At 41.8% G+C, this 127,538-nt stretch overlaps 2 long non-coding RNA genes and 82 other non-coding genes across 84 annotated transcripts; all 84 read left to right on the top strand.

Annotated features, from left to right (window-relative positions):
• Positions 1-53,345: 53,345 nt before the first annotated feature.
• On the top strand, positions 53,346-56,132 carry LOC121901366. Its single transcript, XR_006097260.1, has 2 exons — positions 53,346-53,565; positions 54,702-56,132. It is a non-coding gene; the product is annotated as an uncharacterized LOC121901366 (long non-coding RNA).
• Positions 53,387-53,468, top strand: trnal-uag. Its single transcript has one exon. It is a non-coding gene; the product is annotated as a tRNA-Leu (tRNA).
• On the top strand, positions 53,565-53,646 carry trnal-aag. The gene has a single exon. It is a non-coding gene; the product is annotated as a tRNA-Leu (tRNA).
• On the top strand, positions 54,701-54,782 carry trnal-aag. The gene has a single exon. It is a non-coding gene; the product is annotated as a tRNA-Leu (tRNA).
• On the top strand, positions 55,832-55,913 carry trnal-uag. The gene has a single exon. It is a non-coding gene; the product is annotated as a tRNA-Leu (tRNA).
• Positions 56,010-56,091, top strand: trnal-aag. Its single transcript has one exon. It is a non-coding gene; the product is annotated as a tRNA-Leu (tRNA).
• A 1,012-nt stretch (positions 56,133-57,144) lies between the features above and the next one.
• trnal-aag lies at positions 57,145-57,226 on the top strand. Its single transcript has one exon. It is a non-coding gene; the product is annotated as a tRNA-Leu (tRNA).
• A 17-nt stretch (positions 57,227-57,243) lies between these two features.
• LOC121901367 lies at positions 57,244-61,043 on the top strand. The gene is made up of 2 exons (XR_006097261.1): positions 57,244-58,454; positions 60,922-61,043. It is a non-coding gene; the product is annotated as an uncharacterized LOC121901367 (long non-coding RNA).
• On the top strand, positions 58,276-58,357 carry trnal-uag. The gene has a single exon. It is a non-coding gene; the product is annotated as a tRNA-Leu (tRNA).
• On the top strand, positions 58,454-58,535 carry trnal-aag. Its single transcript has one exon. It is a non-coding gene; the product is annotated as a tRNA-Leu (tRNA).
• On the top strand, positions 59,603-59,684 carry trnal-uag. The gene has a single exon. It is a non-coding gene; the product is annotated as a tRNA-Leu (tRNA).
• Positions 59,781-59,862, top strand: trnal-aag. The gene has a single exon. It is a non-coding gene; the product is annotated as a tRNA-Leu (tRNA).
• Positions 60,921-61,002, top strand: trnal-aag. The gene has a single exon. It is a non-coding gene; the product is annotated as a tRNA-Leu (tRNA).
• A 1,010-nt stretch (positions 61,044-62,053) lies between the features above and the next one.
• On the top strand, positions 62,054-62,135 carry trnal-uag. Its single transcript has one exon. It is a non-coding gene; the product is annotated as a tRNA-Leu (tRNA).
• A 96-nt stretch (positions 62,136-62,231) lies between these two features.
• Positions 62,232-62,313, top strand: trnal-aag. Its single transcript has one exon. It is a non-coding gene; the product is annotated as a tRNA-Leu (tRNA).
• Positions 62,314-63,366: 1,053 nt separating this feature from the next.
• Positions 63,367-63,448, top strand: trnal-uag. The gene has a single exon. It is a non-coding gene; the product is annotated as a tRNA-Leu (tRNA).
• A 96-nt stretch (positions 63,449-63,544) lies between these two features.
• Positions 63,545-63,626, top strand: trnal-aag. The gene has a single exon. It is a non-coding gene; the product is annotated as a tRNA-Leu (tRNA).
• A 1,058-nt stretch (positions 63,627-64,684) lies between these two features.
• Positions 64,685-64,766, top strand: trnal-uag. The gene has a single exon. It is a non-coding gene; the product is annotated as a tRNA-Leu (tRNA).
• Positions 64,767-64,862: 96 nt separating this feature from the next.
• On the top strand, positions 64,863-64,944 carry trnal-aag. Its single transcript has one exon. It is a non-coding gene; the product is annotated as a tRNA-Leu (tRNA).
• A 1,058-nt stretch (positions 64,945-66,002) lies between these two features.
• On the top strand, positions 66,003-66,084 carry trnal-uag. The gene has a single exon. It is a non-coding gene; the product is annotated as a tRNA-Leu (tRNA).
• Positions 66,085-66,180: 96 nt separating this feature from the next.
• trnal-aag lies at positions 66,181-66,262 on the top strand. The gene has a single exon. It is a non-coding gene; the product is annotated as a tRNA-Leu (tRNA).
• Positions 66,263-67,320: 1,058 nt separating this feature from the next.
• Positions 67,321-67,402, top strand: trnal-uag. Its single transcript has one exon. It is a non-coding gene; the product is annotated as a tRNA-Leu (tRNA).
• A 96-nt stretch (positions 67,403-67,498) lies between these two features.
• On the top strand, positions 67,499-67,580 carry trnal-aag. The gene has a single exon. It is a non-coding gene; the product is annotated as a tRNA-Leu (tRNA).
• A 1,058-nt stretch (positions 67,581-68,638) lies between these two features.
• Positions 68,639-68,720, top strand: trnal-uag. The gene has a single exon. It is a non-coding gene; the product is annotated as a tRNA-Leu (tRNA).
• Positions 68,721-68,816: 96 nt separating this feature from the next.
• trnal-aag lies at positions 68,817-68,898 on the top strand. The gene has a single exon. It is a non-coding gene; the product is annotated as a tRNA-Leu (tRNA).
• A 1,058-nt stretch (positions 68,899-69,956) lies between these two features.
• trnal-uag lies at positions 69,957-70,038 on the top strand. Its single transcript has one exon. It is a non-coding gene; the product is annotated as a tRNA-Leu (tRNA).
• A 96-nt stretch (positions 70,039-70,134) lies between these two features.
• trnal-aag lies at positions 70,135-70,216 on the top strand. The gene has a single exon. It is a non-coding gene; the product is annotated as a tRNA-Leu (tRNA).
• Positions 70,217-71,274: 1,058 nt separating this feature from the next.
• On the top strand, positions 71,275-71,356 carry trnal-uag. Its single transcript has one exon. It is a non-coding gene; the product is annotated as a tRNA-Leu (tRNA).
• Positions 71,357-71,452: 96 nt separating this feature from the next.
• On the top strand, positions 71,453-71,534 carry trnal-aag. Its single transcript has one exon. It is a non-coding gene; the product is annotated as a tRNA-Leu (tRNA).
• A 1,058-nt stretch (positions 71,535-72,592) lies between these two features.
• On the top strand, positions 72,593-72,674 carry trnal-uag. Its single transcript has one exon. It is a non-coding gene; the product is annotated as a tRNA-Leu (tRNA).
• Positions 72,675-73,409: 735 nt separating this feature from the next.
• Positions 73,410-73,481, top strand: trnam-cau. The gene has a single exon. It is a non-coding gene; the product is annotated as a tRNA-Met (tRNA).
• A 453-nt stretch (positions 73,482-73,934) lies between these two features.
• Positions 73,935-74,016, top strand: trnal-uag. The gene has a single exon. It is a non-coding gene; the product is annotated as a tRNA-Leu (tRNA).
• A 96-nt stretch (positions 74,017-74,112) lies between these two features.
• On the top strand, positions 74,113-74,194 carry trnal-aag. Its single transcript has one exon. It is a non-coding gene; the product is annotated as a tRNA-Leu (tRNA).
• Positions 74,195-74,727: 533 nt separating this feature from the next.
• Positions 74,728-74,799, top strand: trnam-cau. Its single transcript has one exon. It is a non-coding gene; the product is annotated as a tRNA-Met (tRNA).
• A 453-nt stretch (positions 74,800-75,252) lies between these two features.
• trnal-uag lies at positions 75,253-75,334 on the top strand. The gene has a single exon. It is a non-coding gene; the product is annotated as a tRNA-Leu (tRNA).
• A 96-nt stretch (positions 75,335-75,430) lies between these two features.
• Positions 75,431-75,512, top strand: trnal-aag. The gene has a single exon. It is a non-coding gene; the product is annotated as a tRNA-Leu (tRNA).
• Positions 75,513-76,045: 533 nt separating this feature from the next.
• On the top strand, positions 76,046-76,117 carry trnam-cau. Its single transcript has one exon. It is a non-coding gene; the product is annotated as a tRNA-Met (tRNA).
• A 444-nt stretch (positions 76,118-76,561) lies between these two features.
• trnal-uag lies at positions 76,562-76,643 on the top strand. Its single transcript has one exon. It is a non-coding gene; the product is annotated as a tRNA-Leu (tRNA).
• A 96-nt stretch (positions 76,644-76,739) lies between these two features.
• trnal-aag lies at positions 76,740-76,821 on the top strand. The gene has a single exon. It is a non-coding gene; the product is annotated as a tRNA-Leu (tRNA).
• Positions 76,822-77,354: 533 nt separating this feature from the next.
• trnam-cau lies at positions 77,355-77,426 on the top strand. Its single transcript has one exon. It is a non-coding gene; the product is annotated as a tRNA-Met (tRNA).
• A 453-nt stretch (positions 77,427-77,879) lies between these two features.
• On the top strand, positions 77,880-77,961 carry trnal-uag. The gene has a single exon. It is a non-coding gene; the product is annotated as a tRNA-Leu (tRNA).
• Positions 77,962-78,057: 96 nt separating this feature from the next.
• Positions 78,058-78,139, top strand: trnal-aag. The gene has a single exon. It is a non-coding gene; the product is annotated as a tRNA-Leu (tRNA).
• A 533-nt stretch (positions 78,140-78,672) lies between these two features.
• On the top strand, positions 78,673-78,744 carry trnam-cau. Its single transcript has one exon. It is a non-coding gene; the product is annotated as a tRNA-Met (tRNA).
• Positions 78,745-79,188: 444 nt separating this feature from the next.
• trnal-uag lies at positions 79,189-79,270 on the top strand. Its single transcript has one exon. It is a non-coding gene; the product is annotated as a tRNA-Leu (tRNA).
• A 96-nt stretch (positions 79,271-79,366) lies between these two features.
• On the top strand, positions 79,367-79,448 carry trnal-aag. The gene has a single exon. It is a non-coding gene; the product is annotated as a tRNA-Leu (tRNA).
• Positions 79,449-79,981: 533 nt separating this feature from the next.
• On the top strand, positions 79,982-80,053 carry trnam-cau. The gene has a single exon. It is a non-coding gene; the product is annotated as a tRNA-Met (tRNA).
• Positions 80,054-80,506: 453 nt separating this feature from the next.
• Positions 80,507-80,588, top strand: trnal-uag. Its single transcript has one exon. It is a non-coding gene; the product is annotated as a tRNA-Leu (tRNA).
• A 96-nt stretch (positions 80,589-80,684) lies between these two features.
• On the top strand, positions 80,685-80,766 carry trnal-aag. The gene has a single exon. It is a non-coding gene; the product is annotated as a tRNA-Leu (tRNA).
• A 533-nt stretch (positions 80,767-81,299) lies between these two features.
• On the top strand, positions 81,300-81,371 carry trnam-cau. Its single transcript has one exon. It is a non-coding gene; the product is annotated as a tRNA-Met (tRNA).
• A 453-nt stretch (positions 81,372-81,824) lies between these two features.
• On the top strand, positions 81,825-81,906 carry trnal-uag. The gene has a single exon. It is a non-coding gene; the product is annotated as a tRNA-Leu (tRNA).
• Positions 81,907-82,002: 96 nt separating this feature from the next.
• On the top strand, positions 82,003-82,084 carry trnal-aag. Its single transcript has one exon. It is a non-coding gene; the product is annotated as a tRNA-Leu (tRNA).
• Positions 82,085-82,617: 533 nt separating this feature from the next.
• Positions 82,618-82,689, top strand: trnam-cau. The gene has a single exon. It is a non-coding gene; the product is annotated as a tRNA-Met (tRNA).
• A 453-nt stretch (positions 82,690-83,142) lies between these two features.
• Positions 83,143-83,224, top strand: trnal-uag. The gene has a single exon. It is a non-coding gene; the product is annotated as a tRNA-Leu (tRNA).
• Positions 83,225-83,320: 96 nt separating this feature from the next.
• Positions 83,321-83,402, top strand: trnal-aag. Its single transcript has one exon. It is a non-coding gene; the product is annotated as a tRNA-Leu (tRNA).
• Positions 83,403-83,935: 533 nt separating this feature from the next.
• Positions 83,936-84,007, top strand: trnam-cau. The gene has a single exon. It is a non-coding gene; the product is annotated as a tRNA-Met (tRNA).
• A 444-nt stretch (positions 84,008-84,451) lies between these two features.
• On the top strand, positions 84,452-84,533 carry trnal-uag. The gene has a single exon. It is a non-coding gene; the product is annotated as a tRNA-Leu (tRNA).
• Positions 84,534-84,629: 96 nt separating this feature from the next.
• trnal-aag lies at positions 84,630-84,711 on the top strand. The gene has a single exon. It is a non-coding gene; the product is annotated as a tRNA-Leu (tRNA).
• Positions 84,712-85,244: 533 nt separating this feature from the next.
• Positions 85,245-85,316, top strand: trnam-cau. The gene has a single exon. It is a non-coding gene; the product is annotated as a tRNA-Met (tRNA).
• A 453-nt stretch (positions 85,317-85,769) lies between these two features.
• trnal-uag lies at positions 85,770-85,851 on the top strand. Its single transcript has one exon. It is a non-coding gene; the product is annotated as a tRNA-Leu (tRNA).
• A 96-nt stretch (positions 85,852-85,947) lies between these two features.
• trnal-aag lies at positions 85,948-86,029 on the top strand. Its single transcript has one exon. It is a non-coding gene; the product is annotated as a tRNA-Leu (tRNA).
• A 533-nt stretch (positions 86,030-86,562) lies between these two features.
• On the top strand, positions 86,563-86,634 carry trnam-cau. Its single transcript has one exon. It is a non-coding gene; the product is annotated as a tRNA-Met (tRNA).
• Positions 86,635-87,087: 453 nt separating this feature from the next.
• On the top strand, positions 87,088-87,169 carry trnal-uag. The gene has a single exon. It is a non-coding gene; the product is annotated as a tRNA-Leu (tRNA).
• Positions 87,170-87,265: 96 nt separating this feature from the next.
• On the top strand, positions 87,266-87,347 carry trnal-aag. The gene has a single exon. It is a non-coding gene; the product is annotated as a tRNA-Leu (tRNA).
• Positions 87,348-87,880: 533 nt separating this feature from the next.
• trnam-cau lies at positions 87,881-87,952 on the top strand. Its single transcript has one exon. It is a non-coding gene; the product is annotated as a tRNA-Met (tRNA).
• A 453-nt stretch (positions 87,953-88,405) lies between these two features.
• Positions 88,406-88,487, top strand: trnal-uag. Its single transcript has one exon. It is a non-coding gene; the product is annotated as a tRNA-Leu (tRNA).
• A 96-nt stretch (positions 88,488-88,583) lies between these two features.
• Positions 88,584-88,665, top strand: trnal-aag. The gene has a single exon. It is a non-coding gene; the product is annotated as a tRNA-Leu (tRNA).
• A 533-nt stretch (positions 88,666-89,198) lies between these two features.
• trnam-cau lies at positions 89,199-89,270 on the top strand. The gene has a single exon. It is a non-coding gene; the product is annotated as a tRNA-Met (tRNA).
• Positions 89,271-89,723: 453 nt separating this feature from the next.
• trnal-uag lies at positions 89,724-89,805 on the top strand. The gene has a single exon. It is a non-coding gene; the product is annotated as a tRNA-Leu (tRNA).
• Positions 89,806-89,901: 96 nt separating this feature from the next.
• Positions 89,902-89,983, top strand: trnal-aag. Its single transcript has one exon. It is a non-coding gene; the product is annotated as a tRNA-Leu (tRNA).
• A 533-nt stretch (positions 89,984-90,516) lies between these two features.
• On the top strand, positions 90,517-90,588 carry trnam-cau. The gene has a single exon. It is a non-coding gene; the product is annotated as a tRNA-Met (tRNA).
• A 452-nt stretch (positions 90,589-91,040) lies between these two features.
• trnal-uag lies at positions 91,041-91,122 on the top strand. Its single transcript has one exon. It is a non-coding gene; the product is annotated as a tRNA-Leu (tRNA).
• Positions 91,123-91,218: 96 nt separating this feature from the next.
• trnal-aag lies at positions 91,219-91,300 on the top strand. Its single transcript has one exon. It is a non-coding gene; the product is annotated as a tRNA-Leu (tRNA).
• Positions 91,301-91,833: 533 nt separating this feature from the next.
• Positions 91,834-91,905, top strand: trnam-cau. Its single transcript has one exon. It is a non-coding gene; the product is annotated as a tRNA-Met (tRNA).
• Positions 91,906-92,358: 453 nt separating this feature from the next.
• trnal-uag lies at positions 92,359-92,440 on the top strand. Its single transcript has one exon. It is a non-coding gene; the product is annotated as a tRNA-Leu (tRNA).
• Positions 92,441-92,536: 96 nt separating this feature from the next.
• trnal-aag lies at positions 92,537-92,618 on the top strand. Its single transcript has one exon. It is a non-coding gene; the product is annotated as a tRNA-Leu (tRNA).
• A 533-nt stretch (positions 92,619-93,151) lies between these two features.
• trnam-cau lies at positions 93,152-93,223 on the top strand. The gene has a single exon. It is a non-coding gene; the product is annotated as a tRNA-Met (tRNA).
• Positions 93,224-93,676: 453 nt separating this feature from the next.
• Positions 93,677-93,758, top strand: trnal-uag. The gene has a single exon. It is a non-coding gene; the product is annotated as a tRNA-Leu (tRNA).
• Positions 93,759-93,854: 96 nt separating this feature from the next.
• On the top strand, positions 93,855-93,936 carry trnal-aag. The gene has a single exon. It is a non-coding gene; the product is annotated as a tRNA-Leu (tRNA).
• Positions 93,937-94,469: 533 nt separating this feature from the next.
• Positions 94,470-94,541, top strand: trnam-cau. Its single transcript has one exon. It is a non-coding gene; the product is annotated as a tRNA-Met (tRNA).
• A 452-nt stretch (positions 94,542-94,993) lies between these two features.
• trnal-uag lies at positions 94,994-95,075 on the top strand. The gene has a single exon. It is a non-coding gene; the product is annotated as a tRNA-Leu (tRNA).
• Positions 95,076-95,171: 96 nt separating this feature from the next.
• Positions 95,172-95,253, top strand: trnal-aag. The gene has a single exon. It is a non-coding gene; the product is annotated as a tRNA-Leu (tRNA).
• A 533-nt stretch (positions 95,254-95,786) lies between these two features.
• On the top strand, positions 95,787-95,858 carry trnam-cau. Its single transcript has one exon. It is a non-coding gene; the product is annotated as a tRNA-Met (tRNA).
• A 453-nt stretch (positions 95,859-96,311) lies between these two features.
• On the top strand, positions 96,312-96,393 carry trnal-uag. The gene has a single exon. It is a non-coding gene; the product is annotated as a tRNA-Leu (tRNA).
• Positions 96,394-96,489: 96 nt separating this feature from the next.
• trnal-aag lies at positions 96,490-96,571 on the top strand. Its single transcript has one exon. It is a non-coding gene; the product is annotated as a tRNA-Leu (tRNA).
• Positions 96,572-127,538: the final 30,967 nt, after the last annotated feature.

Here is a 127,538-nt window from a genome sequence, read left to right as displayed (position 1 = left end):
GATCCTGGTCCCATTTTATATAATTCTCCACAACGGAAGTTATTTTACTTTTTCAAGAGAAAAGCCAGTAATTCTGTGAAAAATCTTTGACGTACCATTGAACACTCCACACCCAAACTATGAGGTGAAGTCATGTCCCCCCCCCCCCACCCTTAATATATAAATACAGCAGTCAGCTGACAGCAGTGGGGTATCAGGGTTCAGAATGTTTTTTTTTTTGTTTTTTTTAAGTTGAGAAAGGGTGTTCAAGCTAAAATGAGCTGTAAAGTTGCTCTTTAAAATTTGAAAACTGAAATTGAAGTAGTATATTTGGAAAATTTTGGTGAACTAGTGGATGCTTGAAACATACTGAGTGTGCATGATGGATTATATAATTAATGTTTCTACAAAAAAAAAAAAAGGTTTTCACAGTGAAAACTGGTCACTGATGGAATACACTGTTAAGACAATCCAAGCAGACCACAGCCTGTATGCTCCATGAAGGGCAAAACTGCAACATTTCACAGCCATCATTTTAGCCTACAGAGTTTATAATACTAAAATAACATGATTTTGGGTGGAGTCTTGATTTGAGAACACAGGCACATTCTGATTGACACTAAGAAGAAACACATTTCCTGCACTTAATTGGATACACTCACTCACAGTCTCTAAAACATGCAGAACTCCAGTCAGATATTCCGGGGACCAGGTGGTTGGTAGATAACCCTGTTATCATTGTAAACTGTAGGAAATGGTAGACAAACTTTATTAATATCCAATCAAAAGACAGATTTTTGAATACAATTCCTCAAAGGTGTTAGATTTAAAAGATGTAAGGGTAAGATGTACAATTAGTTTTAAGGTTCAAGTTTAGTTGAAATGGTGCAACACTTATATATTTGCCTCCTAAAGAGTCCTTGTGCAGGTTCAAATAAATTTAAAAAAATATTAAAATGATTGCATAGTCTCAAAAATTAAGGGAGCACATGGCACAAAAAATAAAAACTTCCCTTTCATATAGACACAGAAAGAAAAAGTGGAAAAGGGGCACTTGCTCTGGTTATGTGAATGGATCATTTGAAACTTAAGAACCATACAAAAAAAAAAGATTATAATAAAATAGAATATCTTTGGTTCTGAATAATTGCTGGAGGTTAAATAGGCCTAAAATTGAACTTCTGTAGCCATTCCTATACTCATCAACATTTCCCTCAAACTAATGAACAAGTTGTGATTCCAGCACTAATAGGTTCAAAATATTTGAATAAATGATCTGAATTTTCCAGACAGTTACTTGATTCTTGCATATTGCTATTACGTTCAGAGAAATTACCATCACTGTGATAATAATAATGGAGTAATGTAGGTGGAGAAACAAAGACATGGCAACAGCTGATTAATGGTAAAATCAGATTTATTGTATGGCATCCTTTGCTTTTCACAATGATATTAGAAAATGTCCTTGTAGTTATATAATGCTCAGACAATAGCGAATATACTGTAGAGAGTTTGAGAGAGAAAACTTTATGAAGGATGGTTTTATTTAACCCAAGCCGCCTGTATCTTGCATTAATATTCTCCTTTAAATGTATCCAACTTTAAATTAGAAAACCAAGCATATCCATCGTATCAGTGGCAGATGACACTGTTTTCAAATATCTGATAATCCTGAATAAAAGGAAATTGTCTGGGTGTATTAGTGAACAGTATAAGTAGTCTAAAGCTGCACACAAACACACACCAGAAAATGTAATATGCCACATTATGAAAACACCTGTCAACACTTCAGACATGCCTGGTGCTTTTCTGGCAAACTTTAGGAAAATATCAACACTTTATTACTTCTAATCTTTTGGTTGCACAAGACAGATGGAAGATAGAAAATGCAATTTAGTGCTGGTATTACTGCATTCATGGTGCAAACAAAGTTTTTCTGTTCCTCAAAGTGACAATTATGGAATCATTAACTGAGCAAAGATGCTGCTAGCTGTTGTGGTAGTTTCAAGTTTTGTTTGGATTTCACAGATATTCCCTTTCCACCAGGTCCAACCTAGTTCTGGTTCTGGTTCTGGGCTGGTGCTGGTACCAGTTCACAGTTGGTTCAACTAGTGAACCGTTTAAGAACCAACTTTCTCCTTCACAGGCTAGAGAGCCAAGTCATTACATAGCTGTACACACTTCCGGTTTTCTTGCAACACTAACGCCAACTTCAAGCACTGCTAAAAAGTGGGCAAGGTTTAGAGTTTAGTGCAATACAGAGCTGCAGAGAGAAAGTGAGCTACAGTTTTAAATAAGTTTTGCATGGGTAACCCCTGTAAATACATGTGTTGCACCAGTTTGCACCCAGAGCTTCATTCTGAACGTGTAACTCACTCAAGCTAACTGGCTAATATTTAGCACTAGCTAAATATGTGTACATATCAGTTTGAGCTCAATGTAAGTCTATGTGAGCACTGAAATACAAAAGATAACTAACGTTCCGTATGATTATTATTGTCAATTCATTATAAACTAAAGTTCATTAAATGATTGTTCTTCACGCTTAACAGACGCTTCATCGCTGTCTGTCCTTTGACTAGTTTATATGTTATTTACAAAGCTTTTCAAGAACTATGGCTGGCTGATCATTTTAACATTTACATTAAAAAATGATTTTGCTGGGTTTAATAGTTATTGAGTATGGTCTTGCCAATTCAAAATCTAATTTATAAATAAGTTAATAATATGTTGCTCTACCAGGCTGTAAGTTTCATAGTAGGCTAAGGTTAGCTAGCTAGCTAACACAGGTTAGCTGATGACCCCTCAGTATCTGTAGTCAGTCAACAGTGAACAGCAGCTCCACAACGGTTCAACAATACTGCTGGTGAATCACAAATGAAGACATATATTAGCGTCGTCCTTCAGAAGATGCTGCGGTTACTCAGCTCGTCTGCCGCTTCAGACGGAGCTTTGAGGGCCGACATCAAGACAAGGCAGCAGTAGTAGAACCAAACGATCACTGCTCTGTAACCAATCCGGCTTTACACTGAAGTTAAGACCGCCTACCTCATTAACATACGGACACAGACATACAGAAATAAATAAAAGAAATGTAGAAATAAATAAATGTAGAAATACAGAAATAAATAAAAGAAATGAAGAAATAAATACATGTAGAAATACAGAAATAAATAAAAGAAATGTAGAGATAAATAAATAAATGTAGAAATAAATAAATGTAGAACTGCATGGATAAATAAATGAATAAATGTAGAAATACAGAAATACATAAATAAATGAATACTTGTAGAACTGCATAAATAAATAAATGTATAAATAAATCAATAATGTAGAAATTCAGAAATACCCTAAATAAAAGATTTATGGAAATGTAGAAAAGAAATCCAAGTCATTAATTTCATCATGTCCTTTTTCATTGCCAAAATCTTTATTTATTTTATTTATTTATATATGTATGTCAGTTTTTGTGCTCCATAATAACCTGAATAAGGGTCAATCTATGCACTCTATGCATTGCCTCTCTGCACAACCTATTGGCATCTCCGTCCTATTGAACTCAAACTTAGCTTTATAGCACTTACTCGTGTTGTTCTCTCCTGACTAGATCCCTGCTTGTGTTGTATCAGCTCTCAGATGTACGTTGCTTTGGATAAAAGTGTGCCAAATGACACTGTAAAATCGTAAAATTGTAAGGCCTTCCAGAAAATGGAAGCAGACACAAATGGTCAACTTGGACTCATGTGGTGCATGGTGGTGGTTATGGAGGCTCAATCAAACAAATAATGCACATTTACTTGTTTTGTTCTTTAAATTACACATTTGTTTACTTGTTTTGTTCAGTCCTTGTATTTGATTGCACTGCACTAATTTGTTTACTTTAACATTGTTATAGTGATGTTTGTATTTTATTATGAATGTATTTAATTAATGAATTTATTTTTCCAAAATAAACTTATTTACTGAAAAGAAATGTCAGTTTATTATTTCCAACCAATTAATTAGAACTGCTCATCCACCCTCTCGAAATATTGCAGCAGCTCTGAGTTGTCGTCTCACTTCCTCTTTCCTGTGCACAAGAACAATAACATAATTAACACTGATCTTCACTGTGTGGTTTTCTACAGGGAATGAAGTATGCTCCTGTTGAATTGTTGTGGATTAAGGCTCTGTTCTATATCCCACATTTCCACTTGTGCTGTTACATACTGGATAGCTAGTTTTTTGCACTTTGAGTTGGCGTCAGAGCCTGATGGTTATGTAAATATATCCCAATGCTTGCATAGCGTCTGGTGTGACAGACTACTAGCACAACAAATCTTACCCTGTCTGGCCTGTTGAGTTCCTGAGCTATCGGACTTCCCAGGCGAGCTGCTGTCCAGTGGTGGGGATAGTTCCACCTCAGCATCAGCATTGACTTGTCGATAGCAGACAACTCTATACACAACAAGAATAACATGAGAACTTTTTTTTTTTAAAAGAAACTATCATATCTGTAATTGTATACCATATCAGATTTGGCCAGTAGAGGTCAGTAAAGATTTGTTGATGTGGTGTGTAACCAGGAAGTAGGGAACTGTGGGAGTGAAAATGTAGCATGTTGAAAACTATATTGGGATTAAAGCACTAGCGCAATCTAGCTGTTGCAAGCAACTTGTTTATTCTTTGAAAGACGAACAAAACACAAACTTGTCCACAACTCTTTATACAATGTTAGCACTTGTCTTCACAAATTGGCCAAGTGACGGTATTAGTTGACCCTATGTCAGAAAGAGTAGCTGTCGTTACCAAGATTATGCTAGCTGGCTGGCGAGCTGGCTGGCGAGCTGGTGGTCAGCCAACTAGCTAACATGAAGCGAGCTGCTGGTAATTATTGAGAAGCTACATGGATTAATGTAAAATGTGAGAAATAAGTAGCTTGCCATAAACTGGCTAGCAACAAGGCAAAACATTTGAACATTAAAATTTACCAGCAACATTTACCATCACCATATCCATCCACCATAACCACTAGAGCCTCTAGCTTTGCCGTTGCAGAGTTCAAGGTTCTGACACACCAGTCCTTGGCTTACATTTAATCATTTTATCTATCTTTTATCCATCTTTTCCCCACCATATTTCTCAGTTTTTTAATGCTCATGACACAGATGGACGTGTCCATATCTATCCAGATAAGTGATTGGTCTGAAGTTTGTGTGTGTTTCTACCAGGTGAGGACTGCCTCCCTATGGGGGACAAAAATCAAGTCCACTAGCTATCTAGATGAAACTAACTGTCTTTATAAAACCACAGCTGCTACTGCCTGTGCTGTTAATCACACAATCAATTTGTTTGATATTATGAGAAAAGAAACATTAAATCACACAGAAATCTACAAAATAAGCCCAAGACTTTTTGGCTTGTCTAATAACATTTTACCAACACTATCACTGTCAATTTATAAATCATTTTGTACTATTCTGTTTAAACTTAATAAACCAGTATAATAAGTGAAAAAGAAATCATGTCTTCTCCTACAGCCTCTGTCCTTCACAATCAATAAAGCATGGCAAATGAGAGCTTAATGATTTTCATGTTTTAATGATTTAATGGTGCAGGGAGGCAGCAATTAGCCATTTCCTTACAATTAGCAATGTGTTCTGTCTCTCCATACATATTACATGTATTCATATATATCAATCTTCTGAAATTCACATAAATCAAAGGCATCACTACATAAATAATTCAATACATATCTGTGCATCATAGCATGTCCCTGAATAATAAAAAACTGCACACTAAGGCATGGAAAATATAAAAGTTGACCTCTCTTCCTGTTATTTTATCCACCTGTACTATACGCAGTATAAATGTATCCATTACTCAATGTATCCATTACCTACATGTGTTTCAAAGAAAAAAAAAGCAGTTGAAAGCTAAACATGAACTAATTAAAGGGTACTGTACATAGACTCATCTCTCCAATAATGATGAGACAAAGAACACAGGAGTATTTTTGTAACCATGGAAACACGCAGACATTGTGTATGTGTCTGACTGTATGTGTTGTGACTGGGCCCACTGTTACTGTGCATTTGATGTGATTTTAATACAAACACCTGCATGCTCTTTGACTTTATCTTATCTTGATTTGAGCTCAGTGGCACCAATATGCGTATAAGTTCTAATTTCATAGTAGCCTGTGGTCTCAGTATTTTCTATGTATAAATGCATGTGCAGATTGGAAAAGGTAGATAACGAAATAATGAATCCACTGGTAAATCATACCTAAGGCTGCACACGTTATACATCTGAGATGTGAGTGTTGGTGAATATTACGGCTTGTTTTATGGTTTTAATTTTGACTATTTCTATGGACCATGGTCTAGAATAATGTAATAAAGTGGTGAATATTTAATTAAGTGGTGAACAATAACCGGGCTGGAAACATCTTTTTTAATTTTCTAACAGAGAGGCTAAAACACCAGGGCTAATATTAAGCTAGCTCTACCTCCAAACTGTAGGCTGGCTGCTTGTTGAAACACAATGTCTTGTTTTCTATTTCTACATGTGTTTAAATACAGAAGATGGGACATGTGGGCAGTGCTGCCAACTATTTTCAGTGGAAAGTAGCTAAAACCTGCTCATAAAATAGCTAGATGATAAATGATATAATTTGCATATCTGTGTCATCATGAACTGGCTAACAACATATATACAAGATTTTTGAAACTGAAAGTAAAGAAAATGAAGTCAAACTGGAAAAAACACACTGGAATAAACTCAACTATTGTAAACTGTAAAAATTCTAAATAGTCAAGAGGAGTTAATTGTTTAGAATAACAAAGGAGAAGGAGTCCACAGGTCAAACAATGGGGATCAGTGACTGGTCATTAGGTACGCACATTCACATCTTTGTCTGGCTGATGATTGGTCAACTGAATGGTGTTGTTGTTTATGGTATGCACATGTCTTCTTCCAGTTGTTTCTTACTTTAATAATTCTAAAAAATAAAAATTAAAACCTTCTGTCTAGCCCTCTCTCATTGCATATGTACCTGGTCAGCTACTTGAGAATTTGTATCACGGCTCTTTTGGAGTCACTGTCCTCTAACGCTTGATTGTCTTGCCTCACTTGCAAGTCCCTTTGGATAAAAGCGTCTGCCTAATGATAAAATGTAAATGTAAAAATGAATGTGCTGCTGCTCTGTCCCGCCCACTGAACACAGTCAGTCCAGACAGCCACATTAGCATTCATTCACTGAGAAACACTGGCGACTCCTTTCAAGGAGGGGAATTAAGGTCGGCCCAAAAAGTCACTAGATTAGACGCTAGCCGCTTTTTTGGTCGCTTAAGGGGTCTTAAAAGTCGCTAATGTGGCAACACTGCATGTGTGTAGAGGATCTGGGGTTGTTAAAAGGCACCTTTGACAGAGCTATGCCCTAACAAAAGTAAACAAGTAGCAATGTAGCAATTACTTTTGCTGTTAAGCAATTAGTAAAATAATGTGATCACTTTTTTAATCAATATTATGTCATGAGTAATTGGTACAACATTTTCAAGTAACTTGCCAAAACACTGATTGAGATTATAAGAATATATGGTATATAAATGTATGTTGTTTTTTTTGTTTGTTTTTTTTTTAAAGCAGAATATTGCAGCATAAAAAAGTTACTTGACTGCTGTTCTGTACTTGGTTTGTTTAGCCTCACTTCTCCCAGTTGCAAGTAAAAGTTTGGATAAATTGGATAGAGCTTTGCTACACTGTCACCTTGCCAGGTAAAAGCTAAAACATCACAAATCTTGTTGTAACTCCAAGCTTTAGGTCTCTCAGGACTACTGTTACCAGACATGAACAGCCATCCCCCTAAAATCACATTGTATTTCAAGGTGATTTTATGTCATAGCCTTTTGTGTCAAGGTAAATGTATACATACATGATGTTGAGGCCTTGTAGACTGCTAGTCAATCCAACATTTGGCCTTTAGCTCAGCTTTGACACCAGACACCTGGGCCATGTTGTGAACACAATCCTCAAATTTATATTTTACATACTAAAAAAGGTCTAACAGTGGTCAACAACCAATCTGTCATTTTTACATACTACCAAAGTTAAAATAGGAAAACATCAAAGCAGGAGTGGAAAACATTTTAATTTTAGGTGAATATAACTTTGAAGGTTGAAATGACTGATTTAATGTGTTTGTGTCAGAGCCCACTCTCATTGTCACAGCCTGAGAGTGCGTGCATGTTAAAAAGCTCAAATGATCATCGGGTTGAAAAACTGCATATCGTAAGTCTGTGCAATCTGTGTGGGAGGGGAAATAAACAAAAGGCATTAAATGTATGTGTGTGGGAGTGTGCACATGTTCGTGTGTGTCTGTCGGAAGTGAACAGCAGATTTAAGTACGGGCTTAGTCATCTTAGGAGAGATCTCCTGATTAAAAAGGAAAAAGCTTCTTTGGCAAGGCAAAGCTGAGGGTGTTGTCTCTGTGTGTGTGTGTGTGTGTGTGTGTGTGTGGCATTTGAAGCTGTGACTGATGATTGATGATTTTTACACCATTGAGAATGTGCTTTTCACCTTTGTAAATGGTCAGACATACACGCAGACAGTATGTCAACATGCTATCTTCATCTTCTTTGTAATATATTTCACTTATTCTCTTTCTCAACTGGTTTTATTCATTTCAAAATAACAAAGTCACTTAACAGCAGATGCAAAACCCTGCAGGATTATATTCCATCAAAAGGTTAATCTCATTTTTTCCACAGCTATTTTTTTACATAACTTATTTCTGTCAAGTGCTTGATACTAAGACTTGCTTCAGCCTATGTGTTAGCAGACAAGACTATAGAGGTGTTGAAGTACATGTACAAACAAATCTAACTGAACTGACTATAGGCCTACTGAATCACCATTGTCACTGATTGAATCAGTAGCTTCTAGCGGTGTTAGCTCACCTCATTGGTGACTGACAACACTGTTGTCACCTCAGCTGTGATACACAGTAAATGACTTCCATGTTAAAACCTAATTAAAAGACAACGAAAGCTACATAAACAATTAAAGCTGCAAGCAGCAGTGAATGGGGCCCCTCGCATTCACGCGTGTCAGAGGGAGCGGCAGCCGTGGTACAGCTACTGGAGGTTTGTCGACACGGCTCTGAATTGTCAGGATTACTGGACACTGTGTGAACAGGTAAAACATTTCCTGTGTGCAGTTCATGGTGCTGGAGATGACATATTGGAAATTGTTTATATATTTGATTAATTATGTGTCATTTAGGCTTCACTTCCTGTTGCCCGTTGCAATTCTACATAGAGTTATATGCAAAAGTTTGGGCACCCCATGACAAATAACATATTTTGTGTGATTTTTTTTATTGAAAAGATGTAAACACAGTCTCTCTAGGATATGGGAAAAACACAATATTTTTCAGCAAACATTAATGCATAGATACTTTATGAGTCATAAATTGAACAAAAAAAATAAAATAAAGTAAAAGCATCATTGTGGCATGTGAAAAAGTTTGGGCACCCTACATAGTCAGTGCTTAGTAACACCCCCTCCGGCAGATATCACAGCTTGCAAATGCTTTTTGTTGCTCCTTCAAGATCTACCCACAGATTTTCAATTATGTTATAAGTCAGGGGACTGTGAGGGCCATTCCAAAGTCCCTTGAGGTAGTCCATGGATTTGGAAGTATGTTTAGGATCATTATCCTGTTGTAGAAGCCATCCTCTTTTCAGACTCAGCTTTTTTACAGATGGTGTGATGTTTGCTTCCATTCTTCCCTCCACCCATGCAATGTCTCCTGTGCCACTGGCTGCAACACAACCCCAAAGCATGATAGATCCACCCCCATGCTTAACAGATGGCAAGGTGTTCTTTTCATGAAATGCTGCTCCTTGTTTTCTCCAAACATACCTTTGCTGATTATGGCCAAAGAGTTCTATTTTAACTTCATCAGTTCACAACACTTGTTTCCAAAATGTATCAGACCTCTGCAGATTTTTGATGAGGATGCAGGTAAGGGTTTCTTCTACTGACTCTTCCATGAAGGTCTTGTTTGTGCAAGCAACAGTACACCACCACTCCTAAGTCTGCTAAATCTTCCTGCAGGTTTTTTGCCACCAAATGGAGGTTTTGATTTGCCTTTCTGACCAGCATACAAACAGTTCTCTCCGAGAGTTTTCTTGGTTTTTTCTCAGTTTTTCCAGATCTTGTCTTGCTCTCCACAGTTGCCCTAAACTTCCATCTCTTAATTACATTTCACTCTGTGGAAACTGCAAGCTGACAATGATTTGCTATCTTCTTTTAGCCTTCCCCTGCATTGTGGGCATCAATAACTTTCATTTTCAGAGTCTTACACAGCTGCTTAGAGGAACCTGTGGTTGCTGAGTGTTTGCACAAGGTTTGAAGAGTCATAAGAGTATTTATAAAGCTTTGACGTTCTTAATAACATTTCTTAACGACAATTGATGACGTACCTCAGGCCTAACGAGCTGATTAAGGTCTGAGACCTTGTAAAAATAATCTGAGACTTCACAACTCTTAGGGTGCCCAAACTTTTGCACCTACCACAGTGATGTTTTGTTTTTTTTTTTAAATATATTTTCAATTTATGAAAAGTAACTATGCATTAATGTTCGCAGAAAATACTGTTTTTTCCCATATCCTAGAGAGACTGTTTACATCTTTTCAATTTAAAAAAAAAAAAAAAAGAATCAGCAATGTTATTTTTCAAGGGGTGCCCAAACTTTTACTTACAACTGTAAGTGAAATATTAATGCAGTAATATAATATCATTTACCAGAGGGCAACTCACATGGATACATTTTCATGAATATTGGACTTTGCACAAAGATTTTAAATATCACTTATTGTGTCCACTATGTGGCACTAGAGAACACTCACTATTTATACATCATGTTGCTGTATATCATGTGTAGACCACACCATGTAAATTTCATGTAAATGGGATGATATCACATAAGTCTGGCTTCCTGTTGTCAGTAGGTGGCGCTATGACTATGACTCAGCACTGACATGTGTATCAAGCATGAGAAATCTGGGGCAGAATGGACGATGTAGTGTGGATAGTTTTTATTTCTGTAGGTCAGTGAACATCTTGCACAAGTACAGCTATCTCAACCACGCTTGTCATTGTTTTCTTTTGCTATTTTTCATGAATGTAGCAAGGTAGCATCACATTTGTATGACAGCATCTGAGATCTTTAAAAAAATAGCAGGTGTGTGACACCCATTGTCAACATTCTGGAGATCAGCTCAATGTAAAACCTACTGTCTTTGTTTCATTTATGTCACACAACATGTTGAATGAAATTGCATAATTGCTTTTTTGCCACTTGGGGGCAGTTATTAAGGCAAACAATTGCCCGATTACACATCCAGCAGACATGGAGCAATAGTAGAATTCATTTGGAGTTGTGTGTCTGGTCGCCTTGTGAATGTAAATCCAGTGTTCACTGCTTTTAGCTCTGTTTGGTCTCTACCAACTCCTGAGAAAAAAACATCTGTCTCTTTAGCTGCCAAATGCTCCACTTTGCTCACCAGCTAGTTACTAACCTTGTCTGTCTGTTTGATGCTGGGCAGGTCACGTATAGTGAGCTTATCAGAGCTTTTTCATTGGAAGCAGTCTGCAGCAGGAGGATTAGTCCGAGACTAAACCAAGACTTAAAGTTACAGGATGTAAAACCTAAACAATTAGTTGAATGTTGTTAAAACGCTGCATAGAGCTGAGGGGATCTGCATTTTGGTAAAAATTCTGGTTGGTGACTACAAGTGGTACTTTACTTGTTAAACGTAGTCATCTGATCCATTGTTAATATGAAAATATGGATTAGTGCAGCTTTAAGTTCAATTTGGCATATGATGTCTGCATCTTTTTTCTTTGTATTATCATTGAATGTTAAAAGGTAGTATAGATGAGGGATATGAGGTCTCTTCATTTTGAGTCAAAAATCACAGTTTTTCAATGAGGCAAATGATAAATTGACCAATGTCCAGTCACTTCAATATGGTGAGATGAAATTACAGATGACCTCTGGGACGGGAGAGGATATTTAAAATTTCACATTTAAAATAATTCAAATGCAGATTTACTTTAAATTACTTTTAAGGTTTCTTCCCAGTTTTTTTTTATTTTATTTTCTTGTCACGAAATGGCTGGAAGAAGTTCACTCCACAATATTTCTGCCGGTGCTGTGGGCAGAGGTGATGAGAAGGATCACCATCATTTCTGTTGACACATTGTTTTCTTTCTGGGTGTGGATGTCAATATAATCAGTTATGTAACATGCATGGGTGGTAGATGTGTGTGTGGGTGTTATACGGTGCATAAAAGCAAAGTATAACAAAACTAAGGCAACACAACTAAACCAAACCAAAACGTGTAACTGGAGGGTTGAGAGCAGAGAGCTGCAATCAGGAGCAGCAGCAACGAGCAGTCAGAGGAGAGTGAGAACAAGCTGCTAGCTGCAGCCAGGCTTTATTACCTGGGAACACTAGCACAAGGTGTTCCCAGTTTGGCTAACGAGCCACCTGTGGCGCAAAGTGGAAAGACAAGTGAATAAACAGCAATCTCAAGATGACAGGGATCATCACAGTGTAAAAGGCACCGTTAGGCCCCTGGCACTTTCAAGCTCGGGCCCTAATAATGTGACAGATGCAAGCAGGCTTAATTCTTTAGGCTGAAAATACAGCCCTGCCGTACTGCTGCCATACTATACAGCAATACTGAGGTTTGTTTATTTGGACTCTCCACTTGCGCTTTGTGCTTCTTGGACAAACCTTTCTCTCAGATCGTCCCTGTAGAATTAACACCACCACAGAGAACAAGTGCCCCGGGGAACGAGACAGCAGTATAACACTTTGTGGATTTTACACCATGTAGTGTGGAGGGTGCTACTTTGTCCCCTCACTGCTGCCATGGTGTGAGCTTGTCAAAGGGGCCCTGACAGTGCTGTCTTGTGCAGCCTGCTTCGTTACGACTGATTTCACACACACAGACTCTATGTTTTTTTTTTTTTCTTTCTCTTCCTCTCGCTTTCTGATGGTGTAAAGTGTGATGGTGTCAGGATCTAGGGTTATGCCGGTCAGAAATGCATGCTGCTCACACTTTCCTTCATTTACAAACATAAGCACAGACTTTGATTTAGGAAGAGAGCGGTAGAGCAGGAGTAAAAATCCAACTTGTCTTTATCTCGGAGTGTCTTATATACTAAAATGAATGAAGGTAGGACAGTAGAAAAGAAAATCTGAAAGGTAAAATACATTTGGCATCTATTCACTGATGCAGAGCAAGTTGTTTTATCATCTTCTTATCATACTGTGGGATTGCAGGACATCCACCTTTGATGTCTGCCAAAAACTCTTTATTTCCACCTCACCTGGTCTCAATTCACTTTCAACTGACATGCAGTTGGCACAGTAGAAGATGTCAAAAGAAACTACGTCTCACACAATGATTATGGAATTTTCACTTTCACTTACTGTCAGTTCTTTGTAGATTTGATAAAAGCCTAAAAAAGGTTGGTAATTTTATGAAGAGAATCTGATGAACTCACTGACCTGAATGGGAATTGAATGCAATAATAGACCATGTGACAGAAGAATAAAAGAGTCTTCTGAATTTGAAAGCTGACACCAGTGAATTTTGAAATAAAAGATAATTATTTTTATTTCTCTAGTGGCTGTGGGGTGGTATGTTTTCAAATGATACAATAATCACGTAACATCACATTAATAGACTGTGATATGACCTTATTGCTCAAATATGAAATGGATCAAAGACGCTTTTCTATTAATTCAGAATTACTACAACATTTTATAATCAAAGTCAGTACTGTAAAATTGTCATTATTTATTTATTTATTTATTATTTTAATTTATTGTATAATTTATTGTATGATGTATCACCGGGTGACACACCCACACACACTATTTATGTATATCATTAAAAAAATTTATTGTCATCATTACATGGGCTATACAACATAAGTAAAATGTATGAAATGCTATGATGACAATAAAATAAAGTATTATATATATATATATATATATATATATATATATATATATATATTTGTTTCATACAAATATTTTTAAATTTTTTTGTTTTCAGGAAGAAAAAAAAAACATGTCAAATACCAGCACAGGGGTCGGTTACATCACTATCTCAGTGTCTCTCCTCTGCTCTGCTGTTACCTATCAGCAGGTCTCAACGAGGGGAGTCACATCCACCTGCTACATGACACACATTTCCATATTTGGACATCACTCCTGGAGTTGGGGGTGTTCCCCAGAGATAAAGCTGAGCTACTGACACACATGAAGTGCTCCCAAGGGTCTCACCATTACCTGTTGTTCCCCTTCTCCTCTCCACAAAGCTAGGTTGTAAAAAATAGGCAATAAATGAAAAGTGCAAAGCAAGAATTGCCTTTGAAGTTCTTCCCTACGCATTATACGCTGTGCTGTCTCTGTGTTATGGGTGTGTTAATAGGTAGAGGTGTGTCTGCAATGAGGTGATGAATACAATTTAAGGTCTGAGACTTTTAAGCCTGTTTCCACTTTTATTCAAATACAAATACAAATAATTTTTCTGCCTCAACAAATACAGATACAAATACAAATACTGGGCCCTCTGCACATCCATAGTTTCCAATGTTATGATGAACATGTCTGCCAATAACAATAGTGTGGCTCATTGAGGTGTTTTTAGTTGTTGTTGCCTAAAAGAAAACATGAATATCACCAGCCTTCCATTTAAATATCCTTTTAATATAATGGTACATCCATCCAGGATCTAGAGTGGTGGCACTTCTAGATTCTACATGAATATAGATCATCCAAATGGTACACAAAGTTCAAGCAGTTTGAACTTAATAAGAAAAGGATGAATTCAGTTGAGATGGATCTAATGGATGCATGATTGGCCCTATTATTGAAAATAAATACATGTATGTGTGTGTATGTGAAGCTGGAAATTGGATCTCAGCAGGCAATATCTGAAGAGACTTCAGTGTCCCTCCCCAATGTTTGGTCTCCGCACAGCAGGACACATACACATCAATTCACACTTCTCTCAGTCACACTCTCTCTTTCACACACACACACAGACCCAGCTCCACTGACTGATAAATATATTCAAACGTTTGGCAAGTTAAAGGTATAATATGTAATTTTTCTGCATTAAAATGACTAAAAACAACTAGACCTATGTTATATATTTGTTGACTTGTGTACTTACATTATCCTAATTGTTTCAATCAATTTTCAAGCCCAGAGAAATCCATAATTTTAATCAAGGTAACAGTATGTTCACTTGGTCACCTGTCAATGGTGTCATATCCTCTTTACCCCCTCTACCAAAGAGTATTCGCACACAGGATGATGATCATATTGTGCGCACGTGTTGGCGTCATGGTTGTCCGCCAGAAGCTGTCATAAATTGATTTTTCATCCAGTTTTAAGTCATATTTTTATGATCATTTTTAAATATATCTTTTAACCGGATGAAGGATTTTAGTCATTGGATGTCTGGATCTTGAGTTATCAGATAAACAAGCTGAGTAAACGTTAGCGGCAGCTTGGATCACAGCCTCTCCAGACATCCTGTGTCTGCCAAACAGCATCAGAGAAACACTGATTTTTAACATGAACCTGCTTTATTCAGTGGTTTTACCCCTTTAATCACCAGATCAGTTTGTTTTGGAGAGGAGGAGACCTATGCAGATAATTCTGAGGATCTCCTGGTAAAAAATGCCTGAACAACGAACACTGAAGGAATGCTAACCGGGAGAAGCTGACTGCAATGATGACAATGGTGGTTATTTAACAACATCTCCCATGATCCCACACTACTTCACAATGTCATCAAAGTCTGTCTTTTGTTATTGTCTTTATTGAGAGACCCCTAGCGGCAGATATTACATATTGTGCTCTTACAGACTCAGACCTTGTTGGGTGGAGAACTAAACAGAGAAACAAAACATCGCTCTAAACTATTACTAATATTACTCTGTGTTTGCTGGATATAAAAGTTGGCCAAAACAACTTTATAAGCCTGTGATATGGTATTGGCTGTGTGCCATGTTTTTATGTTATTATACCCCTGCTGGCCAAAAATATATTAATACAGTTTTATATTACTAGCAAAAATGGTTCTTCCAAGGATTAGCTATGATTGATTGATCAGTGAGCTGTTACACCACTGTCCACAATTTTCATATTTTTTCCAAGACAGTCAAAACTCCATTCGAAGCACTAAAGCAATTTCAAAATACATAATGGCCATCTCTTTATATAAAGCAAGGAATCTCTGTCTATATGTATGTATGTATCTATGTATGAGGGTTTGTCCTTCGCATATCGCGAGAACCGTCCATCTGATCTACTTCATACCTGGCAGGTGGATTGCTGGGGAAACAGGGAAGTGCAATGTCGATGTGTGAAGTTGTTTGGATGAGTGGTTCTAAGAAATATATAAAAATACCTCATAAATCATGTTGATAACATTGATTTGCTTCTTCTTTTGCCCGTGTAGTCAGCAAGCGGAAATATGGACAGTGCCACTCTGCCATTGCATCTCACACGGTGGTCAGAGGTGGGATTACATCCATAGTGTTAATGACTTGAAATCATTTAAGAGACTTAAGCTCTACTACTGAACTGCATAACATTGCTGTGAACGAAACTTGGCATGTCCATTCAAGACTTAGTGCTGGATGTCTCAGGCACTTTCAGAAATATATAAAAATACCTCATAAACAACGTTGTTTCTGTTTCTTCTTCTGCATGTGGATTCAACGAGGGGAAATACAGACAGCGCCACTCTGCCATTACAACCCACATTGTGGTCAGATGTGGGATTACACCCATATTGATGAGAACTACCATAGAGAATGAATTGAAAAAGTTTAGAGAGTTAAGCTCTATTCCCGTTCCTCACATGCAGGAACTTTGTATGTATGTTCAAGACATAGTGCAGGATGTCTCAGGCACATTTTGAACAGGCACTACAGTTCATCCGATCAACTTCAGCTCAACTCAAAATTGTAATCTCCAGATATTCTGCATGTAAGGCATTCAGGGAGCATCAGTAAATTGTAGCATCTGCCGATAGTCTACATGTGAGGCATTTAGGGGAGGGGCACAACTCTCTCTAGGTAATGAGAAATTGGCCCATTCCACACAGGAACGTTTTGGAGAAGCACTGTACTAGTTTATAATATAAATCACTGCACTGTTATTAGACTTATATACTATATATATATCTTATATCTTATATACTACATCTGCAGTCAAATAACACAATATTAAAACTATTCTACAAAACACAATTATGGTTGATTTATAGTGAAAGTGTGCAAATTCACCACCTGTAGACAAGAAATCACATCATGTAGTGAAGAAACTCTACAATACTCATTGAGAAAGCTCTCATAGATTATCCTTTCAAAAAATGGAAACTGGCCATTTCTGAATAGCTCCTTCCTGCCACTGTGTAATGTCATAAACATCTGTTGTTCACTAAGTGAGTGTGTATGTGTTTGCATCTCTGCAAGCTTTCATGCTTGCTTGGCTGCCTGCTTGTTTCCTCCACAAAGGAAGGCTCTCTTTGACAGTGATGTAAATGTTGCCGTTGCCCTCCACCACTGACCCATATAATATCTGGGCTGCTGCCTGGGTCAGAGGCCTCTCTGGATGGAAACAATGACAGGAGGGCGTTTCACCAGTGCCATAGAGTTGACCATGCATACAACATGTCAATAAGAGATGCTCTAGTTCTTTGGAAGGAAGACACAAGTAGGGAGGGAGAAGAGAGAAAGTCATTGAACGAGTATGAGGGAAGAGTAAACTTTTCAACACAGCCTCAAAAAATTTAGTATATTTTGTTGTAAGCAATGTGTTTCAACACGCACCCAAATACAGTCAGTAGATATTAAAATATGCAACATGCCCTTACTGACTTTTGTATGATGTCTATAAGTACATGTTCTGAGACCACTTCATTGTATTCCTGACAGTACATGTATAGACTAGGGGTGTGCCCCTTATTTGGCAAAGCACAAATAGTGGGTTTTTTTTTTGGGGGGGGGTTATGAATATTTGTTTCATACAAATATTTCAAGAATGATTTGTTTTCAGGAAGAAAAAAACCCATGTCAAATACCAGCACACAGGTTGGTTACATCACTATCTCAGTCTCTCTCCTCTGCTCCACTGCTATGTCTATCAGTAGGTCTTAACGACGGGAGTCACATCCACCTGCCACATGACGCACATTTCCTTATTGCACATTACTCCCAGAGTTGTGGGTGTTCCCCAGAGATAAAGCTGAGCTACTGACACACATGAAGTGCTCCCAAGAGACTCTCCATAACCTGTTGTTTCCCTTCTCCTTTCCACAAATTTAGGTTGTAAAAAATAGGCAATAAATGAAAAAGTTCAAAGCAAGAATTGCGTTTGAAGTTCTTCCCTACACATTACATGCTGTGCTGTCTCTGTGTTATGGGTGTATAAATAGGTAGAGGTCTGTCTGCAATGAGATGATGAGTAAAGTTTTAGCTAAGTAGTCAGCGCAGTCATCTATGATCTGGGAGACTCCAGTTCAAGACCCGGTGTGGGGACCTCCTTCGTAAGGTAGTTTATTCATGACCACTTATTGTAACACTTTTATTTTCTAAAATTAATAGCGTAATAAAAACAAAAACAGGATTCCACCTTTATTCAAATAAATATACAAATAATTTTGTTGCCTCAACAAAAACAGATACAAATACAAATACTGGGCTCTCTGCACATCCCTAGTATAGACTGTAGCATTCACAGTCCATCATAGTATAATATGAGCCGTGTTTGTGAATAGAACTATTTGTTTTATAAACTCACAAATGTATTAATAAAATGTTTGACCACTATGCCCTGATGACCACCAGTGATAGCTTTAAAAAAGTGGCCATTTTCACACAATTTATTCACATAATGTTACGTTCAGATATCTTTCATCTGCAGGTTACTTCATATGTTGTAAATATGGGCAGTATGTTGTGTGAGTTATTATAATCTTTTTTCATTGCTGTTTGTTTTAATATCATAATTATTATGTATCTCTTACCTACCAGATAATTATTTTTTACCACTGAAATAACAAATATCCACATGGGGAATAATAGTTTCATATTATTTGTGATCTCTTAAACCAGCAATACTTTATTCTTGATGTTGCAGCACAACAAGCTGTAAACACAACATTTATATCTTTTCACATCATGTCTGAGTACATCTTATCCACGACAGCTTAGCTCTAAACTGTCACTCAAATTCAAGAATGCTAAAGTGCTGCCATAGAGCCTGATATCACAAGTGTTATCATGATTATTTTATACTTAAAGCTGCATTTAATCTTTTTTTAGCTACTTCACAAAAAGTGGAAAATACATCACTAAAATGTTATCGGCCAATAAAGTATATGGCTTAGGTGTTACCTAACAGGTGCCTCTTTATACATTCAGAAGACAGAAATTAGCATTCCCTCTGAGTCTTGTTTCTGGCCACCTAGGAAATGTAAGTCCCATATAAACTCTCCTTTTAGGTCTGTTTTGATCTCCACCGACTCCTGAGGGAAATTTCTGACTCTTTAGCTGCTAAATGCTCCACTATGTTCACCAGCTAGTTGTTAAAGTTTCCTGTCAGTAATTTGATGCTGGGTTGGTAGCACACACTCAGAGTTTTTTGTCTAACAGCTGGCTGATGTAGCAGGAAACAAAGTTAATGAGAGTAGCAAGACTGAACTAAAACTGTAAAGCTATTGTTGGCTAACGTTTAGCTTATGGACAGTCAGGCTGTGAAAGTTTCTCCATGTAACAGTCCCCTAAATAAGACAGATGTAAAGAGATACAAAGGGGCAAACATAGCTACAGAGTTAGAAGGAAACCTGAGTCAGAGTGATGACTCAGACATAAAAACAAGGCCCTTAATGTGAAATTAGAGATTTAGCTCGATTTAAGCTAATGGCTAAATATAATTGGAAACATTCAGGATTTGTCAATGAGCCTCGCAGTCACATCACAAAACCCATAATAATCATAATGATAACAACATTAATGTTTTCTCAGACCACTGAAATGATGATTCAAATAACCCTAAAAGTTAATGAAGTAGAATGCTGGTTATATGCTTCCAGGCTCTCACTTACAAATACTCTTTTCACACATCACCTCTTTGCTGACTAAATCTATGTAGTGAATGGAGGGATAAATGTAATTCCAAAGAAATAAAATCTGAGCTACACACTCTTAAGATGTAAGACCCATGAGTCAAAATGACACGAAAATTGTCTACCTAACGTAACGTCATTTAACCCCCCATATAACCATCACTTGTGACGTTAACACACACGAACACACACACACACACACACACACACACACACACAATCCAGCTTATAACTGACACTTGCGTTTACAGACACACATGCTCTCTCTCTGTCTCTCTCTCTCTCTCTCTCTCTCTCACACACACACACACACATACCATCTTAAACATCTTAATTTATGCATTTACTTATTAAGTTATTCAACCCCCCCAACTACATAATTGACCGCTTAACAGCAGAGAGGAAGGAGCAATTTAACTGTAATTACTTTGCCTTTTTTATACTGTTTTATGTACTTTCTATTTTTGAATTAGCATTACTGTAAACTGTGAAAACAAACAGGATTTGCACTCAGTTAAATGGGTGTTTGATGTGTGTTTTGATGCCCCAGTAACAAAAATTGAATTAATCCTTCTATTGTGTTAGGGTCAAATTTGACCTGTTTTCAAGTATTGATGTGTGAAACATACTTTTAATTTTTTCTGATCAAAACAAGGCGTCATTACATATTCTACCATGGCCTACAGAATACGATAAAACATATTTTGATCTTTTTTTTTTTTCTTTTTTTTTAATGCCCATAAAAAAAAAGTAATTTATGTTGACCCGGTAGTAATTATGGGTTGTTTATGCAGAGAAATACATATAAAATGATGCCAAACCATCATGAATAACAAAAAATACAACAAAACAAAAATAATAGTAATGAAATTCTACAAAAATAGTATAATAATATTGTGTAATAATATTAAAATTATGTTTCATGCTAAGAAAGCGTATTGACTTGAAATAAATTTTAGAGTGGCATGAGGCAAATATGATCCCAAGCACAACCCCCCCCCCCCCCCACACACACACACACACAGAGAGAGAGAGAGAGACACACGTTGACCTAGGTCACTTTTGAGGACATTACATAGACTTACATTCTTCTCCTGGTGACTTACCCTAACCCTAACCATAACCACTGAAATCAGCTTCTTCCCAATTGAGGACATGGCTTTTCTCCCAAATTGGACAAGCCACCCCCAATTAACTAGTCTTCAGTCTGAGGTTAAAGCTTGATTTATGGTTGATAGAGATCAGAAATCAAGTGTATTTAACATTCACTCTCCTTTTAGATATCTGGCACTGGGAAATATTTAGCTCCTTAGCTGCTAAATGCTTTTTACTATGTTTACCTGCTGGTCGCTAACTTACTAACTTTTCAGGCATGGATTACGTAACATTGTTGGCTTCATCTATCTGTTAAAGTCATGGATTTTTGTCAGTCAAACATGGGTGTCTTTTACATAAATGTTTTATATGGCTTTCAACAGGACATTTACAGAAAGAGCCACACTGCTTATGGGATATTTGGCACCTGGTGCACGAGAGGAAGCAGCTTTATGATAGCAAAGGAAGAAGAGTGTGATGGGTTTTAAAACCTTTGTTGTTGAAGCCCTAATGTGGGTACAAGAGAGAGCCACTACTCACAATGAATCCACTGACACATTTGTGCATCAATTTCATCACTTAACATTATTAGATAGACAATTTTTCTGCTGTTCTATGAAGTCTAACATCCACAAGCTTTGCAGACATCACTCTCATTTAAGTCCTGTTTGCCCACATGCTGCATGTGAAGTGTTTTGCCGGATATTCGTTGGCATGAAGGAGAATTGAAAATAAAGACAAGGTGTGCTGGTCTGATCATTACTGTGGTTATAAAAGGCTTTTTTTTAACCTCTCCTGCCCTGGTCGCACAGCGGGGAGAAAAATAGTTCTGATAGACTAATGTAATATGAGTAAATCAACAACTTAAAATTGATTCTTTCACAGTGTGTAATAATATACATTTCCATCATATTTGCATTATGAGGTACATGTTTGATAAAATTTGTCTGTCTGCTGTTTGGAGCTGGGTAGGTAATGTACTGTGTGTTTTTCTGAGCTTTTTCTATTAAAAAAAAAAAAAATCTGTCAAATAGACCCTCCTGTAACCTGTGATGTTCTTCTCCTCAGTTATTCTGTTGTTGCAGCATGGTGGTTATCATCATTGTGTCTGTTTCTGTGTTCAATACTATTGTGTGTGTGTGTTTGTGTGTGTGTGTGTCCTGCTATGAGAAAAACCGGGCTCCAATGACAGGTACCAAAGTCTAGCGAAAGATTTCCTGCTGAGATAGAAATTAGCATCCTTATGTGCACATAAACACACACTCACACACAAAACACATAAACCTGTCATCCTGTATGTATGTGAATGCGCTCCTCGGCACCTTAAAACTTAAGTAGTAGAAAAATATGTTATCTCCCAAACAAGCGTTGGCTGGTAATTTAAACCTAGAGGCAATAAAAGCAAAGTCATGTTGATGATGCATTTGCTCTCCCTATGTTTCTCTTTGAGGTGCTGAGAAGTCTTTGTATGCATGGACATGCATGAGGAACCTTCTTTACTTGAGTATCATTCCAGGCTTAATCGCTTCAGTGAGCTCTGTGGGTGAGCCAAGATGACACCATACTATGGCGACTCGTTACATGCTGCTCTCTTCGTGTTATATGTTGCTTTTTTGCACAAACCGCGTCCTGTGCAATTGCCTATGACCGCCAGGTTCGACATAAGATTAGATGTTCCCAACAGCTGGAAGCCACGGGACTTACCAAAAATGATCACCTACAACAAACAGGTACCACCATGGAGTAATGGCTGCAGACAGCACTGTCGGAGGTCACGTTCTGGTGAGGCTACGACTCAACAGACCAATCAACAGAATGGTCAATTTTTAAGGATTCAGCCTCAAGTTTGGGTGAGTATACAGAATCAGTCAGTGGCTATATTAGATCCTGTGTGGACAACTGTATCCTAGTATGGACTATCCTACTATGGCCCTATCCCAACTAAAAGCCCTGGATTAACAGTGATGTTCGCCTGAGGTTGAGGGAGTGCACCACTGCTTTCAAATCAAGGGACAAGGAATGATACAAAAAATCCAGGTATGACTTATGAAGAGCCATCAAAGCTGCTAAGAGATTATACAGGGGCAATCTGGAAAATGATTACAGTGGCTGTGACTCACTGTGCATGTGGAGGGTGCTGCAGGCTACAAATCTAAGCCCAGTGTGCTACCAACACCTCTGCTTCTCTCCCAGACAAGCTTAACAACCTCTAGGCCCACTTTTGAAGCTTACAACTTGGATCCATTGAAAGTAGCGTAGTGCCCACCCGATAAAGTCGATCTACAGGTGACAGAGGCTGATGTGAGTAAAACTTTTAAAAGGATTAAGGCCCATAAAGCTACTGGGCCAGATGGCATCCCCTCCTGTGTCCTCAAGCATGCTACACTCAGCTATCTCAGGTTTTTAATGCCATTTTCAACCTGTCCCTTTCATTGTGTGTGGCTCCAGTGTTTTAAGAAAACCACCATCGTGCCTATACCTAAGAAAACACCCATCACATGCCTTAATGATTACTGACTTGTTGCTTTGACCTCTGTTATTGTGAAGTTTCTGGAAAGATTGGTTATATCATATATAAAATGTAACATTCCTGCTACCCTTGACCCATTACAATTTGCCTACTTTTCCATTAGATCCGTAGATGATTTTATCTCACTTATTCTGCATACTGCTTTATCTTGAAAAGAAAAATACCTATGTCAGAATGTTGTTTCTTGATTAGAGCTCTGATTTCAATACAGCTGTACCATCCAAACTGGTGCTGAAACTCAGAGGTCTTGGTTTGGGCAACTATTTGATTTCCTGACAGGCAGGTCCCAGACTGTGACAATAGGTAAAACATACTCATCTACATTAGTTCTTAGGACCGGCACGCCTCAGGGCTGCTGTCTCCGTCCCCTATTGTATAGACTGTTTACACATGACTGTGTTGCCAAAAAATGACAACAACAGCATCATAAAATCTGCAGATGACAGCACAGTGATTGGACTGATAAGCGACAGTGATTAGAGGACCTATAGGAGGGAAGTGGAAGATCTAACCATAGGGTGCCATGATAACAACCTCTCTCTAACTGCTAATAAGACAAAAAGAAATCATTGTTGACTTAAGAAAGATCAGACAAAATCACACTCCTATTTCCATCAATGGGTCGTCTGTTGAAATTGTTGATAGTTTTAGACATCTCAGACACCCTCACATGGCCTCTCAACACCAATTGCATCCTCAAGAAAGCACAGCAGAGACTGTACTTTCTGAGGTATCTTAACCCTTACATACTGTTCATATTCCGATGCCTCATAGTATGGAGTGGGTCACTTTGACCTGGCTCAAGTATCCCTTTATAATTAGACCCTGTAGCAAATTTTGAACCACAGTTGTATTTTGCATCCTTACCAGTCATTAATAAATGGGTGATTAATCCTTCATTAATGTTTCAGAGAACAGAGAGAGGTTTGACAGTATTTGTTTACAGAAGAAATACATTCACAACTACTTCACTATATTGTGATCTCATGTTATCTAAAGCAAGAGAACATAACACCCATAATTATTTCTATTAATTTGACTGAAAGTGAATAATGCAACAACTGTTTTGGTTGTGTGGTTGGTTTCATTATAAAAGCCTAAATCAACACTGCCTGCAAACCACATGCTCTTCTTTTCTGTCAGATGTATACAATCAACTCTGCATTGAAAAAAAAATCAATAAACTGGTTTTACAATTTCAAAAACTGCAAAAAAACAGTACTTTTACAATCATTTTTTGCTGTGCAGAAGTTGCATCTCTCTCTCTTTTGTCTCCTTGTGATAATTGACTGTGGTACTTCAGACTGATCAGAGCAAGATCTGGACTAATGTGCTGCGGCAGCTGCTGTGGCTGGTGTGTGGGGAGGGTAACGTTGCCTTTGCAAGTCACAAGGACCTTTTTTCTGTTTCTCCTTTGTTGTCCTCTTCTGTTAATACTTTCTCTTCAAGTCACTGTCTCCTTTTTCATCTTGGATTAACAGATCCATCAAATCACTCTTTCCACTCCACCAAATCAGTGAAATAGGGGCCCAGGCACTTTTTATTGTCCACTACCACTATGTTGGTTGCATGGAAATTGATGGATTTGATTTGTTTACTTTGTATAGGCTTGTTTGCAGGTGCAGATGTTCACCTAGGTGGGAACCCTGGCACATGTAGCAATATGGTGGGAACATGGGCAGTTCTCGTGACAGTATCAATCAATGACAGAAATACACAGACATGTACTATGTCCAAACAGTTGCACAAAAATAAATCATTTTGAAATATTTCCATTTTTGTATATTCTGGGTCACATTAGGAAAAATCATAAAATTTCAGGCTTAAAGAATGTGATTTACAGTGTTTTTACTGCTTTCAAATATGAAAATGAGTCAAAATTTGACCTGAACAGTATGTAAGGGTTAAGAGGTTTGGTAGGAGCACCAAAACTCTTGTGAACTTTTATTGCTGTACCATTGAGAGTGTCCTGACAGGCTGTATTACAGTGTAGTTTGGCAACCAGACTGCTACAACGGACTGTAAAGACAGCAGCAGCAAATCACTGGCATGGAATTACCACAACTTAATAACATTTACAAACCTTGCTGCAAAAAGAAAGCCCAAAACATCATTAAGGACACCAGCCACCCAGCTCATGTTCTGTTCTTGCTCCTTCCAGCTAAAAAATATTATCGGAGCATCAAATCACACACCACCCGTCTCGGTAACAGCTTCTTCCCACAGGCAGTCAGGATGCTGAACAGCTGACGCACCCATATGCGCTTTGTTTTTATCTTGTACTGTATATTGTGTTTATAATGTATACATGAATGCACTGTGTACATAGTCTATGTAAGTCTGTAGTTTTTTGGGGTTTTTTGCTGTTCTGGGATGCTGTGTCCTTTGTGTTTAACAGAAGAGTATTTCATTGTATTTTTAATATACATGACAATAAAGATGAACTTGAACTACATACTGTAAATGGCTAGTTTCTGTGCTTTGGGTGAGACCTGAACATCTCATCACTGATAGCGGATTTGCACTAAAGCTAACTTAACCAAGTGATGTTATTATATTATTAATTGAGGAGGGAGACTTGGTTTAAAGGCACTTTTTGAATAGACCAGGGGCATACGTTCACATTAAAATGACTCCTCAGAGTCCTGCATTCGGCTAATTTCCTGTTCTCTTAACCATGCAGGCTAGTGATTTCACCATTCTCTGCCCACTACAGGTAGTTCTTACAGGTCATTGTAGGTAGCAATGACTGTTGATTTTAAGCAAAATCTTGGTTCATTACAACTTCAGTCTTGTGGTTGTCATTTCTAATGGTCATGACATAACATTTTATTTGCCAAAGTAATCATGCAGGTCTTGGAAAAATGGCGGCAGAGCTACAGCAAAGTTTGATGGGGCAATAAACACCAGCAGTCACATTTTCCGACAGTTTGCCAGATTATCTAAACCACTTTATGTGGGGAAAAATCAAAAAGAGAGAGCTCCCGAAACGTCGTCGTCATTGCACATAGCACTTTAGTTAACCTGGGGGTTCTGTTTTCAACCTGTAACATGTTTCTTGCCCCGTCTGACATCTTTCAGGATTCTTGCTGCATTTTCATATCTAAGCAATGAACCCGATGAGTACAATGTTATCATAACCAAAAGAAAGAACGGATAAATTAACAAAAATAAGATTAAGTTGTAATAAACTGTGATCATCCTAATTTATTGTCTGATAGCCTCTTATGTAACATCTTACACCATGTTCACTCACATTATGGAAATCACAGCACTTACAACAACACAACCATTTATCTTTGCCTTCTTTACTTGACAATTATTACACATTACAGTAACTCTAATGTGTCACTCTCCAGCCTATTAAAATATCAGCACAATACACTCTTTACATAAAAAATCCATAACCATTAAATAACACTGGCAACACTGCAATAGGAGAAGCCTATTTCTTCTAGAACCAGCTGAAGCCTTGTAGCTGTGAGTATTAATTACTGAGATAACTGAGCTGTGCAGTTATCTGAAATAATAACAATCACTCCCGCCAATCAGAGTCGAGAAGTGCCCGTAGTCATTGTATACATAAGTGATGTTCAGTGTCACAACTATGCATTCATGCTCTGCAGGCTCCTTACTGCCCATCATTTATTGACATGTATACTCTCATTCCTCTTTATAATTGCTGCATTGTTGTTTGGCCGTCTTTTAATTTAAGTTTAATACGTATTTTTTTCAATTATTTAATCTCACTGTGAAAATGTGAACATATCGTGTGTATGTGTGTGTGAGTGCAACATACCAATTTGTATTTCCTGTATGAGAACACAGTTCCAATAAATTCAATAAGACAGATTAACTCTACACAAGTTAGTAATAGGGAGGGACAACTGGGACTAAAAAACTGCTAAAAACATTCGGTCAACAGAGAATGTAACAATATGTAACACATCTCAAATCATAAAGAAAGCATCTGCTCCTCTGTTGTCACTTCATTTTTTAGTTCAATACATTTCATTGGAAGTGGTAATTTAGTGGCTGATAACAGAGCTGTCATTTCAATTTATTTGCAGCTCAGACGGCTGATTCTTTCATTTCAGTCACAAATGATTGCCATTTTTTTATCTAATGAAGAAAAGTGTTGAATAAAGTGTATGTGATGCAAATGGACAGCTACTTTTTTACCAATGTAAATTTGATCCTCGGTGGTGTTTGCTGCTTCAGTGCGCCCTTCTCTCAGTGCACTCGCTTTCTTTTCCCTCTTGCTCTTCTCTTATCCTCTACGTCTTCTGCAGAATGGCAAATGGAGGATTTTGGGGGGATTTCTTACTCCCTACCCTCAAAAACCAATGACAGATGAAAAAAAAAGCAAGTGGCCTAGTAATAATTCTGTCACACGGGCCACAGCTGGCTCGTCTAGTCATGTCTCAGGCAGATAAGGCCTGCTTTTCTATCTCTGTTGTCTGACTACGTGAAAGTTTCCAAGGTCACAGAATTTGGTTTTAGTCCTTTAGAGCAAAGTTGTAAACAAAAGAAAAGTCGAGGATACAATATGTTGCTTCCTTCTTCTCACGGGTTCAGTAACTTTCCCCATCACTTTGCTTTCTCTCACAGTTACCTCACACTTTCCTCTCTATCTGTGAACCTCCGCTTCCAAACCTCCAAAACATCTCTTTTGCTGTCTCATTCTTCATCTCTTTGCATTCACTTGTGTAAATGTTTTATTTCTCTCCAATGCTTGTGTGTTTGTGCGTGAGAGCGTCTTAAGTGTGCGTTTCGGGGTTATTTGTGTGGAAACTCACAGCAAATAAGGGGATAGAGGAGCAAAGCACAATTTGGCTGGGGCTTAACTTACTTTACATAATTGTTGCCTATAAATGCATTTCCAATGTCAGGGGTTTAACCGCCTGATATGCTTAACTGGGAGAAAGAAGGCTGAGGCTGTTGCCATCCATCCTGACAGAGATGGAGAGGAAGAGAAAGAGGCAGAGACAGGGGTCACACCGGGAGACAGGAGGAACAGAGAGAAATGAGAAGGAAACAGGACAAATGACCTGCACCTCACTACAGTCTGTGCTTCCTAAGTCTTTTGCTCAAATGCTGTTGAATGTCTCACACGCACACACACCAAATGGCGGTTTCCAGTTTATACATCATAGCAGATGTTTAACACACCAATTACAGGATTCACAGAAATGATCATTAAGGACAAAATTATCATTTGCTTGAACATGACAACTCTACAGATTACTGATTCAGAGCTGGCGCGCAAGCTTAGGACAGTGTATCACAGGAGCAGGTGTGTTATGATGTTCTGCTTCCTGTATTGGCTCTATGTGCTCTAGTTGGCATTATGTTGCCTAAAAATGCAACAGGAAATGCAGAATGATTGTAGAAAATTATACTTGTATTACTGTAATGATGACATATCTTTAAGTTGTCTTTTGTTAGGGTTGTAGAGTAACAAAGTTACTTAAAGAAACTTAATTTGTTAAGAATGTTCCTAAAAAACATAACATTTTCCAGTGTTCATGCTTTTTTCAACATTCTATCAGGTCTAAAAAAAAAAAAAACGTGCCATAACTACAGATTTCTTTGTATCGCCAACAGCAGTTCTGCAGTTAACCAAGCATGATGGAGATAAATGTCTTCAGGCAGAATGTGGACATGTGCCACTGTAAAAAGGTCACATACAACTCATCTTTTTTATTTAGCTTTTTATTAGTATGTGTGTGTAAATGTGGGAGAGTGTGTACTATGTTTGCCTCAAGGCTGAATGTAAGTAAAACACAACCTGGAAAAATGAAAACAATCTTCTACCTCTGTGCTTGTTCTATTTGTTCATGTATGGTATGATTGTACATGTATTATTAACCAATGCTGTGTCGTGTGTTGGTCTTATTTCATGGACAATAAAAATGTCATTCTTTTAAAATGCATATTATAACTATGTAACATTCATTAAACATTAGCATTTTAGTATGCTAATGTAACTGTTATGGGACTGTTATCAGTCTGGTGTGTAGACTGTGCACACTTGTTTTAACTTGTACTGTACTGACCATTTTCAGTTTTTTCCTCAAAAGCTTTTGTATTGCATTTTTCCAGATAGTGTTCCTTGAGAAAAGCTGTTTTGAAGGAGATTTTTCCATGCTGTGCCACTGACTCTTTGGACAATGCTACAGTTGTCACTTACAATGTGTTCCCCCATCCAAATCTGCAAGCTCTTCCTCTTTAAGAAGCTGCGCTCTGTCAGTTCTTCTCCATTCTAAACCATTGTTGTGGATAGTGTTCTTTTTTCCCGCCACAACTTTACAGAAATTCCACTCTTTTCTTGCAATACGTTTTGCCTTTAATGTGATCTATATTTCAAGAGCAATAGTGAGCTCCCACAGTATCTACAACCAGAGCACGCAAAAGTAGTTAAAAAACAAGTCTGTAGCAACCAAACTTGTTTACCCAATGTAATAACTTCAATCATGTGAGTATTTATTAATGAAATATATTGGTTTTTCTGCAAGAAATATCCCCTCTTTGCATTCATAAAATAAGACACTTTAACCCGAAGGTGTTCTCCTTCTTTTTTTGTTTCTATTGGTATTTTATCTACATGTGAGAGCAGCTGTAAGAACAAAGCTGATCATCGTCAGGGGAAGAGAAACTACAGTATCCAGCCGTCATAACTCAACTTTTACTTTGCTTAAATTGTTCTCAAGGCAAAATGCCAAAGTGTAAAAAAAAAAGAACTGACAAAGCAAGTTTTATAATTACATTGTGAATTTTGATATTACCTCCTCTGCCTTACTGTCTCCTCTGTAATTACCTAGCTCCCTGCTCTCTATTGTTAAAATATGACATTAGTATTTGCGTCAATTACGGATGAGTGGCAGCTGCGCCAGGTTCTTGTTGGTGCCTGGTGGCTGATAGAGGTTGACTAAAGTCATAGATTACTTAATGCTTCTCTAAGTAAAAATTGAATTACTGACATCAAACTGCACTCCATTACAGTAAGGAGAGCAAATGTATTTCCACCCTTGGTGAATGCCAGCAAGGACACGGATGTGACAAGAGAGCTGCTTTTTGCTGCCACTGCCATCAGCAGAGCCAGAGCCAGCATCCCCCCTGCTGCCTCCACCTCCCACTGCAGCACCTCCACACAGGGGGGACATTGATCAAGTGTCAGCCGTGAGAGGGCCCAGCGGATCAGGAGCTGCTTGGAGGAGGCCATAAAGCTGGAGCCCATCCACCTTCCTGTCTTTAAATCCTCTAGGCTGTTGGAGGCCGCTGGGTGTATCCTCTCCCATCCTGTGCTGGCTGCTTTGTCCGCTGACCATAAGCCCAGTCATCTGTATGAGCCCAGCTCCTCCTCTGGCTGCAATCCTGCTCCAAATCCCAGCCGCTGCCTTGCTTCTGGCTTCGGTGTAGGCCAGATAAGGGGATTTTTCACAGCAACGTTTCCCACCTCATTCGCCAGATGCTGACGGTGCTGAGGTGAGGCTGTCACATGTAATTTCAAAGCAATGTCATGTCTTGTCAGGGGGTGTCATTCCTCTCATGCAGGTTTTTCAGTTTCCCTTACTTACTGTCTTTTACAGCAGCTCGGCCGGGTGCTGTTTAGTTAGAGCAGCATGACATGGAGCCCATCCAGGAGTCTTACACTTTTGGGTGACTTTGTGATTCTGACCTGGCTTAGACAACATTATCCAGATGGCTCGTAATTTATGGTCAGTCTGTAGCCAGTACAACAGATAAAAAAGTTTAGAGGTGATGGAATCATGGGCAGCATCCAAAGTTACAGGTGGACAGTAGTTAAAATGCCTCTTTAATAGATTCAAACACATTCATGGATTTAATTGTCCTTTTTAACTTGTCACAATCTGACATGTTAGCAACCATTTAATTGTGTGCTTTCTTATGCTAACAAATGGCACTAGAGTGCAAACCTCCACCAGTGCAGAACATTATTTTGAATTGTAAAGTTACATCTATTTGAAAGGTTGCTGTTAAGGTCATTTCTCTCTTAAACTGGATTTTCTGAGAAAATAGAAGACATGGAAACATGAACACTGCATGGTAATTGGGTAAAAAGGAGGAAATTAGTGAATAATATATATATATATTACCTAAAGCCCCCTTTATACTTTTCCACCAGCATAAAGGAATTGTTTGACTTATTAGCCCTTTGACGAAATTTACATAAGAAGTCTGTTACCATTCTCTCACCCAGAGCACCTCTCTATTTTCTCTCTACTGTTCTGTTTGCTTCCACCTGGCATTTTTGTTCACTATTTCACACCATTACATTCAATTACTTATTGAACAAAAACAAAGCTCTTAGTAATCAATCCTGTTAGTTTAACACAAATACTAAAATTACTCAAATAATAAAAACAATACAATAGTTTCACACAGTTTATACAAAAGGCATATTTGTACCATCAACTCCTGTCTCATAAATGTCTGCAAACCATCCATTACTCTGACAGCTGGTTAAATAAAGCGTTTAGTGCAACACAACTTGTAAACTACAGTAGTTTCCAATGGGAATTCATGACCCAAAGTTTACCAAAGCTGAATTCAACACAAATAGTTTGTGCAAATTTTCAACACCCCTGCAAGTGAAGCCACTGATCTTGGTGTCTCCATTGGAATGAATGTTTTAAATGTTGGTGTGTCCAGGCCTTTGCTTGTGGACAAAAAGTGTCTGCAAAGAAGAGTATTCCTTTAAGACAACTCTAGGAGCAAACTGAAATTGGACTGCTTGATCCATGTTGTCATGCAAAAGTCAAAAGATAGATGATCTAATCTAACCTATGTGTGGACAAGATGGATAGCTGAAGTGTGCTCTTGTATTACACATTATAACCAACTATTTTTTGCTGTATACAGCACATTGTGTTAGTTCAGGCAAAGCACTGAAGTCTTGTCAACATTTTCATGTCTGTTTTATTATTTCTCTCTCTCCCTCTCTCTGTTGGTAATAAAGGACTCGACTCTGTCAGCAACAGCAGGGGCAGGTCCAAAATGTGCATATGTGCAGAAGCTGCTGTGGGCCTGTCCAAGATAAGATGAGACTTAACTGATCCCTGAGGAACGAGTGTGTGATGGTGTTTGGATACACAACACAGTCCCAGCTTGCCGCGATGCGTCCTTGTCAGGCACAATTTTTCCCTAATAAGTGCAACTTTTGTTCCGTCTTGTAAAACTCCCTCATAGTCATTACTGTTTAAAGGTCAGCGGTATTATCTCCACCTCTGGTTCATTTACGGTTATCAAACTCAGTTTATATCACAGCCTGCTTTGTTGATGTGCTGAAACACAAACACTGCTAATTACTCCTGTCTCTGTCACTAACCACTAATCAAGGCGGATGCTGATAACAAGGACACACACACATTGACACTGTGCCCAGAGCGACAGATATGAGATGCTTTTGCAGAGGAAAAAAAAAACAAAAAATGAAACATGCATGATGTAGTGTGAGGAAAGTTACTAACTGAAAACAATGGGGGATAGAGAGACAGAAGAAAGAGCCTTCAAATATAATGAGATATTAGCTAAAAGAATTAGAGAATAATAAGTAGAAGTTCGATCAACATAATTTTAAGGAATGATAGATGAAACAGCCATCAAACCAGACATACAGTAGATAATTATATATAGAGGGATGGATGCACTACCACCCTGATCCATCCGTGGGCGTCGAGCCTCCAGGACCCCTGGCACCTGTCCCACCCCAGGAGATATTGTAAGGAGCTGGGAAGAGGATGAAAACATCTCTAGATGATGCTCTAGAGCCTGGCTGAGTGTGTGAGTGGGTGAGATCTGAGAGGGGCAATGAAGCTATATAATCTGGGGTGGGGGGGTTTCAAGGGAAAAAAAGTGGGAGAGATGTGAGGGCAGGAGAGGGTTTGGGGGTTAGGAATAGACATGAAGAAGAGAGTGGGAGAAGAAATGTGAAGTTGTGCTGGCAGGGAAAGAAAGAATTGAATGTCTAAGAGAGATTTTTTGTTTGTTTTTTTTTCTGCATATTTTAGAGTTTAAAGGTCAGCAAAATGAAAAGAAAGGTTTTTAGGATAATATTGTTTAAAAGGAAAAGGCTGGCAATATTCTGTAGTTTTCATATTGCCAACAAATCTCAGAAGACTTGCCTACCCTGTCTGTGGCAATCAGCCCCAAGCCCATTGGTTCCACTGGCGATGTAATTTTTTTAAAAACCGGTCAAAAAAGATGATTTTCATTCATTAAAACAGGCAAATTGATTTCCTAAAACAATTGGACACTAGTTTTCAGCAAACTTCACTCAAATGTGAGGATATAGCATATTTGTTAGGGACTATTTTCAGCTGCGGATTAATACACATTTAGTGCTCTAGTGAGTATTTCTAGTGAGTATTTATGGCAGTAGGAGGGTGTGTGTGGGACTGATTCAAAAGAAACTAGTGTGTGTGTGTGTGTGTGTGTGTGTGTTCAGTGTAGCTCATTGAAAAGTGTTTAATATTTTTTGGACAACAATGCAGCTGTCTTATACAGCTGCAACAATACAGTGGAATGAGACATATCAGGCTATCAATCATTTTTAGTAGGGCCAATTTATTGTTGGATTTGGATATTTTATTGAATTTTTTAATGAGAAAAATAGAGAATATGACAAGGTTTATTCTTTAATTTTAGGAACCAAGTGTTGCAGAACCAGTTTGTGTTGCAATAATCACAAAAAGAAAATGAAATCACTGATGTTTCAGTGCTCTCAGAAATGATTCTTTGACACTTCTTGGCCAATTTCCATTTCTTCTGTTGTATTTAAAACTTTAATTTGTTTTTAATGTATGGTTTCTTAAATAGATATACTTTTTCTTTCCAATGACATGAGTGTAACCTCCCCTTTAAAAGCAAAATACGGGGGCTGTAAGACTACAGGCGGTATAAGTCATCACCAGGCTCCACTTTGAACATGCAGCCAACCTAACATGCCTGCTGTGCTCTCTTAATGTATAGGTATGAATATTCAGACTGGAACAGGATTTATAGGAACACTTTGATCTGTAAGGGCTGGTATCCAAGATGTTTCAAGCATTTTTAAGGAGATTAAGGATTTATAACTTATAGTCTACTCATCCTTGTCAACTAGAAACACATCATTTAGTCTTAAGATATACAGTAAAGTGGCATGTAGTCATCGTAAGGTCGTTTAGAATCTGATAGAAACCTTTCTTTCCTGACCATGTACAACTGGTTCAAAGTAACTCGGGATGGAAATGTATAAAAGCTGAGAAAATCTGTCTCTTTCAGTCAGAAAGATAATGCGACAATTAACCCTGCAGTTAAAGTGAGAGAGGCCATGGCCCCTCACCACAGAAGCCATGACAGGTTGTGAATTACTGTGATGTTCCTGGGAGGAACGATGCCAAGCAGAGTGAAGCTTTTTCTAATAGCAATAACACAGTACCATGCTGAAAAAGAAAGAACACTAACGCTGGAGAATAATTTCCAAAGTTTCTTCAGGCTATGAGCAGTCACTTTTGTTTTGCATTTAAATTTAAATGAACTATTGAGGGTTGCAAGTGACTGCGGACATTATAATGTTATTAATTATATTAGAACAGTTATGTTCACAGTCACAAGTGCATACAACATAACTCAACCAGTAAGAGCCAAAGGATTCTATTGATCACATCGAAAACATGATTTTGGACCATTTTTATGTAATACCACTATGTGTGAAGAGTATGTTTTGGGAAAATGACACAATAGTGACATTTATAGAATATTAATTTGTATTAAAATATGTTTTATCACAAAATGTAACGGGTGCTAGGATTATGGTCTGTAGCAATGTTTTGAGTGAGGGGTTGTTCTGAGTTTGTACGGTGGTGGTCTGGGTGAACTGTGATAATACAGACCAGGGCTCTTATCCTGAATCCTGCATGTGATTAGGTTTAGTCAACAAAAGCTCTTTGGTTAAAGTTAGTGAACGGTTTTTGGTTTCAGTCAAATAAAGACAATGTTGCATCTCGTAATTTACATCACTGTTGACTTTTTCTGTATTAAACCAAAACCACAATCTTTCCCTTACCTCAACCTCAAGTTTATTCCCATACATTACCATAAAAAAAGTCTTCTTGTGCTTTGAATACTTCTTGCTACAAGCAGATTCCTAATGCAAGAGTGGATATTGTGGGAAAACAAATTAAATCACTTGTGGGTGAAACCTTATTGATTCGTTCCATATCAACAATTTGCCAAATAGGTTAACTAACAATGTTTTGTTGATTAAAAAAAATACGACAAAACATAATCTGGGCGGAATTGTTTTCTCCTATATGTATCTGCTGTTGCAAATTAGTTGTATTTAAATGTAATTTCAGGGCGACATGATTCCACTGCCTGAAATGTTTACACTGCATTTGCAATCTTTAAAACACACTTGTATCATAAAACATTTCAGTGGCATCATAAATACAGACAGTAAAGTTACCAAGAGCAGCAGTCAACACAAGACAAGTAACGCTAGCAGATAATGGTCCTTCCCAAATGGCTGCTAACTTTTCCTGATTACTGAAGCCAAAAACTGTTTTATTTACAGGGACACATAGCCATACAGCATTATTGAAAATACCCATTCAGAGGGGTGACACTGACACAGGTGCAGAGGTAAACAACATACCAGTCAGCAGCATTTTGGAGAATCTATTGAAGAATCACTTGAGAGGGAGAGATATACATATCCATAAATATCATAACTACATGTCTCATGACACAGATGTAATCACTTTTTTAAGTAATTAGTTTTTTTCAGATCTAGCTGATAATTATGTCAAATACTGGCCCAGGAAAATGTCTTCCTGTACATTTTGAAACTAGTCGAACACTGAGCCGAGAAAAACTCTAACTTTAATGTCTCGCTGTACCACCTTTCACTTAAATTTAAGTTCTGAAGGTTGGGATAACTACTTTTTTAACAACTGACATCTCACGTCTATCACACCACAATTCACTCTGACCATCACCACGGTGACTCGCTTTCATTTCACCTTCATAACTTTTATGGAATTGAACTTGTATTTGTCCCCGGTATGCTTGTTGTAAATCTGTATGGCACAATATCCTTGGAGAAACATACACCTTCACTACAGCTTACAATTATATATTGAATCACCACTGATTTTTTCTGTTATGTCCCTCCTTCTACTAAACACTTGAAAGAAGAATTTGTTCTTCACTCTTACATTTTCTATAATAGTTCTCAAAGGTCACTCAAGGATCAGCATTATATTATTACCACATTTGAATGAAAAGAAAAAAAGTATCTGCAGGCAGCTTTATGTGTGTGGTTCTTTCTGTGCTGTGTTGCCTTCTTTACTGGAATTCTTTACTTCCATGTGTTATATGACCTTATGACCTGTGTTGATTTTTTTCTATCTTTTTCAATTTTTGTTATTTTTGATTATTATTAGTTTACTATTCAGTAGAACACAGTTTGGCATGCTCACTATCATTGTGCATGCATGGTCACCATACCAACAGCTGTGCTGTGCATAGATAAACTGTTGTTCAAGAAATAGCTACAGTTTAACATTTCATTTTATGTATGGATGAAACAACCGAGAAACAGTGTGTTAATTGGTGAATTTTAGAGATGCTCATGAGAACATTTTTGAACTTTAGATATTCGGAAAAAAGGAAGGGAGCCATCAAATGCATAAAAAATGACATGAAGACCACAGAAAGGGCTTTGATCAGCAGCTACTCTGGTTTGCAAGGTGTTTTAAGCTTATTGGCACTCTTCCTCAGTCAGCATGACAAGGTTTATGCTGATGTGAATGATGCTGTAAATACGTCATACTAAACTTCAGATAGATAGATAGACCTGGTCTAGCTGTTTATCCTTAGCTGCTTGCAGTCTTCATTCTAAGCTAGGCCAACTTACTCCTGGCTCTAGCCCTAAACCTAATATACATGTGTAATATCAGTAGTATCAATTTTCTCATCTCATTCTCAGACAGTGAATAAGCGACTCTCTTTAAAGCTGCTGTAATCAATATTTTATATTCGCAAAGGATCAAATGACTACATTTAATGTTTAAAGAGTGGCTCATATTGACCAACCCACAAAGACTGCAGTTTTCCTCAGCTGTATGGAACATATTAGCATCTTTCAGCTCATTCTTTTTGCTTTTGCGACTCCCAACTTTACTGTGTAGTCTCAACACTTTTGTCAGTGTTGTTTCCAGCTGCAGGAGGCAACTGATTTCAGCAAAAAGCTCTGATAAACACACTGTACGCTAGATAGAGCTAGAAGGAGAGTGGACTTACATTCAACAGATGACCAGGAACACACATCTAAATGAATGCTAATGTTGCTACATGTCTGCTGGATGAGTGAAACGACAACTATTAGCCAAGACGTTTGTCACATCAAGTTTATTAGGTGATAAAAGGCCAATGTTGGTTTTACAGATTGTTCCACTGCCCAAGAACTGCTCAAGAACAATTGGAAGCAGCCTTGTCAGAAAATAGATTAACACAATGTTCAGCACACAGCTAGGCTTTTGACTCCAAACCCTCCTGTTTGACTCTCTAGGTTGGCGAGTCAGTATTCCTCCCATCCTGTCTCCATGTCATCCATTCCTCTTTCCATCTTCCCTCCCCTTCCATCCACCCAGTCCATCAGTCTGTGAGTCAGTGTTTCAGAGCCATGGGGAGTCTGGCAGCCTTTTTGCCACTTCATCACTGACCTTCCTCCTTCATCTACTCCTCCTCCTACATTGTCTTCTTCCCTTCTGCCTCTCTTTTCTCCACTTGCTCATTTGCTTGCTGTCTCCCGCCGACCTCTCCTGTCTCCTCTACCTTTGTTTCCAACTCTCCCACTCTTTCTCCCTGACCTTTTCTCTCTTCTCTTTTTGACGTCTTTATCACTGACCTCTTGCCGTGCCTGATGACGGTCTCTATCTCTCTCCCTCCTTCTCTGTCTGTCTCTCTCTCCCCCTTTCTCCATATGCATGTTGATGAATGCGGTGCACCAGCCGGCACGATTACTCAGACTTGTTCATTTTCATATAAAGTGTCGTTCTGCAGCCAAAGTGGAGGGAAGGAGCATATTCTCCAAGGTTTTATTAGTGGATATTAGAGAGATTGCAGGGTTTTACTGCAGAGAAAGTGAGGAAGGGAGCGGGTGAAGAGAGAGGAGGGGCGGCCGGGACAGATGAGGAAGCCCATGAGAAATATAGAGATATGGAGAAGAGTGGAAAAAACAAGTAGAAGGTACAGTTACAGTCATGTGACTTCAGAAATGACCAGAAATAAGCCACACTTCTGAGTGAGAATATCTGCATGTTGTACTTTCACCAGAGTATAAACTTTTGCAAATATCATTGGATATATCCATTTTGTCTCAAAAAGAATACCATGATCACTTAGACATTTTTTAAACAAGGTATGGTAATAATCTGAGTTGCCAGTAACAAAAAGTTTCCATTTCATCCTTCATTGCCCTGAAAACAGTGCTTAATGCTTTTAGGCATTCCTCATTTAAACTAATGACTCCAGCTAGCCACAAGCTAATGAGCCTGCTTGTTGCCAGCATTACCCAGTGGTTTTAAGTCAGAATGTTGTCTGACAGTCACAAACCTCAAACTGGAATAAATAAGTCCATCTTGCAGAGCTGCAGTCTCCACAGTAGTTTAGGTTCATCCTTCATCTCCCAGGTTTGATTTTCCAACAAATACTATATGCGGATACTAATGGATTATCCAATCTCTAGATGGATTTTATAGATGTGTTTGCCAAACTTCAGCTAGGTCTGCTTATATATATGGTGCAGTTTATGTATAAACATCTAACAAATCTGCTTTTATGGAGTTTTATGGAGGAACTTTGATTTGTATAGTTTACAGCAGTGTTAGTAATACCAAACCACAACATGAGAAAAAAAAATATAAAAAAAGAAAAAAAGTTTCCACTGTTTCACATTTTCAAAGTTTCTTATGATCAGAATGTAGATTTGAAGAGTGGAGTAGAGAACATCGACTTTGTTAGCTTATTCTTTCTGAGGAGCTTTCATGGGTTGGAAAGTTAGTTTTAAAATTGGATCCATTGCAGATGATTATTTTAAAACTGTAGTTAGTAGCACTTTCTTCATAACTAATTACTCTTTACATGTTCAGTCTGTTTGTTTGTAGCTTTGGCTGTTCAGGCCATGTCATATCCCTTTTGCTGTTAGGCTGAGTTTAGACCAAATCAGGCAATGCAACACTACCACACAGGGTTCTGTGGAGGTGTAGACATGTCACTACATGGTCCATTGCGTGACGTACCTGATCATAGCACAAATAGAAATACTAAACAGAAATTCTGACTTGCAGCCCAATACATTGCCAAGCAAGTGAACTGCAATGTACGTCTTTGTACTCCCTCATGGTAGGGTTGTACAGCTCTGGAAAGGTCATTGCGGTGGCGATCAGTCTCTCTTCCATCTTCACAGTTCCTTGGTAAACAGTGGAATGCTACAATGCTACATGGTAAACAAGGTTCTTCTTCCCGTGAGTGTCTTTGGTCTGATCATCAGCTTACGTGATTGGCCAACACAGCATGACATTGGGTTGCGTTCTGGCAAAAGTTGATTCTGGCTCATCTTTTTGCCAGACCACCACTACAGCTTTTTGCTGAGTCCTATGCAGTCCATATTCCCGCAGTGTAAATGCACTGCCACACAGGTACCAAATCCCACAGGTATTTGGTCATAAACAAACAAGTTCTGACTTAATGATGGTGCTAGAGGAAAAGTTAGGGGAGCACCATCACAATAAGGAAAATATTCACATTTCATCCTGTGAGGAAAGTTCATGGCAATCCATCCAATAACTATTGAGACATTTTCAGAAAATAACCAAAATACCTTCACGGTGACATTGACAATAAAAAAAAATCCCATACAGGCTGGTACATTTACTTTGTCCTTTCGTTGTTACTATTATTTCTCATTTTAAGAATCATTTTTGTGTCCTAGCGAGGTCCAAGCTAGTTTTCAGTGAGCTGTGTAAGCTGCTAGTGAACTGGCCTGATTGGATTATTGAAGATGGACACTATAGGCAGTAACAATGAGCTTCACAAACATAAATACAACACTACCACGGATGTCTTCCCTGCAGTAAAGAGACATGCTGAACACAATGATCCCTCGAACCATTCTTCAGCGAGCCCTGAAGGCATCCTTTATAGCCTTGTATCAAACTGCCCACGCAAAGAAACTGCATGCAGTCAATGGAGATCTAATTCTTCCTGCTGCTACAGACATTGTCTGGTAAGTTGATGAGGCTGCTAGGAGTGCTGATAAACTATTCATCTTTACCAAAACAATGCTGTGGTGCAGTGGAATGGCTTTATTCTTCTAGTGCTGAATCACTAAAGTGATTAAAAAACAACACAATATAGATTTAATTAAATTATGTTGAATGCTTCTAAATTTGAAAGAGTAAACTGAAACATAATGAACAAACTGAATAAAAGGTGAAACATGTAAATGAATTATTTTCTTTAAAGATGTGCTAAGAACACTGAATATTAGATTTAAAAAAAAACTGAATAATTAGAATAAATGTAATAAAATTAAGAAAATAAAAGGCAATGCACGTACATCTCTGCTATTCAACACCATTTTATTTTCCCAATCAGATGGTCCTGCGTCTTGCACAGTATGTGGGTGGATGGTAGCTTATGTTTGATTGGTGGGGGGCCCTGGCAGGACAGTGCTCTATTTTGGGTGTCCTTGGCATAAAAGAGCTTGACATCCTCTGGGATATTGTAGCTTTAAATACAATTTACTCACTGCAAAATGTGCTGAAAATAATCTTATGTACAACCTGATTTTATATAAAGTAAAATGGATTAGTATTATCTTTTTAAAACCTGTTTGCTTTTATCAAATCACATCTAACAATGCAGACGATCTGATGTAAATGTGCCTTGTGCTGTGTGAGCACCAATGCAAAAACTTGGCTTAGATGTTAGAGAATCAGAGCCATAGAGCCCCCTGATGGCTTGTAAAGACTTCAGTTTGACACAGCCTGTGTTGCTATTAACACGTGCTGTACTGAACTGCACAAAACTGCACCTGCTGTACCAAACTCCACATAGAAATGTGATAAAAAGTGTGAACTGTCTGCACTCCTCTCTTTTCATTCATTGACCTTGAGGACTCATTTGACAGAAGACCTCTGCTTGTGTAGATGAAATCATTTCAAGTGAATTGTGGAATACACTAGATACGATCAGACTTATTGTACCCAGAAGGGAAATTGACTTTTGCTGTACAAGACCATTTCTCCCGTTGGGGCAAGCAACTTATCGTATGTCATCTCAGATCAAGATGTTTTTGAGGAACTTTCTAAGGCTTGAGGTCTTAGAAGTCAGACCTGAGGCCAGATGCATAAAACTCTGTGTAGATTCATGACTAAAACTGTGTGTACACACAAAGCCAGAAATATGCAGAGGCATTCTTTTCATCAGATTTGTAAAGCTGTGCGTACACATGGTTCTGTTTCATAAATCTCAGTCCTGTGAAACTGGGTGCACATGAACAAGCCTCATTTCCACTCTCACAATGAGCCATAAATGGATGACGACATGCACTGAACCAGCTGAACCACAGGCAACCACAACATTTTAATGTGAAGTTTAGGAAAGTGCTTATGGATTCATCATCAAGATCTTTTAAACCTCATTTCACAAAATAAAGTCTAATTAATGTAGTCTCTTAATTAATTAAAAGACTAATTGTCCAAGTGCAATCCTTATAAAAGAAAATAGTTGTAAAAGGTTTTATGGGTTTATCAAAAACTCAGACATTACATTAGGTTAAAAAAAGTCAGTAAGAGCCATATCATTAAGTTATTTTGTGTCTTTTATGTGTGTGGGGAGTTAAAAAAAAATGTGGAAGCCTGAAACATTTTTTCAGCATATGTGCCCAGCGAGCAATTTTCATTGGAATGAATGGGCCACCATGTTGAAACAGATATCCAGTTCTCTTGTTACATTCATGGCTTTTACGCCTCACATATGCTCCCAGAGTTCAATCAGTTCTAACTTTGACCTTGTTTGTCACAGCCAATGAGATGAGAGCTGACCGTGACATTAACATAAGGCAACCTCTGACAGACAAAAAGCTCATTCTCTCTTTTGAAGAACTGTGCGACACCACCTTAAAATTTTATCACAATCTTGGAAGGAAGACAACTGGGAGAATGTCAGCTGCTGGATAATTTTATCATTCATGCCATGTTCAGCAAGAAAAATTTGGAAACTGGCCACCGTTTTAAGTATCACTGCTCCACTGTTGCTCCTTTACAGAATGACTGACTTTAGCTTTGTTAGTTGAAGTCAAAGCACACCGAGCACAGCCTCACTCACCTATTGTTAGCTTAGATACTGAATACTGAACATACATTTGAAGGAAGCTCTTGTTTGGATTAAATCTACTCAATAACAGAGTAAAAAAAAAAAGAAGAAAAATAAACTCAACAGCAGTGAGTTGTTCTTTTTTCCAGCGAACATCACCACTCAGCCAGGCAGAGTGAGATAGTGTGTGATCAATTAGCCTGGCAAACACTAATTTGACTGTTTGACACTGAATGCAAAGGCTCCTGTGTGTTTGTAGGAGTGCAGATGCTGAGTGTGCAAAGTTCGAACTGTATGTACATGACTGCCAGGACGTGTGTGTGTGTGTGTGTGTGTGTGATTTGAGCAGCTGTTTGGTAATCCCTCCCATGGATTGCAGAGAAGTTATCTTTTCTGACAGAAGAAAGGCCCAGCAGAGGGAGGAGGTGTTCTAAATTCTAATCTCTCAACGGTTTGTCGATAATGCTGCCGGCGGTTTCACAGCCCATTCTGCTCACAGCCGTGTCAATTGGGTAAACCCGGCACAGGCCAAGATATTGCTCTGTCTCTCTCTCTGACACACACACGACACTGCTTTATTTTCTTACTCTCCTTACTCGTGATAAGGAAGGAAGGGCGTGAAGAGGTTGTTTCTTTTTTGGAAAACAGGAGCTCTGTGTGCCATCCAGTGTGTGCAGCTATCTGCTGAGAGATACTTGATGAAGCTCCGCTTTACATGTGCTGCAATGATGCACAGTCGCTCCACCTCCAGGAGGAGTCATGTCTCAGCCCTCAGAGGGCACATAGACCAAACTACTCATCATGGCTTTTATGTCACCTGAACATCTTTTTTTTTTACAGCATATGAGAATGCTCTACTGCAGAATAACTGATGCCAGCAAATTCTTATTTTTAAAGTGTGATTCTGGCTCTGCAGTACATTATTTTATTACCAATGAACATTATAAAAATGACCTCCAAAGCCCCTAAAATATGTCTTCTTCAACATATTGTCTCTGTGATGAGACATGTATCGTAGTGACTCGTTCATACCTAGTGCAGTGTTCATCTGGATAAGGAAAACATGTTAATGCAATGTGTAAATGTATGCATTGGTTGAAAAAACAAAACCTCTGCAGGCTAAATGTACAGTAGCTCCAAACCAGCCAAGTTAGGAGAAACTCTTAAAAATAGTGTCTAGTGTCTGAAGTATGCCACAGATTTATTTTCATTGCATCAACATTGTCAAACTCATGATGAAAAATAAAATAAAATAAAAATAAAAAAAACAAAAAAAAGAAGATCAAAATCGACGCAACAGAACCCAAGATATTTAACACTTGTGTTTGGTCTGAGATTAATTCACAAATTAAGTCTGTTAAGGGCAGTCCCTCAACTACTCACAGTAACAAAGACTCACAATCAGCCAGCTGCTGCAGGTAATGAGCCTTGTGGTCAGTGTTTTTGAAAAATATGACAAAAAATCGTTTGTAAAACCATATTTTTATGGCAGACAAGCTAATAAGGATGTAGTCAGTTCAGCTTCAAGTGTAAACAATCCAATAACTTCAGAGATGATGGTTTGTACAACTCTTTTACTCGGACGCTAGAAGTGCTGATGCACTGATGAACTGATTTATACATCGAACCAAAAATGGGCTCCTAAGATTGTACTTCAGCTGACATTTCATCAGGTATAAATTCAATAATCATCAACTGCAATAAAGACAGAAAGTCATGTATTTTCTGGATTACCCAGTAAAATTGGTGCCATATGTAGAATTACCCCAGCTCGTGCAAAGCAATAACATTAAAAACAAAAACCAAATTAAAGCATAAATTAAGTATGAGAAAAGCATAAGTACCAATAAAATCACACAGTGAGAATGCACAAAATGAGGGAAATCTGTCTACATATGTGTGTCTGTCCCACTTCTGTGTATTGCTAAATATTTTATCTTCCATTGACTGACACAGACCAGTCACCTGTAAACTAATCACTGTGAACATACAGTATAAGTTCACTCATATCTTAGTGAGTAAAATCCTCAGTAAAAGTTACTCTCAGTAGGTTTGTGAATTGGTCTTAAATGAGGACTAAACAAGAAAAATGCTCAAGAAATGGCCAGTCAAAAACATGGTGACTTCAAAACATTTTGCACTTTTTTTTCTCCATTGAAATGGACATGAAGCTTGCAAAGGAAGAAAATGCTTTGAATGCTTTAGAGGTTGTTTGTGCCTGTAGGAGTGCAGCGATGAGCCACCCACCCTGGTAAACAAGTCATACAGAGCTTTTAGTCTGAATGCATTAGTATTCTGGAAACTGAGGGTTGTGGTGCAGGTCAAAATTGTGCTTGAAGCTGCATTTGACAACTTTAGTTCCAGTTGAATGTGGGAGATTTCAAAAGGTTTATAAGTCTTATTTCCATTATGTCATTAATTTTGACCACTGTGCACTCAGTCTTAAATTTGGCTTCCTAATTGGCAGGTGGGAGGGAGGCTATGAGGGCACGTTTTTGGACACTGTACTTACTGCTTGAATTTATGTCTTGAGGTGCCAGTATGCAGTGGTGGCCTAAAGGTTAGAGAAGCAAGCTTGTGACTGGAAGGTCGCCAGTTTAATTCCACGGACTGGCAGGATAAATTTGGGTGAGGAATTACCACCACTGAGGTGCCCTTGAGCAAGGTCTGCTCCACTAGACCTGCACAGAGACCAGTAGATCAGACTGTGGTTGCAGTTGTGTAACTGTGTGAATGTGATAAGGGCATTCTTGAAGAAGAGAGTATTGCTCTCAGAGTATTAAGGTTTAAACAAAGTGCTTGTTGGATTATGTTTGTAACATTACAACAGTTTGACAAGCAGGCCCACTTCATGCAGCAACTGGCCAGGCGTACAGAGGTGACAAAGTGGGCAGGGGTTTGAAGTTCTCTCTTAAAACATTTTTCTGGATTTCTGTTTATACATTACTATGATGTAAGATATCTAAGTTAAACATGAGCAAAGTTCCAAAATTTGAGGTCCATGTATGTAGAAATGCTCAGTGCAAGTCAAAAGCCGGGCTTCAACCTGCCCTGAATGCTTCATTTGTCACGTTTTTCTCTACCTTGCCAATGAGCTTACATCGGCTCGTCGCGCATGCCCAATAACAACTGTCTGTTCCGTAGACTCGGTTGTTAAAATCTTTCCATGTGTTGTTTGCGTTGTCCACTCTCATATTTCAGATGAGATTCTGGCTCAAACATGGATGGATATATTTGAGAAGATAACATTTCGAGAAAAGAACAAGAAAAAGAGGTGAAATCGTACTACTGTAGTTTGTTTCATTGTTTGTTGATGTAGCCTCTGCAAACTGGTTGACATCTGCCTTGGGGCAGCGTACAAGAGCTGGCCAATCAGAACAGAGTATGCTTATCTGGAACTTAAAGAGACAGGGGCTAAAACTGCCTGTTTCAGACAGAAGCTGAACTGAGGGACTGCATGAAGAGTCAGTATAAGATAAATGAGGAGTTGTTTTTTTTAAAAAATTGTAAGATACTTCAGTAGAGCCCCGGATTAAAAATATAGACCTGGAAATGTGTATAACATGCCCCCATTTAAGCTTTCTTTTCATTCTTCACACAGCTACTTTCATTAGAGATTCATCTAGAGATTCGGTGTGTTGCCTATTTTTTCCACGTGAGGTGCACAGTTTTAAGTTTTATAGTGTCAATGTCTATATCTGTAGAATATAATTTACAGACATGAAAAAAAAAAATAATAATAAAAAATATATTTTTTAACTCAACACCTCCTGTATCTGTTTCAAATTAAAAGCCCTCTAACATTTCTGTGGACATAATCCCTTAATTTCCTAAGGCTTTTATTGTGCAATATTTGCAGGACTGTGTTGTGAGAAATTAAGCGACTTGCACGGCTCCATACATTAGTGGAGACCTGGCTTTTAACTGAGTACTGGCATTTATTTGAGGAAATATGGTAGTCATAATAGAAACCCCACCTAGGCTATAATTATATTATGTTAATAAGTCAGCATCAACATCAGGTGAAGGGCAGTATTTTCCCAGTGTGCCCTCTCTCTCTGTTGCTCTGAACGAGGGTAAACACAAGTCACGTGAAGTGACCCCTCATCAAGGATGGATGACACCAAACTCACTGTAGAGATAGAAAAACACACAGAGCTCAATGACCCAAGGAATAAGTGTTGTAAAGATATTAGAAAAAAAAGAAAAAGCATGGGATGCAGTTGCCTCAGCTGTTGGTCCAGATGGTAATTTTGGATATATTTTTGTGATGCATGACATATTGTCTTTCACCCCATATAAGTAACTCAAACTAATGTAAATAAAGAGACAGCTTTTTTACTGTGTCTTTATATATAGGCCTATATATAGAGGCTATACAGAATTGTTTTTTCTGACTGTGGCCTACTTTGAGCCATGTAAAAGATTGTTGCTTTTACAATTAAGCACATGCTCCTTGACCTTTTTCTATCTGAGCAGCAGTTCAGCAAGGTAGCTGTCATGCACAGGTAGAGGTAGGCAGTGTGGCCAGAGCGTTAGACTCCAGAAAACACCTTTTCCTAGGATACAAAACATCCATTATCACCTGTGTATCCCAAGTGTCAAATGGCAAGTAAGGAGAGATGAGACACATGAGACACTTTGTATGAACTAGTTCATTTGGAGTTTTGCAAAGGTTTTATGAGGAGGGAAATGCATGCAACACAATTGTTAAGACATATTCATATTACAGCAGAAAAACAAGGGTCTTGTGCTGCGCATTCTGTGTTCGTCTGCACAGTAATTTACCACTCTGGAACTCAAGGCAGTTCTGTACTAAACATTGCCTCCTTTTTTCTGATTACCATCACAATGCACCACATACACAACAATGAGGAGGCATGCACAAAAGATGTTTTTCCAGGATAATGTGAATGTCATTAGACCTTAAGGATACAAACAATGCGTTGTGATGAGAAACACCGAAATTAAACATAACTGTGTTTGTTCATGAGAAAACTCCATAGGGCACCTTAATATATGTCACTATGTCACAAAATTACAGTATGTGCTGATTCACATATTTATTAATTTGCTACAGCCCTTCACTAGTACAACCCGAACCTATACTGAGTGTCAGTTCATGGGAAGTACTGTGATCATCAGACCTCTCTGAATTAGACACGCAAGTAGCATGACTCAGCATCAGCTACAGAGTTCTTACCAAATACTTTGGGAGTCATCACATTAATATTTTCCCTAATAGTGCGAAAAATGAACCAGTTAGTTTGGAGAAATTAAGTCGTCAGGGGATTTGAAAAGTCACTAAATCAAGCAACAAAGTGACCAAGCTGACAGCAGTGTCTTCCTTCTTGGAGATGATTTCCCCCCAGTGACCATATCCAACAGCAGAATTTAATTTGTTCAAATAGGGTGAATACAAAACACGCACATACACGCACGCACACACACACACACACACACACACACACTGTTAGCAGTGAATGTTGGGTAGACTCCGCTGAATGGCAATGGCAGGTTGTTCTCTCCTTGGACTCCAGACAAAACCTTTTCCCGGGATACAAAACATCCATTATCACCTGTGTGTCCCAAGTGGCAAATGGCAGGTAAGGAGAAAACACATGAGAATGCACTAACACACTACGTCACACACACATAATAGTGCATAAACTCAGTTTCTGACACAGTGAATGGTATCAGCATGCACACAAAGTAAGAGGTATTCGCTTCTGTATGTATTTAAATCATAGGCACACACAATCACTTTAAAAGCACATTTCTCTGTAAGTGTTACTGCCTTGAGAGCTTTAGCTTGAAAAAGTCAATGTGCTAACAAATATGCACCAAGGGAGCATTTCAGGTCATATGTTACTTTGATAGAATATTTTTTTTAATCTTTTCAAAAACTTGCTTCGGTATGCCTCCATGGGCAATAGTCCTCAAATATTAGTTACACCCAAGCACAGCCATTCAGGCATGTAGATATACTTGGAAAAGGAATTTCTTCTGGATTGTGTTTGGTTGAACCTCTATCTCCAGCAGAAAAGGTAAGTTCACTTTATGGTTAATTGCTTCATTGCATGACTAGACTCCTGCATCCTTTATTTGTTCAGGGAATAGAACTTGTAATCCTGACGGTGTCACTGCCTTGCTCTAAACCTTGAATGAGTTATGCAGGAATTGTATCTCCATTTTAGGTGATTCAAATAGGTCTGGTAATGTGCTGCTACCCCTGTTGAGCTTTGTAGGGTATGTAATGTTCCTGTGCCAGAGACATACAAACAGCCACAAAAATGGCGATGAGTGTAGATAAGATCCTCACGGTTATAGGGGTTGTTGTAAATCAACTAACACTGAACCTTGAGGTTGTATGGCTATCATGTTAGCAAACAGTTGCATATTAATACATCCAGGCATCACACAATGTTAGCATTCCTTTGTAGTCATGTGTCTGGCCACCTGACTAAAGCAAGTCCAATATTCACTCTCTGTAGCTCTGTTCTGAACTTCACCAGTGTACAAGGGGGTTTATGTGTGTTTTAAAGAGCTGCCTGCTGCTTCTGGAAATGATGATGGTGAGAACAGGTGAGTAAACCAAACCAATAAAGTTGCAGGCTGATAAAACACAATGAGATAACAAATGTTTAACATTCTGTAGAGGTGAGGGGAACTGCAGAGTTGGGTGATCTGTGTGAATCTGTTGGTTCTTCACTACAAGCATAAAAATAGTGATTAGTGCGACTTTAAGCCCCGATGAAGGATTTGAACATTTTAAATCCCTAACACCGCACAACCCAACCAACAGCACATACTCTGCAGAGTATTTTTCCATCCCTTTACACCTGGGCAGGTAGTGTGCAGTGGGTTTATCAGAGCTTTATTTGGCTGAAACCAGCTGCCTGATGCTGCTGGAAACAATGTTGATGAGAGTGGTGAGAGTGAATCAAAACATAAAGTTGTGGGCTCTTAATTTAAAACAGCAGATGGATGCTGAAATGCTCTGCAGAGATGAAGGAAACTGCAGAGTAAGGTGATAATTCTCTGTGGGCTCATCACCAATGAGCAACACCTGTCTTATTTCACGTTGTCATTTGATCCTTTGTTACTATAAAAATATTCAGTAAGTAGCTTTAAGGTAACAGCACCTTGCAACTGTTACAGCAGCTTCAGTTCTGAATGAAAAGGACATTGGCAGGACATATGTGTCAGTCATTACTGATAAATTACGGCAAAATATGAACATAACATGAACACAGTATCAGACTCAATAATAAAATAGAAAATGTAATTCAGTCTGGTTATTGGGCTAACAATTTTGCTAATTTTCTCTATTGAAACTCTTTGAGCTTTGGATTGTTGGTCAGAAAAAACAAGAAATTTGAACAAGTCTGCTTGGACTCGGATGATTTACAGACTGAGTGGCAAATTCACAAAGAATGGATTGTGGCCACTGATAGCGCCATGAATTGCGTATCATTTGCAACTACTATCCGCCCACAATTTGCCTTTTTTTTTTTGCATCTGATCGAGTGAGCGGAGCGGTTTCCAGTGTTTCAGGCTTTTCTCCATATTTCAGCACACAGATTGGTCCATAATGAAAACTGAAGAGAGAACAAAAGCCTCAAATTGCATGTCTTTAATTAACAGAGGAGTGATATATTTTGCTTTTTTTTACTTTTCTAGTATTTGGCATCTATAACATAATCTACTGAAATGTCAAAATACTGTTATAAATGTGACTCTGGCAGGTCTGAAACATGTAAGATTAATGTCTGAATCTTAATTGAATCAATAAATGTTGTTCAGGTGTCACTGAATGTATCTGGGATTTCAGGGAAACATCAGTGCTGATGTTCTGTTTGGTGCCCACAGCTGGCTGTGTGTCACAGCTGGCTGCAGCATCACACAGCAGCTGAAACATTAAGTGCATCTCCAAACTTACAAAGAGGCTGTGCGCATGTACGCATGTGGCACAGCAGCAGTAACTTCATTAACACCAGATCGGTCAGGATCTGACGGTAATTAACGTTCTCTGTTCTGCTACACATCTATATGAGTCAGGTGTTACACACAGATTCCAGCTTATACGGCGGACTTGTTTGTAATAATGCAGCTTTTATGGATGAATCCTGAGCACCATCAGCACTGTCAGGACATTTTTATTTTTAAGTGGCTGAACATCTGAGATAAGCCTACCACCCCATACCTACCTGACAAACCCCCCCCCCCCCCCCCATGTCTGACTGAAGATTTCGCCCTTGATATCATTCAATGTCAATTCAATATCATTCAAGTCTCACAAGCTTGAAGATTTGAGGAGACACTAATGATTTCACTCTAACTGTGTGTAGCTACTAGTTCGTTTTGTGAATTGGACATAGAAAGGGGCCAATTTTGCGCCACACGTATACATATTATCTAATTTACATACATGCAAATAGCTGTTGGGCTTCATATTCCGTGTGCATGAGACAAAAGCAGGCCTGCATGCAGTCACAAAGCCTGATAACAAGGAAGGGTGCCAAGTTAAACAAAGGGAGTCAAAAATGTACTCCATCTCCCAACATGCTTTGGTCAGTTTGCACCTTGGTATTAAATTCAGAAACTCTTGTCTCCCATTGGCAGAGTAGCTGAAACATCAGAGGAGGTCACAGCGACACAGCCCTGACGTCACCACCCCTTTAAGTGCTGGCTGCACACAGAAATCTCTGCCTGTCCATTGCAACTGTGCTAGGAGGAAGCTCTGTTCCCTCCATGAGCCAGTTTACTAAAGGAGGTAACCCCGTAAATGTGTACAAGGAACGGCCAGCTGCAAAAGGAACAGACAGCATGCATGCTAATATAATGAAATGTTCAGACAAATGACACAAATTGCTCAACAGATGTCCTGCTCCTCTGCTGGTGTAGTTGACACCATAGTTATGTTGCATGAAGGTGATGCAATATGTGCTATTGCAGGCCGTGACTACATGATTTTCATTGCTAAGTACCTGACAGATCTTTGACTGTAGCTGTTAAAGAAACTGCCCTGTCAGGTGGTGTGGCCGAGTGGTCTAAGGCGCTGGATCAGACTCCAGTCTCTCAGGGTCGAGGTTTTGAATCCCACCACTGGCAGTAAGACATTTGTCCTTTATTGTACCAGGTAACCATCGAAAATTCTCTTTGTTGACCGAGAGTGTTGTCTCAGGCTACGTGCAGTCTCTATCGTTGTGCATTCAAAATCCAACACTGCGGCCTTCAGCTCTTGGAAGTTGGAATTTCTAGCCATAAACACAGGATAAGAGTGGGAAGATGGGAAAAGTCATTCGAAATTCCCAGCAAGGTCTGGTGTAATTGCTTGACTGCGCATACCGTTACAGGGAAGCCTATCAAGTCTTAAACCGGAATGTGCACCTACTCAGCGCATTTCCATCAGTGTTTTCAGAATGAAAGAATTCACGTTCTTATGACAAGGTCATATTTCAGATTGAAACATTTCCACTTTGGTGCGTTACTTCCAAGTAGATTTGCATAGGAAGAGCAGTTGCCAATCCGGTCCTCCTTTTTGGAGGTCCACTTGATTTACCGAAAGTCTCCAGGTGCTCTGACATTGGTTTTTAAATGTCAGGGAAATGCGGGTGAAAGCCCTAGCTTCCTTAACGAAGAGCAGAGTGGCGCAGCGGAAGCGTGCTGGGCCCATAACCCAGAGGTCGATGGATCGAAACCATCCTCTGCTAATCATACCTTATGACATCCAGCAAGGCTCCATGCAGTCTTCATGTCATGCAGTCCCACCCCTGCCAGTCAGACATTTTGTCCTTCATTGTTCAAGTAAACCTGTCAAGTACATGGCCAGGCAAAGATGATTAAACTGTCCCTTTCAGGGCCTCTGTATGTATTAGACTTGTACCACAAAATGCAAGGCAACGTCCTCTGGTGATCATGAACCCGATGTCAGTGGTGGTGTCCAAAGTTGAACATTTGAGTTCTCATGATTTAGAAATAGTGCTGGTCAAAGCAGAGACACCTGGGAAATTCCTGCTCTTCACACTTGGTCGCTCAGTAATGTTGGAGAGCAGCACTGTACATTTCTGATGTCGCTATGGACATTGACAGTTAAGAACTTGATTGATTTGCTGTTTCCTCCCTTGGAAATACCACGGGCCAAACATGACCCCTTTGGAAGCGGAGGTAGTGTGGCCGAGTGGTCTAAGGCGCTGGATTTAGGCTCCAGTCTCTATGGAGGCGTGGGTTCAAATCCCACCACTGCCATATTTAGCTCCTGGTATTTGGAGTTTCTCTCCATAAACTGGGCATCATGGCAGGAAGGTGCGAAAGATCTTAGCTGTTAAAGAAACCTCCCTGTCAGGTAGTGTGGCCGAGTGGTCTAAGGCGCTGGATTAAGGCTCCAGTCCCTCAGGGGGCGTGGGTTCGAATCCCACCACTGCCAGTCGGACGTTTGCACCTCACCTGTCAGCTAACCTTCGAAAACAGTCTTTGCCAACTGAAAGTGTTGTCTCAGGCTACTTGCAGTCTCTATCAGTGTGGGTTCAAAACCCACCACTGCGACCTTCAGCTCTTGGAAGTTGGAATTTCTAGCCATAAACACAGGATAACGGCGGGGCGGAAGATGGGCAAAGTCATTCGAAATTCCCAGCAAGGTCTGGTGTAACTGCTTGACTGCGCATACCGTTACAGGGAAGCCTATCAAGTCTTAAACCGGAATGTGCACCTACTCAGCGCTTTTCCATCAGTGTTTTCAGAATGAAAGAATTCACGTTCTTATGACAATTTTTCAGATTGAAACATTTCCACTTTGGTGCGTTACTTCCAAGTAGATTTGCATAGGAAGAGCAGTTGCCAATCCGGTCCTCCTTTTTTGGAGGTCCACTTGATTTACCAAAAGTCTCCAGGTGCTCTGACATTGGTTTTTAAATGTCAGGGAAATGCGGGTGAAAGCCCTAGCTTCCTTAACGAAGAGCAGAGTGGCGCAGCGGAAGCGTGCTGGGCCCATAACCCAGAGGTCGATGGATCGAAACCATCCTCTGCTAATCATACCTTTTGACATCCAGCAAGGCTCCATGCAGTCTTCATGTCATGCAGTCCCACCGCTGCCAGTCAGACATTTTGTCCTTCATTGTTCAAGTAAACCTGTCAAGTACATGGCCAGGCAAAGATGGTTAAACTGTCCTTTTCAGGGCCTCTGTATGTATTAGACTTGTACCACAAAATGCAAGGCAACGTCCTCTGGTGATCATGAACCCGATGTCAGTGGTGGTGTCCAAAGTTGAACATTTGAGTTCTCATGATTTAGAAATAGTGCTGGTCAAAGCAGAGACACCTGGGAAATTCCTGCTCTTCACACTTGGTCGCTCAGTAATGCTGGATAGCAGCACTGTACATTTCTGATGTCGCTATGGACATTGACAGTTAAGAACTTGATTGATTTTCTGTTTCCTCCCTTGGAAATACCACGGGCCAAACATGACCCCTTTAGAAGCGGAGGTAGTGTGGCCGAGTGGTCTAAGGCGCTGGATTAAGGCTCCAGTCCCTCAGGGGGCGTGGGTTCGAATCCCACCACTGCCAGTCGGACGTTTGCACCTCACCTGTCAGCTAACCTTCGAAAACAGTCTTTGCCAACTGAAAGTGTTGTCTCAGGCTACTTGCAGTCTCTATCAGTGTGGGTTCAAAACCCACCACTGCGACCTTCAGCTCTTGGAAGTTGGAATTTCTAGCCATAAACACAGGATAACGGCGGGGCGGAAGATGGGCAAAGTCATTCGAAATTCCCAGCAAGGTCTGGTGTAACTGCTTGACTGCGCATACCGTTACAGGGAAGCCTATCAAGTCTTAAACCGGAATGTGCACCTACTCAGCGCTTTTCCATCAGTGTTTTCAGAATGAAAGAATTCACGTTCTTATGACAAGGTCATATTTCAGATTGAAACATTTCCACTTTGGTGCGTTACTTCCAAGTAGATTTGCATAGGAAGAGCAGTTGCCAATCCGGTCCTCCTTTTTGGAGGTCCACTTGATTTACCGAAAGTCTCCAGGTGCTCTGACATTGGTTTTTAAATGTCAGGGAAATGCGGGTGAAAGCCCTAGCTTCCTTAACGAAGAGCAGAGTGGCGCAGCGGAAGCGTGCTGGGCCCATAACCCAGAGGTCGATGGATCGAAACCATCCTCTGCTAATCATACCTTTTGACATCCAGCAAGGCTCCATGCAGTCTTCATGTCATGCAGTCCCACCGCTGCCAGTCAGACATTTTGTCCTTCATTGTTCAAGTAAACCTGTCAAGTACATGGCCAGGCAAAACTGTCCCTTTCAGGGCCTCTGTATGTATTAGACTTGTACCACAAAATGCAAGGCAACGTCCTCTGGTGATCATGAACCCGATGTCAGTGGTGGTGTCCAAAGTTGAACATTTGAGTTCTCATGATTTAGAAATAGTGCTGGTCAAAGCAGAGACACCTGGGAAATTCCTGCTCTTCACACTTGGTCGCTCAGTAATGTTGGAGAGCAGCACTGTACATTTCTGATGTCGCTATGAACATTGACAGTTAAGAACTTGATTGATTTGCTGTTTCCTCCCTTGGAAATACCACGGGCCAAACATGACCCCTTTGGAAGCGGAGGTAGTGTGGCCGAGTGGTCTAAGGCGCTGGATTTAGGCTCCAGTCTCTATGGAGGCGTGGGTTCAAATCCCACCACTGCCATATTTAGCTCCTGGTATTTGGAGTTTCTCTCCATAAACTGGGCATCATGGCAGGAAGGTGCGAAAGATCTTAGCTGTTAAAGAAACCTCCCTGTCAGGTAGTGTGGCCGAGTGGTCTAAGGCGCTGGATTAAGGCTCCAGTCCCTCAGGGGGCGTGGGTTCGAATCCCACCACTGCCAGTCGGACGTTTGCACCTCACCTGTCAGCTAACCTTCGAAAACAGTCTTTGCCAACTGAAAGTGTTGTCTCAGGCTACTTGCAGTCTCTATCAGTGTGGGTTCAAAACCCACCACTGCGACCTTCAGCTCTTGGAAGTTGGAATTTCTAGCCATAAACACAGGATAACGGCGGGGCGGAAGATGGGCAAAGTCATTCGAAATTCCCAGCAAGGTCTGGTGTAACTGCTTGACTGCGCATACCGTTACAGGGAAGCCTATCAAGTCTTAAACCGGAATGTGCACCTACTCAGCGCTTTTCCATCAGTGTTTTCAGAATGAAAGAATTCACGTTCTTATGACAATTTTTCAGATTGAAACATTTCCACTTTGGTGCGTTACTTCCAAGTAGATTTGCATAGGAAGAGCAGTTGCCAATCCGGTCCTCCTTTTTGGAGGTCCACTTGATTTACCAAAAGTCTCCAGGTGCTCTGACATTGGTTTTTAAATGTCAGGGAAATGCGGGTGAAAGCCCTAGCTTCCTTAACGAAGAGCAGAGTGGCGCAGCGGAAGCGTGCTGGGCCCATAACCCAGAGGTCGATGGATCGAAACCATCCTCTGCTAATCATACCTTTTGACATCCAGCAAGGCTCCATGCAGTCTTCATGTCATGCAGTCCCACCGCTGCCAGTCAGACATTTTGTCCTTCATTGTTCAAGTAAACCTGTCAAGTACATGGCCAGGCAAAGATGGTTAAACTGTCCCTTTCAGGGCCTCTGTATGTATTAGACTTGTACCACAAAATGCAAGGCAACGTCCTCTGGTGATCATGAACCCGATGTCAGTGGTGGTGTCCAAAGTTGAACATTTGAGTTCTCATGATTTAGAAATAGTGCTGGTCAAAGCAGAGACACCTGGGAAATTCCTGCTCTTCACACTTGGTCGCTCAGTAATGCTGGATAGCAGCACTGTACATTTCTGATGTCGCTATGGACATTGACAGTTAAGAACTTGATTGATTTTCTGTTTCCTCCCTTGGAAATACCACGGGCCAAACATGACCCCTTTAGAAGCGGAGGTAGTGTGGCCGAGTGGTCTAAGGCGCTGGATTAAGGCTCCAGTCCCTCAGGGGGCGTGGGTTCGAATCCCACCACTGCCAGTCGGACCTTTGCACCTCACCTGTCAGCTAACCTTCGAAAACAGTCTTTGCCAACTGAAAGTGTTGTCTCAGGCTACTTGCAGTCTCTATCAGTGTGGGTTCAAAACCCACCACTGCGACCTTCAGCTCTTGGAAGTTGGAATTTCTAGCCATAAACACAGGATAACGGCGGGGCGGAAGATGGGCAAAGTCATTCGAAATTCCCAGCAAGGTCTGGTGTAACTGCTTGACTGCGCATACCGTTACAGGGAAGCCTATCAAGTCTTAAACCGGAATGTGCACCTACTCAGCGCTTTTCCATCAGTGTTTTCAGAATGAAAGAATTCACGTTCTTATGACAAGGTCATATTTCAGATTGAAACATTTCCACTTTGGTGCGTTACTTCCAAGTAGATTTGCATAGGAAGAGCAGTTGCCAATCCGGTCCTCCTTTTTGGAGGTCCACTTGATTTACCGAAAGTCTCCAGGTGCTCTGACATTGGTTTTTAAATGTCAGGGAAATGCGGGTGAAAGCCCTAGCTTCCTTAACGAAGAGCAGAGTGGCGCAGCGGAAGCGTGCTGGGCCCATAACCCAGAGGTCGATGGATCGAAACCATCCTCTGCTAATCATACCTTTTGACATCCAGCAAGGCTCCATGCAGTCTTCATGTCATGCAGTCCCACCGCTGCCAGTCAGACATTTTGTCCTTCATTGTTCAAGTAAACCTGTCAAGTACATGGCCAGGCAAAACTGTCCCTTTCAGGGCCTCTGTATGTATTAGACTTGTACCACAAAATGCAAGGCAACGTCCTCTGGTGATCATGAACCCGATGTCAGTGGTGGTGTCCAAAGTTGAACATTTGAGTTCTCATGATTTAGAAATAGTGCTGGTCAAAGCAGAGACACCTGGGAAATTCCTGCTCTTCACACTTGGTCGCTCAGTAATGTTGGAGAGCAGCACTGTACATTTCTGATGTCGCTATGAACATTGACAGTTAAGAACTTGATTGATTTGCTGTTTCCTCCCTTGGAAATACCACGGGCCAAACATGACCCCTTTGGAAGCGGAGGTAGTGTGGCCGAGTGGTCTAAGGCGCTGGATTTAGGCTCCAGTCTCTATGGAGGCGTGGGTTCAAATCCCACCACTGCCATATTTAGCTCCTGGTATTTGGAGTTTCTCTCCATAAACTGGGCATCATGGCAGGAAGGTGCGAAAGATCTTAGCTGTTAAAGAAACCTCCCTGTCAGGTAGTGTGGCCGAGTGGTCTAAGGCGCTGGATTAAGGCTCCAGTCCCTCAGGGGGCGTGGGTTCGAATCCCACCACTGCCAGTCGGACGTTTGCACCTCACCTGTCAGCTAACCTTTGAAACCTTTGAAAACAGTCTTTGCCAACTGAAAGTGTTGTCTCAGGCTACTTGCAGTCTCTATCAGTGTGGGTTCAAAACCCACCACTGCGACCTTCAGCTCTTGGAAGTTGGAATTTCTAGCCATAAACACAGGATAACGGCGGGGCGGAAGATGGGCAAAGTCATTCGAAATTCCCAGCAAGGTCTGGTGTAACTGCTTGACTGCGCATACCGTTACAGGGAAGCCTATCAAGTCTTAAACCGGAATGTGCACCTACTCAGCGCTTTTCCATCAGTGTTTTCAGAATGAAAGAATTCACGTTCTTATGACAAGGTCATATTTCAGATTGAAACATTTCCACTTTGGTGCGTTACTTCCAAGTAGATTTGCATAGGAAGAGCAGTTGCCAATCCGGTCCTCCTTTTTGGAGGTCCACTTGATTTACCGAAAGTCTCCAGGTGCTCTGACATTGGTTTTTAAATGTCAGGGAAATGCGGGTGAAAGCCCTAGCTTCCTTAACGAAGAGCAGAGTGGCACAGCGGAAGCGTGCTGGGCCCATAACCCAGAGGTCGATGGATCGAAACCATCCTCTGCTAATCATACCTTTTGACATCCAGCAAGGCTCCATGCAGTCTTCATGTCATGCAGTCCCACCGCTGCCAGTCAGACATTTTGTCCTTCATTGTTCAAGTAAACCTGTCAAGTACATGGCCAGGCAAAGATGATTAAACTGTCCCTTTCAGGGCCTCTGTATGTATTAGACTTGTACCACAAAATGCAAGGCAACGTCCTCTGGTGATCATGAACCCGATGTCAGTGGTGGTGTCCAAAGTTGAACATTTGAGTTCTCATGATTTAGAAATAGTGCTGGTCAAAGCAGAGACACCTGGGAAATTCCTGCTCTTCACACTTGGTCGCTCAGTAATGCTGGATAGCAGCACTGTACATTTCTGATGTCGCTATGGACATTGACAGTTAAGAACTTGATTGATTTGCTGTTTCCTCCCTTGGAAATACCACGGGCCAAACATGACCCCTTTGGAAGCGGAGGTAGTGTGGCCGAGTGGTCTAAGGCGCTGGATTTAGGCTCCAGTCTCTATGGAGGCGTGGGTTCAAATCCCACCACTGCCATATTTAGCTCCTGGTATTTGGAGTTTCTCTCCATAAACTGGGCATCATGGCAGGAAGGTGCGAAAGATCTTAGCTGTTAAAGAAACCTCCCTGTCAGGTAGTGTGGCCGAGTGGTCTAAGGCTCTGGATTAAGGCTCCAGTCCCTCAGGGGGCGTGGGTTCGAATCCCACCACTGCCAGTCGGACGTTTGCACCTCACCTGTCAGCTACCCTTTGAAAACAGTCTTTGCCAACTGAAAGTGTTGTCTCAGGCTACTTGCAGTCTCTATCAGTGTGGGTTCAAAACCCACCACTGCGACCTTCAGCTCTTGGAAGTTGGAATTTCTAGCCATAAACACAGGATAACGGCGGGGCGGAAGATGGGCAAAGTCATTCGAAATTCCCAGCAAGGTCTGGTGTAACTGCTTGACTGCGCATACCGTTACAGGGAAGCCTATCAAGTCTCAAACCGGAATGTGCACCTACTCAGCGCTTTTCCATCAGTGTTTTCAGAATGAAAGAATTCACGTTCTTATGACAAGGTCATATTTCAGATTGAAACATTTCCACTTTGGTGCGTTACTTCCAAGTAGATTTGCATAGGAAGAGCAGTTGCCAATCCGGTCCTCCTTTTTGGAGGTCCACTTGATTTACCGAAAGTCTCCAGGTGCTCTGACATTGGTTTTTAAATGTCAGGGAAATGCGGGTGAAAGCCCTAGCTTCCTTAACGAAGAGCAGAGTGGCGCAGCGGAAGCGTGCTGGGCCCATAACCCAGAGGTCGATGGATCGAAACCATCCTCTGCTAATCATACCTTTTGACATCCAGCAAGGCTCCATGCAGTCTTCATGTCATGCAGTCCCACCCCTGCCAGTCAGACATTTTGTCCTTCATTGTTCAAGTAAACCTGTCAAGTACATGGCCAGGCAAAGATGATTAAACTGTCCCTTTCAGGGCCTCTGTATGTATTAGACTTGTACCACAAAATGCAAGGCAACGTCCTCTGGTGATCATGAACCCGATGTCAGTGGTGGTGTCCAAAGTTGAACATTTGAGTTCTCATGATTTAGAAATAGTGCTGGTCAAAGCAGAGACACCTGGGAAATTCCTGCTCTTCACACTTGGTCGCTCAGTAATGCTGGATAGCAGCACTGTACATTTCTGATGTCGCTATGGACATTGACAGTTAAGAACTTGATTGATTTTCTGTTTCCTCCCTTGGAAATACCACGGGCCAAACATGACCCCTTTGGAAGCGGAGGTAGTGTGGCCGAGTGGTCTAAGGCGCTGGATTAAGGCTCCAGTCCCTCAGGGGGCGTGGGTTCGAATCCCACCACTGCCAGTCGGACGTTTGCACCTCACCTGTCAGCTAACCTTCGAAAACAGTCTTTGCCAACTGAAAGTGTTGTCTCAGGCTACTTGCAGTCTCTATCAGTGTGGGTTCAAAACCCACCACTGCGACCTTCAGCTCTTGGAAGTTGGAATTTCTAGCCATAAACACAGGATAACGGCGGGGCGGAAGATGGGCAAAGTCATTGAAATTCCCAGCAAGGTCTGGTGTAACTGCTTGACTGCGCATACCGTTACAGGGAAGCCTATCAAGTCTTAAACCGGAATGTGCACCTACTCAGCGCTTTTCCATCAGTGTTTTCAGAATGAAAGAATTCACGTTCTTATGACAATTTTTCAGATTGAAACATTTCCACTTTGGTGCGTTACTTCCAAGTAGATTTGCATAGGAAGAGCAGTTGCCAATCCGGTCCTCCTTTTTGGAGGTCCACTTGATTTACCGAAAGTCTCCAGGTGCTCTGACATTGGTTTTTAAATGTCAGGGAAATGCAGGTGAAAGCCCTAGCTTTCTTAACGAAGAGCAGAGTGGCGCAGCGGAAGCGTGCTGGGCCCATAACCCAGAGGTCGATGGATCGAAACCATCCTCTGCTAATCATACCTTTTGACATCCAGCAAGGCTCCATGCAGTCTTCATGTCATGCAGTCCCACCGCTGCCAGTCAGACATTTTGTCCTTCATTGTTCAAGTAAACCTGTCAAGTACATGGCCAGGCAAAGATGGTTAAACTGTCCCTTTCAGGGCCTCTGTATGTATTAGACTTGTACCACAAAATGCAAGGCAACGTCCTCTGGTGATCATGAACCCGATGTCAGTGGTGGTGTCCAAAGTTGAACATTTGAGTTCTCATGATTTAGAAATAGTGCTGGTCAAAGCAGAGACACCTGGGAAATTCCTGCTCTTCACACTTGGTCGCTCAGTAATGCTGGATAGCAGCACTGTACATTTCTGATGTCGCTATGGACATTGACAGTTAAGAACTTGATTGATTTTCTGTTTCCTCCCTTGGAAATACCATGGGCCAAACATGACCCTTTCGAAGCGGAGGTAGTGTGGCCGAGTGGTCTAAGGCGCTGGATTTAGGCTCCAGTTTCTATGGAGGCATGGGTTCAAATCCCACCACTGCCATATTTAGCTCCTGATATTTGGAGTTTCTCTCCATAAACTGGGCATCATGGCAGGAAGGTGCGAAAGATCTTAGCTGTTAAAGAAACCTCCCTGTCAGGTAGTGTGGCCGAGTGGTCTAAGGCGCTGGATTAAGGCTCCAGTCCCTCAGGGGGCGTGGGTTCGAATCCCACCACTGCCAGTTGGACGTTTGCACCTCACCTGTCAGCTAACCTTCGAAAACAGTCTTTGCCAACTGAAAGTGTTGTCTCAGGCTACTTGCAGTCTCTATCAGTGTGGGTTCAAAACCCACCACTGTGACCTTCAGCTCTTGGAAGTTGGAATTTCTAGCCATAAACACAGGATAACAGCGGGGCGGAAGATGGGCAAAGTCATTCGAAATTCCCAGCAAGGTCTGGTGTAACTGCTTGACTGCGCATACCGTTACAGGGAAGCCTTTCAAGTCTTAAACCGGAATGTGCACCTACTCAACGCTTTTCCATCAGTGTTTTCAGAATGAAAGAATTCACGTTCTTATGACAATATTTCAGATTGAAACATTTCCACTTTGGTGCGTTACTTCCAAGTAGATTTGCATAGGAAGAGCAGTTGCCAATCCGGTCCTCCTTTTTGGAGGTCCACTTGATTTACCGAAAGTCTCCAGGTGCTCTGACATTGGTTTTTAAATGTCAGGGAAATGCGGGTGAAAGCCCTAGCTTCCTTAACGAAGAGCAGAGTGGCGCAGCGGAAGCGTGCTGGGCCCATAACCCAGAGGTCGATGGATCGAAACCATCCTCTGCTAATCATACCTTTTGACATCCAGCAAGGCTCCATGCAGTCTTCATGTCATGCAGTCCCACCGCTGCCAGTCAGACATTTTGTCCTTCATTGTTCAAGTAAACCTGTCAAGTACATGGCCAGGTAAAGATGATTAAACTGTCCCTTTCAGGGCCTCTGTATGTATTAGACTTGTACCACAAAATGCAAGGCAACGTCCTCTGGTGATCATGAACCCGATGTCAGTGGTGGTGTCCAAAGTTGAACATTTGAGTTCTCATGATTTAGAAATAGTGCTGGTCAAAGCAGAGACACCTGGGAAATTCCTGCTCTTCACACTTGGTCGCTCAGTAATGCTGGATAGCAGCACTGTACATTTCTGATGTCGCTATGGACATTGACAGTTAAGAACTTGATTGATTTTCTGTTTCCTCCCTTGGAAATACCACGGGCCAAACATGACCCCTTTGGAAGCGGAGGTAGTGTGGCCGAGTGGTCTAAGGCGCTGGATTTAGGCTCCAGTCTCTATGGAGGCGTGGGTTCAAATCCCACCACTGCCATATTTAGCTCCTGGTACTTGGAGTTTCTCTCCATAAACTGGGCATTATGGCAGGAAGGTGCGAAAGATCTTAGCTGTTAAAGAAACCTCCCTGTCAGGTAGTGTGGCCGAGTGGTCTAAGGCGCTGGATTAAGGCTCCAGTCCCTCAGGGGGCGTGGGTTCGAATCCCACCACTGCCAGTTGGACGTTTGCACCTCACCTGTCAGCTAACCTTCGAAAACAGTCTTTGCCAACTGAAAGTGTTGTCTCAGGCTACTTGCAGTCTCTATCAGTGTGGGTTCAAAACCCACCACTGCGACCTTCAGCTCTTGGAAGTTGGAATTTCTAGCCATAAACACAGGATAACGGCGGGGCGGAAGATGGGCAAAGTCATTCGAAATTCCCAGCAAGGTCTGGTGTAACTGCTTGACTGCGCATACCGTTACAGGGAAGCCTATCAAGTCTTAAACCGGAATGTGCACCTACTCAGCGCTTTTCCATCAGTGTTTTCAGAATGAAAGAATTCACGTTCTTATGACAAGGTCATATTTCAGATTGAAACATTTCCACTTTGGTGCGTTACTTCCAAGTAGATTTGCATAGGAAGAGCAGTTGCCAATCCGGTCCTCCTTTTTGGAGGTCCACTTGATTTACCGAAAGTCTCCAGGTGCTCTGACATTGGTTTTTAAATGTCAGGGAAATGCGGGTGAAAGCCCTAGCTTCCTTAACGAAGAGCAGAGTGGCGCAGCGGAAGCGTGCTGGGCCCATAACCCAGAGGTCGATGGATCTAAACCATCCTCTGCTAATCATACCTTTTGACATCCAGCAAGGCTCCATGCAGTCTTCATGTCATGCAGTCCCACCGCTGCCAGTCAGACATTTTGTCCTTCATTGTTCAAGTAAACCTGTCAAGTACATGGCCAGGTAAAGATGATTAAACTGTCCCTTTCAGGGCCTCTGTATGTATTAGACTTGTACCACAAAATGCAAGGCAACGTCCTCTGGTGATCATGAACCCGATGTCAGTGGTGGTGTCCAAAGTTGAACATTTGAGTTCTCATGATTTAGAAATAGTGCTGGTCAAAGCAGAGACACCTGGGAAATTCCTGCTCTTCACACTTGGTCGCTCAGTAATGCTGGATAGCAGCACTGTACATTTCTGATGTCGCTATGGACATTGACAGTTAAGAACTTGATTGATTTTCTGTTTCCTCCCTTGGAAATACCACGGGCCAAACATGACCCCTTTGGAAGCGGAGGTAGTGTGGCCGAGTGGTCTAAGGCGCTGGATTTAGGCTCCAGTCTCTATGGAGGCGTGGGTTCAAATCCCACCACTGCCATATTTAGCTCCTGGTACTTGGAGTTTCTCTCCATAAACTGGGCATCATGGCAGGAAGGTGCGAAAGATCTTAGCTGTTAAAGAAACCTCCCTGTCAGGTAGTGTGGCCGAGTGGTCTAAGGCGCTGGATTAAGGCTCCAGTCCCTCAAGGGGCGTGGGTTCGAATCCCACCACTGCCAGTCGGACGTTTGCACCTCACCTGTCAGCTAACCTTCGAAAACAGTCTTTGCCAACTGAAAGTGTTGTCTCAGGCTACTTACAGTCTCTATCAGTGTGGGTTCAAAACCCACCACTGCGACCTTCAGCTCTTGGAAGTTGGAATTTCTAGCCATAAACACAGGATAACGGCGGGGCGGAAGATGGGCAAAGTCATTCGAAATTCCCAGCAAGGTCTGGTGTAACTGCTTGACTGCGCATACCGTTACAGGGAAGCCTATCAAGTCTTAAACCGGAATGTGCACCTACTCAGCGCTTTTCCATCAGTGTTTTCAGAATGAAAGAATTCACGTTCTTATGACAAGGTCATATTTCAGATTGAAACATTTCCACTTTGGTGCGTTACTTCCAAGTAGATTTGCATAGGAAGAGCAGTTGCCAATCCGGTCCTCCTTTTTGGAGGTCCACTTGATTTACCGAAAGTCTCCAGGTGCTCTGACATTGGTTTTTAAATGTCAGGGAAATGCGGGTGAAAGCCCTAGCTTCCTTAACGAAGAGCAGAGTGGCGCAGCGGAAGCGTGCTGGGCCCATAACCCAGAGGTCGATGGATCGAAACCATCCTCTGCTAATCATACCTTTTGACATCCAGCAAGGCTCCATGCAGTCTTCATGTCATGCAGTCCCACCGCTGCCAGTCAGACATTTTGTCCTTCATTGTTCAAGTAAACCTGTCAAGTACATGGCCATGCAAAGATGATTAAACTGTCCCTTTCAGGGCCTCTGTATGTATTAGACTTGTACCACAAAATGCAAGGCAACGTCCTCTGGTGATCATGAACCCGATGTCAGTGGTGGTGTCCAAAGTTGAACATTTGAGTTCTCATGATTTAGAAATAGTGCTGGTCAAAGCAGAGACACCTGGGAAATTCCTGCTCTTCACACTTGGTCGCTCAGTAATGCTGGATAGCAGCACTGTACATTTCTGATGTCGCTATGGACATTGATAGTTAAGAACTTGATTGATTTTCTGTTTCCTCCCTTGGAAATACCACGGGCCAAACATGACCCCTTTGGAAGCGGAGGTAGTGTGGCCGAGTGGTCTAAGGCGCTGGATTTAGGCTCCAGTCTCTATGGAGGCGTGGGTTCAAATCCCACCACTGCCATATTTAGCTCCTGGTATTTGGAGTTTCTCTCCATAAACTGGGCATCATGGCAGGAAGGTGCGAAAGATCTTAGCTGTTAAAGAAACCTCCCTGTCAGGTAGTGTGGCCGAGTGGTCTAAGGCGCTGGATTAAGGCTCCAGTCCCTCAGGGGGCGTGGGTTCGAATCCCACCACTGCCAGTCGGACGTTTGCACCTCACCTGTCAGCTAACCTTCGAAAACAGTCTTTGCCAACTGAAAGTGTTGTCTCAGGCTACTTGCAGTCTCTATCAGTGTGGGTTCAAAACCCACCACTGCGACCTTCAGCTCTTGGAAGTTGGAATTTCTAGCCATAAACACAGGATAACGGCGGGGCGGAAGATGGGCAAAGTCATTCGAAATTCCCAGCAAGGTCTGGTGTAACTGCTTGACTGCGCATACCGTTACAGGGAAGCCTATCAAGTCTTAAACCGGAATGTGCACCTACTCAGCGCTTTTCCATCAGTGTTTTCAGAATGAAAGAATTCACGTTCTTATGACAAGGTCATATTTCAGATTGAAACATTTCCACTTTGGTGCGTTACTTCCAAGTAGATTTGCATAGGAAGAGCAGTTGCCAATCCGGTCCTCCTTTTTGGAGGTCCACTTGATTTACCGAAAGTCTCCAGGTGCTCTGACATTGGTTTTTAAATGTCAGGGAAATGCGGGTGAAAGCCCTAGCTTCCTTAACGAAGAGCAGAGTGGCACAGCGGAAGCGTGCTGGGCCCATAACCCAGAGGTCGATGGATCGAAACCATCCTCTGCTAATCATACCTTTTGACATCCAGCAAGGCTCCATGCAGTCTTCATGTCATGCAGTCCCACCGCTGCCAGTCAGACATTTTGTCCTTCATTGTTCAAGTAAACCTGTCAAGTACATGGCCAGGCAAAGATGATTAAACTGTCCCTTTCAGGGCCTCTGTATGTATTAGACTTGTACCACAAAATGCAAGGCAACGTCCTCTGGTGATCATGAACCCGATGTCAGTGGTGGTGTCCAAAGTTGAACATTTGAGTTCTCATGATTTAGAAATAGTGCTGGTCAAAGCAGAGACACCTGGGAAATTCCTGCTCTTCACACTTGGTCGCTCAGTAATGCTGGATAGCAGCACTGTACATTTCTGATGTCGCTATGGACATTGACAGTTAAGAACTTGATTGATTTTCTGTTTCCTCCCTTGGAAATACCACGGGCCAAACATGACCCCTTTGGAAGCGGAGGTAGTGTGGCCGAGTGGTCTAAGGCGCTGGATTTAGGCTCCAGTCTCTATGGAGGCGTGGGTTCAAATCCCACCACTGCCATATTTAGCTCCTGGTACTTGGAGTTTCTCTCCATAAACTGGGCATTATGGCAGGAAGGTGCGAAAGATCTTAGCTGTTAAAGAAACCTCCCTGTCAGGTAGTGTGGCCGAGTGGTCTAAGGCGCTGGATTAAGGCTCCAGTCCCTCAGGGGGCGTGGGTTCGAATCCCACCACTGCCAGTCGGACGTTTGCACCTCACCTGTCAGCTAACCTTCGAAAACAGTCTTTGCCAACTGAAAGTGTTGTCTCAGGCTACTTGCAGTCTCTATCAGTGTGGGTTCAAAACCCACCACTGCGACCTTCAGCTCTTGGAAGTTGGAATTTCTAGCCATAAACACAGGATAACGGCGGGGCGGAAGATGGGCAAAGTCATTCGAAATTCCCAGCAAGGTCTGGTGTAACTGCTTGACTGCGCATACCGTTACAGGGAAGCCTATCAAGTCTTAAACCGGAATGTGCACCTACTCAGCGCTTTTCCATCAGTGTTTTCAGAATGAAAGAATTCACGTTCTTATGACAAGGTCATATTTCAGATTGAAACATTTCCACTTTGGTGCGTTACTTCCAAGTAGATTTGCATAGGAAGAGCAGTTGCCAATCCGGTCCTCCTTTTTGGAGGTCCACTTGATTTACCGAAAGTCTCCAGGTGCTCTGACATTGGTTTTTAAATGTCAGGGAAATGCGGGTGAAAGCCCTAGCTTCCTTAACGAAGAGCAGAGTGGCGCAGCGGAAGCGTGCTGGGCCCATAACCCAGAGGTCGATGGATCGAAACCATCCTCTGCTAATCATACCTTTTGACATCCAGCAAGGCTCCATGCAGTCTTCATGTCATGCAGTCCCACCGCTGCCAGTCAGACATTTTGTCCTTCATTGTTCAAGTAAACCTGTCAAGTACATGGCCAGGTAAAGATGATTAAACTGTCCCTTTCAGGGCCTCTGTATGTATTAGACTTGTACCACAAAATGCAAGGCAACGTCCTCTGGTGATCATGAACCCGATGTCAGTGGTGGTGTCCAAAGTTGAACATTTGAGTTCTCATGATTTAGAAATAGTGCTGGTCAAAGCAGAGACACCTGGGAAATTCCTGCTCTTCACACTTGGTCGCTCAGTAATGCTGGATAGCAGCACTGTACATTTCTGATGTCGCTATGGACATTGACAGTTAAGAACTTGATTGATTTTCTGTTTCCTCCCTTGGAAATACCACGGGCCAAACATGACCCCTTTGGAAGCGGAGGTAGTGTGGCCGAGTGGTCTAAGGCGCTGGATTTAGGCTCCAGTCTCTATGGAGGCGTGGGTTCAAATCCCACCACTGCCATATTTAGCTCCTGGTACTTGGAGTTTCTCTCCATAAACTGGGCATTATGGCAGGAAGGTGCGAAAGATCTTAGCTGTTAAAGAAACCTCCCTGTCAGGTAGTGTGGCCGAGTGGTCTAAGGCGCTGGATTAAGGCTCCAGTCCCTCAGGGGGCGTGGGTTCGAATCCCACCACTGCCAGTCGGACGTTTGCACCTCACCTGTCAGCTAACCTTCGAAAACAGTCTTTGCCAACTGAAAGTGTTGTCTCAGGCTACTTGCAGTCTCTATCAGTGTGGGTTCAAAACCCACCACTGCGACCTTCAGCTCTTGGAAGTTGGAATTTCTAGCCATAAACACAGGATAACGGCGGGGCGGAAGATGGGCAAAGTCATTCGAAATTCCCAGCAAGGTCTGGTGTAACTGCTTGACTGCGCATACCGTTACAGGGAAGCCTATCAAGTCTTAAACCGGAATGTGCACCTACTCAGCGCTTTTCCATCAGTGTTTTCAGAATGAAAGAATTCACGTTCTTATGACAAGGTCATATTTCAGATTGAAACATTTCCACTTTGGTGCGTTACTTCCAAGTAGATTTGCATAGGAAGAGCAGTTGCCAATCCGGTCCTCCTTTTTGGAGGTCCACTTGATTTACCGAAAGTCTCCAGGTGCTCTGACATTGGTTTTTAAATGTCAGGGAAATGCGGGTGAAAGCCCTAGCTTCCTTAACGAAGAGCAGAGTGGCGCAGCGGAAGCGTGCTGGGCCCATAACCCAGAGGTCGATGGATCTAAACCATCCTCTGCTAATCATACCTTTTGACATCCAGCAAGGCTCCATGCAGTCTTCATGTCATGCAGTCCCACCGCTGCCAGTCAGACATTTTGTCCTTCATTGTTCAAGTAAACCTGTCAAGTACATGGCCAGGTAAAGATGATTAAACTGTCCCTTTCAGGGCCTCTGTATGTATTAGACTTGTACCACAAAATGCAAGGCAACGTCCTCTGGTGATCATGAACCCGATGTCAGTGGTGGTGTCCAAAGTTGAACATTTGAGTTCTCATGATTTAGAAATAGTGCTGGTCAAAGCAGAGACACCTGGGAAATTCCTGCTCTTCACACTTGGTCGCTCAGTAATGCTGGATAGCAGCACTGTACATTTCTGATGTCGCTATGGACATTGACAGTTAAGAACTTGATTGATTTTCTGTTTCCTCCCTTGGAAATACCACGGGCCAAACATGACCCCTTTGGAAGCGGAGGTAGTGTGGCCGAGTGGTCTAAGGCGCTGGATTTAGACTCCAGTCTCTATGGAGGCGTGGGTTTAAATCCCACCACTGCCATATTTAGCTCCTGGTACTTGGAGTTTCTCTCCATAAACTGGGCATCATGGCAGGAAGGTGCGAAAGATCTTAGCTGTTAAAGAAACCTCCCTGTCAGGTAGTGTGGCCGAGTGGTCTAAGGCGCTGGATTAAGGCTCCAGTCCCTCAAGGGGCGTGGGTTCGAATCCCACCACTGCCAGTCGGACGTTTGCACCTCACCTGTCAGCTAACCTTCGAAAACAGTCTTTGCCAACTGAAAGTGTTGTCTCAGGCTACTTACAGTCTCTATCAGTGTGGGTTCAAAACCCACCACTGCGACCTTCAGCTCTTGGAAGTTGGAATTTCTAGCCATAAACACAGGATAACGGCGGGGCGGAAGATGGGCAAAGTCATTCGAAATTCCCAGCAAGGTCTGGTGTAACTGCTTGACTGCGCATACCGTTACAGGGAAGCCTATCAAGTCTTAAACCGGAATGTGCACCTACTCAGCGCTTTTCCATCAGTGTTTTCAGAATGAAAGAATTCACGTTCTTATGACAAGGTCATATTTCAGATTGAAACATTTCCACTTTGGTGCGTTACTTCCAAGTAGATTTGCATAGGAAGAGCAGTTGCCAATCCGGTCCTCCTTTTTGGAGGTCCACTTGATTTACCGAAAGTCTCCAGGTGCTCTGACATTGGTTTTTAAATGTCAGGGAAATGCGGGTGAAAGCCCTAGCTTCCTTAACGAAGAGCAGAGTGGCGCAGCGGAAGCGTGCTGGGCCCATAACCCAGAGGTCGATGGATCGAAACCATCCTCTGCTAATCATACCTTTTGACATCCAGCAAGGCTCCATGCAGTCTTCATGTCATGCAGTCCCACCGCTGCCAGTCAGACATTTTGTCCTTCATTGTTCAAGTAAACCTGTCAAGTACATGGCCATGCAAAGATGATTAAACTGTCCCTTTCAGGGCCTCTGTATGTATTAGACTTGTACCACAAAATGCAAGGCAACGTCCTCTGGTGATCATGAACCCGATGTCAGTGGTGGTGTCCAAAGTTGAACATTTGAGTTCTCATGATTTAGAAATAGTGCTGGTCAAAGCAGAGACACCTGGGAAATTCCTGCTCTTCACACTTGGTCGCTCAGTAATGCTGGATAGCAGCACTGTACATTTCTGATGTCGCTATGGACATTGACAGTTAAGAACTTGATTGATTTTCTGTTTCCTCCCTTGGAAATACCACGGGCCAAACATGACCCCTTTGGAAGCGGAGGTAGTGTGGCCGAGTGGTCTAAGGCGCTGGATTTAGGCTCCAGTCTCTATGGAGGCGTGGGTTCAAATCCCACCACTGCCATATTTAGCTCCTGGTATTTGGAGTTTCTCTCCATAAACTGGGCATCATGGCAGGAAGGTGCGAAAGATCTTAGCTGTTAAAGAAACCTCCCTGTCAGGTAGTGTGGCCGAGTGGTCTAAGGCGCTGGATTAAGGCTCCAGTCCCTCAGGGGGCGTGGGTTCGAATCCCACCACTGCCAGTCGGACGTTTGCACCTCACCTGTCAGCTAACCTTCGAAAACAGTCTTTGCCAACTGAAAGTGTTGTCTCAGGCTACTTGCAGTCTCTATCAGTGTGGGTTCAAAACCCACCACTGCGACCTTCAGCTCTTGGAAGTTGGAATTTCTAGCCATAAACACAGGATAACGGCGGGGCGGAAGATGGGCAAAGTCATTCGAAATTCCCAGCAAGGTCTGGTGTAACTGCTTGACTGCGCATACCGTTACAGGGAAGCCTATCAAGTCTTAAACCGGAATGTGCACCTACTCAGCGCTTTTCCATCAGTGTTTTCAGAATGAAAGAATTCACGTTCTTATGACAAGGTCATATTTCAGATTGAAACATTTCCACTTTGGTGCGTTACTTCCAAGTAGATTTGCATAGGAAGAGCAGTTGCCAATCCGGTCCTCCTTTTTGGAGGTCCACTTGATTTACCGAAAGTCTCCAGGTGCTCTGACATTGGTTTTTAAATGTCAGGGAAATGCGGGTGAAAGCCCTAGCTTCCTTAACGAAGAGCAGAGTGGCGCAGCGGAAGCGTGCTGGGCCCATAACCCAGAGGTCGAGGGATCGAAACCATCCTCTGCTAATCATACCTTTTGACATCCAGCAAGGCTCCATGCAGTCTTCATGTCATGCAGTCCCACCGCTGCCAGTCAGACATTTTGTCCTTCATTGTTCAAGTAAACCTGTCAAGTACATGGCCATGCAAAGATGATTAAACTGTCCCTTTCAGGGCCTCTGTATGTATTAGACTTGTACCACAAAATGCAAGGCAACGTCCTCTGGTGATCATGAACCCGATGTCAGTGGTGGTGTCCAAAGTTGAACATTTGAGTTCTCATGATTTAGAAATAGTGCTGGTCAAAGCAGAGACACCTGGGAAATTCCTGCTCTTCACACTTGGTCGCCCAGTAATGCTGGATAGCAGCACTGTACATTTCTGATGTCGCTATGGACATTGACCTTTAAGAACTTGATTGATTTTCTGTTTCCTCCCTTGGAAATACCACGGGCCAAACATGACCCCTTTGGAAGCGGAGGTAGTGTGGCCGAGTGGTCTAAGGCGCTGGATTTAGGCTCCAGTCTCTATGGAGGCGTGGGTTCAAATCCCACCACTGCCATATTTAGCTCCTGGTATTTGGAGTTTCTCTCCATAAACTGGACATCATGGCAGGAAGGTGCGAAAGATCTTAGCTGTTAAAGAAAACTCCCTGTCAGGTAGTGTGGTCTAAGGCACTGGATTAAGGGTCCAGTCCCTCAGGGGGCGTGGGTTCGAATCCCACCACTGCCAGTTGGACATTTGCACCTCACCTGTCAGCTAACCTTCGAAAACAGTCGAAGTTTGCCAACTTTCAGTTGGCAAACAGTCTTTGCCAACTGAAAGTGTTGTCTCAGGCTACTTGCAGTCTCTATCAGTGTGGGTTCAAAACCCACCACTGCGACCTTCAGCTCTTGGAAGTTGGAATTTCTAGCCATAAACACAGGATAACGGCGGGGCGGAAGATGGGCAAAGTCATTCGAAATTCCCAGCAAGGTCTGGTGTAACTGCTTGACTGCGCATACCGTTACAGGGAAGCCTATCAAGTCTTAAACCGGAATGTGCACCTACTCAGCGCTTTTCCATCAGTGTTTTCAGAATGAAAGAATTCACGTTCTTATGACAAGGTCATATTTCAGATTGAAACATTTCCACTTTGGTGCGTTACTTCCAAGTAGATTTGCATAGGAAGAGCAGTTGCCAATCCGGTCCTCCTTTTTGGAGGTCCACTTGATTTACCGAAAGTCTCCAGGTGCTCTGACATTGGTTTTTAAATGTCAGGGAAATGCGGGTGAAAGCCCTAGCTTCCTTAACGAAGAGCAGAGTGGCGCAGCGGAAGCGTGCTGGGCCCATAACCCAGAGGTCGATGGATCGAAACCATCCTCTGCTAATCATACCTTTTGACATCCAGCAAGGCTCCATGCAGTCTTCATGTCATGCAGTCCCACCGCTGCCAGTCAGACATTTTGTCCTTCATTGTTCAAGTAAACCTGTCAAGTACATGGCCAGGCAAAGATGATTAAACTGTCCCTTTCAGGGCCTCTGTATGTATTAGACTTGTACCACAAAATGCAAGGCAACGTCCTCTGGTGATCATGAACCCGATGTCAGTGGTGGTGTCCAAAGTTGAACATTTGAGTTCTCATGATTTAGAAATAGTGCTGGTCAAAGCAGAGACACCTGGGAAATTCCTGCTCTTCACACTTGGTCGCCCAGTAATGCTGGATAGCAGCACTGTACATTTCTGATGTCGCTATGGACATTGACAGTTAAGAACTTGATTGATTTTCTGTTTCCTCCCTTGGAAATACCACGGGCCAAACATGACCCCTTTGGAAGCGGAGGTAGTGTGGCCGAGTGGTCTAAGGCGCTGGATTTAGGCTCCAGTCTCTATGGAGGCGTGGGTTCAAATCCCACCACTGCCATATTTAGCTCCTGGTATTTGGAGTTTCTCTCCATAAACTGGGCATCATGGCAGGAAGGTGCGAAAGATCTTAGCTGTTAAAGAAACCTCCCTGTCAGGTAGTGTGGCCGAGTGGTCTAAGGCGCTGGATTAAGGCTCCAGTCCCTCAGGGGGCGTGGGTTCGAATCCCACCACTGCCAGTCGGACGTTTGCACCTCACCTGTCAGCTAACCTTTGAAAACAGTCTTTGCCAACTGAAAGTGTTGTCTCAGGCTACTTGCAGTCTCTATCAGTGTGGGTTCAAAACCCACCACTGCGACCTTCAGCTCTTGGAAGTTGGAATTTCTAGCCATAAACACAGGATAACGGCGGGGCGGAAGATGGGCAAAGTCATTCGAAATTCCCAGCAAGGTCTGGTGTAACTGCTTGACTGCGCATACCGTTACAGGGAAGCCTATCAAGTCTTAAACCGGAATGTGCACCTACTCAGCGCTTTTCCATCAGTGTTTTCAGAATGAAAGAATTCACGTTCTTATGACAAGGTCATATTTCAGATTGAAACATTTCCACTTTGGTGCGTTACTTCCAAGTAGATTTGCATAGGAAGAGCAGTTGCCAATCCGGTCCTCCTTTTTGGAGGTCCACTTGATTTACCGAAAGTCTCCAGGTGCTCTGACATTGGTTTTTAAATGTCAGGGAAATGCGGGTGAAAGCCCTAGCTTCCTTAACGAAGAGCAGAGTGGCGCAGCGGAAGCGTGCTGGGCCCATAACCCAGAGGTCGATGGATCGAAACCATCCTCTGCTAATCATACCTTTTGACATCCAGCAAGGCTCCATGCAGTCTTCATGTCATGCAGTCCCACCGCTGCCAGTCAGACATTTTGTCCTTCATTGTTCAAGTAAACCTGTCAAGTACATGGCCATGCAAAGATGATTAAACTGTCCCTTTCAGGGCCTCTGTATGTATTAGACTTGTACCACAAAATGCAAGGCAACGTCCTCTGGTGATCATGAACCCGATGTCAGTGGTGGTGTCCAAAGTTGAACATTTGAGTTCTCATGATTTAGAAATAGTGCTGGTCAAAGCAGAGACACCTGGGAAATTCCTGCTCTTCACACTTGGTCGCTCAGTAATGCTGGATAGCAGCACTGTACATTTCTGATGTCGCTATGGACATTGATAGTTAAGAACTTGATTGATTTTCTGTTTCCTCCCTTGGAAATACCACGGGCCAAACATGACCCCTTTGGAAGCGGAGGTAGTGTGGCCGAGTGGTCTAAGGCGCTGGATTTAGGCTCCAGTCTCTATGGAGGCGTGGGTTCAAATCCCACCACTGCCATATTTAGCTCCTGGTATTTGGAGTTTCTCTCCATAAACTGGGCATCATGGCAGGAAGGTGCGAAAGATCTTAGCTGTTAAAGAAACCTCCCTGTCAGGTAGTGTGGCCGAGTGGTCTAAGGCGCTGGATTAAGGCTCCAGTCCCTCAGGGGGCGTGGGTTCGAATCCCACCACTGCCAGTCGGACGTTTGCACCTCACCTGTCAGCTAACCTTCGAAAACAGTCTTTGCCAACTGAAAGTGTTGTCTCAGGCTACTTGCAGTCTCTATCAGTGTGGGTTCAAAACCCACCACTGCGACCTTCAGCTCTTGGAAGTTGGAATTTCTAGCCATAAACACAGGATAACGGCGGGGCGGAAGATGGGCAAAGTCATTCGAAATTCCCAGCAAGGTCTGGTGTAACTGCTTGACTGCGCATACCGTTACAGGGAAGCCTATCAAGTCTTAAACCGGAATGTGCACCTACTCAGCGCTTTTCCATCAGTGTTTTCAGAATGAAAGAATTCACGTTCTTATGACAAGGTCATATTTCAGATTGAAACATTTCCACTTTGGTGCGTTACTTCCAAGTAGATTTGCATAGGAAGAGCAGTTGCCAATCCGGTCCTCCTTTTTGGAGGTCCACTTGATTTACCGAAAGTCTCCAGGTGCTCTGACATTGGTTTTTAAATGTCAGGGAAATGCGGGTGAAAGCCCTAGCTTCCTTAACGAAGAGCAGAGTGGCGCAGCGGAAGCGTGCTGGGCCCATAACCCAGAGGTCGATGGATCGAAACCATCCTCTGCTAATCATACCTTTTGACATCCAGCAAGGCTCCATGCAGTCTTCATGTCATGCAGTCCCACCGCTGCCAGTCAGACATTTTGTCCTTCATTGTTCAAGTAAACCTGTCAAGTACATGGCCAGGCAAAACTGTCCCTTTCAGGGCCTCTGTATGTATTAGACTTGTACCACAAAATGCAAGGCAACGTCCTCTGGTGATCATGAACCCGATGTCAGTGGTGGTGTCCAAAGTTGAACATTTGAGTTCTCATGATTTAGAAATAGTGCTGGTCAAAGCAGAGACACCTGGGAAATTCCTGCTCTTCACACTTGGTCGCTCAGTAATGTTGGAGAGCAGCACTGTACATTTCTGATGTCGCTATGAACATTGACAGTTAAGAACTTGATTGATTTGCTGTTTCCTCCCTTGGAAATACCACGGGCCAAACATGACCCCTTTGGAAGCGGAGGTAGTGTGGCCGAGTGGTCTAAGGCGCTGGATTTAGGCTCCAGTCTCTATGGAGGCGTGGGTTCAAATCCCACCACTGCCATATTTAGCTCCTGGTATTTGGAGTTTCTCTCCATAAACTGGGCATCATGGCAGGAAGGTGCGAAAGATCTTAGCTGTTAAAGAAACCTCCCTGTCAGGTAGTGTGGCCGAGTGGTCTAAGGCGCTGGATTAAGGCTCCAGTCCCTCAGGGGGCGTGGGTTCGAATCCCACCACTGCCAGTCGGACGTTTGCACCTCACCTGTCAGCTAACCTTCGAAAACAGTCTTTGCCAACTGAAAGTGTTGTCTCAGGCTACTTGCAGTCTCTATCAGTGTGGGTTCAAAACCCACCACTGCGACCTTCAGCTCTTGGAAGTTGGAATTTCTAGCCATAAACACAGGATAACGGCGGGGCGGAAGATGGGCAAAGTCATTCGAAATTCCCAGCAAGGTCTGGTGTAACTGCTTGACTGCGCATACCGTTACAGGGAAGCCTATCAAGTCTTAAACCGGAATGTGCACCTACTCAGCGCTTTTCCATCAGTGTTTTCAGAATGAAAGAATTCACGTTCTTATGACAAGGTCATATTTCAGATTGAAACATTTCCACTTTGGTGCGTTACTTCCAAGTAGATTTGCATAGGAAGAGCAGTTGCCAATCCGGTCCTCCTTTTTGGAGGTCCACTTGATTTACCGAAAGTCTCCAGGTGCTCTGACATTGGTTTTTAAATGTCAGGGAAATGCGGGTGAAAGCCCTAGCTTCCTTAACGAAGAGCAGAGTGGCGCAGCGGAAGCGTGCTGGGCCCATAACCCAGAGGTCGATGGATCGAAACCATCCTCTGCTAATCATACCTTTTGACATCCAGCAAGGCTCCATGCAGTCTTCATGTCATGCAGTCCCACCGCTGCCAGTCAGACATTTTGTCCTTCATTGTTCAAGTAAACCTGTCAAGTACATGGCCATGCAAAGATGATTAAACTGTCCCTTTCAGGGCCTCTGTATGTATTAGACTTGTACCACAAAATGCAAGGCAACGTCCTCTGGTGATCATGAACCCGATGTCAGTGGTGGTGTCCAAAGTTGAACATTTCAGTTCTCATGATTTAGAAATAGTGCTGGTCAAAGCAGAGACACCTGGGAAATTCCTGCTCTTCACACTTGGTCGCTCAGTAATGCTGGATAGCAGCACTGTACATTTCTGATGTCGCTATGGACATTGATAGTTAAGAACTTGATTGATTTTCTGTTTCCTCCCTTGGAAATACCACGGGCCAAACATGACCCCTTTGGAAGCGGAGGTAGTGTGGCCGAGTGGTCTAAGGCGCTGGATTTAGGCTCCAGTCTCTATGGAGGCGTGGGTTCAAATCCCACCACTGCCATATTTAGCTCCTGGTATTTGGAGTTTCTCTCCATAAACTGGGCATCATGGCAGGAAGGTGCGAAAGATCTTAGCTGTTAAAGAAACCTCCCTGTCAGGTAGTGTGGCCGAGTGGTCTAAGGCGCTGGATTAAGGCTCCAGTCCCTCAGGGGGCGTGGGTTCGAATCCCACCACTGCCAGTCGGACGTTTGCACCTCACCTGTCAGCTAACCTTCGAAAACAGTCTTTGCCAACTGAAAGTGTTGTCTCAGGCTACTTGCAGTCTCTATCAGTGTGGGTTCAAAACCCACCACTGCGACCTTCAGCTCTTGGAAGTTGGAATTTCTAGCCATAAACACAGGATAACGGCGGGGCGGAAGATGGGCAAAGTCATTCGAAATTCCCAGCAAGGTCTGGTGTAACTGCTTGACTGCGCATACCGTTACAGGGAAGCCTATCAAGTCTTAAACCGGAATGTGCACCTACTCAGCGCTTTTCCATCAGTGTTTTCAGAATGAAAGAATTCACGTTCTTATGACAAGGTCATATTTCAGATTGAAACATTTCCACTTTGGTGCGTTACTTCCAAGTAGATTTGCATAGGAAGAGCAGTTGCCAATCCGGTCCTCCTTTTTGGAGGTCCACTTGATTTACCGAAAGTCTCCAGGTGCTCTGACATTGGTTTTTAAATGTCAGGGAAATGCGGGTGAAAGCCCTAGCTTCCTTAACGAAGAGCAGAGTGGCGCAGCGGAAGCGTGCTGGGCCCATAACCCAGAGGTCGATGGATCGAAACCATCCTCTGCTAATCATACCTTTTGACATCCAGCAAGGCTCCATGCAGTCTTCATGTCATGCAGTCCCACCGCTGCCAGTCAGACATTTTGTCCTTCATTGTTCAAGTAAACCTGTCAAGTACATGGCCAGGCAAAACTGTCCCTTTCAGGGCCTCTGTATGTATTAGACTTGTACCACAAAATGCAAGGCAACGTCCTCTGGTGATCATGAACCCGATGTCAGTGGTGGTGTCCAAAGTTGAACATTTGAGTTCTCATGATTTAGAAATAGTGCTGGTCAAAGCAGAGACACCTGGGAAATTCCTGCTCTTCACACTTGGTCGCTCAGTAATGTTGGAGAGCAGCACTGTACATTTCTGATGTCGCTATGAACATTGACAGTTAAGAACTTGATTGATTTGCTGTTTCCTCCCTTGGAAATACCACGGGCCAAACATGACCCCTTTGGAAGCGGAGGTAGTGTGGCCGAGTGGTCTAAGGCGCTGGATTTAGGCTCCAGTCTCTATGGAGGCGTGGGTTCAAATCCCACCACTGCCATATTTAGCTCCTGGTATTTGGAGTTTCTCTCCATAAACTGGGCATCATGGCAGGAAGGTGCGAAAGATCTTAGCTGTTAAAGAAACCTCCCTGTCAGGTAGTGTGGCCGAGTGGTCTAAGGCGCTGGATTAAGGCTCCAGTCCCTCAGGGGGCGTGGGTTCGAATCCCACCACTGCCAGTCGGACGTTTGCACCTCACCTGTCAGCTAACCTTCGAAAACAGTCTTTGCCAACTGAAAGTGTTGTCTCAGGCTACTTGCAGTCTCTATCAGTGTGGGTTCAAAACCCACCACTGCGACCTTCAGCTCTTGGAAGTTGGAATTTCTAGCCATAAACACAGGATAACGGCGGGGCGGAAGATGGGCAAAGTCATTCGAAATTCCCAGCAAGGTCTGGTGTAACTGCTTGACTGCGCATACCGTTACAGGGAAGCCTATCAAGTCTTAAACCGGAATGTGCACCTACTCAGCGCTTTTCCATCAGTGTTTTCAGAATGAAAGAATTCACGTTCTTATGACAAGGTCATATTTCAGATTGAAACATTTCCACTTTGGTGCGTTACTTCCAAGTAGATTTGCATAGGAAGAGCAGTTGCCAATCCGGTCCTCCTTTTTGGAGGTCCACTTGATTTACCGAAAGTCTCCAGGTGCTCTGACATTGGTTTTTAAATGTCAGGGAAATGCGGGTGAAAGCCCTAGCTTCCTTAACGAAGAGCAGAGTGGCGCAGCGGAAGCGTGCTGGGCCCATAACCCAGAGGTCGATGGATCGAAACCATCCTCTGCTAATCATACCTTTTGACATCCAGCAAGGCTCCATGCAGTCTTCATGTCATGCAGTCCCACCGCTGCCAGTCAGACATTTTGTCCTTCATTGTTCAAGTAAACCTGTCAAGTACATGGCCATGCAAAGATGATTAAACTGTCCCTTTCAGGGCCTCTGTATGTATTAGACTTGTACCACAAAATGCAAGGCAACGTCCTCTGGTGATCATGAACCCGATGTCAGTGGTGGTGTCCAAAGTTGAACATTTGAGTTCTCATGATTTAGAAATAGTGCTGGTCAAAGCAGAGACACCTGGGAAATTCCTGCTCTTCACACTTGGTCGCTCAGTAATGCTGGATAGCAGCACTGTACATTTCTGATGTCGCTATGGACATTGATAGTTAAGAACTTGATTGATTTTCTGTTTCCTCCCTTGGAAATACCACGGGCCAAACATGACCCCTTTGGAAGCGGAGGTAGTGTGGCCGAGTGGTCTAAGGCGCTGGATTTAGGCTCCAGTCTCTATGGAGGCGTGGGTTCAAATCCCACCACTGCCATATTTAGCTCCTGGTATTTGGAGTTTCTCTCCATAAACTGGGCATCATGGCAGGAAGGTGCGAAAGATCTTAGCTGTTAAAGAAACCTCCCTGTCAGGTAGTGTGGCCGAGTGGTCTAAGGCGCTGGATTAAGGCTCCAGTCCCTCAGGGGGCGTGGGTTCGAATCCCACCACTGCCAGTCGGACGTTTGCACCTCACCTGTCAGCTAACCTTCGAAAACAGTCTTTGCCAACTGAAAGTGTTGTCTCAGGCTACTTGCAGTCTCTATCAGTGTGGGTTCAAAACCCACCACTGCGACCTTCAGCTCTTGGAAGTTGGAATTTCTAGCCATAAACACAGGATAACGGCGGGGCGGCAGATGGGCAAAGTCATTCGAAATTCCCAGCAAGGTCTGGTGTAACTGCTTGACTGCGCATACCGTTACAGGGAAGCCTATCAAGTCTTAAACCGGAATGTGCACCTACTCAGCGCTTTTCCATCAGTGTTTTCAGAATGAAAGAATTCACGTTCTTATGACAAGGTCATATTTCAGATTGAAACATTTCCACTTTGGTGCGTTACTTCCAAGTAGATTTGCATAGGAAGAGCAGTTGCCAATCCGGTCCTCCTTTTTGGAGGTCCACTTGATTTACCGAAAGTCTCCAGGTGCTCTGACATTGGTTTTTAAATGTCAGGGAAATGCGGGTGAAAGCCCTAGCTTCCTTAACGAAGAGCAGAGTGGCGCAGCGGAAGCGTGCTGGGCCCATAACCCAGAGGTCGATGGATCGAAACCATCCTCTGCTAATCATACCTTTTGACATCCAGCAAGGCTCCATGCAGTCTTCATGTCATGCAGTCCCACCGCTGCCAGTCAGACATTTTGTCCTTCATTGTTCAAGTAAACCTGTCAAGTACATGGCCAGGCAAAGATGATTAAACTGTCCCTTTCAGGGCCTCTGTATGTATTAGACTTGTACCACAAAATGCAAGGCAACGTCCTCTGGTGATCATGAACCCGATGTCAGTGGTGGTGTCCAAAGTTGAACATTTGAGTTCTCATGATTTAGAAATAGTGCTGGTCAAAGCAGAGACACCTGGGAAATTCCTGCTCTTCACACTTGGTCGCCCAGTAATGCTGGATAGCAGCACTGTACATTTCTGATGTCGCTATGGACATTGACAGTTAAGAACTTGATTGATTTTCTGTTTCCTCCCTTGGAAATACCACGGGCCAAACATGACCCCTTTGGAAGCGGAGGTAGTGTGGCCGAGTGGTCTAAGGCGCTGGATTTAGGCTCCAGTCTCTATGGAGGCGTGGGTTCAAATCCCACCACTGCCATATTTAGCTCCTGGTATTTGGAGTTTCTCTCCATAAACTGGGCATCATGGCAGGAAGGTGCGAAAGATCTTAGCTGTTAAAGAAACCTCCCTGTCAGGTAGTGTGGCCGAGTGGTCTAAGGCGCTGGATTAAGGCTCCAGTCCCTCAGGGGGCGTGGGTTCGAATCCCACCACTGCCAGTCGGACGTTTGCACCTCACCTGTCAGCTAACCTTTGAAAACAGTCTTTGCCAACTGAAAGTGTTGTCTCAGGCTACTTGCAGTCTCTATCAGTGTGGGTTCAAAACCCACCACTGCGACCTTCAGCTCTTGGAAGTTGGAATTTCTAGCCATAAACACAGGATAACGGCGGGGCGGAAGATGGGCAAAGTCATTCGAAATTCCCAGCAAGGTCTGGTGTAACTGCTTGACTGCGCATACCGTTACAGGGAAGCCTATCAAGTCTTAAACCGGAATGTGCACCTACTCAGCGCTTTTCCATCAGTGTTTTCAGAATGAAAGAATTCACGTTCTTATGACAAGGTCATATTTCAGATTGAAACATTTCCACTTTGGTGCGTTACTTCCAAGTAGATTTGCATAGGAAGAGCAGTTGCCAATCCGGTCCTCCTTTTTGGAGGTCCACTTGATTTACCGAAAGTCTCCAGGTGCTCTGACATTGGTTTTTAAATGTCAGGGAAATGCGGGTGAAAGCCCTAGCTTCCTTAACGAAGAGCAGAGTGGCGCAGCGGAAGCGTGCTGGGCCCATAACCCAGAGGTCGATGGATCGAAACCATCCTCTGCTAATCATACCTTTTGACATCCAGCAAGGCTCCATGCAGTCTTCATGTCATGCAGTCCCACCGCTGCCAGTCAGACATTTTGTCCTTCATTGTTCAAGTAAACCTGTCAAGTACATGGCCATGCAAAGATGATTAAACTGTCCCTTTCAGGGCCTCTGTATGTATTAGACTTGTACCACAAAATGCAAGGCAACGTCCTCTGGTGATCATGAACCCGATGTCAGTGGTGGTGTCCAAAGTTGAACATTTGAGTTCTCATGATTTAGAAATAGTGCTGGTCAAAGCAGAGACACCTGGGAAATTCCTGCTCTTCACACTTGGTCGCTCAGTAATGCTGGATAGCAGCACTGTACATTTCTGATGTCGCTATGGACATTGATAGTTAAGAACTTGATTGATTTTCTGTTTCCTCCCTTGGAAATACCACGGGCCAAACATGACCCCTTTGGAAGCGGAGGTAGTGTGGCCGAGTGGTCTAAGGCGCTGGATTTAGGCTCCAGTCTCTATGGAGGCGTGGGTTCAAATCCCACCACTGCCATATTTAGCTCCTGGTATTTGGAGTTTCTCTCCATAAACTGGGCATCATGGCAGGAAGGTGCGAAAGATCTTAGCTGTTAAAGAAACCTCCCTGTCAGGTAGTGTGGCCGAGTGGTCTAAGGCGCTGGATTAAGGCTCCAGTCCCTCAGGGGGCGTGGGTTCGAATCCCACCACTGCCAGTCGGACGTTTGCACCTCACCTGTCAGCTAACCTTCGAAAACAGTCTTTGCCAACTGAAAGTGTTGTCTCAGGCTACTTGCAGTCTCTATCAGTGTGGGTTCAAAACCCACCACTGCGACCTTCAGCTCTTGGAAGTTGGAATTTCTAGCCATAAACACAGGATAACGGCGGGGCGGAAGATGGGCAAAGTCATTCGAAATTCCCAGCAAGGTCTGGTGTAACTGCTTGACTGCGCATACCGTTACAGGGAAGCCTATCAAGTCTTAAACCGGAATGTGCACCTACTCAGCGCTTTTCCATCAGTGTTTTCAGAATGAAAGAATTCACGTTCTTATGACAAGGTCATATTTCAGATTGAAACATTTCCACTTTGGTGCGTTACTTCCAAGTAGATTTGCATAGGAAGAGCAGTTGCCAATCCGGTCCTCCTTTTTGGAGGTCCACTTGATTTACCGAAAGTCTCCAGGTGCTCTGACATTGGTTTTTAAATGTCAGGGAAATGCGGGTGAAAGCCCTAGCTTCCTTAACGAAGAGCAGAGTGGCGCAGCGGAAGCGTGCTGGGCCCATAACCCAGAGGTCGATGGATCGAAACCATCCTCTGCTAATCATACCTTTTGACATCCAGCAAGGCTCCATGCAGTCTTCATGTCATGCAGTCCCACCGCTGCCAGTCAGACATTTTGTCCTTCATTGTTCAAGTAAACCTGTCAAGTACATGGCCAGGCAAAACTGTCCCTTTCAGGGCCTCTGTATGTATTAGACTTGTACCACAAAATGCAAGGCAACGTCCTCTGGTGATCATGAACCCGATGTCAGTGGTGGTGTCCAAAGTTGAACATTTGAGTTCTCATGATTTAGAAATAGTGCTGGTCAAAGCAGAGACACCTGGGAAATTCCTGCTCTTCACACTTGGTCGCTCAGTAATGTTGGAGAGCAGCACTGTACATTTCTGATGTCGCTATGAACATTGACAGTTAAGAACTTGATTGATTTGCTGTTTCCTCCCTTGGAAATACCACGGGCCAAACATGACCCCTTTGGAAGCGGAGGTAGTGTGGCCGAGTGGTCTAAGGCGCTGGATTTAGGCTCCAGTCTCTATGGAGGCGTGGGTTCAAATCCCACCACTGCCATATTTAGCTCCTGGTATTTGGAGTTTCTCTCCATAAACTGGGCATCATGGCAGGAAGGTGCGAAAGATCTTAGCTGTTAAAGAAACCTCCCTGTCAGGTAGTGTGGCCGAGTGGTCTAAGGCGCTGGATTAAGGCTCCAGTCCCTCAGGGGGCGTGGGTTCGAATCCCACCACTGCCAGTCGGACGTTTGCACCTCACCTGTCAGCTAACCTTCGAAAACAGTCTTTGCCAACTGAAAGTGTTGTCTCAGGCTACTTGCAGTCTCTATCAGTGTGGGTTCAAAACCCACCACTGCGACCTTCAGCTCTTGGAAGTTGGAATTTCTAGCCATAAACACAGGATAACGGCGGGGCGGAAGATGGGCAAAGTCATTCGAAATTCCCAGCAAGGTCTGGTGTAACTGCTTGACTGCGCATACCGTTACAGGGAAGCCTATCAAGTCTTAAACCGGAATGTGCACCTACTCAGCGCTTTTCCATCAGTGTTTTCAGAATGAAAGAATTCACGTTCTTATGACAAGGTCATATTTCAGATTGAAACATTTCCACTTTGGTGCGTTACTTCCAAGTAGATTTGCATAGGAAGAGCAGTTGCCAATCCGGTCCTCCTTTTTGGAGGTCCACTTGATTTACCGAAAGTCTCCAGGTGCTCTGACATTGGTTTTTAAATGTCAGGGAAATGCGGGTGAAAGCCCTAGCTTCCTTAACGAAGAGCAGAGTGGCGCAGCGGAAGCGTGCTGGGCCCATAACCCAGAGGTCGATGGATCGAAACCATCCTCTGCTAATCATACCTTTTGACATCCAGCAAGGCTCCATGCAGTCTTCATGTCATGCAGTCCCACCGCTGCCAGTCAGACATTTTGTCCTTCATTGTTCAAGTAAACCTGTCAAGTACATGGCCAGGCAAAGATGATTAAACTGTCCCTTTCAGGGCCTCTGTATGTATTAGACTTGTACCACAAAATGCAAGGCAACGTCCTCTGGTGATCATGAACCCGATGTCAGTGGTGGTGTCCAAAGTTGAACATTTGAGTTCTCATGATTTAGAAATAGTGCTGGTCAAAGCAGAGACACCTGGGAAATTCCTGCTCTTCACACTTGGTCGCCCAGTAATGCTGGATAGCAGCACTGTACATTTCTGATGTCGCTATGGACATTGACAGTTAAGAACTTGATTGATTTTCTGTTTCCTCCCTTGGAAATACCACGGGCCAAACATGACCCCTTTGGAAGCGGAGGTAGTGTGGCCGAGTGGTCTAAGGCGCTGGATTTAGGCTCCAGTCTCTATGGAGGCGTGGGTTCAAATCCCACCACTGCCATATTTAGCTCCTGGTATTTGGAGTTTCTCTCCATAAACTGGGCATCATGGCAGGAAGGTGCGAAAGATCTTAGCTGTTAAAGAAACCTCCCTGTCAGGTAGTGTGGCCGAGTGGTCTAAGGCGCTGGATTAAGGCTCCAGTCCCTCAGGGGGCGTGGGTTCGAATCCCACCACTGCCAGTCGGACGTTTGCACCTCACCTGTCAGCTAACCTTTGAAAACAGTCTTTGCCAACTGAAAGTGTTGTCTCAGGCTACTTGCAGTCTCTATCAGTGTGGGTTCAAAACCCACCACTGCGACCTTCAGCTCTTGGAAGTTGGAATTTCTAGCCATAAACACAGGATAACGGCGGGGCGGAAGATGGGCAAAGTCATTCGAAATTCCCAGCAAGGTCTGGTGTAACTGCTTGACTGCGCATACCGTTACAGGGAAGCCTATCAAGTCTTAAACCGGAATGTGCACCTACTCAGCGCTTTTCCATCAGTGTTTTCAGAATGAAAGAATTCACGTTCTTATGACAAGGTCATATTTCAGATTGAAACATTTCCACTTTGGTGCGTTACTTCCAAGTAGATTTGCATAGGAAGAGCAGTTGCCAATCCGGTCCTCCTTTTTGGAGGTCCACTTGATTTACCGAAAGTCTCCAGGTGCTCTGACATTGGTTTTTAAATGTCAGGGAAATGCGGGTGAAAGCCCTAGCTTCCTTAACGAAGAGCAGAGTGGCGCAGCGGAAGCGTGCTGGGCCCATAACCCAGAGGTCGATGGATCGAAACCATCCTCTGCTAATCATACCTTTTGACATCCAGCAAGGCTCCATGCAGTCTTCATGTCATGCAGTCCCACCGCTGCCAGTCAGACATTTTGTCCTTCATTGTTCAAGTAAACCTGTCAAGTACATGGCCAGGCAAAGATGATTAAACTGTCCCTTTCAGGGCCTCTGTATGTATTAGACTTGTACCACAAAATGCAAGGCAACGTCCTCTGGTGATCATGAACCCGATGTCAGTGGTGGTGTCCAAAGTTGAACATTTGAGTTCTCATGATTTAGAAATAGTGCTGGTCAAAGCAGAGACACCTGGGAAATTCCTGCTCTTCACACTTGGTCGCCCAGTAATGCTGGATAGCAGCACTGTACATTTCTGATGTCGCTATGGACATTGACAGTTAAGAACTTGATTGATTTTCTGTTTCCTCCCTTGGAAATACCACGGGCCAAACATGACCCCTTTGGAAGCGGAGGTAGTGTGGCCGAGTGGTCTAAGGCGCTGGATTTAGGCTCCAGTCTCTATGGAGGCGTGGGTTCAAATCCCACCACTGCCATATTTAGCTCCTGGTATTTGGAGTTTCTCTCCATAAACTGGGCATCATGGCAGGAAGGTGCGAAAGATCTTAGCTGTTAAAGAAAACTCCCTGTCAGGTAGTGTGGCCGAGTGGTCTAAGGCGCTGGATTAAGGCTCCAGTCCCTCAGGGGGCGTGGGTTCGAATCCCACCACTGCCAGTCGGACGTTTGCACCTCACCTGTCAGCTAACCTTCGAAAACAGTCTTTGCCAACTGAGAGTGTTGTCTCAGGCTACTTGCAGTCTCTATCAGTGTGGGTTCAAAACCCACCACTGCGACCTTCAGCTCTTGGAAGTTGGAATTTCTAGCCATAAACACAGGATAACGGCGGGGCGGAAGATGGGCAAAGTCATTCGAAATTCCCAGCAAGGTCTGGTGTAACTGCTTGACTGCGCATACCGTTACAGGGAAGCCTATCAAGTCTTAAACCGGAATGTGCACCTACTCAGCGCTTTTCCATCAGTGTTTTCAGAATGAAAGAATTCACGTTCTTATGACAAGGTCATATTTCAGATTGAAACATTTCCACTTTGGTGCGTTACTTCCAAGTAGATTTGCATAGGAAGAGCAGTTGCCAATCCGGTCCTCCTTTTTGGAGGTCCACTTGATTTACCGAAAGTCTCCAGGTGCTCTGACATTGGTTTTTAAATGTCAGGGAAATGCGGGTGAAAGCCCTAGCTTCCTTAACGAAGAGCAGAGTGGCGCAGCGGAAGCGTGCTGGGCCCATAACCCAGAGGTCGATGGATCGAAACCATCCTCTGCTAATCATACCTTTTGACATCCAGCAAGGCTCCATGCAGTCTTCATGTCATGCAGTCCCACCGCTGCCAGTCAGACATTTTGTCCTTCATTGTTCAAGTAAACCTGTCAAGTACATGGCCAGGCAAAGATGATTAAACTGTCCCTTTCAGGGCCTCTGTATGTATTAGACTTGTACCACAAAATGCAAGGCAACGTCCTCTGGTGATCATGAACCCGATGTCAGTGGTGGTGTCCAAAGTTGAACATTTGAGTTCTCATGATTTAGAAATAGTGCTGGTCAAAGCAGAGACACCTGGGAAATTCCTGCTCTTCACACTTGGTCGCTCAGTAATGCTGGATAGCAGCACTGTACATTTCTGATGTCGCTATGGACATTGACAGTTAAGAACTTGATTGATTTTCTGTTTCCTCCCTTGGAAATACCACGGGCCAAACATGACCCCTTTGGAAGCGGAGGTAGTGTGGCCGAGTGGTCTAAGGCGCTGGATTTAGGCTCCAGTCTCTATGGAGGCGTGGGTTCAAATCCCACCACTGCCATATTTAGCTCCTGGTATTTGGAGTTTCTCTCCATAAACTGGGCATCATGGCAGGAAGGTGCGAAAGATCTTAGCTGTTAAAGAAACCTCCCTGTCAGGTAGTGTGGCCGAGTGGTCTAAGTCGCTGGATTAAGGCTCCAGTCCCTCAGGGGGCGTGGGTTCGAATCCCACCACTGCCAGTCGGACGTTTGCACCTCACCTGTCAGCTAACCTTCGAAAACAGTCTTTGCCAACTGAGAGTGTTGTCTCAGGCTACTTGCAGTCTCTATCAGTGTGGGTTCAAAACCCACCACTGCGACCTTCAGCTCTTGGAAGTTGGAATTTCTAGACATAAACACAGGATAACGGCGGGGCGGAAGATGGGCAAAGTCATTCGAAATTCCCAGCAAGGTCTGGTGTAACTGCTTGACTGCGCATACCGTTACAGGGAAGCCTATCAAGTCTTAAACCGGAATGTGCACCTACTCAGCGCTTTTCCATCAGTGCTTTCAGAATGAAAGAATTCACGTTCTTATGACAAGGTCATATTTCAGATTGAAACATTTCCACTTTGGTGCGTTACTTCCAAGTAGATTTGCATAGGAAGAGCAGTTGCCAATCCGATCCTCCTTTTTGGAGGTCCACTTGATTTACCGAAAGTCTCCAGGTGCTCTGACATTGGTTTTTAAATGTCAGGGAAATGCGGGTGAAAGCCCTAGCTTCCTTAACGAAGAGCAGAGTGGCGCAGCGGAAGCGTGCTGGGCCCATAACCCAGAGGTCGATGGATCGAAACCATCCTCTGCTAATCATACCTTTTGACATCCAGCAAGGCTCCATGCAGTCTTCATGTCATGCAGTCCCACCGCTGCCAGTCAGACATTTTGTCCTTCATTGTTCAAGTAAACCTGTCAAGTACATGGCCAGGCAAAGATGATTAAACTGTCCCTTTCAGGGCCTCTGTATGTATTAGACTTGTACCACAAAATGCAAGGCAACGTCCTCTGGTGATCATGAACCCGATGTCAGTGGTGGTGTCCAAAGTTGAACATTTGAGTTCTCATGATTTAGAAATAGTGCTGGTCAAAGCAGAGACACCTGGGAAATTCCTGCTCTTCACACTTGGTCGCTCAGTAATGCTGGATAGCAGCACTGTACATTTCTGATGTCGCTATGGACATTGACAGTTAAGAACTTGATTGATTTTCTGTTTCCTCCCTTGGAAATACCACGGGCCAAACATGACCCCTTTGGAAGCGGAGGTAGTGTGGCCGAGTGGTCTAAGGCGCTGGATTTAGGCTCCAGTCTCTATGGAGGCGTGGGTTCAAATCCCACCACTGCCATATTTAGCTCCTGGTATTTGGAGTTTCTCTCCATAAACTGGGCATCATGGCAGGAAGGTGCGAAAGATCTTAGCTGTTAAAGAAACCTCCCTGTCAGGTAGTGTGGCCGAGTGGTCTAAGTCGCTGGATTAAGGCTCCAGTCCCTCAGGGGGCGTGGGTTCGAATCCCACCACTGCCAGTCGGACGTTTGCACCTCACCTGTCAGCTAACCTTCGAAAACAGTCTTTGCCAACTGAGAGTGTTGTCTCAGGCTACTTGCAGTCTCTATCAGTGTGGGTTCAAAACCCACCACTGCGACCTTCAGCTCTTGGAAGTTGGAATTTCTAGCCATAAACACAGGATAACGGCGGGGCGGAAGATGGGCAAAGTCATTCGAAATTCCCAGCAAGGTCTGGTGTAACTGCTTGACTGCGCATACCGTTACAGGGAAGCCTATCAAGTCTTAAACCGGAATGTGCACCTACTCAGCGCTTTTCCATCAGTGTTTTCAGAATGAAAGAATTCACGTTCTTATGACAAGGTCATATTTCAGATTGAAACATTTCCACTTTGGTGCGTTACTTCCAAGTAGATTTGCATAGGAAGAGCAGTTGCCAATCCGGTCCTCCTTTTTGGAGGTCCACTTGATTTACCGAAAGTCTCCAGGTGCTCTGACATTGGTTTTTAAATGTCAGGGAAATGCGGGTGAAAGCCCTAGCTTCCTTAACGAAGAGCAGAGTGGCGCAGCGGAAGCGTGCTGGGCCCATAACCCAGAGGTCGATGGATCGAAACCATCCTCTGCTAATCATACCTTTTGACATCCAGCAAGGCTCCATGCAGTCTTCATGTCATGCAGTCCCACCGCTGCCAGTCAGACATTTTGTCCTTCATTGTTCAAGTAAACCTGTCAAGTACATGGCCAGGCAAAGATGATTAAACTGTCCCTTTCAGGGCCTCTGTATGTATTAGACTTGTACCACAAAATGCAAGGCAACGTCCTCTGGTGATCATGAACCCGATGTCAGTGGTGGTGTCCAAAGTTGAACATTTGAGTTCTCATGATTTAGAAATAGTGCTGGTCAAAGCAGAGACACCTGGGAAATTCCTGCTCTTCACACTTGGTCGCTCAGTAATGCTGGATAGCAGCACTGTACATTTCTGATGTCGCTATGGACATTGACAGTTAAGAACTTGATTGATTTTCTGTTTCCTCCCTTGGAAATACCACGGGCCAAAATGACCCCTTTGGAAGCGGAGGTAGTGTGGCCGAGTGGTCTAAGGCGCTGGATTTAGGTTCCAGTCTCTATGGAGGCGTGGGTTCAAATCCCACCACTGCCATATTTAGCTCCTGGTATTTGGAGTTTCTCTCCATAAACTGGGCATCATGGCAGGAAGGTGCGAAAGATCTTAGCTGTTAAAGAAACCTCCCTGTCAGGTAGTGTGGCCGAGTGGTCTAAGGCGCTGGATTAAGGCTCCAGTCCCTCAGGGGGCGTGGGTTCGAATCCCACCACTGCCAGTCGGACGTTTGCACCTCACCTGTCAGCTAACCTTCGAAAACAGTCTTTGCCAACTGAAAGTGTTGTCTCAGGCTACTTGCAGTCTCTATCAGTGTGGGTTCAAAACCCACCACTGCGACCTTCAGCTCTTGGAAGTTGGAATTTCTAGCCATAAACACAGGATAACGGCGGGGCGGAAGATGGGCAAAGTCATTCGAAATTCCCAGCAAGGTCTGGTGTAACTGCTTGACTGCGCATACCGTTACAGGGAAGCCTATCAAGTCTTAAACCGGAATGTGCACCTACTCAGCGCTTTTCCATCAGTGTTTTCAGAATGAAAGAATTCACGTTCTTATGACAAGGTCATATTTCAGATTGAAACATTTCCACTTTGGTGCGTTACTTCCAAGTAGATTTGCATAGGAAGAGCAGTTGCCAATCCGGTCCTCCTTTTTGGAGGTCCACTTGATTTACCGAAAGTCTCCAGGTGCTCTGACATTGGTTTTTAAATGTCAGGGAAATGCGGGTGAAAGCCCTAGCTTCCTTAACGAAGAGCAGAGTGGCGCAGCGGAAGCGTGCTGGGCCCATAACCCAGAGGTCGATGGATCGAAACCATCCTCTGCTAATCATACCTTTTGACATCCAGCAAGGCTCCATGCAGTCTTCATGTCATGCAGTCCCACCGCTGCCAGTCAGACATTTTGTCCTTCATTGTTCAAGTAAACCTGTCAAGTACATGGCCAGGCAAAGATGATTAAACTGTCCCTTTCAGGGCCTCTGTATGTATTAGACTTGTACCACAAAATGCAAGGCAACGTCCTCTGGTGATCATGAACCCGATGTCAGTGGTGGTGTCCAAAGTTGAACATTTGAGTTCTCATGATTTAGAAATAGTGCTGGTCAAAGCAGAGACACCTGGGAAATTCCTGCTCTTCACACTTGGTCGCTCAGTAATGCTGGATAGCAGCACTGTACATTTCTGATGTCGCTATGGACATTGACAGTTAAGAACTTGATTGATTTTCTGTTTCCTCCCTTGGAAATACCACGGGCCAAACATGACCCCTTTGGAAGCGGAGGTAGTGTGGCCGAGTGGTCTAAGGCGCTGGATTTAGGCTCCAGTCTCTATGGAGGCGTGGGTTCAAATCCCACCACTGCCATATTTAGCTCCTGGTATTTGGAGTTTCTCTCCATAAACTGGGCATCATGGCAGGAAGGTGCGAAAGATCTTAGCTGTTAAAGAAACCTCCCTGTCAGGTAGTGTGGCCGAGTGGTCTAAGGCGCTGGATTAAGGCTCCAGTCCCTCAGGGGGCGTGGGTTCGAATCCCACCACTGCCAGTCGGACGTTTGCACCTCACCTGTCAGCTAACCTTCGAAAACAGTCTTTGCCAACTGAAAGTGTTGTCTCAGGCTACTTGCAGTCTCTATCAGTGTGGGTTCAAAACCCACCACTGCGACCTTCAGCTCTTGGAAGTTGGAATTTCTAGCCATAAACACAGGATAACGGCGGGGCGGAAGATGGGCAAAGTCATTCGAAATTCCCAGCAAGGTCTGGTGTAACTGCTTGACTGCGCATACCGTTACAGGGAAGCCTATCAAGTCTTAAACCGGAATGTGCACCTACTCAGCGCTTTTCCATCAGTGTTTTCAGAATGAAAGAATTCACGTTCTTATGACAAGGTCATATTTCAGATTGAAACATTTCCACTTTGGTGCGTTACTTCCAAGTAGATTTGCATAGGAAGAGCAGTTGCCAATCCGGTCCTCCTTTTTGGAGGTCCACTTGATTTACCGAAAGTCTCCAGGTGCTCTGACATTGGTTTTTAAATGTCAGGGAAATGCGGGTGAAAGCCCTAGCTTCCTTAACGAAGAGCAGAGTGGCGCAGCGGAAGCGTGCTGGGCCCATAACCCAGAGGTCGATGGATCGAAACCATCCTCTGCTAATCATACCTTTTGACATCCAGCAAGGCTCCATGCAGTCTTCATGTCATGCAGTCCCACCGCTGCCAGTCAGACATTTTGTCCTTCATTGTTCAAGTAAACCTGTCAAGTACATGGCCAGGCAAAGATGATTAAACTGTCCCTTTCAGGGCCTCTGTATGTATTAGACTTGTACCACAAAATGCAAGGCAACGTCCTCTGGTGATCATGAACCCGATGTCAGTGGTGGTGTCCAAAGTTGAACATTTGAGTTCTCATGATTTAGAAATAGTGCTGGTCAAAGCAGAGACACCTGGGAAATTCCTGCTCTTCACACTTGGTCGCTCAGTAATGCTGGATAGCAGCACTGTACATTTCTGATGTCGCTATGGACATTGACAGTTAAGAACTTGATTGATTTTCTGTTTCCTCCCTTGGAAATACCACGGGCCAAACATGACCCCTTTGGAAGCGGAGGTAGTGTGGCCGAGTGGTCTAAGGCGCTGGATTTAGGCTCCAGTCTCTATGGAGGCGTGGGTTCAAATCCCACCACTGCCATATTTAGCTCCTGGTATTTGGAGTTTCTCTCCATAAACTGGGCATCATGGCAGGAAGGTGCGAAAGATCTTAGCTGTTAAAGAAACCTCCCTGTCAGGTAGTGTGGCCGAGTGGTCTAAGGCGCTGGATTAAGGCTCCAGTCCCTCAGGGGGCGTGGGTTCGAATCCCACCACTGCCAGTCGGACGTTTGCACCTCACCTGTCAGCTAACCTTCGAAAACAGTCTTTGCCAACTGAAAGTGTTGTCTCAGGCTACTTGCAGTCTCTATCAGTGTGGGTTCAAAACCCACCACTGCGACCTTCAGCTCTTGGAAGTTGGAATTTCTAGCCATAAACACAGGATAACGGCGGGGCGGAAGATGGGCAAAGTCATTCGAAATTCCCAGCAAGGTCTGGTGTAACTGCTTGACTGCGCATACCGTTACAGGGAAGCCTATCAAGTCTTAAACCGGAATGTGCACCTACTCAGCGCTTTTCCATCAGTGTTTTCAGAATGAAAGAATTCACGTTCTTATGACAAGGTCATATTTCAGATTGAAACATTTCCACTTTGGTGCGTTACTTCCAAGTAGATTTGCATAGGAAGAGCAGTTGCCAATCCGGTCCTCCTTTTTGGAGGTCCACTTGATTTACCGAAAGTCTCCAGGTGCTCTGACATTGGTTTTTAAATGTCAGGGAAATGCGGGTGAAAGCCCTAGCTTCCTTAACGAAGAGCAGAGTGGCGCAGCGGAAGCGTGCTGGGCCCATAACCCAGAGGTCGATGGATCGAAACCATCCTCTGCTAATCATACCTTTTGACATCCAGCAAGGCTCCATGCAGTCTTCATGTCATGCAGTCCCACCGCTGCCAGTCAGACATTTTGTCCTTCATTGTTCAAGTAAACCTGTCAAGTACATGGCCAGGCAAAGATGATTAAACTGTCCCTTTCAGGGCCTCTGTATGTATTAGACTTGTACCACAAAATGCAAGGCAACGTCCTCTGGTGATCATGAACCCGATGTCAGTGGTGGTGTCCAAAGTTGAACATTTGAGTTCTCATGATTTAGAAATAGTGCTGGTCAAAGCAGAGACACCTGGGAAATTCCTGCTCTTCACACTTGGTCGCTCAGTAATGCTGGATAGCAGCACTGTACATTTCTGATGTCGCTATGGACATTGACAGTTAAGAACTTGATTGATTTTCTGTTTCCTCCCTTGGAAATACCACGGGCCAAAATGACCCCTTTGGAAGCGGAGGTAGTGTGGCCGAGTGGTCTAAGGCGCTGGATTTAGGTTCAAGTCTCTATGGAGGCGTGGGTTCAAATCCCACCACTGCCATATTTAGCTCCTGGTATTTGGAGTTTCTCTCCATAAACTGGGCATCATGGCAGGAAGGTGCGAAAGATCTTAGCTGTTAAAGAAACCTCCCTGTCAGGTAGTGTGGCCGAGTGGTCTAAGGCGCTGGATTAAGGCTCCAGTCCCTCAGGGGGCGTGGGTTCGAATCCCACCACTGCCAGTCGGACGTTTGCACCTCACCTGTCAGCTAACCTTCGAAAACAGTCTTTGCCAACTGAAAGTGTTGTCTCAGGCTACTTGCAGTCTCTATCAGTGTGGGTTCAAAACCCACCACTGCGACCTTCAGCTCTTGGAAGTTGGAATTTCTAGCCATAAACACAGGATAACGGCGGGGCGGAAGATGGGCAAAGTCATTCGAAATTCCCAGCAAGGTCTGGTGTAACTGCTTGACTGCGCATACCGTTACAGGGAAGCCTATCAAGTCTTAAACCGGAATGTGCACCTACTCAGCGCTTTTCCATCAGTGTTTTCAGAATGAAAGAATTCACGTTCTTATGACAAGGTCATATTTCAGATTGAAACATTTCCACTTTGGTGCGTTACTTCCAAGTAGATTTGCATAGGAAGAGCAGTTGCCAATCCGGTCCTCCTTTTTGGAGGTCCACTTGATTTACCGAAAGTCTCCAGGTGCTCTGACATTGGTTTTTAAATGTCAGGGAAATGCGGGTGAAAGCCCTAGCTTCCTTAACGAAGAGCAGAGTGGCGCAGCGGAAGCGTGCTGGGCCCATAACCCAGAGGTCGATGGATCGAAACCATCCTCTGCTAATCATACCTTTTGACATCCAGCAAGGCTCCATGCAGTCTTCATGTCATGCAGTCCCACCGCTGCCAGTCAGACATTTTGTCCTTCATTGTTCAAGTAAACCTGTCAAGTACATGGCCAGGCAAAGATGATTAAACTGTCCCTTTCAGGGCCTCTGTATGTATTAGACTTGTACCACAAAATGCAAGGCAACGTCCTCTGGTGATCATGAACCCGATGTCAGTGGTGGTGTCCAAAGTTGAACATTTGAGTTCTCATGATTTAGAAATAGTGCTGGTCAAAGCAGAGACACCTGGGAAATTCCTGCTCTTCACACTTGGTCGCTCAGTAATGCTGGATAGCAGCACTGTACATTTCTGATGTCGCTATGGACATTGACAGTTAAGAACTTGATTGATTTTCTGTTTCCTCCCTTGGAAATACCACGGGCCAAACATGACCCCTTTGGAAGCGGAGGTAGTGTGGCCGAGTGGTCTAAGGCGCTGGATTTAGGCTCCAGTCTCTATGGAGGCGTGGGTTCAAATCCCACCACTGCCATATTTAGCTCCTGGTATTTGGAGTTTCTCTCCATAAACTGGGCATCATGGCAGGAAGGTGCGAAAGATCTTAGCTGTTAAAGAAACCTCCCTGTCAGGTAGTGTGGCCGAGTGGTCTAAGGCGCTGGATTAAGGCTCCAGTCCCTCAGGGGGCGTGGGTTCGAATCCCACCACTGCCAGTCGGACGTTTGCACCTCACCTGTCAGCTAACCTTCGAAAACAGTCTTTGCCAACTGAAAGTGTTGTCTCAGGCTACTTGCAGTCTCTATCAGTGTGGGTTCAAAACCCACCACTGCGACCTTCAGCTCTTGGAAGTTGGAATTTCTAGCCATAAACACAGGATAACGGCGGGGCGGAAGATGGGCAAAGTCATTCGAAATTCCCAGCAAGGTCTGGTGTAATTGCTTGACTGCGCATACCGTTACAGGGAAGCCTATCAAGTCTTAAACCGGAATGTGCACCTACTCAGCGCTTTGCCATCAGTGTTTTCAGAATGAAAGAATTCACGTTCTTATGACAAGGTCATATTTCAGATTGAAACATTTCCACTTTGGTGCGTTGCTTTCAAGTAGATTTGCATAGGAAGAGCAGTTGCCAATCCGGTCCTCCTTTTTGGAGGTCCACTTGATTTATCGAAAGTCTCCAGGTGCTCTGACATTGGTTTTTAAATCAGGGAAATGCGGGTGAAAGCCCTAGCTTCCTTAACGAAGAGCAGAGTGGCGCAGCGGAAGCGTGCTGGGCCCATAACCCAGGGGGTGTGGGTTTGAATCCCACCACCGCCAGTCGGATGTTTGCACTTCACCTGTCAGCTAACCTTCGAAAACAGTCTTTGCCAACTGAAAGTGTTGTCTCAGGCTACTTGCAGTCTCTATCAGTGTGGGTTCAAAACCTCACCACTGTGACCTTCAGCTCTTGGATGTTGGAACTTCCAGCCACTTCTAGAACTTCTAGATAACGGAGGTAGTGTGGTCCAAGGCGCAAAAGATCTTACCTGTTAAAGAAACCTCCCTGTCAGGTAGTGTGGCCCATGACCCAGAAGTCAGTGGATTCAAACCATCCTCTCTTAATTGTCAATGTTTTCAATCAGGAAGGCTCCATACTCGGGCTGTGCCCGAATACAAATACACTACTCGGCAAAGCACAAATAGTGTAAAATTTTTTTTTACGAATATTTGTTTCATACAAATATTTTAAATTATTTGCTTTCGGGAAGAAAAAAAAACATGTCAAATATCAGCACACAGGTCAGTTACATTGCTGTCTCAGTCTCTCTCCTCTGCTCTGCTGTTACGTCTATCAGCAGGTCTCAACGAGGGAAGTCACATCCACCTGCTACATGATGCACATTTCCTTATTTAGACATCACTCCCAGAGTTGGGGGTGTTCCCCAAAGATAAAGCTGAGCTACTGACACACGCAAAGCGCTCTCAAGGGACTCTCCATAACCTGTTGTTCCTCTTCTCCTCTCTACAAAGTCAGGTTGTAAAAAATAGTTCACTTGTGAATGTTGATATCCCTCAGATATTAGCATTCTAGGTGAACTCTTTTATGAGACTACCTTATTGTTTGGGTATTGGTCCCAGTTTCTGGGTGGTGCCCCATTATTACTTATTCAAATTAATACTTTTATTATTTTTATAATTAATAATTATCTCTGATAATAATTAATTATTGCTAATAACCAGCCATGCTCCTCACATATCCAACAGTTGGTGTCCCTGTGTGAGGCTCTCTAATAGTTGGTGCCCTGTATTATGAATTAATATGAATAATTTCTTGATTTTATAATTAATAATGATCTCTGGTAATTATTAATTATTACTAATAACCAAACACACTCCTGCCAAATCCAACATAGCAAAGGAGCACCAAGATACTATTTATTTGGAAGCGGAGTTTGTGGTGCATTTCATCCTATGCGGGTACTTTTTGAATTACATGTTTTCTTTTTGTCTCATTTGTGCAGGTTCAGCAGCTGCAAAAGCTGTGTAATCCTTCAGTGAATTGTAAATTCTAAATGATTACTTTATTAATTGAAAAATATTCAAGAGATGATTTAATAATGAAAATATCAGCCTTTATCTCTTCCATGTCGTTCAAAATGAATGGATGAAAAAACAGATGAGGGAGGACTGATTGTACTCTCCATTAAAATATATATCTATACACAGCTGAGGGGGATTAAAGAAACCCTCACAATATATATATATATATATATATATATATATATATATATATATATATATGTATTATCCCTTTCACCTCTGTCTGTACATCTTGTACCATGACATCTACGTGATAATTAATCATAACCAGTCGCCCCCTCAGCCACTGGATCTGCAGGCGGACCTGACACCTATTACCGCGTAATTACTGTCCTCCCATTAACATCTGTTACTGTCACAGCATATAATATTTGTTCAGACAAGACCATCATGTTAAATCTTTGCTCATACATGCTCACCATCATAAAGTAGTCACACGTGGAACATGTATTGTGACCTTGAGACAAAGTCAACCCCTTGATAGTGCATTAATAAATGTAAAAAATGGAGTGGCTTCAAAGCCCTGATCACATCAAATAAGCTATGTACCCATCGAGCCTTTGTGTTTTAGTCAAATATGTTTTTCAGCCCATGTGAAAATACTCAAAATTGTCCCTCAGACCAACACACTCCAGAAACAGTTTGTACTGTGATACCCACTGACACTGACCTCACAAAATAACAAGATAAGAGATTTTCCTTTGCAATAACTTCCCCACCTCAACACAAACATGCACGCACTGACTGCTATTGTGGCCTGTTGGGTTATTAGAGGTGCTATTGTGCTTTCTTGTGATATTCGAACCCACACTGCAAAACAAAGAATTTATTTTCTATGCTAAACATATTTTACACTCCACTTGCTCCCAATTTAGTTCACCAGTTCATAGTTTGTAATATATTCAGCCTGCATCTTTTAAAAGAAACCACAGTTAATAAGGTAATCAGAAATACAAAATTTGGGAAGAAAATGCAGATACAGTGTTGTAATTTTCTATCCAGTCTAGTGGTTCAGAGTAAGATCCCCTTTATGTGAGCTTGTTGCAGCTATTTCACATTTTGTCCTTTGTATAAATCATTTTTTAGACCATTGGATAGTTGGCAGTATTTTTTTCTTTTGAAGCCCATGTTGCTCCCTGAGCTTTACTTGAACAGATACAAACAGCGTAGTGTGATTTGTAACAATGATGGGATAAAGACTTAAATTGAGTGGAAATGCTGGAGGGTAAAAAGCTCAAGCTGGAAATGGAAACTTTCTCTGATGTGTTTCTCCTTAGATGATGAAGTTCCTGCTGCTGATTTAAGTTTATTGACTACACTCTAACATATTATAAAACACAGCATATCAGACCTTGTCAGGGATACAATGATTAAATCCTGTCCCTGGTGCTCTCATAGTCCATCAACCATTTAACAAGATAAAGACAGGCATGCATTGTCTAACATGAAGACATATTACAAAATGGGCACTAAAACACAGATAACTGAATCTTTAGAACAATCAATAACATGTGCTTGTCATTAATCTCAGTACTGTCGATCCTCAAATCATATCTAACCTTGTGGAAGACTACAAAAGTAATGTTCACACTGTTTTGTAAAAAGGATTGCAGATGTATTTTTTCTACACTGTGATTTCCCATTTCAGTCTTCTTTTAATGATATCAAGACAGTAGACAGTCTGTTTAGTCTTCTCTTAATCAAAAAGAATTATGTTAACATTTAGTGTTTCTCACCAAAATGCATTGTGTATCCACAGGATATCTTAAATGTTCCCCCAAATAAAGGCACTCAAGGCTCCTGGATAATTTTACAATACTTTGTAAGAAAAGTTCTTCTTTTTCCATTACGTTGCTATAGTGGATTGCTCTAAATACTAAATTACCCATAAGTCTCAACAGTTCTTGCTTCACTGCTCAGACTGTTTTGCTTCGGCATTACAATTATGAGCAAAACACTGTGCCACATTTGCCATATTCATCCAAAATGATCTCTAAATGTAAATTGCTTAATGTATTATCAGTTTTTTAACCAATTATAATCCTTAGCTTAGTTTCATTCTCCTTCCATTTTTATGCACAGAGGCTCATTGACTTTTTATCAAGAAATCTCATTTTCTAAAACAGTGGCTATTTCTTTGCTCAGAAATCTACCCAGAGAGTTTAAAGTCCATCCAAATCTTTTAAGTGCTCCAACTGCCAGTCACCTAAAACTGTCCATGTAGAAAATGGGCCTCATGCAAGAACATCGTATTCCTATCCTAAAACTCTGACTTTTTTCTGTGAGGTTTGGTCGTACAAGTGTTCCAAGTCTGATTTAACAAACTCTTAACTGCTCCAACATAAATCGCTCATTTCAGCCTGATGGATGTCACTTTTTCATGAGTCGGTGCACATTCATGAGATCTGATCATCAACATAATCAGCTCCCCTAAAATTGCCATATAAGGATACATGTTTCTCTTGGTTTGTGGGTGAGTTTCATTCACATACATGTTTTGACTTAACATGTATGTGAATGAAAGTCACCCACAACAGTCTGTGAGGAAAGTCAGACTGTTGAGGACTTGTACAACAGGTCTGGACCGCTCATAAATTCCATTCGTAACTGAGGGCAAAAAGTACAAGAAAATTGATGAATGCCACAAATGTTCTTCATGATTCCCTCCAGATATGTTTTAAGACATAAATATACTCGGCTTTGAATAATAGTTTTTCCACAAGAAAATTCAGTTACCTTAGAAATTCTTAAAATGACATCTACACCTTCTACCTCATTAAAAATCCAGAATCTGTTATGTAAATATTTTAATTTAAAAAAATTAACTGCTGGACACAAGATGTCTCCTCATTCACTGTAAAGTCAATTCTCAGTGTATGTGCACTGGAGGTTTCAAGTTTCCACATCGATTTGTGTAAGTTGTGTGTGGGACCAGGATTGGCTTCCAAACTAGTTGTGATGTCACAAATCGTGCTTGCTGGCCCGCACAGAGAAACATTTCCCCTTCAGCAGATGAATGAACGTTTAAGTGGAGGGTGTCTTTAAATCACTCGTGTGTGCCTCTTGAGAACGAATTGTTCATACAAGTGGTTCTTGCATGAGGCTCAGTCAGTGGGACGTCTACTTTCAAAATCCTTCACACCTGCTGTAGCTCCTGCTTCATTGCTCTTTGACAAAAATGTGAATGTTTAGCTGTGCTAACCTTGTTAGCCACACAGCAAACACACCAAAACATCTCAAATATGACTGAATAGCCAATAGACTAATGATGATATATCAACTTTTTAAAATGATATTTATTTTCATGCCAAATGCATACTGTAGATTTATGGAGAGATACAATGTTTTCCCACCTCACTCAACATACAGTCAATTATATATGTGGTGACAGTAACAGATGTTCAGATGAGTTCAATAATTAAAAAGGTAAAAGGTGTCAAGTGGGTGGCAATAGAGGTGTCATCTCTACCTGTAGATATCTTGGCAAGCACTCAAATATGTGTGTATATTTGAGTGTGTGTGTGTGTGTGTGTTTGTGTTAACTAAATGATTCATTAGCACCATGGCAATCTGGACAATTGGTATCACTGTCGGAGACTGGGGGATTTGACACACTGAATAGTAAGCCAGAGTGTTTGCACACACAAGTATGCATGGGCACCCTCATTATCAACACACACACATTTTGAGGTATTAAACAGGTACACAAATCCAGGAACACAGAGATGGGAGTGTGCACAATCAAGGATGAAGGCTGACCAATGGCTTGGCAGTTTCACATACACACACACACACACACACACACACAACACACCCACTCAGAGGCAGTTAACAGTGAGCAGGCGGAGGCAGAGGCCACACACGTCCGGCTGTGTGACTGATGAGTTTTTCTGTGACTCAGACACAGTGACATGTCCTCTAAACCTCAGCTGATGCCATATGACTAACCTCTGTATGTGTGTGTACAGTATGTATGTGTGTGTGTGTGTTAAATGACTAAGGCAGTGGCAGACCAATCTGTGTCTGTGTGTGAGTGTGAGTGTGTGTGTGTGTGACGGGGGGCTGGGGGGGGGGGGGGGGTGATAGATAGTACATGAATGAGACAGAAAGGGAGAGTGTGTGTACATGCAGTGAATAGTAAATGTGTGTGTGTTAGCATTACGCTCAGGCCTTCAGGAGCGCCTCAGGGAAATACAATAGAAGAAGCCCACACTGGCAGCATGTGGAGGATGATGTCATTCCCTTCATACACTGAGCCAGACTGCTATTGCTATTTTGTTGTTTTTTTTTTCTTTTGCATTAATATATATGACAAGAAACGTAATAAACATATTCATCATCTTTTTAAAGCAAAAAAAAGGACAGCTCAATTCTATTGGATGTCACATTTGGAAGGAATAAGATAGATCATGGCTTTTACCTAATAAATTTTGTATTCCTAATAAGGTCAAAATTTGACATACTGATGAACATCTTTCCATTTATTTTTTTGGGTGAGATAATGGAATTTCTGTCACTAATGTCACTCAGCTACCAGTTTAATCTTTAAGAATTTGTTACTATGACAGTGTGAGTAAAAAGTCTCTAGAATATGTTCATTTTCTTAATCCATTGGGAAAATTCTTCATTCACATACAGACATTTTATGGTCCCCTCTTGTCTTGATCGAGTTTAACTCACTGCTCAACTCTCAGGGTGTCTATCTTTGTGAGAACCAATTTGAGTTTTAGACGGGTGTGTTAGTGTATGTGCGTGTGCGTGTGTTAGTGTTTGTGTGTATGTGCAGGTTTCTATCTTTGTGAGGACCACATCCAATCCTATTAAGATATGCACCAAGCAGCAGGCACACTAAAATCTTTGAAATGTTCTATTTATATAATTACGTAACTTTTTACTTATGTTTATATTTTTTTTATTTCACTGATATATTTTGTTTTTATATTTTATTTTAGGAATATATATCTCTGAATATGTTATCAGCACTCTTGTGTTGATAACATATCGTATTGTGTACTTGTTTTGTACCCGACATACTACATACTGTAACTTTTTAAATTATGTTTTGTTTAAAATAAGGGTTCTTACCTTGTGTTTCCAGCTGTGTATGGTGATGTTCAGCATGGCTGCAGATTGCTATAAACGGCATTCACACAGTGATACCCAGCATGAAAGCTACCTGGAAGAGGAAGTACAGCCCAGTTACTATATGTCCCACTGTTGTGCTACAAAATGCACATCATACAAACATTTTGCCTTTCAGATTCCCCTGTGAAAACACATTTAGAATAAATGGGATATACTGTATCCATTTAGGTGGGAGGTTTGCCAACAGAAACATGTAATTCCCTGTAATTCATTCCTCTCTCAACAACAGCAGTGTAAAAAACATGGCTGCTGAGGAGCACCAGAAACATTTCATTGTACATATTTAACAAACTAAAAGTGATGTTTTGAAGAGTAGTGCTGACTGATTTAAAACCCACCATGCTAAAAATCAAACTTGAAAGAGAAGAAAAACAATGACAGAACAGCATCAAACAGGCAAATTAACTGAAGTAGCTGTCAAACATACAGCTAGCTAAAACTTGAACACTGAACTCTAATTAATGAAGACAGATCCTCGTCTCTGTCCCACTTCAGCATTTAGGCTGATTGCTCAGACTGGAATGATTCATGCAAGGGAGCAGCTGGCTGTTAACAGTGTATTTCCACATAAAGCCTGACCTGAACACACTGCATAACAAGGAGGAGAAACTAAAACTGCTACAACAGCCAAGGTAACAACATCTTACTTTCCAACATTTTTTTGTTGTTGTTTTTAGGTTGTTTTATTTGGAGGGGGGGTGGGTTGGCAACAATGTAGTAATTGTACATGATTTAGAGTCCAACTGAAATCACATTTAGCCCTTGTTGCTGTCAAAAATAATGTCAGTGTTATTTCAATTTTTGATATTATTCATAGTGCTTTTTTTCCGCAATTTCCACTCACTCTATTTGCATTCTGTGATTACCAGTATGGTAGTTTTCATTGTCAGTGGCAGAGTCCACCACTCTCCCCACAGGATTCAAGTCACACGCATGAAGATTTGACTAGACAGGATGCGGAGTGTAATCCAGCATCCCAGTTTGCAATTTTATCTCATTGGTAACGGTCAGCCTGACCATTCTCTCAACGGATGGATTTTATTGTCAAGGACTCACAGGCAACTCGATGCAAAATTAACAGTAATTTTGCTCATTTTCGATAGCGAATAAGTCTTAAACATAGCAGGGAGTAATGGAACAAGAAGGAGCAGCCACAGTGAGCTATTAGATTGCTCTTGAGTAATTACTTAAGTCGTGAAATTACTTTTTTTAAAGTAATGCATAATGTATTACATTTTTCAAGTAATTGCTCTTAACCATCATGTTTCCACTGTATTTTTCCATTCCTCAACATGGGCACTGTGTGTCTGTTCCATTCTCAATCTGAACAATTTACTGACAGATGTGTTTTTTTGTTCATTCTTTTTATTTAACATACAAATGTGTGATCCCCATTAAAATGAACAGATTCAACAAGACAAAAAATCCAAACAACCTATGTAACGTTGTCTTGTTATAACCTGTCTTCTCTTATTTTGTCAAACAGTACATGATTGAAAATGACCAACTATTAAAACAAAAATGCTCCCCAAACTTTGACTTCAGTATGCAGAGAAGAGGAGGCTAATGATACCCTAATATGAGTCAGGTCATTATGTGTGACGTAGGATTTATGGACACATTTACTTAGAATATTTTTCACACATTTTTCAGACTTTATTTCTTTGTCCTTATTTGCTCAGCTTAAACCCAAATAAAACATCAAGATTTTTTTGCAAGGACTGATGCTAAAACGAGAGAAAAGCTTTCTTATAAAGACTGAAATACATTTTCTCATTGAGCAGAGCGACTGCAGGCGTCAGGGGCTGAATTATGAAACGCCTATCTTTACACTTCACTGTCCTTGAAGGCAGCGTGCCTGTGTTTAGAATAATGGCTGCTTGATTTCAAATCTAAATGGAAGAAAACACAGATGGGATGAATATAGAAGTAATGAGAGATGTCATTAGTGTGACGTGGGCCTGCTTATCGGACCTGTTGCCATCGCGACACTGACCGGGAGAAGTGACATGAAAATGGGTGAATAATGGATACATTGAAAATGGTGCCAGCTATATATGCACACTTCTATTCACAGTGAAGCAATACTTACATGCCTGTTAATAAGTAGAGGTAATGAGGAAGTGTGGGCTGTCCCTTTTATAAACACACAATGAGCCTTAAAAACATTCTCACACGCAGTGACCACAAGGAACGTCACATGTACACACCAACATACAAACACGCATGTAGACACAGACATGTAAATGGTAATGTCAAGGTCCTAATCCAACACATGAATCAACTGTGGATATAAATAATCCACAAGCACACGCAAATAGAGCGTATGCACATGATGTCACTGTGTGTATAGTTGCCTCTAGGATTGGAGTGTGATAGTCATTTTATTGAATCTGAATCCTTTTGAATTCCTTATTGAAACTAATTAGGTTAGCTTTCAACATTTGCAAGTCATTGAAATTATAAATACATAAAACTCAGACACCTGTAATCACCATTTGTTGGCTGAGAAACAGAAGCACTACAGATTTTTGTGGTATCCTTATTAGTGCTTTAGCCTACCACTACTAATATTACCTATAATAATATATTCAACCTATTCAATGTTACACCTTATGAGCCACTTGCTCCAAATACTGGAGGTATTTGATAAGCTTAAAATACTGTTGTAACATGCAGAAACATTGTATTTTGTAGTCCAGAGATGACATAATGTCGCCACTGTCTTACGTCTGTGTTTGTTGGAATGCACTAGAGAGACAAAAAAACACATTACCACAGCCCGAGCAACCCAATCTTTGCAATTTAATTAAAATTGCATTAGCAATTATCTGATCACTATTAGATTTATATATGAATGTGGGACAAAATAGATACAGGAAATATTATAGTCCATTTGATACTCGTAAGAAAAAAATCTGATCACTCTTACCAAGTGTTTATAGGCATAGAAGCATGCACACATACAGTGTAAGAGATGGATTTTACATCTGCTTCCTATGAAAGTTTTTATTTGAGTACAGCAAATCAGTTAAGGGCTCCAGAGCAGACAGTCGGAGAATGACTCTAACACACACAATACACTGAACCCAGCACTGCACCATAGGCAAAGATTTGAAAATGTCATGCACGTGGCACCATGAGTGCTTTACTGTCATGCTTTTACTTAAGCGGCAGTTTTATCAGAATGCAACCATTGGAGTTTAACAAAGGGTTAGGTTCTTGTTTATCTCCACAAGATCAGTAAACATCACCTATTCAAAGATGGTCCCCTTGAGAAAAATGCACCACTCTGAAGAGCAATAGAGGGAACACACTGAAGGAAAACATTGGAAGAGAGAGTGGTGCATCTTCCCTCGGGGGACATCAAATGTGCCGGCAGAAAGAAATATTCCTAAAGGAGAAAGTAGTCGTAGAGTGGAGACATGACAGATTTTCATCCTTTGAATGAATTATGAAACTGAATGAAATTTCTTTCAGAAAGGGACAGTTTATTTGGAAACTCAGCTTTTGATAAGTGTAAGTTTGGTGAGTAGAGTATATTGAACTGAAATACAGTAGTTTTTTTTTTTCTGCTACAGCATTTCCCACTTTATTTTCTACAGGGACAACACAAGAGTCACAGACTTTGAAAAACAACTAAAGCTTTCTAGCCAGGGGTTAAAGTGGGCTGAAATGATCCAGAATGGACATTTTTCGTGGTCAAGGGTCCAGCTGTGGCCTGTAGACCAGGGGGCGCTGCGTGAAGGGGTGCAACATGAGCATCCAGTTAAACCCCCTCCACAAAGTAGGTTGCAGTGGCAGAGTGGTGCTGTCCGTTGACTCAGTGGGAAGTGAAGACTCTAGAAGCAGCGATTCAAAGACTAAATTTTCTGAAAACTTTTGCCAAAATATGAGATATTCATATCTTGTTATGTTTGTAGTGAATAAAAGTCACAAGACTTTGCTTTGTTGGAGCTGATGTTCATCTGCTGACTTTCAGTAAGTTTGTTCCTGACATTTATTCAGCTGTTTCTCTGCTGTGGAAACAGATAAATGGTAATTTTTGTCATATTCACAATGTAACGTTATTGATAATCTCTCCACACAATAACATTGGTATTAACTGGTAATAACAACAACAGACAACAACAAATGAACGTACTTCTGTCTCGTGACTGACAGTAAACAGCTGTAGCGTTATTGTCTCTGATGAGACAAGTGTGCACAGTGTAACTCAGTGATATTTGAAGTGAGAGTTATATAAATGACTTGTGTGGGAATGTGTCAGAAACTGATCTGGAATACTTCCAGACTTAAACTGAGACAAGACAAAAGTGTTTGTTTTTCCTGTTTAGAATACATGTGTACATTTCACTAAGTTATTGACCTTTTACACTGAAATGTGTTATTTTCATTTAATTTCTCTCATGTTTACACGCTACCTCCTAATTCTTGTCTGTCTCCTGTGTTCTGATAACAGGCTGCAGGTTCAGTAAATCCAGATTTCTTTAGTTCTGCCTTTCTCTGTCTGAAATCAGTGCAGTTCAGGTCCATTCAGCTGCTGAAGAACTATGAGGCAGCATGTGGAGCAGCAGGACTGATAGATATGTTTGTGAATGTATTAGTGTATTTTATATCTGTGATTATATGTTTTCTTGGTAAAAGCAGAGTCACAGACACCAGGATGAAGTAGCTGCAGCTGGAGCTACAGAAACAGCAGATACCTGCTCAGCCTTCTCATCATCACCTCTGACCCTCAGCAGTGGATGTCACTCAGGCCTCTAATCCTTCAAGTCTGATGGTACCAGGATAAGGATAGCACACTGGGTGAGTACATAGTTTCAGTTCAGCATCATGTTTTTTATACAGGTGATCTGCTCTGATTAGTGCCAGTAATCTCACTGGGTTGTGCTTATTGTCTTTACAGAGACCCAGCCTGATCTGAACCAAAAGGTTCTCTGTGATCACAGCAAATGCATACGTCTATAACTGTGTGACATCATCTGGATCAATGGACCCGATGCTGCTTGTCAAGCAAATATGCACTTGTGTTTATTTCATAATGCAATGTCATTTTGTGTAAGTTGTTGTCAGTAATGTTTATTTTGCTTGTCTGTTAGTGAAGTATTATTGACGACACGCAGACAACCAGGATAGAGTCAGACTGAACGTTTACTTAACATGTCTCCGCAGTACAGCTTCACGTATTAAACTCTGTATTTTTTTTTTTTTTGTATCCCTCCACACTATAGTGCGCCCTACACATTATACAGGTCTTAGACATATCACTACACCCCCTCTGTTTAGCTGGAGGGACCATGACCTTTAACCTTTGTGTAATAACCATAACTAAAGTTTCAATGTGCAACAAATATCTCAATATCAATGTATCTATGCTGAAAGAAGTCAGTTAATGCATATGTTGACTTTCAGAGTAACAGTTGTTTTTTTTCTTTATTTAAAGAAATCAACATATTTAGAAATGTGTAAATAAAAAATAAAGAACATGAGTCCTTGTCATAGCGCACTATACTATTGCTCTGGATGTTATTCTGACTCTATACATAGTCTTTGTAATGGGCTGGTCTGGTTACAGTCCTCCCATATCTTGTGTGTATTGGCTCTGGGCTCTTAAGTTCCTCTGTGTCTGAGTTTTTTTCACAGGGTGGTGTGGTAGATGTTTCCGCTAGGTCACTGTTACTCTTTTGAGCTTCATTTTAAAGTTGTGGCTCGGCAAAGTGGATCTTTTTTATGCCTTTCTGCATATGTGGATTGTATAGCTCAGGCAGACAGCTCCTACAGCATCTGACCTTGTTTCCATTTGGCGTTTGGACAATGTAGCTTCTTGGCTCATTGCATTTTTGCAGCACAATAGCTGGGTGCCATGTTCCTCTCTCCTTGTTTAATTATGTTGGTCTTTCATATCTGCTGTTCTCTCCTCTAGGTGCAGTCGATGCTCCTCCATGCCCAGGGTAGCTCGGCTTTGCAGCAGTGTAGTGACAGATCCTCCAAAGATAATGTCAATTGGTGTTGCTCTGACTTGCAGTAATGCTATCTGCAAATCACCTTGGTATTCCAGAGTTTTCTTCATAATTGATTTGATGTATCACACATGCCTTTCGATGAACCCGTTACTTTCTTGGGTAGTGGGGTGAGCTTGTAATGTGTTTGATTCCCCCATCTGTTACAAACTTTTTGAAGGCTTGCTTTGTGTACTGTGGTCCATTGTCTGTCAGTATTTCATCAAGGCGTCCAAATAAGGACATGTATGTTTGCATCTTTTGTGTGACAGCTTGGATTAAGCTTGCATCATGATCATCATCTTTGTCCAATAGACACTTTCTCTTGCAAGGTGGCGTGTTTTTAGGTCAAGTCTTGTTCAACAAGTTTGTTCAGCTCTCCCTGGAGCTCTATGGTTCAGTGTCCTCTATGAATGGTTCTATGAATGGTTCAGTGTCTATGAATGGTTAAGTGTCCTCTTTCAGTATTAGCTTAGCAGTTCCACTGAAGTTACCAATTTTATGAAACTGGTCTGGGTGCACTTTCTTTAGGTCTGCGCTGTTTGATGTTTTTTTGGTGGATTTGTCTTTTTTCCACGCTTTTTTTTGTGATTTTTCCTGGTTGTCATTTCTTTTCACAGTTACTGTGTCAACATTGACATTACAAGGTTTAGTTGTTCACTTGTGGGTAGTCCAACCACAGCTGGCCCTGGTATGTCCACAACATAGAACCTAGCATTGACCCACCTGGAGTCTTTACACTGGCATGGAATGTCAATAGTTCCAAGGCAAGGGATCCTGTGACCACTGTATGCAGATAGTACTTTCTAGTTTTTTCGCAGTTTCTTCTGGGTGCAAGGTTTGTTGCCATACATTTGTCTGAATGTTTGTACTGGGAGTGTATTTCCTTATGCCCCTGTGTGTGTTCTTTTTGCAGCATTTTGACCAGTGTCCTCTAAGGACACAAGCAGAACATTCATCATTGTATGACGTGGCTTGACTTTTTCGGTGTGTGACAGGCCAAGTTGATGTGGCTGGTCATTTCCTGATGTTATAGCTCCATATTTCCATCCCTCTGTGAGCACATCAGCTAAAGAATAATTTCTGGGCTTGCTGTAAAGATCATTCCTCAGGGCATCATGGGGTATGCTGGTAATAATAAGCTCAACAAGACATTCATTAAGCTCTTCATCAGTGAACTGGCATTTTTGTGCTTAAGTTCTTGCTCTGGTCACAAACTCATCAATGCTTTTGTCTGTCTTGGTCTGTACTGCAATAGGTGGAGCCTATGGATCCTAAAGTTTAGATTTCACTTCAGCTGACCTTCAAAACAATCCCATAGGTTGGCAAGTACTTTTTTGTCATCCTCGCTTAGTCAACCAGCATTCAGCCATTTCGGTCCTTCATCTCCAATGCCTCGACATATTAACCTTGCTTGTTTGTCTGCGTCTGTTATTTCTTCATCCTTTAGAGACATTTTTGTTAGAATAGTGAATTAGTCACACTCAAATCAGTGTCAGGCCAGCTCATTGTCCGTAAGTGCGTCGCCATTATGTCTGCACACAATTAGCTCCTGCTAGCATGCATTGCTAACCTTCAACAGTGACAGAAATTATCCTCAGACAATCATGTTCATGTCTGCCATTATTCACGGAGCAGCTCGTTTTGTGGCACTTGCATGCGTTTCTTTTTCTGCTGCCACCATGAAGTATTATTGACAACAAACAGACAACCAGAGTTGAGTCACACTGAATGTTTACTCAATGTGTCTCCGCAGTACAGGTTCACATATTGAACTCTGCTTTTTTTTTTATTATTGTATTCCTCTGTGCTGCACACTATAGCATGCCCTACACATTATACAGGTCTTCGACATATCACTACAGTTAACAGTGCTGACTGAAAGAGGATTCTCTGAATGAGCAATATAATAATGCCACTACAGACACAACTACAAATCAACAAGGTCTCAGCGCTGATGTTCATTTCTTTGGTTGGGACTCCTTTAGACCAGCGGGATCCAGAAGAATATGTCAAGAAATCAGTGCTTAAAAGGTCAGCAGATTATATAGCCTGTCCACAAAGAAAACAAGTCCACGGCAGCTCACAGTTCAAATCATTTCTTCAACACCACTGCTGACAAAACACTATCTGCTCATTGCTTGCAAACTACAAGTCTAAGTTTGTTTACTTTGTCTCTTAGTGATCATGCAAGAGGCTGAATCTGCCTGTTCAGCTGCGGTAGCTTCCACACAAGCTACATTTTCCCAAGAAGCTGATGAAGCTCAAGCGCTAAGGATCAGTAAGTGACGCCACCACCATACATGGACCTGTATGTCTAGCCGACAGAAGCACTTCTGTATGATGGTGACATCACGTACCAATCCTTGGACCGATGTGTACAACTTGTCTGCTGCAGGGGAATACAGTTAACACGCAAGATTGAATTTACTTGATGGAAAGATGGCAGAGCTAACCAAGCTAACCATCACAGTTCAGTGCAGTCTGCAAACACCAGCTAGCAACTTGTCAGCAGCTAACCACTAGCTAACTACAAGGAAAAGTTGAAAAGTTTAGTCTACTCTGAAATGTTACTTTTATAGTTTTTAATATTGACCAGCAGAGGGTACAACAAAAATGCAAGTCTCTACAAAACCAAAGTAAGGTGGTTAATCAAAATGATTTGCTTGACATTTATGTAGACACAGCTACTAGTATACAGTGGGCTTAATAAAACACCACATTTTAAACTGCCAGTAAAGACAGATAGACAGACAGACAACTTTATATTTAGTACTTGCTGAGTATACACTGTTCAATTATGTTAATATGCTAAAATGTAGTACACTCTACATTAGTGCAAGTCAGGTGGATATTGTTATGGTAGTAAGGCGCATGATTGTCCATGGATGTTAGAATTAAGTGTGCATTGATAAGTGACAATTGATAAGTGTAGCACAGTTTTCAGGAGTGGTACCCCCACCATAACCCAAGAGTGATTTGACAAGTTGATCATTAACTTCATCAATCAAAGACTCATCCACTTCACACTGTGGAGAGAACAGAGTACAGAGTAGAGTTATTCAGAGAGCTTTTACCCTCCAGGCATTTGATGTCAGGGAGAACATTGTGAAGAATGCTTGCAGATGAGCATTAATGAAAAGCACACTGTCTAAGTCATTGCCCAAACAGAACCATGTATTTACTACAACAGATTCATGGTCATCAAATAACAGAAGCTAACCCGAGGTGACTACCCAGTGGATAAACCAAGAAACCTAAAGCATCTGCTCTGAGGCATTAGTCTGTCGCAGAATGTTTTGACTGAGATGTTGGAAGATGTGCACAGAGATTTCAATATAAAAGACAAGGTGACCATTACAACCACAGATAATGGTTCAAATTTTGTAAAGGCTTTCAGTGTCTCTGCCGAAGTTCAAAAAACCATTCAAGACAGCGAAGAAGAGGACAAGGAGGAAGAGGAGGGACACCTTGTCTTCATAAATGTCACAGACATATGAAACAGAAGAAGACTACAGTCTCCCACCTCATCAGTGATTTGCCTGCCACACCCCGAACCTGGTTGCCACAAGAGACACTGAAAGTGCTTTGACCCAGCCAGAGCCCTTTAAAAAAATATAAAGATCAACAATTGGCAAATGCCAGACACTGTGGAACAAGCAACACAGGAGCACAAAAGCACAAGACAAAAGAATAAGACTTCCAGGAAACCTGTGAGAAGCTTCAGGTGACTCACTTCAAAGTGGCAGAACTCACCTCCATACAGGAGAGTGCTCAGGTAAATGTTACCTTTATTTAAATATGTACTTGAAATAACTGGTTTTCAGGTGCAGTGATCCATGTATCTGTCTGAACATAAAGGCAACTATAAACCTCTCAGTGAGCTTAGTAATGTAGTGATTTTTTCTTCCAGGTTATTAACTGAATGTGAAACTACTACTACTATTAGGATGATGATGATAATGTATTATTATTATTGTTATTATTATCATTAATACTTACATTGGTTATTATTATTACGTTTGAGTAACTCTTTTTCTTTTCTGTGCATCTTTTAGGTAATGGTGCTCCTGGCAAAGGCCCTTAATGTACTACAGTCTGATAGAATGGTCTACACAGGAGTGTTGGTGCCAACAATCTCAATTCTCCTCAAGAAGATGGAGCAGATGAAGCATGACACCAGCCTACATTACTGTAACTCACCGGTAGATGCCATTATCAGTGGGGTGAAGCAGAGATTTTAGATCCATTTTTCAAGATGCAAGGTTGCTCATAGCCTCTGCAGCTCATCCTATGTTCAGATTGGCCTACATCCCCAGTGGAAAGACTGGGGCTGATGTGTCAAACCTGAAAGCAGAAGTAAACCTGCTTCAAATTCAAACTCTCCAAATGATCACATGCAGCTGGATGGCGAGGACCAAACAGATGACAGTGATTAAGTAACTGAATACTTCCCATCACTGAGAACAACAACAGTTCTGAATGAAGTGGACAGCTACTTGCAATCAACCAAAACCAACCTTGTCAATGCATTCCAAAATGATGATCTTCCTGAAGCACAACACAGCAGTCTCTGCTAGTGCAGCTTGTGAATGACTCTTTAGTGTAGGAAAAGACATTTTCTGACCAAAGAGAAACTGTCTTTCCGAATCAAATTTTGAAAAGATTCTCTTGTGTTGCATGAACAAACACCTCTTGTGAGAAAGATCAGAGTCCAGCCTGGCCACCTCATCCTCTAGTGAGGAGGGAACTTTGATATGCAGTGGCAGAAACTTGTTTCCATGGAGAGAGATAGATCTCTGTCTCTCTCTCTGTCTCTCTCTCTCTCTCTCTCACACACACACACACACACACACACACATACACAAACAAACAGATGAATCTGAACATCTCAATGGAGCACATGTTCTTTTTAATTTTGTTTTTGTTGCCATTCTTTGCCTGCCTTTCTGTTTGACTGACAGTTTTACTGATTATGATGAATGAAGTTGGTTCAATGTAAAAACAAAACAATCTAAAAAAAAAATTTTGTAGTATACTACCTTTGCCATGTTGCCGTAGCTTAGCTTGCTACATTTCTTTGGGGGGTAGCTTCCTTCAGTGAAGCTTCATTTAATGTAGAGTAACTGGTAGCTTAGTTCACTACACTTTCCAAGTATCTTGCCCAACACTGAATATTAGCATAAAGAAAATACTACTTATTCTGCATTGGGGAGTTTTTCTATACATCTCAAACATTACACACTAAAGCAGCTGACTGTTTGTGTTGCATAAATTGCCAGTGTGGATAACTTTCAGAAACAAATGTTCTGAGAGAGATTACAGTCATATCCATGGCAGTGAATGAGGTCTGATACCTTGACTCAGTGCATTACATCCTCTCACAGCCCAGTTGTCTCACAGACTTCAGACAAGCCACAGTGTGGATGAACTAAGAGTCCAGCAAGTGCAGAGGCCTGATACTTGAAATCATCAATAGAGGACTGAATGGCCCATGTTGGGAATGTAGAACAGATCCAGGCGTATCGTATCATACACAACGGTCTCAACTTCACAAACCAGCTGCTGGGAGAGTAGGAGGAGGCATAACATCACCAAAAAGATTCCAAACTCTGAACTTTGTTCATGTATTTGATTGGAGGATATTATAATTTTAAGCATTCTATAATGAAGCTTCTGGTTATCATTGTCAAATACTGTCGGCCAATGAGCAGCTCCAGTGGAGCAGTTGGGTGTTGAGGGAGCACCTCCACAGCAGCTGCTTAGAGACAAGAATGTTACTCATTCACTTTCCCCGCCCACACCCTCCAATCCACTTGAGGGATTTAAACTAGTCATGTCTAACCAGTGACGAGCCTGCTGCTCTAGCCTCAATAGGCTACTGGCAGTAAAATGAATTCTGGATTATGTGTGCAAATCCTACAGAGAGAGGAATAACATTGCACCCACTTGTCGAAAGTGTGGTATTGACCTTTGATGGAGCTTTCTTATGGTGTTTTCAGACTGTCAAGGTAAGTCACAGGCAGTATACCTGTGTTAAGAATTATTGCTCCACTGTTAAACAGTGTAGAGCTACAGTGTACCACATACTGATTGTTGTTGTGTTTGGGCTTGAATTATATTGATTTTCAGGCATACTTCAGAGGTGGCTGCAGAGCCAAGGCTTTGTCTTTGTCAGAGAAAATGAAACAATCTTAACTCTCTTTTTTATAAAACAACAAAAGTCTAAAACATGCTAGGAGCCCCTAAAGGCCTCAATGTTCTTTCTAAAATTGAACAAACAAAAGACAGACAATCCTGTTCTCCTTAAACTCTTACAAGAAGTGAGCTCATAGTGCAAAACATGCTTTAAAGGTGAAGGTACAGGAAAGGCCCTTGGGGTCATTAAAATAAGGGTTTATCCTTACAAATGGACTCAACAAATTTAATTTATTGTGTGTGTGAACTTTTTGACCAGTGCATCCTCTGGGAACAATGCCTATCCACACCATACCATATCTTGTGGCAATGTGGCAAGTTGCTGTCAAGATATTTCACTGTAGACTGCAGTGTAAGATAGGCTAACCAACTGATAAATCCATTGTCGGGCCTTTGAAACCCTTTTTTGAGAGCGAAATTGGCTACAGGCTGTGTCCAACAATTGTTGTAAATTTCCGAAACAAACAATCATACGATTGGCCAAGTTGTGAAACGAGGAAGCATTTTTATACTGCTCTCTTAGGCTCTTTTTTCAGTCTTTACACAACTACTTTCATCACTTTTTATGTGCACAACAGAGTGCAACCGAGAGACTGTCTAAAAGTAGGGTTGGGGAAATTGATACCTAAAGAATCGCTGCTATAGGTACTGATAGTGTAAAAAGAATCAATATCAAAATAAATGTATCAATCTGACGTTAGATCATGTTCTGTACACATGAGCACTGTTCTTAGTGCTGTACTCTGCTTCTCTGCTACAATTACCTTGTTAGCTCAGAGGATTCTTGCAATAAACATTTGATATTAACATTACATGCATATGATTAAGAAATGAATGCTTAATATTTGGAAAATCACTCAGTGGTAATGAAATGCATTTAGAGGCCTAATGATGATGCATTACACTCATAAAACATAATACATTACAGTAGCATACTACATTATTCACTATTAATCATAAGAATGTCGATTGAGCCAATGTGTGAATACAACAGGTCATTTTCCGGAGATTTCACATTGAGTGAGTAGGCATGTCGACAGGGTTTCTATCATGCAGCTGGTGCTGAATAAACACAGCAGGCCAGCTAAGGTGCACTGTTTTGACTGGGCCTGAATGCTCTGCTGTGAAGCTAGTACTAATGGGAGAGAGGACTTCCTGTGATTTCTCATAAAATAAAAAAAACATTTAATTTTTGTGAAAAGCTTAAAAATACCAAATTACAACCACAGCATACTTTTGCATAATGTCCTGCCTCTTGTACCCCTCGCCTAAACCAAATGGAATATTTCCAGTAGGTGAGAACGCATCTGACATGGACAATCACCTGTTGTGTGCTACATGGGTGAAAGGGCAACTCTGGAAAATGTCTGGGCCTGATTCTCCAGCTAATGATAACTTGATGATAATCTGACATTATTGACCACCTCTATCTGAAAATATGTAATCTGTAATCCCATTTTGTATGACTCATTGCGTTGAGAGATATACAAAAGACACAGAGTTGTTAATTGATCAGGGAGGCAGCGGGAATCGTCCAGGAGGAGGCAATGACAGCAGGCTTTTCACCCCGCCTTTAAGTGTGACCATTCAGAGCAGGTACAAACACTTTTGTCTTAGTCTAATCGGGCAGCGCATCGTAGGAACTTGTTTGTTTGAAGCATATTAAACACTTATGTACTAAAACTTGAAAATGCTTTGTCTGGCGATGCACATTTCATATTCCTGTGGATACGAGGCAAAATGTACCATAATGGGTCAGTGCCATAGATCCAAGGAGAAGCTGCATCTCTCTAAAGCCACCGTTTTGCACAGTGACAGTTACAGGACAAGGCTGGCATTTTTCTATATTTTTCTTAATATCAACAAATCCAATGACAAGACCGACACTAACAATGTGTTTGTCCATGTCTCAACACAATCATACTCCCCTACCCTGTCTGTGGCACTCAACTCCAACATTTGTTCCAACAATAGACGTACATTTCAGAAAGGGGGTCAAAAATACACTTTGATTTTTAAAAAAAGTAATTTTCAAAAACAGCTGGGCATTGTAGTTTTCAGCAAATGTTACTCAAACAGGGGTAAATAGTGCATTTTTTGGGAGCTATTTTCAACTACAGATTACAGTAATGCATAAAAAAAGTGCTTCCAAAACCAAAAAGTATTTACAGTAGCAGAATGCACCAGACTGTTATCCAGCTACATGTTAGGCCATGTTTCTCCGATTTTTGCTCTTATTGTTACATAACCACCTACATCTAAAACTGCCATCTGAATTAAGCAAATTCCCAGTCATTCTTATTTGGTTGTCAAAAGTCACTGCAACAACAGCACACATTACACCAAAATAACTCTGGTAATGCATTGACCACTGTAGATTCAACAATCCGTAATGTATCTGTAGGTGAAATCTACATTTAATAACTCCCTTCCTTATGAGTTTGTCTTTGCTTTATTTTGCACTACTAAGAAACAAATGGGCATATTTGTGGTGCATAAAGATGCAAACCTTGTACTCTGAGACAACACCAGTCTTGAGTGTAGCTTTTAGCCTTGCTGCATGTCATCTCCCCTCCACTCCACTCTGCAGCCCCTTTCACACATGCAGTCTATCCCTGAAATGTTCAGGTACATTTCCTGCATGAGGTCATGTGTGAATGGGAGCAGGGATCAATATTCAGGGAAATCTGTACCACCAATTTTCCACAAGGGTTACGTCGTCCATCTGACGAAAGATGAACCAATCATAAGACTCCGCTGTTGACAGATTTGAATCTGCAACTTGTTAACAGTTGCCTTACCAATGCTTTTGCTGGTGATTTTATAACTAACAAGCAATGCAAGATCTTTTGTTTGCAAATAAGCTAATTTTTTCAAGAATGGTTGGAAACTGGACAGATTCAGAAATAAGGGAGCTCCTCCCAGCCCATTCATAAGAGACGTCTTTCGCCATGTATACATACATCCGGCCTTGCCCCATCTTCTTCTTCTATTGAGTTTTATGGTGGTTGGCATCCATAAGTGTTGCATTGCCGCCATCTGCTGGACTGTCCTTTGCCTCATGTATTCCACCATTGCCATGGCATGTGTGAAATGGTGCTAGACGGAAATGTTCCTGAATGTAGCTGCATGTGTGAATAATGAAAATCACTAGTGGTGCCTGAAAGGTTATACCAGTAATTTCCCAGGAACTATGTGTGTATGAGGCTTGTGTCTGTCAATTCCTCACTCTATATTTCTGCCTCCTTTCTCATCTGTACATTATAGTCCTACTGTTGATTAGAGCGGTTGGGGAGTGGGTTTCACTTTCTTCCTCTGACATCTGCTTTGATACTGCAATCCTTTCATCATCATATTATTTCTTCTGAGTGCCTAATTAGGGTATTTGGATTTCAGTTTGCTTTGTCATATGCCCTTTATCTATGAGAAAAGGCAATAAGAGAGGGTAATGTGTCAAATAATTCACAAAGACAGTAAAAAGCTGTTTTATTTTATCATCAAACCTACTTATGTTACCTTACTTATGTGTTTTTTTATCCATCTTTTTACACTGACATAGATATTGATCTTAAGTCATTTGGTACAGAATAGCCTATCAAATGATGTCAGTTAGAATTAAGTCAGAAGTGATGTTTTTTTAGCCAACCTTTGGATAGATTACTATTAAATTTTGTGCAGACTTTCATGGACTCCAGAGGATGAATGAGAAATGAAGTTGTCATTCTTGAGCTTTGGTGAAATGTCTTGTTGGATATCTATACCAAAATTCATTGCAATCCATCCATTGTGCCCAGAGGATAAATCCTAATGATACCCTAACTTTTACTCTAGCACCACTAGCATGTCAAAGTTTCACTTATCCAGTAAAATATGTTGACATCCACTAGATGGACTGGTTCAAAATTTTATACAGACATTCATTGATCCCAGACAATGTATCCAACTGGCTATGCTGATCCCCTTTTCATCTAGTGCCACCATCAGGTCAAAATGTTAATTTGTCCAATTTAAATTTGGCTATTTGGTTTATGACCAAATAGCTGTGCAACTAATGATTAAACCATCATCGTCAGCTGTACCTGTGTGTGTTTAGTGCTAATAAGCAAATGGTAGCATGCTAAAATGGTGAAAGATGGTAATCATGGTAAACATTATACCTGCTAAGCATCAGCATGTTAGTGCTTTCACTCTGAGCTGTTAGCATGCTGACATTGCCATTTCTCTAAAAGCACCATTGTGAATAAGCACAACCTCACTGAGTAGCTAGCATGGCTCAAGATTCTAAGTCTTGTTTTATTGTAAGTCATATGTGTTTGTGATGGCCAATGAGGTCACACTTCAAACATATCTTTAAACATATCCCACAAACGACTGAAAAACATTTAATGTACATTATGTGGCCTTTGGTCTGTGGCTGGGCTTCATGGTTTTGAACAGGCCCCCTTTCAATTATATGGCAATCTTCAAATCACGGCATGCAATGATATTTTAGACAATAGCTTTCTTTCAAATCTGTGGCAACAGTTTGGGGAAACTCTTGTCTGTTTCTACAGCCCCTGTGCACAAAGCCATAAGGGCCATAAAGGGTTGTTTTTTTCGGTGTGGAAGAGCTTGACTGGCCTGCACAGAGGCCTGACCTCAACCCCATCCAACACCTTTGGGATGAACTGGAACACTTTATCACCCAACCTCACTAATGCTCTTATAAATACAGGTAGATATGGTGTTTTGGTGTCCACATACTTTTGGCCTTGCAGTGTGTGTATATAATGTATTTCTATCCACCTACCTGTGATTACATTAGCATGGGATATTATTTATAATATTTATTATACATTTATTATATTAACTGTAAATTTCAGACAGATAGCTGGAGGGAGCATTTAACTTTGTAATTTTGGCTAAATATAATTATTGTAAGCAAATAATACTGTTACAGAGAAGATCAGCTTCTACAACATACGCTGCATTTAACATGGTTTACTAACTGGTGAGATTTGAAGGGAAATCTGCTGGATTGATTTACAACACGAAACAGAAAGAATGTTGTTCTTTCAGAGACGGGTAAGCATTTACAGTTTCTGCTGGCATCAGATGATGGAGGCAGAAAAAGGCCAATGGTAAAGAGAGGGACAGGTAAGGGCAGAAAGCCACAGGTTTATGGGAATTGTGGTCTAAATTTTAAGAATAACTATATAATGCTACTAGCATCAAACAATGGCCACCACAACCGATAATACAGCTGATGACATGGTAATATATGGTAATATATACATGGTAATAGAGTTGATGACATGCTACATGTTGCAGCTTTGATGAGTGGTTGCCCCTTTAATATTTGAATACATTAGATATAATTTTGTTCTTTGTGGTTCATTTGATAATGAGGGCATCTCAAAAGGCAAACACATCTTTGGTGTAACATCAGGTGAAATCACTGTTTAGAGTGAAGCTAATCCAACATGCATCACTAAACAATACAGTTTACACTGCATTATATACTCACTGCATCCCCCCTCTCTCCCTCTTCCTCCATCCCTCTGATGATCAAGTCTGTATCTGAAATAATTGGGTAAATATTTGGGGATATTAGCTGGTGTAAACACAATATATGAGAGTTGAAATTTGATATCAGTATCATTGTGCTCCACAGCACACACATAACTCCACAGATGGCTGCATATCCTGCTTATTATTTGATAAATCAGAGGAATATTTTGCCACAGTATTCCAGGTCTGTTGTTCAGGCAAGTGCTTTATGTATTCAGTCTATGCTGAATAATCCAGGTATTCTGAAATGTCACTGTCTTTTCAAAGACAATGTTGAAATTTGATCTCAGTGTTTGTTCTTTATCCTCATGTATAAGTTTAACTTAGAGTGGATCAGATTTTTGCCTCTCATGTACAGTGGTTGGAAATATTTCCTACAAACTAGAGGCAAAGTGTAGATGGATTAGTTTAACATTTTTGGGGAAATACATTTATTTGCTTTATTTCCAAGAGTAAAATGAGAATATTGTTACCAATCTCATATGTGTGCTAGGATGTGGTTAGCCTAGTCTAGCATAAGGACCCAAGGAGGAAACAACTACACTGTCTGTCCAAAACCCATACACAAACAGAAAGTCTGAGTTTAGGGGAGAGCCTGACTCACATGAGCATGACCACAAGAACTGTGCAGGTTGATGCTAAAATCTTAATGCACAGATTTCCAGACACAGACTATGAACGCAGGTTTTGGTTTTAGTCTCTCAACCTAGAAAATATCAACAGAATGATAAGACTCTGCACATAGTAACTGCACCCTGTTGTCTGCAAATAAAAAGTTCCAGCATGTAACGCCCCCCTAAAACCATGAATTGTTTTTCTTGAACATTTCTATTTCTGCACAGGTTAAACAAATGAGAAACAACATAAATTCGGCCCCTGAAGATATTTGGAACTTTTACAAGTCCAGCCTAGATGTTTTCCACAGCTTCCATACTTTATGCTAAGCTAGGCTAACCACATCCTCACTTAGGCTCTGACATTAACACACAGACACGAGATTGATACCAGTCTTGTCAAAGAAGAATATTTCCCTGAATGTTCAATGATTCCATTAAAATAAAAGGATAAGAAAAAATTAAATTGGAGATAGAGGGTTTTACAATCTAATTGAACACTGATAGTCAAGAAGGTGAAAGAATCATTATTATACAGCATTATATGATAGCAATTCAAAATGTACTCATCTGTACTTTTATTAAAACTGAAGGTGGACTCATCTGTATCTTTATTTAAATATTATTTTTATTAACTTATAACCAGGCATGTTTAAAATCAATGACAACTGTCCTTGTTTTACTTAATTGGGAATTGAGACCTTTTTTTTTGAGGTTCACTTCATCTGAAGTCTCAAAGACCAGAGCATCAACATTTCTTTTAATAAACTTTATAATTTTGTTCTTTGTGCCACAGAGATAATTCTGTACATTTGTGTGAATGTCTTTGTGTGCATGCTGAGAGTTTTAGCATGTCTGATTTGCCCACAGATCCTCTTAGGACAAATAGCAGTTTTCACCAGGGCACCATTAACTCTATCCAGGACACAATGCCGTACGCCCACACAAACACACACACAAAAAAGTGTGGTACACTAATATTGTTTTAATAACCCACAATTTCTGCTACACATTTTTGGTCACTTGACACACTCGAGTTCTTGCACACATTTCTACCAGTTCAATGACAAACATACATACATGCACATGATCTCTACAACTTTCCTGGGAGGAAACTGCTGCTTGCTCCACAGTCTGTCACTAGAACCAAATGAAGTGCTTCATTACAACACAATGAAGATGAAGGTTAATACAATGGAATGCTTTTACTGCAATGGAGGATTTAAAAACAGGTGCTTTCTGACTGTTGAAACTGATACACCACTTCCCACTTACATTAAATAAAGTAGGATACTTCAGTGAAGTGCTCTTCATAAGTGGAATGAGTGGAATGTAAAAACATGTGTTGATTTTAAACTTAATGGGTCTGTGCTCTAGTGGCGTGGAGTGTTATCTGCAACAGTTGGGGTGAAGGGATGTGGGTTTCTCAGTATTGAGTCCAAATGGTTTTGACGTCATCAAAACATTGGTTGCTCTGTAAAATATATTAAGAAGAAATGGGCCTTCAGGTGTATGGTTTTCAGACACCACTGAATACCATGTCGGACACCTACTGAGAAACTCTCATTGCTAAAGAAAGAATCAACTGGACTGTGCAGGTTAAGTTTAAGGAGCAAGGCTGATGATTAGCTGACCAGAAACTGTCATCAGTAAAAAAAATCTAAAAACAAAATAATGTAAATGCAATATGTATGTGATCATTTCAAATTATCAGTTCCCAGTCAAAAACAAAAACAACGTGTCTACTTAGTGAGTTGCTAGCTAGTGTTTCCCAAGAGATATGGAGCTCCAATATGGCTGCCACACAATATATTATGTCACCTATCTTTCCACTAGGGACGCAATGATTTTAGGTTTTGATGGTACGATTATAGTCTAAGGAAAAATCACGGCTTCATGATTAATATGCATTAATTTATTTCAAAACACTACAGAGAGCGAAAATGACATGAGCATGTTTTATTTTGAAGAGACACACTTCATCAAGCATTTTGCAACAGTGGGTTGAACTGCAACAGTACCAGGGGTCATCTCAGGCCAAAAGTGAATAAGAAATAGAAAATTAAAATAATATATAATAATACATATAATAATAATGACTTCAGTTGATTTCTACTATTTAAAATATGGTATTTTAAATTATTGTTATTGATATAAGATTAAGATGAACTTTATTGACACTCTAGGGGAAATATTACTACTGTAGGTAATAAACTTAAGTGTTTTTTTCATCAACTATCATCCATGCATATTTTTTAAAATTCATTTTTAATTACAATTTTACATGTGGCCTGAGAAAATCCTGTTTATTATTGTTTTTTTGTTGTTGTTGCAGTTGTAGTAAAAATGAAAGAAAGCAATTAAGAACATCTCTTATGCAGGTGTTTTTTAATCACTGAAATGCAATTAATTAGTTCCCATGGTATAGTGCTGGAAGTCTACAGGATCCTAATGTTAAGTTAGTCTTTTGCACCTGGCATATTTATCTACCATACCAGTGTTTACTCAACACAGATGGAAGGAAGCAGCAGGATGTAAATGGTTCCACTGATGCCCTTTAGGGGGTTTCATGCCCTTTATCCTGCTTTGTTGCTGTTGGTTTACGTTGCAATGAAAGCAAAACTTAACTCACCGCTACTTTATTGATGGTAAATGGTCATTTATATTTAATTTCCTACCAACTCAGTGTTTCATCAAGTAACTTGCCACTAAAGTAATGATTGTTTAACTCAGTTCTTACTTAGTGTATTACCTTCAGCATGTATAGCTGGGTGTTGATCATGAGGATGATGCATTAAATTCGAGGTGTTGAATCCTTTAGCAGTGACTTTTCTTTGGCAAGTTTTACAAATTGAAGATCCATCTTCTTGAACAACCCCCTGGCCATTTCTTATGTATCCAAAATACTCCAAAATTGAAGGTGTTTTGGTGAATAGAACACTTCAATGTCGGGTCCCTCAGCCATTGCCAGAACACTTTTCATCTTCTTTAGCTAATCTAGCTTCCCTCAAATATAAATAATGAGAGTTGCTCTCATGACAGCATGTGGAACTTTGCGTACCTGAACTTGTTTGCGGCACTGCATTTTAAGCTGGTGCATCAGGTTTGTTTTGGTTCTGCTGCAGAACTCCCTCAACCAATGCTGCTCTTTCTCTCTCCCTCTTTTTCTCGTCTTTTTTAAAATGAGTCGGGAAGCAGACAGCCAAGCCTAACTTTACTTTTAACATTATCAAAAAGAGAAATGTCCTCCCCTCACTTGTCTACTCTCATGGCAGAGTTTACAGCTCTGATCAGTCTGATCTCCAGCAGTGATTGGCCACTGCAGCCTTCGGCCACAGTGACGTTGGGTTGCTTCTGGCTCAACTTTTTGGCCGCAGTTCAGTGCGGCGCCGCAGCGGCCAAAACGCCCACAGAGGAAACACACTACCCCCATTCACAAGAATGGGAGAACTGGTGTTTTCGTCGCACCACCTGATTTGGTCTGAATATGGTGTAACTCAGACAACTGCAGCTCTCTGTCCAGTATCATGTTGTGTTGCAGCTGACAGTGTAACATCACCTGTAGACTATAATATTCTCCTCTAATATCTCAGTGATTGTCACATGAGTGCCTGACTGACTTTTTACTCTTTGGTAACATTTTTGTCTATGAAAGTCGCCCACAAATGGAGCAGAACATGGAGTCTTATATGGACATTTTAGGGCCATGGATTATGCTAATGATCACATCTCATAAATGCATCCCTACTCATCTACAGGTGACATTCATCAGGCTGAAACAAGCGATTTATGACAAGTAAAGAGAGACAGTAAAGAGAGTTTGTTGAATCCGACTTAGAACACTCATACGAGCAAACCTTGCAGAAAAAAAGTCCGTTTTAGGATAAAAAGACAAGGCCCAATGTGTAATACTCAAATTAGCCAGATAAGGTCAGAGAGAGGTAGAAGTGCTACCTGTCACAGAATGTGCCCAGCAGGTGTGCTTTATCAACTAATATAAATGTGTGAACTGATGAAAGAAGCAAAGATCACAAAGGGCTCTATTGGACAGCTTTGTACCGTGTTTCTTTGTAATAAAAGAAGCCATTTGAGGGGATTTGGGTATCTGATTGGGAGGCCTCCCTGTGGAGGTACTGCAAGCATATCTGTCAAGGAGAACAGACCAGCACAGATTCTACCACGCCTCTGGATTCCCAGGAGGAACTGGTGGATGCGTTTGGGGAAAATGACATTCTGGCTATTCTGCTTATTCTGTTCCCAATGCTACCTGGATCTAATAAAATGGATGGATGGCTGGATGAGCTGATTTCAAGCACATCAATTTGGTATCAAAATGCACCACTATGAATGCATAGTGGTGGGGAGGGTTGCTGCTGTTCTTAACTTCAATTACAGGATGGTATAGTGCACTTAATCATTTTCTGAAAAGGGTAAATACAGCACAGTGTACATTTGCATTGAACTTCCAAATAAATCTAGTAAATGTGTGCATTTCTGTGTTGATTTATGTTAATGAATATGAAATATACATACCTACGGTATCCAGATGTATACCAAATGCTGTTGTATGCATGATTTAAACGGACTGATCCATGTGCCATGTGTCTGAAGAGCTTTGGAGAAGTGTGGACGTTCTGTACCACACATGTTTAAGTGCCCACACAGATACAAAATATGCATATCACACTGTAAATATATACACTACAGTCATTCATTTACCATATAACCTCCTATTCCTATTCAGGGTCAATATGAGCCTGGAGCCTATTTCAGCTTTTGCTGGGCAGAGAGCATGGAAATGATAATGCAGACTTATAAATACATGAATAAATACACTGTTGAATGCCAACACAGCATGAACAGGAAGGGGTACCTGTGTGAGTCACTGAGCATGACTGCCTGATTTACTGTGTGCGGTCACGATTAAAGGTTATACATGTGATTATTTATGTTAGTCAGTAATATTGCATGTGTGGATTTTGCCTATGTACCTCATGTCCCCTTATTAATATTGTGCTTATGATTGTGTCCATAAATATTGTAGGTATGCTTAAATTAAGGGCCCATACAGTGGTGCGCTGATCATCACTGACAGAAACATACACAACACATTTGCTGGTGTTTCTTTTAAATTCACTCAGGCAAGGGTGTAAATCTGGTTTCAGTAGTGATATGGGGTATAAAGTCACAAGTTCAGACTTCACTGCTGAAAAAAGAAAAAAAAATACATTTATATAACACAACATATCTACACAGTTAGTAATAGTAATTTAGATAATGTCTCATAAGCATCTTTTAGTTTTTTTTTCTTTAAAGTGTTGTCTTTTTCTTCTTTATCCAAAAAGATGGTTGTACTTTTTTTAGCCCTAGATAGTGTGGGTAACCTGTATTTAGCCTAAGGGGGCATTTAGATGGAAGACAGCCCAATGAGACAATAAGATACAATCCAGGAAGTCCAGCTGAAGTAAAAGGTACAGATTTTGAAGCCAAACAATCCACAGTGGTTTATAATACTATAAAGAAACATTTAACTGCTCTATAAATTTATTGAAGAGACAATCATTGTGAATATTGTGAGGTAAGAATTACAGT

The sequence above is a fragment of the Thunnus maccoyii genome, chromosome 8, assembly GCF_910596095.1.
Source record: "Thunnus maccoyii chromosome 8, fThuMac1.1, whole genome shotgun sequence".
Classification (NCBI taxonomy): domain Eukaryota; kingdom Metazoa; phylum Chordata; class Actinopteri; order Scombriformes; family Scombridae; genus Thunnus; species Thunnus maccoyii.
Note: the sequence above shows the minus strand (reverse complement) of the source record. Positions and strands in the feature narration are given on the sequence as shown.